Source organism: Cervus canadensis, chromosome 7 (assembly GCF_019320065.1).
Source record: "Cervus canadensis isolate Bull #8, Minnesota chromosome 7, ASM1932006v1, whole genome shotgun sequence".
NCBI lineage: Eukaryota > Metazoa > Chordata > Mammalia > Artiodactyla > Cervidae > Cervus > Cervus canadensis.
In genome coordinates, this window is record NC_057392.1 from 20261296 (window position 1) to 20394141 (window position 132846).

Here is a 132846-nt window from a genome sequence, read left to right on the forward strand (position 1 = left end):
GTTGGCAGTAGGCTTGTATTGTATTGGAGAAAATTTGACAGACAGAAAAACTGACTGCCAGAAGTGTGGGCATGATGGTCAAAGACTGAAAGATGCCAGCAGTGCCCAGGGCTTGATGTTGAGTGAGGAAGCCTTCTTTCGGTGGCCAGTGCATTGGCTAACACTGCCAAGGAAGCCAGACTGCTCTTGCTTCACTGCGTAACAGGGGATCCTAGGAACAAGCGCCCCACTCCAAGCCCCACCTCCAGCACACTGCCTGGCAGGCAACTGGCTTTCAGGAAATACTTGCGGGATGAATGAATTGAAAATTATGGGAAAGTCATAAAGAAAAACAAAAGAGGGCTAGGAGACAGGACATCAAGGAGGGGTCTAGAAGAAAGTAGGTCAAAGGAGGCCTTTGTGAAGAGGTGGAAGGTAAAGTTGAAATAGTAGAAAATATATAAATTGGTCTCTGTTCCACGCACAGGGTTCCTGAAACCCTAGTCATTTTCTAGGTGATAATACAACTAAGAACATCATTGTTCTAATGTTTGGTCCTTGACTCCAGTTCTTGACACAGAGCTCTTAAATCCCTTGGAATTTCCTGGGTGATGGGAGGGTCTTTTGTTCCAATGAGATGACTCTCGGTGGCTCCTGAGTGAGAGCTCATCTTACCAGAAAGACCAGCCAGGATGAGAAGCTTGGAGTTTTCAGCCCCTGCTCCTTGCTGTTCTCCAGAGATGGGGCAGGGGCTGGAAATGGAGCTAATGATTGATGGAGCTTATGTGAGGAAGCCTCCATAAAATCCCAACAGGATGAAGTTTGAGGCTGTTCCAGCTGGTTCTTCTGGAGGATGATGCACCCCAATTCCATGGGTTCAGAAGCCTCTGTACCTGTTCCTCTGGGTGTTTATCTGCTTCTCTTATCTTGTCCTTTAATAAATTGGTAAATGTGCTTCCCTGAGTCCTGTGAGTGGTTCTTGGAAGTTATTGCATCCAGAAGGGAGGTGGTTATGAATACCTCTGATTTGTAGCAACGTCAGACAGAAGTTGTGGGTCACCTGGGGACCCACTCCTGGCCTTTGGCATCTGTTGGAGGGTTGGGCATCTCATGGAACTGAGTCCTTAACCTGTGGGATCGGATGCTGTCTCCTGGTAGGAGATGATGACTTTAGCCCAGGGCAGTAGTAGCCACACAGAGTGACTCAATGCCAAACAGCACTCCTCTGATCTGAAGAGCCAGAGGACCAAGTTCAGGGCCACCACAGCTGCTGGAAGTTGAGCAGAGAATCCAGGAGCAGAAAAAGCCAGAAAGGAGGAGCCTCAAATTCTGTGGATACATCTGCCCAAATTGGATCCATCAGAATTTTGAACTTCTCATCAAGGACAGTCAGGAAAACAAAGAAGCAAGCCACAGACTGAAAGAAAACATGTCTGATGAAGGGGTATATCCAAAGAGATAAGAACTTTTAAAAATAAAAAAAATGAGATAAGCCAATTTAAAAAACTGGGGAAATATTGAACAAACATTTAACAAAGAGTGATATGTAAATATCCAATAAACTCATGAATAAATGCCCAGTATCTCAGATGGTAAAGAATCTGCCTACAGTGTGGGAGACCTGGGTTCGATCCCTGGGTCAGGAAGATTCCCCTAGAGAAGGGAATGGCTGTCCACTCCAGTATTCTTGCCTGGAGCATTCCATGGACAGAAAAGCCTGGCAGGCCACAGTTCATGGGATCACAAAGAGTCAGACACGATTGAGCAACTAACACACACAGACATTGTTAATATTAACTAAAAGGGGGGAAATTGATGAAATTTACATAAGGAGTGTGGATTGGGGGAATCATGTCAAATTATATCCAGGTGAAATTTCCTGATTATGATCTTTATACTGTGGTTATGTAAGAGAATGTCCTTGCTTTTCCAGAATACACTGAAATACTTAGGTATATCTTACATTCAAATGGTTCTGAAAAAATAAACACTTATACATATATTCACACATGTGTATGTACATTTATATACATACTATTCTCTCTCTTTTTCTATCTCTAAAACAAGTGGAGCAAGGTGTAAGTAATTGCTGAACTTGGGTAAGGAGTATCCAGGAGTTCCTTTTACTATTCTCGCAGTGTTTTTGCAAATTCAAAATTATACCAAAATAAATTATAAAAACGTAGAGGAAAGTATACTGAAATTTTTGAGGACTAATGGAGTTGTGTCCAAAGGACCAGAAGTTAGTTAGCATGCAGAACTATTCCTGGCCAAAGTTGCATCGGTTTCATCATGATAAAGAATAAGAACTGTAGCAGATAAATACATCATATCCATGAAAATCCATGAGTCTTTGATGATTGCTCAAAAAGAGAGGTCGAGAACAAACCAGTCTGTTACCATTTAAAGCATTTATTAAACTACCATCTTTTAAACTAATGTCTTTTTATTTTAATTGGTAATTCAAAGGGAAAAATTGAATATTTACCCTGTCTTCCCAGGATGACTGTATTGGAAACCAAATAAATGCATATTTCACAGCCTGATAAATGCAGAAGGATCAGTTGAGTTATAAAAACCATTTTTTAAACTAACTGGAGTGGGCTGAATGGTGGCCCCAAAGACAGCAGGTCCTAATCCCTGCAAGGACTGTTCATTGGAAGGACCGATGCTGAAGCTGAAGCTCCAGTACTTTGGCCACCTGATATGAGGAGCCAGTTCATTGAAAAAGACCTTGATGCTGGAAAAGACTGAGGGCAGGAGCAGAAGCGGCCAACAGAGAATGAGGTGGTTAGATAGTACCACAGACACAACGGACATGAATTTGAGCAAACTCCAGGAGATAATGAAGGACAGGGGAGCCTGGCATGCCGCAGTCCATGGGGTCACAAAGAGTCAGACATGACTGAACAGCAGCAAGATAATCCCTGGAATCTGGGAATGGTATCTTATTCGGAACAAGGATCTATGCAGATGTCATTTAAGATTTTGAGCTGGGGAGATGATCCTGGATCCTGATCCTGGGTCTAATTTGAGAGCCCCAAATCTAATCACACATGTCCTTATAAGACAGACAAAGGAAGGTTTGATGCAGCATTAGCACAGTGATGTGGCCACAAATCAAAGGACACGGGAGGCACCAGGAGCTGAAGCAGCAGGAAAGATGCCCACCCCCCCCCCACCACCACCACCTCCCAGAGCCTCTGAGGGGGCACAGCCCTGCTGAGACCTCAGTTTGGGATGTCTCGCCTCCAGGGCTGTGGGATAATACATTTTAGTTGTTTGTGAGTGAGGATGTGCTCAGTTGTGTCTGACTTTTTGGGACCTCATGGACTGTAGCTGATAGCTTATGTTAATGATGTCGGATTCGTGACCTCTGAAGATTAGCTTCGGGATCAGGCTTGATCACTCAAGAGCTTTTGTGTAGCAGAGTTTTATTAAAGTGAGAAAGCTTCTGACATAGACATCAGAAGGGGGACGGAGAGTGTCCCCCTTGCTGCTAGTCTTAGCAAGGGAGCTATATACTTTTCAATTGGTTATTAACAATAAGTCAAAAGGATGTCTCAAGGTTGTAAAGATCTTACCAGACCTACTCCCACAATTTACATTTTAAGATGACGGAATTAAAACTAAAAATAGAAATATCTTACCAGACCCACTCCCACAATATACATTTTAAGATGACAGGATTATTCAGAAGGGTCTTAAGAAGGAAAAATATGTCCTCAAGCAAGATACTATATTGACTAAGACAAACCAATAAAGGAAAAAACCTTTGTCCTTTTCTCCTTCTTGAGAACTTCAGGCCTCTATCTCCTCCTCGAGAGCCCCAGACCCCTCTCTCCTCTTGAGGACCCTGGACCCCTTCCTCCTTGAGGGCCCCAGACTTCTTATCAACCTACCTAAGAATTATCTCTCTTGTAACCCTCCAGGCACCTCTGTCTGTGGGATTCTCCAGGCAAGGATACTGGAGTGGGTTGCCATGTCCTCCTCCAGGGGATCTTCCTGACCCAGGGATCGAACCCGAGTCTCTTGCATTTCCTGCATTGGCAGGCAGATTCTTTTCCACTGCGCCACCTGGGAAGCCCTTTTGGTTGTTTAAAGCCACCCAGTTTGTGTAATTTGTACAGCATAATTCTTAAGGGTCCTAGGATTTTCAGAATGGTAAATGAGCAAGGGCTTCAACTTCAAGCAATCAGCTGTGTTAGTCTAATGAGAGAATCAGCCTGTCCTCTGACTGCAATGCATTGACTTCTTCTCTCTAGTATGAAAGTCCTAGATGGCGTCTTCTTGCAATGTAGGCTGTGCTGTCTACACTGAACAACAGAAGCCACCTTTGTTAATTACTTAGCTAGACCTTCTGATAAGTTACTTCTGTTTCCACATCAGCATTTACTGCTTCACCTTGTATTTTTATGTTATGGAGGTGGCATCTTCCTTAAACCTCACGAACCAACCTCTGCTAGCTTCAAACTGTTCTTCTGCAGCTTCCTTATCTCCTTTGGCCTTCACAGAATTGGAGAGGGTTAGCGCCTGGCTCTAGAGTAGGCTTTGGCTTATTGCTGACATGGAGACAGTTCTAGTGGTCCTAAATATTCATTGGAAGGACTGATGCTGAAGCTGAAGCTCCAATACTTTGGCCACCTGATGTGAAGAACCAACTCATTAGAAAAGACCCTGATGCTGGGAAAGATTGAAGGAAGGAGAAGGGGATGACAGAGGATGAGATGGTTGGATGGCATCACCGACTCAATGGACATGAGTTTGAGCAAGCTCTGGGAGTTGGCGATGGACAGGGAAGCCTGACGTGCTGCAGTCCATGTGGTCACAAAGAGTCAGACATGACTGAGCGACTGAACTGAATAATAATACAATGCCTGCAAAATGCAATAAAGCAAAACACAATAAAACAAGGTGTGCCTGTTACTCAAGGAATTCGAATGTGACCTAGGTGTCAGCCCCTGCCCACCAGCAGCCCAGAAGAGTGTACATACAAGCAAAGCCACACCTGTGGGCACCCCTGCCCCTCAGCCTTCTGCGGGGACTCCTGGCCAGGAAACCCAAAGCCCACACTTGAGATGCTGAACGGATGCACAGAACAGATGGGAGCTGATGGTTTCCTTCTGACCTGAGCCTGACGTGTTTTTATTACATTGTGTCTTATGAGCATTGCACACAAGAATTCTTTATTTTCTAGGTGTTTTCCTGGCTAGCTTGAGGGAAGTTTGAGAGAGAAATCTCCATATATAGTCACTCTACTAACTCAGCCAAAATCCATTTCCATTAGCCATCTTCAGCACAGTCCCAGTAGTAGGATATTTTTCTTTAACCTAGGAAAAATCAGCACTAAAAATAAAATCCTGGCAGGACTTCCCTGGCAGTTCATTGGTGAAGACCACCTTCCAATGCAGGAGGTATGGGTTTGATCCCTGGTCAGAGAGCTATCACATGCCTCACAGTCAAAAAACCAAAAACAGAAAACAGAAATAATATGGTAACAAATTCAATCAAAACTTTAAAAATGGTCCACATTAAAAGAAAATAATCTTTTAAAAAATCATGGCAAAATAACTTGGTAACTTTTAAAGAACTTGAGAACTTGAAGCAGAGGCCATTTCATAAACAAAGGAAAATAAAGAAGTTTATTTGCAATCATAAAACATTTTAACAAACAACTAAGTAAGAAAGATTAGTGATACATCAGTAATTACTACCCTGGTATCAGAGCATCTTTCTGATCCATCTCCTACCATCCTGGCTTTGCTTCATCTTATTCTAGCAGTTCCGACTGTCTGCCTTCCTCTTCTTCAAAACTAACGTTTCCTGAGAAGAAAAAGGAAACGTGAGTGTATTAACCTTATTTCTATTTAGAAACTGTTGATTTGCTTGCAGATCTTTTGTAATAAACATTAAACACATTATCAGGCAAAGTCATGGAATGTTAACTTTTATCTTAGACAGACTTATATAGTTTTTGTTTTTGGTTTATACAGTTTTGTATTGGTACCAGTAATAAAGTAGGCAAAAAATATTTTCAGAGTAAATCCTAAGACAAGAACATGCATGTCAGTGAGAGTAAGGTTCATCATTATCTTTTGCCTATGTGCACTGATCAGTAATGAAACTGATGGACTATAATTTATAAACAACACTGTTGAAACTCTGATCTCTATAGAGGCTGTAATCCACAATTCCCACCCTCCTTCCCCACCCCCATAATAGTGTTTATATGAATTAATGATGAAAAATTAAATGTTGAAGGGGTTTACATTTTGAAGGTATACGCTATATATTTCTAGACAGAGCATTATTATAAAGTGTGATAAAGGTAAAAACCATGTCATAAAATAAAGCCACATCATTATCTACCGGGACACCCAAGTTATGAATGTTTGGTGAAATGGAGACTAGCAAGGACAGAATCAGAGAGAACACATGTCACACAGCTGTCCTTGTGCAGGACAGCTAAGAAGGAGAGACATTCCCAGGGTGGGTCCCCTGAGGCATCCCGTTCCCCGGGCCTGACCCGAGGACAGCCTCCAGCAAAGGCAGAGAAAATGGGTGCTAGTGCCTCCTCCCCCCCTGCCCCTCCTCGGTCACCGAAGCACAGGCTCACCCTGGTCCAAGCCATCATATTCCTCTCGGTCCTCTCTGCTGGCGTCTCCCTCCTCATCTCCAGGCCGCATCGACTCTAACTCCCCCTCTGACACATCGGTCAGAGGCTGGACCTCCTCCACCATCTCGCCCCCACCTAAGGTGGACAAAAGGAATCGGTGTCAGCAGGCGCCTTTCAGCACCCACTCCTGCCTCCTGCTGACAGCAGCACCTGCCTCTCCATCAGGGAGCTGCCTCTCCTGCCAGCTCCACCCAGGCCTGATGTCTGGCCCCCTGTCCCCATCACACTGATGGGTTTAGGGATGGGCATCCTTTGTCTGATAGTCTAATTAACAAGGGGGATTTTTGTTTGTTTGTTTTAAGTGTACAGTATATATCCCATGGGTTTTGATGAGCATATGGAGAAAGAAGCTCTCTGTTTTCCAGGGTTCTTGAGCAGATTGGGTGACAATCTAATAAAGTCACTGAGCTTTGGTCTCCAAAGGGAGTGGGTACCACCAAGTAGAGCCCGTACACGGGAAAGTGGAGACCAGAGAGAAGACGCCTGATCCAGCCAGACCTGAGGTCATCCTACCCGACTGCTCCAGTGGTATGAACCAATGAATTAGTATCAGTATTATTCCACTTAGGCCAATTGGAGTTGATCTTCAATCCCTTAGGGCTTCCTTGGTGGCTCAGACGGTAAAGAATTTGCCAGCGATGCAGGAGACCCTGGATCAGGAAGATCCCCTGGAGAAGGGCCTGGCAATGCACTTCAGTGTTCTTGCCTGGAGAATCCCATGGACAGAGGAGCCTGGTGGGCTACAGTCCATGGGGGTCACAAAGAGCTGGACACGACGGGGCGACTAACAGTTTCAATCATGCAACAGAAAGGCTCCTGCCCATTGTAACCTTCGATCCCCCACAGCCCCCTGAAGACTTGCCAGGAAGTTCCCTGTGATGATCACAGAGAGGTGCTGAATTCCAGTTGCAGTCGGAGCCTTGCCCAGGTCATGCCCACAGCCAGTCACAGGCCAAGGAGAAGGACTCAGAGCCTGCTCCCCGGAGAGCCCCATTCCACTCACCCCCCTAGACCTCAATACCCTCAGCTCCTGAGGCCTCCTCCTGGCCTGGTCTGTTTGCAGCGGGCTGCTCCTGGGGGAGGGTCGGGGTCCACAAAGCCAACTCTGTGATTTTGGTGGCTTTCCATTTCGGAACGACAGTTATCAGTGTCTCCTCCTCTTCCTCCTCTTCTCCTCTTTCCTAAATTAACAAATGTAAATTGAACAACATGCATGGGATGTTTACTGTGCGGGTAGATGGGACAGGTTTTGAAAGGTGCTTTAACATTTCTATAACAGGATTCAGTGATCAGAGTAATTGCCAGTGTCAATGGTGTAATCCAAGAGCTGAAAACGGAGCTTAAAACAACAAGAATGAGAAACGAAAGTGGGATCAATACAGCTCCTGCACTCATTTCGGTGACAGTGCAAGAGGTTTTCAGACTAACGTTTCCAGTTAAGAAATGGCCAGAGCTAACGACTCCTTGCAACCATTCAGCTACATTTCAGCTCTAAGATTCTTCAAACGTAACGAAACAGACACTGAAACCAAGCAGGGCCCTGTGGGGCTCCTGGGCATGGAAGCCTTTCTGTGTCCCCCATTTCTTGTTTGTAGGAAACAGGCGCCAGCCTTTAGGACCTTCCCTGAGTTCCCAGGGGCAGGTTCAGGCACTCGCTAACCAAGGAAGGGAAGGGATGCAGAAACGAGGGAGGGGCAGCCAAGAAACAACAGAGCAGCCTTGCGGCAGGGTCCTGATTCTGCTTCAAGAGGCACACAGAACTATATCTTTGAGCTCTTCTGCAGAATTGAAACCCCAACAAGTGGAAGATGTTAACTACGTGATGAAACGTTCTTCATTCTGGAGAAAAGGTCATAGTTTGGTAACCTGGAGAACCACAGAACTCATCAGGAGAACGCCTGAGGCCAGGTTAAAGGACTGCAGGACCTGCAGGTACTCCATCCCTGTCAAAACCCTGCCCTTGAACCATTGCTATAAAATTACTCACCAAATCTCCCCGCCCCTCCCGCCTTGGGACACACTATGGAAGCCATTAGCTCGCTATGTCCTCCTTTGCCTGGCAAACCAGTAAAGTTATTCTTTTCACCAAAAACTCTGTCTCTGAGATTCAATTCTGCATGAATGGACAGAGGTTAAGATTCGGCATGAACATCGCTGCAAGCAAAAACCTAAAAACACCCAAAGACATAACGTAAGGACGGGTGAGGGCATGAACTCTTAAGTTCTAGTCTTAAGGATAATGGAGAGAAAAATAAAATGCAGTGAAAGTAAACAAAGTCCACCAGCTCTAAACGTGGAATAGTTTATTTGTTGTAGTTCAGTTGCCAAGTCCGGAGAAGGCAATGGCAGCCCACTCCAGTACTCTTGCCTGGAAAATCCCATGGACGGAGGAGCCTGGTAGGCTACAGTCCATGGGGTCACTAAGAGTCGGACACGACCGAGAGACTTCACTTTCACTTTTCACTTTCATGCATTGAAGAAAGAAAGAAAAGAAAGAAAGTGAAGTCACTTAGTCGTGTCTGACTCTTTGCAACCTCATGGACTGTAGCCTACCAGGCTCCTCCATCCATGGGATTTTCCAGGGAAGAGTACTGGAGTGGGTTGCCATTTCCTTCTCCAGGAGATCTTCCCAACCCAGGGTTTGAACCTGGGTTTCCCACATTGTAGGCAGACGCTTTACCATCTGAGCCACCAGGGAAGTCATGCATTGGAGAAGGAAATGGCAACCCACTCCAGTGGTCTTGCCTGGAGAATCCCAGGGATGGAGGAGCCTGGTGGGCTGCCATCTATGGGGTCGCACAGAGTCAGACACGACTGAAGCGACTTAGCAGCAGCAGCAGCAGCAGTTGCCAAGTCATGTCCAACTCTTCGCAACCCTATGGACTGCACCATGCCAGGCCTCCCCGTCCCTCACCATCATAATGTATAACTCCAACAGTGGGTAACAGCCACATATGTCGATGTTGCCAAGCATATTGGTCTACTTCTCAGATTTGTACCCATCAGAAAATTCCAAAGATTTGAACATCAGTCCTATAAATATGGAAAACTTCACTGTCACAAACATGATAATATCTAACACACAGAGTGACAGATCCCTGCCTAATACTTCCCCTGAGTCACTCAGAAATAAACTGCTCTCCTTGGTTTAAAATTTTCTGAGATTTGTCCCCCAGGAAGGGTGACACCAGTGCTCCAGGTCAGTGGCGCCCAGACTTCAGTTGTACCACAATCCCCTGGAGAGGTTGTTAATGTACAGATCGCTGGCCCAGCTCCAGGGTTTCTGATTCAGGAGGTCTGGGGTGAGCTCCAGTAACCTGCACGTGGGACAGATTTCCAGGTGTTGCCAAAGCTGCAGGCCCGGGGACTGCACTGCAGAACTACTGTCTAGGAGGTGTCTGCTGTCTCATCACTCGGAGGTGCTCACGTGCTCTCCCCCCATGGTTCAGGCCCTCCTTCTTCCAGCTGCTGGAGGGTGGGTAGCCAGTCACTCATAGCAAAGTCCCTCCCATGAACTGCCCTTGGCCAAAGGAAGACACACAACCTAGGTTTCATGCTCCCCGCACCCCTCCCCCCCACATCCACGGGCAGCCCACAGCCAGTGACTGGTCCACATGGGAGTCTAAGGTACCTGGCCTTTGTTCAGAACATTTTTTTAAATTATTTTATTTATTTTTGGCTATGCTGGGTCTTCGTTGCTGCTCTGACTTTCTCTAGTTGCAGTGAGCGGGGGCTACTCTTCCTTGGGGTGCACGGGCTTCTCACTGTCGGCACTTCTCTTGTTGCAGAGCACCAGCTCTAGGGCATGCAGGTTTCCATAGTTGTGGCTCCTGGACTTGAGAGCAAAGGCTCAATAGTTGGGGCGCATGGGCTTAGTTGCTCTGGGGCTTATGGAATCTTCTCATATTAGGGATCGAACCCTTGTCTCCTATACTGGCAGGCAGATTCCTTACCACTGGGCCACCAGGGATGCCCTGATCAGGACATTTTAAAGGGTTATCCCATTTCAGAGCTCCCGTAGGGTCCCATCACAACCCAGCTTTCCCTTCTGCCCGACTCCATTTCCTATACTGCCTCAGGGCAATTGATCCCAACACAGATCTACAGGGTCAGCATCATCGAACAGTTTATTTGCCTATGAATGTTGGAAAAGATACAGACTCTGCAACTTACCACATCAGTCAAGCGATACTCCCCGTGCTGTTCACATCCAATATCAAACACGTATTTTCCAGGGCCAACAGGCTATGAGCAAAGAGAAACCAACTTCATTCTTGAGTGTCAACACCCGGTAGAAAGTACAAAATGTGTAAATGTGTACACAAAGTACATAAAGTATAAATGTGACCTTCATAAACTCTACCCAAAACCATGGAACTGGGGGAAATCCAATACAAATTAAAGATGCTTTTGTAAACTAACGGCTAATAGAATGCAAAGTGTAGGTCCCCTTACATTTGTTAAAAAAAAAAAAAAAAAACTACATTTTATTTCTTTACAAAAGTATTTATGACAGAAATTTTACTTAGTCAACACCCACAGTCAAACTAGCTAGAAGAGGACTACTAATAAATAATTTTAAAATATTTATGGAAATATAGTTGATTTAAAAAGCAGAGACATTACTTTGCCAACAAAGGTCCATCTAGTCAAAACTACGGTTTTCCCAGTAGTCACAGATGGATGTGAGAGTTGGACAATAAAGAAAGCTGAGCCCCAAAGAATTGATGCTTTTGAACTGTTGTGTTGGAGAAGACTCTTGAGAATCCCTTGGACAGCAAGGAGATTAGACCAGTCAATCTTAAAGGAAATCCGTCCTGAATATTCATTGGAAGGACTGATGCTGAAGCTAAAGCTCCAATACTTTGGCTACCTGGTGCGAAGAACTGATTCTATGGAAAAGACCCTGATGCTGGGAAAGATTGAAGGCAGGAGGAGGAGGGGACAACAGAGGATGAGATGATTGGATGGCATCACCGACTCAATGGACATGGATTTGAGCAAGCTCCAGGAGTTGGTGATGGATAGGGAAGCCTGGCATGCTGCAGTCCATGGGGTCACAGAATCAGACATGACTGAGCGACTGAACTGAACTGAGAGTATGAACATGTTTAGAGATATTCTTCCATAACATCAATAGTCAATGTGGTATGCTATTTTATCAAGGAATCATCATCTATTTACTCACTATTGTTAATATTTGTTATGCTGATACTTTGACAAAAAACACTATGTAAACATATTCTGAGCTAAATCTTTATGTACAGTCTTGATAATTTCCTCAAAGTAAGTTTATAGAAATTGAATTTCTGGACAAAAGTATGTATAGGTAGATAGATAGATAATCTGATAGATAGATTTTATCAGAATGAGCCTCTAGTAATTTTCACTCCCACAACAGCACTTAAGATCCCTTTGTCCTCAAACCCTTATTTTTTTCTGGGCATTAACATTTGTTCTATTTTTACATTCTTTTTTTTTTTAATTTTTACATTCTTATATGTAAAAAAATAGGACCTTGGCATTTTACGTCACAGCTTTTAAATTATTGGCAAGGTTTAATTTTTTTCAACATTTTTGAAATTTAAATCATGTTGATTTACATAAGTGCTTTACATATTACATGTTACAAATATCCCAACCCCATTTGTCATATAGGTTTTAAATTTTCTTTATGGTGTTTTCTAACCTATATGGGATTATGTTTGTCAAGTGGAATCTCTTGGTTTTTCCTTTATATTTCTGTTTAGAAAGTCCATCTTTCTCAAAAAAAAAAAAAAAAAAAAAAGCCTATTTTTCTGTCTGTGACTTTCTGTTTACATTTAAATCTTTATTTCTTCTAGCAAGTATGATTGGCCAAAACACGTGCTTGGATTTTTCATGACATCAGATGGAAAACCCCAAATGAACTTTTTGGCCAACCCAGTATCTTCACCTAAATGCTGAAAGACAAACTCTGGTTTTATTTTTTCTCCCAAATTGTCATCAAGCTGTCCCAGCACCATTTCTTGATTTCTCCCCACCATTTCTTTTAACTGGAAATGACATCCTTTCAAGTGCTAAATTATTATATATACTTGAATCTGTCTACTCTTTAACCTACATCACTAACTCTGTATATCGCTAACCTAGGAGCACACTGTTTTCGTTATTGAAGCTTTATAGTGTATTTCACAACTTGCCAGCAAGCATGTGAACAGGCAAATCTCTGAAGGAAGAAAGTCAAACTAACAGAAGTATTTGAAGATGCTGGGCCTCACCAGTAATCAGTGAACTGCACGTTAAAACTATGAGATAACATTTTTTACCGAATTAGATTTGAAAAAAAAAATTAAAGACTAATAAAATCCAATGTTGGTGAGAAAATGTGATGGAAGAGACTCCCATATTCTGTTGGTCAGAGTATAAACTGGCTCAGCTTTTCAGGACAATCGGCAGTATCTGGCCTCATTTAAAACATCAACAGTTTGAAAAAAATATCAAATCTAGGAACACAGTCTCCAACAGTAGGCTGCTGGCATTTGAATCCTAGCTCCATCACTTAACAGAACAACTTTGGGTGCCTCAGTTTAACTTGTCTTTGTTTTTGGTATCCTCATACACAAATGGGTACACTTTTATTTTAAATTATATGAGTTAATACATGTAAAATACTTAGAACAGTGCCTGGCACATAGTAATTACTCAAAAAATGATGCAATATTATTAAGGTAGAGTGAAACTAAATTATATGCAACATTTACTGCATCTAATCATCAATAAATCACCAGCATCTGTAAGAAAAAAAATGTCAATACTTATAGATTCCCCAATTACAGTAGCTAACCAATATAAGAACTTCCAAATGTGCACAAAGATAGAAGATGTTTCTCTGGGTACATTTTTGTGTCCTGATAACAGAGTGGTCCTATTTGTGTAGTTAAAATCCCCACTCTACTTCTGTATGAGCTGTATGTGTAAGTCTGTACCTCCAGGCCGCTTGAGGTGGGTGGGGAGGAGTCCAGAGGGGGAGTGTTTTACAAGTGGAACATCCTGGTGTGTTACCTGTGCAACTTTAAACCTTTTACTAACTGGCAGAACACAGTCTCACTTTCATTCTCATTCCTCAGGTTGGTTTAGGTTCACCATATTCATTGATTCCTCCCAACCAACCTGTGTTGAATTCTCTTTCCTCCACCCACCTCCCTGCAACAAAAAAAAAATATCCCAGGAGAATTTTGCAAGAATGACATATTCAGTGGAGAAGGAAATGGCAACCCACTCTAGTACTGCTGCTTGGGACATCCCACGGACAGCGGAGCCTGGCAGGCTATAATCCATGGGATCACAAAGAGTCAGACACAACTGAATAACTAAAACAACAAACACGTTTAATGTATAGATTTGAGGAAAAGCTGCCTGCACTAACAGAGACTACAAGTAGAATCTGTAATAACGGTGTGAATTATACGGGAATGAAAACTGGAATCTGGGGCGACTTTATTAAATCAGTTGGATGTTCCCTCTGTCAACATCTAACACCTTTCATTTGCTCCAAAAACTCTTTTTGTGGAAAGTGTCTATTCAACCCTTGATCAAAGCTATAGCAAATGCAGGGTGGTAGGTAGGTTCCAAATGATTCAGGGTTTCTCTGCATCCCACCAGGGCTCAGGAAATAGGACAAGCAAGGCCACAGAATCCTCCAAACAGAGATGATCCATCGTGGGTACTGTGAACTGGAAACCTCCAGGCCCAAGGCCAGGAGCAGCCCTCCAACCCCACCACAGCCTGGAGTGGGTGGGCTGGCGCAGAGCTCAAGGGAGGAACTCATGGGGTCTTCCTTCCCAGGCTCAGGCTGCGGGCCTCTCAGGAGAAAGAAAGTCAAAACATCACATGCCCAACTGCTCAGTCATTCAAACATTTAAGTATTTCATATCCAATTTACTTATGAGACCAAGGTCAAGATGCCCCAATGCTATAAGGATTCCCACTGCTGGGAGGCTGGTATGAATGTTACTGAGATGCAGAGACCGGCCAAGCCTCCCCTGCGCCCACCCTGTCCTCTGTGGGTAGCAGAGAGGCTCAGCTCTGTCTCCCTGTCTTGAGCGGGTGGAGGGTTTGCCTGGGTTTGTCCTCTTTTCTGCTCACACATAGTCACAAGCAGGGCGGGGGGTGGGGCACAGAGGGTGTTGCTTATTTCACTGGCAAATGTCACTGCCCATTGACTTACGTTTTTGTTCAAGAACTTGCCCTGGTACCTGTGGTTCAGGTGGATGAGCTCAGCTGCGCCCTCCTGTTGGCCATTCACCCAGGCACCCACGTACTTGCTGCCCGTCTCTGCATAGAAGTAGGTGCCCTGCCCATGCCTGGTGAAGACAAGGAGCACAACACCCTTGGTTCTGCTGCAGTGAAAACCCTTCCAGGTTTATGAGACAGAAATTTAAATTCAGGGGGGCCTAGGCTGATGTGGCTCACAAGCGAAATGGCTTCTATATCTGGGCTCATTCAAAACACATCCTGCTCACAGTCCAGGCATGGCTGGGCACCCCTGCTGGGCAGCGGTGACCTCCTGCCCATCAGCTGGTTGGCTCAGGCAAGGGGCAGGGCTCCCGGGAGCTGTGGTTCAGCCCCAGCAGGTTGTCCTGTGTCCTCCATGGCCTGGGGTCCTTGGGCCTGTTTCCCGGGGAACGCACCTGCCCGACAGAGCATTGCCCGCAGGCTCGCCCTAAAGATATGAACTGCAGCACCATGCTGCCCAGTGGGCTGCGGTCATGATTCTGTTGCTTAATCATGGTCGTGTGCTCACGACGTGAACCGCGCTGTGGGTCCGAGGAGGGAATCGAACCTTTGGTGGGCAAACCATTCTCCAGTGTAGGTGTCGTTGTTGACGTAGTAGTACACGCCGTGGCCATGCCGCAGGTCGTCTGCCCACTCCCCTGGAGGGACCACACACGTGTGTGTGTATGTACATATGTATCTCCACATATGCACACATTTTATCATACATAACATATATCTTGTCATACGTAATAACATATATAAATAGAAATGTTGTTCAAATTAGATTAACATCTACACTGAAATCAAAACGACCACAATGAGATTAGGCTCATGAGGATTTGAAAGAATTAAATTAAATTCCTAAATTAAATTGCTTCGAGTTGATTTAAAAAGCAGATGGAGCTATGTCTGGAGCCAGTTTTCTAAGATTCATGAAACAAAACAAGAGAGAAATCCCATCTCTAGTAGGAAGAGCAGCGACACTCTCCACTTTGGTCTTAGGTTCCAGCAGAAGTCCCGAGGCAGCCTCGGCTCTGGTTTTACGTGGCCACCAGACAGCCTGCTCCAGCCTGCCCCCTGAGAAGGTGGTATCCAAGCTAAGACACGCTGCTGTCACACAAGTGACATTGTCCCTCGCCTGCATTTACTGAACAAGTATCATCGATTAGCCCTGAGCATCTCACCTGTGTGAATCCATCTGGTCCTCACACTGAAGAGGAGGAGGCAGAAGCAAGAAGGAATGAGGTCCCCTGAATAAGGTCACACCTATTGTCACCCCAGCTCCAGGGTTGGGCTCACAGACCTTTTTGGAAATCTGATGAAAACTAGACAATTTCTGCCCAGAAAGGTAGCCCAGAGCCTAACCTTTGCACATGGTTTGAGAAGCTCACCACCCACCCCTGCCTGTCGGAACTGCCTTCATCTGTTGTTGGGATTAGACCAGCACTGTCATCACACAGGAGAAGGCAATGGCACCCCACTCCAGTACTCTTGCCTGGAAAACCCCATGGACGCAGGAGCCTGGTAGGCTGCAGTCCATGGGGTTGCTAAGAGTCGGGCACGACTGAGCGACTTCACTTTCACTTTTCACTTTCATGCATTGGAGAAGGAAATGGCAACCCACTCCAGTGTTCTTGCCTGGAGAATCCCAGGGACGGGGGCTGCCATCTATGGGGTCGCACAGAGTCAGACACCACTGAAGCGACTTAACAGCAGCAGCAAAAGCAGTCATCACACAGGTGACAGTGGTCGGGGAGCAACGGTGAGGTTCATGTTAGGGGGCAAGAGTCTTCCTGAGACGTGACTCTGTCATGTAACACACTATGGCAGAGGTAAGAACGCCTCCCAGAGCAGAAGCCCTCAGTGAAAGAATCATCATCTAACCAGACACTGTGTTCATCAGAAGAGGGGCTGGTCAGAAATGGAAAACAGCAAGAACAACTCCAAGGAGAAGAATACCACCAAGCACCACGTGGCCTGGGTCCACCCTGCTACCCCGGGTCTACCCTCACCCCGCAGCTTCCCCACACCCTACCCCACAGCAAGAAGGTTTGCTTCGTGGTAACACTTCACCTTCATATCTCGATCCATCTGGGTAGATGAACGTGCCTTGGCCGTGCTTTTTGTTTCTAACATATTCTCCGATGTACCGAGCACCATTTTTAAATTTGTAGATCCCCTGCAACACAGTGATGATATAATTTATATCACTCCTGAATTTAATGATTGCTAAGAGAGCATTAAATCAGGAAAACCACCCACTCAAGTCACCAATTCTGACCTGGCCATGTCTTTTACCATGCTCATAGTCCCCTTCATATATGTCCCCATTGGGCAGTCTCGCTTTCCCGTGTCCGTGCCGTTCACCTGCCTCATTCCGTTCCCCTTCATACTCCTGGACAGAAGATAATCACAGCTACTCTTTATTAAGCATTAACCATGTGCTAAGCATTTCATAACTTCAACAGTATTCCACTGAATTCTCCCAACCCTTAACCTTGTCTTACAGGTGAGGTAGGCTCCAGGCCTGGGTGACACGGAGCATCAGTCCAAGTTCACACAGATGGTACCTGTCCATGGTGGACTTTGACTTTCTCCTTCCACTTTATTATGACAATCCTTTACACTGTAAACAAAACCAACCACTTGGGAGAAAATGCAAGATGGTCCAAGTTGTGTTCTTTACAACGACATGTCTGAAGTATTAATAGCATTTGCAGGTGGAGCAGGTCCTGAACCCACCTTCCTCCAATAATCCATAATTTAAAATACAAATCATCCCTGGGTGTCCATGGCCTGAAGACAGCTTTGAGCTTGAGGAAAGCTCTGATGTCAGGAGAGGAACAGGAGGAGCTGAGGAATAAACCAGGCTCAATGGTCAACTTGAGTTTCCAAACTCAATTCAGTTTAACTTATTTTTAAACTCAAGAGACTTAAGGTTCAAACACTCATAGCCCAGTATGGAAATAATGTCATATCTATCTTTTTAGTGGGCTTCCCTAGTGACTCAGATGGTAAAGAATCTGCCTGCAATGCAGGAGACCTGGGTTTGATCCCTGGGTTGGGAAGATGCTCTGGAGAAGAAAACGGCAACCCACTCCAGTATTCTTGCCAGGAGAATTCCATGGACAAAGGAACCTGGAGAGCTATAGTCCATGGGGTTGCAAAGAATTGGACATGACTGAGAGACTAATACACACATACACACACACATCTTTAAAGTAAATCAATAAAAAACAATATTAGCTTCTCATTTCCCTATTGTCTCTATCCTTCATAAAAGACATGTTTCTCAAGCACCTAATTACATGGGTGTAGCATGTAAATAATAAACAATGAAATGGCAAGGGCACAGAGCATGATCTGACCTGGAGTTGGATCTGGATAGACATTAGCACAAATTCAGACACATTAAATCAAGGGCTTTGGGGAAAAAACGTTTTTGCAGTTTTTGTGCTTTTCTAGCAGTGTTTGGTTCAGAAATTCACGCTCAGAATATAAGGCAAACTTTTATGATCTTACAAATGTTTCAGGGTTAGTCTAAATCAAAATGTACAAATGACTCCTCTTCCTGCCCCAGAGACTCCCAAATATATCCAAAACGAGCAGCAAGGTTGGCACCTTTCTCAGTCCCCTGGACAACAAGGAGATCAAACCGGTCAATCTTAAGGGAAATCAATCCTGAATATTCATTGGAAGGACTGATGCTGAAATTGAAATTCTAGGATTTTGGTCATTTGATGTGAACAGCATTGGAAAAGTCCCTGATGCTGGGACAGATTGAGGGCAGAGGAGAAGAGGGCATCATGGAAGGGTCGGAAGAGCCCAGCTTGGGATGACCAGCCATTCAAGGAAACTGCCTCCATGGAGGGTAACAGCAGGACGTTTCCAAAGCCTTCTATTTGGAAATCTTTGCCTTTAACGGGAGGAGGAATGGGGGAGGGGGGAGCGAGAAGGGATGTGGCAAGCGGACGTCATAACGTTTCACCTTTCAGAGCCAACTTGCAGGACGCAGCGCCCGCTGTGGCCAGCATGGTCCTTGTCCTTGGCTGGGCCTCCCGGAGGGACTGTGGCGGACCTCCAGGCCGCCCCACTCTCTGAACCCGGTTTCCAAGGGTTCACGCAACCCTGGGAGCTCCTCCCTTACCCGAAACTCTCACCCCAAGATCATTCTCTCCCTCCTCTTCCAACTCCTCCGAGCCCAGGTCCGACATGGCTTCGCCCCAGTCTGGATGCCCGCTGCCGCTTGCGTCTTTCTAGTCGGTAGGTACCAGCTGCCTGCACCAGGCGTCCGCCGTCGCCATGGAGACGTCGCCAGGCTCTCTCCCTCCCAGCCCATGCGGAGAACCTGGGAGGCAGGGGAGGAGTAACCGTTAACCTTCGGATGCTGTCATAGCAACGGGACGCAACCGCCTGTCGCCTTCCGGGAAGAGAGAGGGGCGGGGCCTGGGGCGGGACGGCTTGGGAAGGAGCCAATGGCTGCCTTCAGGTGCTGTCATAACAACGTAAGGAGAGCTTCGGCCAACCGTCACCCAGGGAGGAGGGAGGGGCGGGGCCTGAGGCGTATTGGGTACCCACCTGCTCTCTTACCTGGACACCACGTGGCTGCCCCCCTTTAACCGGCGGCTGGGTGATGAAACGAGAAGGGATGGAGGAAGCTCATAGGGCCAGCTCTGGAAAGGGTCTCGCCCCTCGTAGAGGTGGACACTGACCCTTCTCAGCCCTGGCCCTTGATTCCTTGGGTGTCTCCATAGGCCCTGCCTGCCCCTCATCACCTTTCTGGGCTCTTCTGAACCTTCCATGTTGGCGGTCCACAGAGATGCGTTCTTCGATATCTTTTCTTGTGTTTGTAAGCATATTCTGACTCAAGGAGTCAGCTCCGACTCATTAGCAGATGCAAGTCTACCCTCTACCCTGATGCTCGTCAGGGTTTGACACCCCTCCTCCATCCCAGATGTGAGACCAGTCTCCTGGGAGTCCCCAGTGGAGCTTGCTCCCTCACACACACACACACACACACACACACATTCACACTCATTCCCACTCTTAAATGGGCCTCTCCTCCTATCTTCCCTCCAGTTATCTGACACTCAGTCTGCCCAGGACCCCTCATGATCTCTTTTCCAGTTCCTCCGTCACCACCCCAATCCAGGGTTTCTTCCTCCCCTTATTAACTCTGGCAATAGGCTCTGATTCAGCCTGTTTGTCTCCAGACTTAGGCACTCTTAACTACCTCACCCTCCTCCTCTACTCAGGAACTCACGTGCAGACCAGACTGCATGCAGACCACTGTATTCACTATCTCCATATTCAAACCCCAAGTCATCCTCTCAGCCTCCTGGTCCATCAACACCTTCCTATATTTGTTACGTGATTCAGATAAAAGCAAACCATGAGCACTGTCCCCAGTACATCCTTCACTTCCCCACGTCTGTGTCTTTGCCTGTGCCAGATGCTTCCCTTGGAAGTCTTCCTTCTGATGGCCTTGCCTATAGTCAGAGCCATTCTTCAAAGACTGGCTAAGGAACCACTTCCAGAAAAAGCTCCAAATTCATGATAAGAATGCCCCCCGGGAGGAAGAGGGTAACAGGGCTGGAGAAAGGGGAAAGGACTTCCCCTCTCTGTATCATCTGTCTATTATCTATCTATCCATCTGTCTATCTAGTTTAAAGGTCTGAGTGTGACAACATGCAAAATTTAAAGTAGTGAGTTTTTATTAGTATATAGTAACCATATTTCTCTGTATTTTTAATTTTTTACTCTAAATATTGGACACCTTCCACCTGCAGCTTCTTCTGATCCTTCAAGTGAGTTGTTCTCACTGTCTTTCTCTTAATTCCCATTGTACCTTTAGCCATCTTTATCATACACACAGGGCAAGCTCTATCTCACGTCACAGTCATCCAGGTGGTTGTCTGATTATTGGACACTCAGAAGCCACACTGCCCTCATCTCTGTCTCCCCACAGCACCTAGCAAAGTGTTTTGCACACAATGGATGATCAACCAAGCCAGGAAAATCCAGTCCACATGAGCCTTTAGATCCCCTAGTGAGATACAAATATGTTCTTCCTTTATCATGTATACTTGAAAGCATCTCTATTTTGCATGTGGAAATAAACAAAGACCACCCAATGAGAGAAAACAAAGACTTTTATTTGGGGCTTGCTCTAGCAAGAGGGTCAGTCATGATCACTCATATTTTGAAAGAGACTAAAAAGCAGGCAGAGGAGTGGGAAAACTTTATAGTGGAAAAAAGGTAAGAATTTAGTATCCTGACTGGAGGCTGAGAGTATGGGGAAGCTGCTGGAGGGCTCAGGAGAATGCAGGCATCCTAGGTGATTGGTGAGGGTAGAAATTCAGCTTTCTCTGATTGGTCCTAAGGTGGAAATGGGGGCAAAAATTAGGTAAACTCTCAGCTGTTAATCAAGTCCTGGCCATTTGGTGGTGCATGTGTGCTCAGTCGTGTCTGACTCTTTGTGACCCCATGGACTGTAGCCTGCCAGGATCCTCTGTCTGTGGGGTTCTCCAGGCAAGAATACTGGAGTGGTTTTCCATTTCTTCCTCCAGGGGATCTTCTCTACCCAGGGATCATCTCCTGTGTCTCCTGCATTGGCAGGCATATTCTTTACCACTGAGTCACCTGGGAAGCCCCATTTGGAGCCTATTGTTAAAGGGGTTCTTGTTTGCCCCTGGATCTGTTAGAAAAGAACTGACTTCCTGCGAGTCTGGCCTACAGTAGGGTGGTTTCCTGGGAAGTTTACTGTAGATAGTGGGTTGGTTTCCTGGGCTTGCTGCTGCAAGTTGTGGATCAAAATTCAGTTTTTAATTATGGTTTGGCCACTGTACATCTGTATATCTAATTCTTAATGTGTTTTTGCAAATTATACAAATAACTGTGTTTTACCTTAAATCTAAATATTGCATGGTACTCTTAGTGGCTTTTAAGGTTTAATACCTTCTATAATAATAATATTCCCAATTTTTACTTATTTAAATCTAATACTTTAAAAAATTGATCTAAATGGAGGGAAAACAGATCTTAAAGTCATCTTCATTTAGTGGAAACATTACTCACCTAATGCCAAAATGCCCAGCTTTCAAGTCTGGGATCCCACAGCCTATTAGCTTTGGTGACCTCAGGGAACTCACCAGTCCTCTGAGCCTCAGTTTCCTATCCTGCTATTGTTGTTCAGTTGCTAAGTTATGTCCAACTCTTTGTGACCCCATGAACTGCAGCACGCCAGGCTTCCCTGTCCTTCACTATCTCCCAGAATTTGCTCAAACTAATGTCCATTGAATTATTGATGCCATCCAACCATCTCATCTTCTGTTGCTCCCTTCTCCTCTTGCCCCCAATCTTTCCCAGCATCAGGGTCTTTTCCAATGAGTTGGCTCTTCACATCAGGTGGCCAAAGTGTTGGAGCTTCAGCTTCAGCATCAGTCCTTCCATTGAACATTAAGGGTTGATTTCCTTTAAGATTGACTGATTTGATCTCATTGCTGTCCAAGGGACTCTCAAGAGTCTTCTCCAGCACCACAGTTCAAAAGTATCAATTCTTTAACCCTTCTTTATGGGTCATAAAGCCTTCTTTATGGTCCAACTCTCACATCCCTATCCTGTTAACTGAGGGGAATAAACCCTTCCCAACTCAAACAGCTGCCCTGGGGAACAAAGATGACATTTTATTAGTACATTATTTATTTTGATAGCTATATAATGCTATCAACAAAGATATTACAAAAGAATCACACATTATTAATAGAAAGTTCTCATACCCACCTCCCCCTAAAGGCATGTTGTGGGATGTTGCTGGGGAAGGAAGCAGTGACTGAGGAAACACAGAGTTTGCTCTTACTGGAAGCATTACAGAGCCCAAATCCATGAGGCAGATATCCAGATAATCCCCAGGTCTTCCAGAACACACAGACCTTTCCACATCTCAGACCCAAATCCATCACTCTTCGAAAAAAGAAACAATGTACAAGCAGATTAACACATAAGACCATACAATTATATTGTTTGTTAGCTGCAACGTTAAAAACATTGTAAACACCCCAAATGAACAGTACTTCTTGTGGGAAAAAGTGGGGACTTTAGAAGGACAGATGATTGTGATTTTCTTCTTTATATCTGACAGATGCCACATTTAATACAGTGGATCATGTCTTTTTATAATAAAACCTCAAAACATTTTAAATATTAGAAATCTGGAATGAAATGGAAATACAATCAAGAATGTGCAACTAGATGTTAACTTTTCTGCACATAAAAAAAAAAAAAAAAATGTCAGAAATTCAAATTTCCTCTCACAATGCCAGGAAGTAATAATGTTCTGACTGTGCTGGCAGTGTTTGAAGAGTTTTATAGGAATTGTCTTCTTAAATAATCACTGTCATTTCCCCATTGTACAGCTAAGGAAAAGAAGCCACAGAGAGGTAAAGACATTGCTCAAAATCACACAGCCAATGGGATTCAAACCATGCCACCTGACTTAAGCTATTACTGTTAATTACTGTATTCTACTGCCCTCCCCCCAGATCTCTGATTTAAAGGAATAACTATGGTTTCTGGAAGTGACCTTAACCATCTACCAAGTGGAGAACCACTGGCTCAAAGATCCTTTGATTAAAAAAACCAGAAAGTTGTTTAAACACACCCTACTCTGGATCACACCATAAGCAGCTGGATGTCTAGCCATTGAGTTATTAGATCCTAAAACTTACAATTTAATTTATGTCTTAGGCAAATAAATCAGAGTCCCCCTGCTCCCTAAAGTCCCTTGTGGCTCTATTGGTAAAGAATTCGCCTGCAATGCAGGAGACCCAGCTTTGATCCCTGGGTTGGGCAGACCCCCTGGAGAAGGAAAAGGCAACCCACTCCAGTATTCTTGCCTGGAGAATCCCATGGACAGAAGAGCTTGAGGGGCTACAGTCCATGGGTTAACAAGAGTCAGACATGACTTACTGACTAAATCACCAGCATCCCTCAAAAATATCTTTCAGTCAATCTATAGTAATTTCATTATCCTGCAGGTTTAGCAGCTGTCCAAATAAGGCAAAGTGAGGTAAACTTCAGGACTGGACCCCCAGCCTCCTGCAGCAGCAACTAGCCCAGAGATTGCTTCCAGAAAAAGGATGCTGTCGCTCAGGTCAGGTTGAGAGCCCCATCCACCCTCTCCCTAGGCGAGACCAGAAAAGGCCTCATTAGGTCAATGGGACACCGGGCAGCCCCGGCCTATGTGACCCTTAACCCCCAGGTGACAGGCAAGCATTTGGTGATCAGAGAAGCAGAGCTTTCCAACTCTGGAGGCCTGCAGAGGGCTCACAGGAAGACTGGCGAAAAGGTGAGGCCATCACTAGGAGGAGTTTCTTCCCTGGAAAAAGGAGGAAGTCCTCTTCCACTTCCTCCCCTGGCCCTGGAGGCACTCCCATAACCCCCCAGCCAGCCGGCCCTTCCCATCAGCCCCCGGGAGGGGGTCCACCCTTGCGCAGATAAGGCCTCCGCGGGAGAAGGGAGGGGCGCGGCGGTGGCGGGGCCTCAGGTGAGTGGAGAAGGCCGCACCGCGGTTTCTCTGAGCTCCGTTCCCCCAGGCAGAAGTTATCTTTTTGCTTTTCTTAAATATGAATGAGAGACCCTCTTCTCTCTACCTCCCCCACCCCCAGCGAAAAGGAGTGAAGGAAACCCCGTCGAAGGTTCAGCGCTGAGGAGCTGAGGAGGGTGCCTTGTGCTTATAGGGTGGGGCTGCCCTGGGGGAGGGAAGTGTCCTGGAGGCCTCCCGGGGGTCCGCTTCCTGTCTTCCACACCTTTCTGACTCGCCTCCTAGCGGGGGTCGGGCTGCCTGGCAGTTGCCATGGCGACTGGCCGAGTTGAGGCTCATCCCTACTTAAGAGAGCTGTGCTCGCTAAGTCACTCAGTGGTGTCCGACTTTGCGACCCCATGGGCAGCAGTCCGCCAGGCTCCTCTGTTCATGGGATTCTCCCGGCAAGAATACTGGACTGGGTTGCTATTTCCTTCTCCAGGGGATCTTCCCAACCCAGGGATCAAACCCAAGTCTCCCACATTATGGGCGGATTCCTTACTGAGTGAGCCACCAGGGACCGTGGAGGCAGAGAAAAGTCCCTGAGGACTGATGCAAATAGGGTTGGTTCCCTGTTTGTTTACAAACTGCTCAGATAAAAACCAGAGACTTTTCAACATAATGAATTCAGGCCCATCTTCACTGTGGAAATGGGAGGTTGTTTATTAAAATACTTGTATTCTTGGGAATTGAACTCCTCAGTTCAGTTCAGTTCAGTTCAGTCACTCAGTCTTGTCTGACTCTTTGCAACCCCATGGACTGCAGCATGCCAGGCTTCCCTGTCCATCACCAACTCCCAGAGCATGCTCAAACTCATGTCCATCAAGTGGGTGATGGCATCCAACTATCTCATCTTCTGTCATCCCCTTCTCCTACCTTCAGTCTTTCCCAGGATCAGGGTCTTTTCCAATGAGTCAGTTCTTCTCATCAGGTAGCCATAATATTGGAGTTTCACCTTTAACAAAAGTCCTTCCAATGAACATTCAGGATGGATTTCCTTTAGGATTGACTGGTTTGACTTCCTTGCTGTCCAAGGGACTCTCAAGAGTCTTCTTCAACACCCCAGTTCAAAAGCATCAATTCTTCAGCGCTAGGCTTTCTTTATGGTCTCACACCCATACCTCACATCCATACATGACTACTGGAAAAACCATAGCTTTAACTAGATGAACCTTTGTCAGCAAAGTAATGTCTCTGCTTTTTTAGTATGCTATCTAGGTTGTTCATAGCTTTTCTTCCAAGGAGCAAGCATCTTTTAATTTCATGGCTGCAGTCACCATCTGCAGTGATTTTGGAGCCCAGGAAAATTGAACTCCTATATATGCACAAACACACACTTAGAGGTGTACCTACAGATAAGTATAAAAACACAGGCACTGCAGTTGCTTTTTTTAAAAAAAAAGTTTTTATGGCATTTAGTGGGTAGGAGTCAGACCCAAATTTGAAATCTTAACTTTGTTTGCTTCCTTCTGAGTAAAATGGAGGTAATAGTTCACTGTCCTTTTAGGGTTGTTGTGAGGTCTAAATAAGATGTTTATAATGAGCTTAGTGTGTGCCCAGCACACAGTAAAGCACCTGGTAAATACTAGCTATTATCATTAATAATTACATTGTTGTTGCTCAACAGTAATAGTAAATGTCCACTATTATTGTTAATAACTACACTTTGGTTACTCATGTGGAGACAAACACATTCTATTCATCAACAGGTCTTTGGGTAAATTTTGACTCCAGATTATCTTGGTCATTTTCAATTGTGTCTTCCTGGAAAGGATCAAGCTGCCAAAGATGGTTCAGCCAGGTAATTGTGACAGTCAGAACTTACTCTGTGAACAGCAGACGATGTTTAATGCTTATATTCAGTACCACTAATACCTGTAAGGGTGGAAAGAGACAGAAGTTTCTGGAAATATACAGAGAAGTAGGTTTCTATGTGTAAGGAGCTCTTTTAACTGTTTGAGGTTATGTCTCTTAAATGAGTACAGCTCGCTGGTGGCTCAGATGGTAGAGAATATGACTGCCATACTGGAAACCTGGGTTCAATCCATGGCTTGGGAAGATCCCCTGGAGAAGGGAATGGCTACCCACTACAGGATTCTTGCCTGTAGAATCCCATGGACAGAGGAGCCTGGCGGGCTATAATCTATGATTATCACTCTTATAAGAGTGGCAGTTGACAAGAAGGAAATACACATCCCTACACACCTACCCAAGTTATGCAGTTTAATGGAAGGATATTGAGAAAACTGTAGTTCAGAGAGGAAATAAATTCTTTTCCACTTAGGTCGTGGGATTATGCAGTAATTCATCACAACCAGTGGGCTGACAGGTTAGTGGAGTCAGCCAGGGTGGAGACGGGAAACATCAGGAAGCTGGACAGATATTTCATGTTGGGCTGCAGCTTGAGGATACAGACTGTGCTCCCCTCCCCCACCTGATAGCAGTGCCAGGCACACAGTAAGCCCTCAATCGAAGAAGTTTATCACAGCTGTGTTAGCTAGCATTTTGCAACAGAATTGTACTTTATGCAACACTTGGAAAGGAAAGAAAAGGTAAAATATATCAACTTTACATTCTTTTTTTCTTCTAGTTCATATCTTGTTGTTGTTGTTGTTGTTGTTAATTCTCCTTAAATCAGATTTCATTTTCAAGGGGCTCTCTCAGTATATCAGTTAAATAACTATTACTGAGTGTGTGCTGGGTCCCTAGTCAAATACTAGGGGTTATGAGGAAATGAGAAAAAAAAAATTACAGGCTCATTTGGGACAAATTTGGCTTCAATCCATGCTATTAAAAAATTTACTGAAGCTATAATATCTGATGGCTACATGTTAATGCCTTATTCTAAAATGAATGTCCTTCCCAACTAGCAGATAAAAAGGTTGGTTCTGCGTCTGATGTTACCTGTGACCTTGCTATGACTAGCAGTGATGGTGGTGGGAGACCCCATGGGACAAGGGGCTGCACCTTTCAGGGCGAGACGAGTCTCTCTGAGTAAGGAGCAGAGGAGGAGGCTGCAAGCTGAGTGAGACGTCCACACTTCTCAGAATCAGGCTGCCCTACCTGCCAGAGGTCGTAAGGTCAAATAAGATGTTGAGGATGAGAATGCTCTAGAAACGCCAGATGCTGGGGAAATGTAATGTGTATGTTTAACTGACCTTTTGAATTCATTGATTGTATAATATTTGATGCGTACAGAAGAATAAATATTCAGAAATGTCAATGACGTCACAAAGTCACTCAGTGAACACCTGGGAACCTCTCCCCCAACTAAAGAAATGAATGAAGAAATGAGGAAAATCATAACCCTCTGAGCGATAGGTCTCTGTCCACATCTCAAATCTGACTCTACTGTAGAATTCATTTATATAGGATGGAGGGTTACTGGGTGATGGCAAGGAGCCTTAAGACTATAAACACCTACTCCCACATTGCCTTCTAGAACAGCCGGTCCAGTCCTGCCCACTCCAGCAGAGTGACTGATCGATGCTGCTCCCTCGCCTGCTGTAAGTCATTTCTCTTCTCTGCTCATTTTCTGGGCCGAGCAGTGTCTCAGAAGTGCCTCTCCTTTGTATTTTCTTGATTATTTGTGGAGATAAGGACCCTCCCTGCCCCACCCCAGGGCCCCTTCTCCCTCAACATTAGCTATTGCTAACTATTCAGGTCACATTTCTCCATGACACCCTCATGGATCCCTGTATCTTGTTCCCTTGTTCTCTGAAACACAAGACCCATGTTCTCTACCTGGGGAATAGTTCTTCAGCTTTAATACAGGAAGTCCCCTGCATACGAATCTTCAAGTTGTGAACTGTCAAAGATGCAAACGTGCATTCCGTCAATGTCAGGCGTGATTGAAACTGCAGCTTGCCCTCTGTCTCCCACTGCTGATGACCCTTCAGCTCTACCATCTCCCACCTCCTCTCCCTCCTCCAGTCAGTAACTCTTCTTGCCTGTTCACTCAGTGCTAGCCCCCGTATGTCAGCTGTTGTACTGGACTACCTGTACTTTTCAAGGTACTATTCTATAATATTAACATTTCTTTTCTTTATTTTTTATGTTTGGTTTTTTTTAATGGATTATTTGTGTGAAAAGTATTATAAATCTATCGCAGTACAGTACTATATAGCTGATTGTGTTCCTTGGGTATCTAGGCTGAATTTGTTGTACTTAGGAACAAACTGGACTTGGAATGGAACTCATTCATACATAGGGGACTTACTGTACCTTTCCTAGATGTCACCTCTGAGGGCCGCCTCTCCTGATGGTGAGACGCCTCTCTGGCTCCTTCTGACACCCCTTTGGCTGTGGTTGTTGCCCGCAGCCCCTCCCCCCGCCTAGTTGTGACTTGTGTTTCTGGGTCAACCTCCCTAGGGGGATAGGGCCTTGACCCCTGCGTCTAGCACAGAGCCTAGACTTGGATTATTAAAGTTACTAAATGCTCTCAGCAAATTGGGAAAATACAGTAAAGTATAAAGAGGTAAGGAAAAGATGACCACTAACCCTGCCTCCCAAAGACGTCTCGTATCCTCCGCTTATCCTCCCAGCCTTCTTGAATGGGGATGTATTTGTATTTAATTGGAGTCGTTTTATTTTTCACTTAGGATTATGGGGTGACACACCCAAATGTCTTCAAAGGTGTTTTCAAAAACAATAGTATTTCATCTTAAAAGTTCCTGTCCGTGTCCATGCTCAATCCCGTCTGATTCTTTGTGACCCCATGGACTGTAGCCCACCAGGCTCCGCTTTCAGTGGAATTTTCCAGGCAGGAATACTGGAGTGGGTTGTCATTTCCTCCTCCAGGGGATTTTCCCTACCCAAGGACTGAACCTGCACCTCCTGTGCTTCCCACATTGACAGGCAGATTCTCTACCACTGAATCATGGGGGAGGCATTTCACCTTAGTTCAGTTCACTTCAGTTCAGTCGCTCAGTTTTGTCTGACTCTTTGTGACCGCACGGACTGCAGCATGCCAGCCTTCCCTGTCCATCACCAACTCCCAGAGTTTGCTCAGACTCGTCGAGTCGGTGATGCCATCCAACCATCTCATCTTCTGCCGTCTCCTTTTCCTCCTGCCTTCAATTTCTCCCAGCATCAGGGTCTTTTCCAATCAGTCAGCTCCTTCGAATCAGGTGGCCAAAGTATTGGAGTTTCGGCTTCAGCATCAGTCCTTCCAATGAATATTCAGGACTGATTTCCTTTAGAATTGACTGGTTTGATCTCCTTGCAGTCTCAGGGACTCTCAAGTCTTCTCCAACACCCCAGTTCAAAAGCATCAATTCTTCAGAGCTCAGCTTTCTTTATTGTCCAACTCTCACATTCACACATGATACTGGAAAAACCATAGCTTTGACTAGACCGACCCTGTTGGCAAAATAATGTCTTTGCTTTTTAATATGCTGTCTAGGTCAGTCATAGCTTTTCTTCCAGGGAACAAGCATCTTTTGATTTCATGGCTGCAGTCACCATTTGCAATGATTTTGGAGCCCAAGAAAATAAAGTCTGTCACTCTTTCCCCATCTATTTGCCATGAAGTGATGGGACTGGATGCCATGATCTTAGTTTTTTGAATGTTGAATTTTAAGCCGGCTTTTTTCCACGCTCTTCTTAAAATTATTTTGACTCAATCAAGATTTGATAAAAGAATGAGTGGAAATGTTCAATACACTTTGAAGGATGTAGAGTTGGTACTTGTGGAAACTGTACTCCAGTGTGTTCCTAAGAAAACGCTGTTTCACGTGTCTTCTCTGGGTACCTGCTTCCCCCAACTCTGGAATTACCCTCAAAAGCCCTTTCTCAGCTCTAGGTTCTGGCCTGTTCTCTATGGTTCTGGCATCCCTGCTTGTCTGTATGTCTCTCGGTCTTCCTCAGGTCTGGTTTTTGATGCTCTAGCTGCTAGGACAAGCCTCTAGGCAGTAAAGCAAATGCAGTCATCAGAAGACATAAACAAGTCATTCCCCTCTCCCTCCACAAAGAGGAGAGTCAGGAAGTGACTGGAGTGAACTATGTCCTAGTTCAGTGAGTGATCTAGAAAAGGTAGCACGTGGCGGAGCCCAGGGCCAAGCCTTCCAGTGACCACAGTGAGTGCTGAGGTCATCATTGGAAGCTGTGGTGGGAGCTGGCACTGTCATGCCTGGGGTGAGCAAGGTGGATTCAGCTGCCTGGGCAGAGAGCCTCCCGTGCACAGCCAGACTTTCCCAGGCTCCATGTTGGCTGGGAAAAGATGGGTTTGGTAGAGAGAACATGAGTACAATTGCCCCTCGGTTTCTGTGGGAAGTCGGGTCTGGAACCCCACCTCCAGCAGACACCAAAGTTAAGTATGTGCAAGTCCTTTATATGGTATCCTATCTGCATACAGGGCTTCCCTTGTGGCTCAGCTGGTAAAGAACCCACACTCATCCTCCCATATACTTTATCTCTGTTGTTGTTTAGATTATGGTTAGATTATCTAACCATCCCATCCTCAGCCACTGGCTTCTCCTCCTGCTCTCAATCTTTCCCAGCATCAGGGTCTTTTCCAATGAGTTGGCTCTTCACATCATGTGGCCAAAGTATTGGAACCTCAGCTTCAGCATCAGTCCTTCCAATGAATATTCAGGGTTGGTTTCCTTTAGGTTTGACTGGTTGGATCTCCTTGCAGCCCAAGGGACTATCAAGAATCTTCTCCAATACCACAGTTCAAAAACATCAGTTCTTTAGCATCCAGCCTTCTTTATGGTCCAACTCCTGCATCCATACATGACTACTGGGAAGACCATGTCTTTGATTCTACTGACCTTTGTTGGCAAAGTGATGTGTCTGCTTTTTAAAACACTGTCTAGGTTTGTCATACCTTTCCTTCCAAGGAACAAGCATCTTCTAATTTCATAGCTACAGTCACCATCTGCAGTGATTTTGGAGCCCAAGAAAATAAAATCTGTCACTGCTGCCACTTTTCCCCCTCTATTTGCTATGAAGTAATGGGACCAGATGCCATTATTTTAGTTTTTTGAATGTTGATTTTCAGGCCAGCTTTTTCACTCTCCTCTTCCACCTTCTTCAAGAGGCTCTTTAGTTCCCCTTCACTTTCTGCCATTAAAGTGGTATCATATATATATATGAGGTTGTTGGTATTTCTCCCGGCAGTCTTGATTCCAGCTTGTGATTCATCCAGTCCAGCATTTCGCATGATGTACTCTATATATAAGTTAAATAAGCAGGGTGACAATATACATCCTTGACGTATTCCTTCCCCAGTTTTGAACTAGTCCGTTGTTCCATATCCAGTTCTAACTGTTGCTTCTTTACCCAAATACAGGTTTCTCAAGAACCAGGTAAGGTGGTCTGGTATTCTCACCTTTTTAAGAATTTTCAAAAAAAAGAAAAAAAGAAATTTTCAGTTTGTTGTGATCCACACTGTCAAAGCCTTTTGCATAGTCAATAAAAGAGAAGTAGATGTTTTTCTGAAATTATGTTGCTTTCTCTATGATCCAGCGGATGTTGGCAATTTCACTTCTGGTTCCTCTGCCTTTTCTGAACCCAGCTTGTACGTTTGGAAGTTCTTGGTTCACATACTGTTGAAGCCTAGCTTGAAGTCAGGTTATCTCTAGATGACTTCTAATACCTAATACAATGTCAATGCTATGTCAATAGTTGTTGATGTGTAGCAAATTCAAGTTTTGTTTTTTGGGGCTTTCTTGAATTTTTTTTTTTTTTTTTTAATATTTTCCATCCACGGGTTGGTTGAATCTACAGATGCAGAATCCAAAGGTGAACAGGGCCCACTATAGCCGCATTCTCTCACCAGGCTGTTAACATACTGTTTCAAATAAAAGTACCCCCTCTTCATAAATCACCAAATACAGGCCCAGAGGGAAATTTAAAGCACAACCCCGTGATTTATAACACATATTTTACCAAACCACACCTAGACTGAAAAGTGTCGAGCTTTGTGGAAGACCTTATAAAAAAAATTCCAACTTACAGACTCCCCTGGTGGTCCAGTGCATTAAGGCTTCACCTTCCAATGCAAGGGGCACAGGTTCAATCCCTGGCAGGGAGGTTAAGGTCCCCCATGTCTTGGGATCAAAAAACCAAAACATAAAAAAACAGAAGCAATACTGTAACAGATTCAATAAAGACTTTAAAATGATCCACATCAAAATACCTTTAAAAAAAAAAAAGAAAGAAAGATTCCAGCTTTCTTATCCTGTTTATCTGCACTAGCTCAGCTGGGAGGGGGAGGGGGGTGAGGTATGACTCCACTCCTTTGTTGATGACCCAGATTCCTATTTTCCTCTCCCTGACCTACTACCTATAGGCTTAAAACTAGGAGGAATTAGAACAGATGGGCTCCAGCAACAAGTTAGCCCTGGTGTGGGGGTGGGGGGTTCCTGGCTGAAAGCGTAGATCTGTGCAAGTATCTAGCGGCCCCTGTGGAGCCAGGGTCTGGCTACTCCCAGGGCTCTCAGGCATTTTCCAGGGACCACTCCCCTCATTACAGCACAGAAGAAAGGTAAGAAACATCACCGGGGGCTGGGAGCAGGGACATTTGACCCTGTCTTACACAGGCGGTTTGCCGAGGGCCACCCTTGCAAATAAGCAGGTGCCTCAGTGTTAGATGTTATCACAGGACAGCTAGGACAGTAAAGAATCTGCCTGCCAGAGCAGGAGATGCATATTAGATCCCTGGGTTGGGAAGATCCCCTGGAGAAGGGATTGACTACCTACTCCAGTATTCTTGCCTGGAGAATCCCATGGACAGAGGAGCCTGGCGGGCTGCAGTCCATGGGGTCGCAGAGAGTCATTCACGACTGAGTGACTAAAACACACACCCTTGCATATGGGCAGGCGCCTCCATGTTAGGTGTTATCCCAGGATTTGCAAAGCTCCTCTCCACAAAATGCGTCCTAACGCAGGATGTGAAAGTTGTTTAGTCATGTCTGACCCTTTGCAACCCCATGAGGATACAGTCCATGGAATTCTCCAGGCCAGACTACTGGAGTGGGTAGCCTTTCCCTTCTCCAGGGGATCTTCCCAACCCGGGGATCGAACCCAGGTCTCTCACATTGCAGGCAGATTCTTTACCAGCTGAGCCATAGTATCAGGAGGTCTAAAATCCTATCACTAATGAGTCATGGCCTAGGCTAAGCATGTGTGTGTGTGCCTTCTATCTTTTATTTTTTTACATTAATCTTATTATTTTTATTCTATTTGAAAAAACATGGCTTGGTCATTTTTGTGCCTCTTCTCACAGCCCAGAGGCAGCAACTCTCCACTCTGACCCGTTTCTCTGTTTCTAAAGAAACTATGAGTTCCCTGAGATTGTTCTGTCCAGAAGAGGTCTACTTTTCTCCGCACTCTTGTTTTGGAGCTGACCTCAGTCTCTGACATTCCCTGAGAATGTTTCTAATACTGTTAAACCCTGCTGCCTGGGCCCTTCCCATGCAGACGAGAGCCTCGGGTGGGGACAGAGTGAGTCAGCTAGGGTTGAGTCAAGAGGCTGGCAGCTTGCAGCACCCCAAGGCCTGGCCTTCTTTTTATTTATTTATCTTTGTCTGTGCTGGGTCTTCGTTACCGCTCAGACTTTCTCTAGCTGCAGAGAGCGAGGGCTACTCTCTAGTTGCAGTGTGCAGGCTTCTCACTGCAGTAGCTTCTTTTATTGCCTAGCACAGGATCCTGGGTGAAGGACTTCGGTAGTTGCAGCTGCTCGGCTGTAGCACACAGGCTCAGTCATTGTGATGCCATGGCTTAGTTGCTGTGAGTCTTGTGGAATCAAGGGTCGAACCTGCGTCTTCTGCGTTAGTGGGTGAATTCTTCGCCACTGAGCCACCAGGCAAGCCTGAAGACCTGGCCATCTTCTCTCTGGGCCCCCGGGGACCTCGCAGGCCTGCTTCTCCAGCCTTGGTGGGGCCACCACTCCTTGGCATGTGGACTCTTATCTGCCTGCAACACAGGACGTGCTTCTAGTGGGAAGCTTTTCATTCTATTCTTTACCAACAACATTAGTAACTGAACCAAAAACCCCCCTGGTGCACTGGTTGACCACCCCATGCTGCTAGAATTCTTGCTTTTTGATCAGTAGAGATAAAATGAGATGCCTTCACAGTAAGTAAACATGTTCTGATGTCACCTTTCCTTATCTCTCCAACAATATTTCATGCTTTCCATGCCTCGAAGCTGGAGGCATTTTCTTGTGCTCTGAAGCCCAGCTTCCTCAAGGCTCCCTGCTGGGGCCCTTGCCCTTCTCTGTCCTCCCCAGGCAATATCTGCCCTCTCTGGATTTGCACCTGCCATGTCTCATGGTTTCCCTGCAGAGACAGAGCTTCTGGGTGGAAGGTCCTTTTTTTTTTTTTTTTTCAATCTTATTTCTCATGGCAACCCCTGCTTCTACACAGAGCTCATTGTGTATGTAGTTAAGTTCAGTCGCTCAGCCGTGTCCAACTTTTTGCAACGCCATGGACTGCAGCATGCCAGGCTTCACTGTTCATCACCAACTCTCAGAATTTGCTCAGACTCATGTTCATTGAGTCATTGGTGCCATCCAATCATCTCATCCTCTGTCAGCCCCTTCTGTTCCTACCTTCAATCTTTCCCAGCGTCAGGCTCTCTTCCAATGAGTCAGTTCTTTGCATCAGGTGGCCAAAGTATTGGAGTTTCAGCTTCAACATCAGTCCTTCCAATGAATATTCAGGACTGATTTCCTTTAGAATTGAATGGTTTGATCTCCTTGCAGTCCAGGGGACTCTCAAGAGTCTTCTCTGACACCCCAGTTCAAAACATCAGTTCTTTGGCGCTCAGCTTTCTTCATGGTCCAACTCTCACATCCATACATGACTACTGGAAAAATCATAGCTTTGACTAGACAGACTTTGTTGGCAAAGTATTGTCTCTGCTTTTTAATATGCTGTCTAGGTTGGTCCTAGCTTCGCTTCCAAGCAGCAAACATCTTTTAATTTCATGGCTGTCACTATCTGCAGTGATTTTGGAGCCCCCTAAAATAAAGTCTGTCACTGTTTCCATTGTTTCCCCATCTATTTGCCATGAAGTGATGGAACCAGATGCCATGACCTTCGTTTTCTGAATGTTGAGTTTTAAGCCAACTTTTCCACTCTCCTCTTTCACTTTCATCAAGAGGCTCTTTAGCTCCTCTTTGCTTTCTGCCATAAGGGTGGTGTTACTGCATATCTGAGATTATTGACATTTCTCCCAGCAATCTTGATTCCAGCTTGTGCTTCATCCACTCTGGCATTTCACATGATGTACTCTGCATATAATTTAGATAAGCAGGGTGACAACATACAGCCTTGACGTCCTCCTTTCCCTATTTGGATCCAGTCTGTTGTTCCATGTCCAGTTCTAACTGTTGCTTCTTGACCTGCATACAGATTTCTCAGGAGGCAGGTAAGGTGGTCTGATATTCCCATCTCTTTCAGAATTTTCCACAGTTTTTTGTGATCCACACAGTCAAGGGCTTTGCCATAGTCAATAAAGCAAAAGTAAATGTTTTTCTGGTACTCTCTTTTTCGATGATCCAACAGATGTTGGCAATTTGATTTCTGGTTCCTCTTCCTTTTCTAAATCCAGCTTGAACATCTGGAAGTTTACTGTTCATGTACTGTTGAAGCCTGGCTTGGAGAATTTTGAGCATTACTTTGCTAGTGTGTGAGATGAGTGCAGTTGTGCGGTGGTTTGAACATTCTTTGGCATTGCCTTCCTTTGGGATTGGCATGAAAACTGACCTTTTCCAGTCCTGTGGCCACTGCTGAGTTTTCCAAATTTGCTGGCATATTGAGTGCAGCACTTTCACAGTATCATCTTTTAAGATTTGAAATAGCTCAGCTGGAATCCCATCACCTCCACTAGCTTTGTTCATAGTGATACTTCCTAAGTCCCACCTGACTTCAGACTCCAGGATGTCTGGCTTGGTGAGTGGTTATCTGGGTCATTAAGATATTTTTGTTTAGTTCTTCTGTGTATTCTTGCCACCTGTTCTTAATATCTTCTGCTTCTGTTAGATCCATATCATTTCTGTCCTTTATTTTGCCCAGCTTTGCATGAAAAGTTTCCTTGCTTTCTCTAATTTTCTTGAAGAGATCTCTAGTCTTTCCCATTCTGTTGTTTTCCTTTATTTCTTTGCATCGATCACTGAGGAAAGTTTTCTTATCTCTCCTTGCTATTCTTTGGGACTCTGTATTCAGATGGGTATATCTTTCCTTTTCTCCTTTGCCTTTTGCTTCCCTTCTTTTCTCAGCTGTTTGTAAGTAAGTAAGTGTTAGTCGCTCAGTCGTACCCGACTGTGACCCCATGGACTGCAGCCCACCAGGCTCCTATGTCCCTGAGATTTCCCAGGCAAGGAGTGGGTTGCCATTTCCTTCTCCAGGGGATCTTTCTGAGCCAGGGATCAAACCCGGGTCTCCTGCACTGCAGGCGGATTCTTTACCGACTGAACTACAAGGGAAGCCCTACCAGGGAAGCTGTTTGTAAGGCCTCCTCAAACAACCATTTTGCCTTTTTGCATTTCTTTTTCTTGGGGATGGTCTTGATCACTGCCTCCTGTACAATGTCATGAACTATGACATGTCCATAGTTCTTTGGGTACACAGTTGGTGCTCATTTTTGGTTCCTCTCTCACATGGATGACCCCACCTTCCAGCAGGGTTGAAATTGCCTCTTTCTTAAGATCAGGGCAAAGGAGTGAATGTTCCCTGTGAATAGAGGGTGGTGAAAGCCGAGCCTTCCATGTGGAGCTGTCCACTGGTATGTCCTCTCTCAGTGCCACTGGACTCTCGGACACATTTGCACTGCCTCACAGATTGGCACCAAGAGACGTTCATCTCATGACCGTCCTTCTGGTTTCCCAGCTGCACCTGCTGTCCCCTCCCCAGGGTTCCCAGTGGTTCCCCTGAACTCTCTGGATATTCCCCCGGAGACCTCCCTCTTCACTTGCACACCTGACTCCTCTCTGCGACAGAGGTAAGACTCCGCCCCTCATGCCTTCTCGCCTGCAGAGGGACTGCGCCCCGCACCCGCCCTTTTCCTTCACCCCTTCTCCAGCCCGAGGTTCGCTCCTCCTCACATGCTCTGGGTCCCTGGTCTTTCTTCCTGGAGTGGCACTTGTGTCATTCAAGCTTGGAGCTCCCTTTCCTGCCCACCCCCACCTTCCCTTCTGGCTGCTCCAGGACCTGGCCTCCTGGTGGAGGGGCTGACTCCAGTCTGGGCAGGTTATGCATGAGCTGAGCTCCCTAGGACAGAGTGTCACCCTAGAAAACAGTGCCTGGCTCACAGCAGAAAGACCGAGGAGTCAGTTAGAAGAGGCTCCCGCTGGCCAAGGGGTGGCCAGTGTGGTCCAGTGAGATTCAGGGAGGAGAGTAACAAAGGGAGTGGATGCAAACACACTGACTGTGGCTCTGCCCGCTAATGCTGAGCATGAAAACGCAGAGCACAGAAAAACTCATGGCTCACTTTTGAAGAATACTAGAAAATCAGCTCATTATTTGGACAACTGATGAATATGGAATTTCACCTTTATCCTGCCTTTCCTATATGACTTGTGCCTCAGAGACTTGGGTTTGATCCCTGGGTCAGGAAGATCCCCTGGAGGAGGAAATGGCAGCCCATTCCAGTATTCTTGCCTGGGAAATCCCATGGACAGAGGAGCCTGGTGGGCTACAGTCTATGGAGTCACAAAGAGTCAGACAAGGCATAGCGACTAAACAGCAACAACAGTGTCTCCCATTATAACGTGAGTTGGTGTGATCGCTGGTGACCTGACGCCTCTGCTAGCTGGAAGCTCTTGGCAAGGAAGGAACCACATCTGTCCAGCGCTGCACTGTGTCCAGGAGGCTCCCCTGGCCTCCGCCCCTTCCGAGGCCAGGCAGTGGGAGGTCCAGAGCGGAGCTGGGGCTGTGGATTCTCTGAATCTTCCCCCTGCTGCTCCTCTGCCAAAGTCCTTCTTAATCCAACAGGTCCCTCCACAGCCTCAGCGGCCTGGATCCTAGTGACAGCCCACTCCCCTGACCTCCGTGGGCCTCAGGTGCCCACTTCCTGATGCTGCTCACCTGAGAATGCCCTCCCTAGCCCTGTTCAGGTTCATATAGAACCTTACAGCCTTGTTCTGGGCTAAAGGATGTTCCCCTCCTGCCCTGCCCCGCCCCACACATTCATGTTCTTCCCTGAAGCTCTGAATGTGGCTTAGTGGAAATAGGATCACGGCAGATATAATGAGTTTAGTTGAAGTCCTCCTGGAGTTGGGAGCATAAATCCAGCATACTTGGTGTCCTTATCAGAGGGAAGCACAGAGATACAGACAGAGGGAGAGAAGACAATGTGAATGCAGACAAGCCGGGAGAAGGTAAAAACAGAGGCTGATTAGAGCCATGTACCTACACGGAGAAGGAAGTGGCAACCCACTCCAGTAATCTTGCCTGGAGAATCCCATGGACAGAGGAACCTGGAGGGCTACAGTCCATGGGGTTGCAAAGAGTTGGACACAACTGAGCGGCTAACACACACACACACACACACACACACACACACACACACACACACACACACACACACACACACACACACACACACACACACACACACACACACACACACACACACACACACACCCCCCCAACAAGGTCAAAAACACCTGGGATGGCCAGTGACATCAGAAGCTAGGAAAAGGACGTGAAACAGAAACTTCCCTGGAGACTTTTGAGGGAGCACAGACCTACCAACATCTTTTTTCTTTTTATTAGATTTTTTTTCCCCTTAATGTGGGCCATTTTTAAAGTCTTTATTGAATTTGTTGCAATATTGGTTTTGTTTTTATGGTGGTGGTGTTTTTTTTTTTTTTTGCTGAGAGGCATGTGTGATCCTAGCTCCCTGGCCAGGAATCAAGCCTGCACCCCACGCACTGGGAGGTGAATCCTTAACCACCGGACCGCCAGAGAAGTCCCCTGCCCTTATCTTGAGCTCGGCCTCTTGGCCTCCAGAACCGAGAGACCGTAAAAGTCTGTTATCTTAAGTCACCCAGTTTGAGGTCCCTTGTTATGGTCACCCCAGGAAATAAACCTGAGTCCTCCCTCACGCTCACAACAGTTTCCCTCTGAGAGGACCAGCCTGTTCCTGCCACACGCCTTTGCTCTATGAATTCTGCGAAAGCAAGGCCCCTGTTGACTGATGCCTCTGTGCCTGGCTCGGGGCTGGCTCTGGTAGGCACCCAAGACAAGTCTGTTGGGCCAGAGTGTTTGTACCTCTCATTGGGTCCGTACCTCTTTTTCTGAAATAAAATCAAAATAAATTCAAACTCAACTTGGAAGTTTGAGGTGAAAGCCGAGGACCACCCAGGCAGGTGTGTTCAGAGGCTGCCCCAGGTCTGGGCACCCTGGGCTCATCTCTCTGGAAGCCCGGCCATCGGCTTTGGCACCAGCAGCCTGCAGGCACTGCAGTGCTGACCCACATGCTTTGTCATGAGTTTGAAATGCTGGATATGAAATGTCAACTGGACTGGAAATTTATCTGTTGATTCACATAAGAAATGTCAATATAACAAGTTGAAAGAAAAGGAAGAGTGTCAGATTCTTAAATATAATTTCAACTTTTGGGAAATGTGTGTGATTGTAAAAAAGACTTTCAGGTTATCATCTATTTTAACCAAGAAAGTGTCCCTGTGGTAACATCCCAGCTGTCTCCCGTCCTGAGCTTATGTGCAGCCACGTCAAGCATAAGACCTGGTATGTCCACTGGAGCAATTACATGTTTTCATTTCAAAATGTGAACTGTTTTATTTGGAAATTTCATACAAATTTACTGTCTCCCTAATACTTTTTAAATGTTTCTTACAATCATACAAAATAATAACACAAAAACCATATTTTGTAAATATTACTATTTTAATCTTTGTAAAATTAATAGGGGCTTCCCTGGTGGCTCAGTGGTAAGAACACGCCTGCCAATGCAGGAGATGCAGGAGCTGTAGGTTTGTTCCCTGGGTTTGGAAGATCCCCCAGAGAAGGAAATGGTAACCAGCTCCCGTATTCTTGCCTGGGAAATTCCACGGACCTGAGGAACCTGGTGGACCACAGTCAATGGAGTCACAAGAGTTAGACACTACTGAGTGACTAAAACAACAACAGCAAAATTGATAGATGAATATTTTTGGCGAATATTATACAGACCAGCTCAGGTTCTGCTGGTGTTCCCCAGTGTGCCAAACAAGTATCATCACTTTCTAGGTGAGAAATGGTGTAGAAATGGAGGGCCTCCCTGTGCTGAGTTCTCCCGCATCTTTTCATGCTGTTGGCAAGTATGGATGAGGCCTTCTGAGTTGGGCAGGACCTTGAGGCTAGGGGCCAGGAGACAGGTTTAGAAACAACCAGTACTAGTTCATTGTGATGGAGAAGGAAATGGCAACCCACTCCAGTGTCCTTGCCTGGAGGATCCCAGGGATGGGGTCGTACAGAGTCGGACACGACTGAAGTGACTTAGCAGCAGCAGTTCATTGTGATAGAGAAGTCAGGACCCAGAGATTTCCGTAGAGTCCTGGGAAAGCAGTAAACAGGCAAATACTTGACCTGGGTCTTGAAGTTTGAGCTCAGTGGAAAAGGCTGGTCTGGAGGGCCAAGGTGGAAATAGCAACTTGACGTGTGAGAAAGTCTTGGAAACTAAAGAACGGTCTGAGCTTTGGTCCTGAAGTCACGGGTGGCTTTGGGTCTTGCTTTCTTGCTGCTAAGGACTGGGGCTCATTCCTGATCCAAAGAGAGGGTCTTGAAAGGTTTTCATCAGGAACGCCAGGGTTCGATCTGCTTCGGGAGGGCAGTTTGAGGTGCTGGAGAAGTGGATTTGGGGAGGGAGGGCTTGGAGGCTGGGAGCCTGAGGAGCCCTGAGCAGAGCCCTGGGCAGGTGATAGTGCAGGGTGACTTGGAGGGACAGGGAAGCCAGTCTGGGCAGGCTTGGATCAGCAGGAGTGGAGAGTTAGGGAAGGGAGAACTGTCTGAGAGGGGAGGTCTGGGGAAGGAGACCTCACCAAGGGGAGGCAGAAATCAGGAGACAGGGGCCGCCTCCCTCGCAGAGTGAGCAGCAGTCATCCTGCAGCTGAACCTCGGGCTTCAGTGAAGTGGCAGTTCTCCTTCCCACTTGGAGGAGGCGTCTCAAAAGCCAACAGAGGTGGGGTATTTGACACCCAGTTCAGCCAGCGGGGAAGAATGGCACGGAGTTCCTCAGGCACAGCAGGGCCTCCGAGACCCTGGGAGGCCTGGCCTAGCAGGTGGGTGCCTGGCCGTGCACGTGGGTGCCTGCCCAGAGGCCGAAGTGCCCTCTGTCTCCTACAGACCTCTCGGGCATTTACCGCCAGGCCTTGAATTTGTTTCAGCTTCCAGCATTGGTTTAACCGTGCGGACACTTCTGCCTGGAGTTTCTTTTCTGTCTCATGGGGCCCTTCCCAGGAGCTGCTTTCCTGAGGGCAGGTACCTGGGCTGGTTTTGGATGTCATGTGTCCACCCTGGGTGCTCTGCAGGTCCCCCAGGAAAATAATCAGGCTTGGGTGGGGAGGGGGCGGTGCCAAGGGCCCATTTTTGGCACAAAATGAGCATGGGATTAGGAGAGGGGATGTCTGACTGCACAGGGGAGGTTGGTCTAGAGCAGGTGAGGTGAGCCGCGTGTCACACACAGGTGTGATCAAAGATGGGTCAACACAGCTATCATGGGCCCCATTTTCATTTAATACAACATCAGTCTAAGTCTGACCCCTGAGAGGAGGTAATAGGAATAATGTTGGGGGCAGGTGGCAGCGGCAAGGCTGCCCCTTTAGTGCCAACCTTTCTTGGAAGCTGCGCTCTGGGTAGGACCTGCCTTGAGGACAAAGCGTCCTTGGGGAGCGCCTCTTCGGTCAGTGGGAACTCAAGCCGGGCGCGCGCAGGCAGGTGCTGGCGGGACCCGGGGCCGCAAGGAGGACTCCTGGGCGGCAATGCCGCGGGCTCCGCGTGGGGGCGCCCCGCCCGCCGTCCCCGGCCTGTCAGGGCCCCCGGGCGGCTCCGGGGCCGCGGGAGGACGGGAGGGGGATGAGCCGGAGGGGAGGGGCCCGAGCCGGCGCCCCGCTGTCGCTGAAAGTGAAAGGGCCGCCGGGGCCTCCGCGCCGCCCCAGGAAGTCGCGACAGGAAGCGCCCGCGGCGGCCGGGCCGGGCGGCGCGGCGCGGGCCTGGGGGCGCAGGTGAGGCGTGGGGACCCGGACGGGGCGGGGAGACGGTTTGCAATGCGCGGACCCATGCCCACCGCCCGCGCCGGCCGGGCCTGAGGACTCGGGCGCCGGGGCCGAGCGACACCTGCCAGCGCTGGCGACGCGCGGGGAGCAGGGGTCCCTGCGCCGGGCGCGCGTCTTTGTGCTGGTCCGGGGGCAGGCGCCCCCCGGGCCCAGGGCGGCGGATGCAGCCGGAGGGGGGTGGGTCGGGGAATCACCCGGGCGCCCCGGGACCCGGGAGCGGAGGCGCGGAGCCGGTGCCGGGCCGGCAGCCGCCCATCGGAGCTCCGGGCGCGGGCGAGCCGAGCCGTCCTCCGGGGCCCCTCTCGGGCCGCCGGGCCGCGATGACAGCTATGCCGGAGGTCGGGCGGGGAGCAGGGCGCGGGGCCGTTGTGCGGCGGAGACGGGGGCGTGCCCGCCTGTCCTCCTCCGGGACCGACCGCGGGGAGGAGCCGGCGCCCGCACCCGGGGCCTTCGGGTTGTTTGTCTTGTGAGCGGCTGGTCCCCAGAGCCCGGAGCCTCCGGGAGTGATTTACAGGACTCAGAGCCCTGGAAAGTCACCCGGCCTCGGGGCACCCACAGTCTGGCTTATATTTCCTCCTGCCCCCACCCTCCTGCCGTCCCAGCCTCCGCAGCCGCCCTGCTGATCCCGGTGACCTGGCAACCCCGGACTGCGACCCCAGTGCTGGAGGCCCCTCGCCCCACCGTCAGGTTTGAATTTCTCTAGCCCGTCTTTCCTTTCCTCTCCCTGGGCTGCCCGCCTGGAGAGTGCCCACCTGCCCTTGAATTTCAGTCGTCTGAGGATGTCTTTGTTGGCAACTGGATTAAATTTCCCCGTTGCTCCTTCTTTAAGGCCTTTCAAAATCAACCCTGAGAACCCAGGACTGGAGCCCCCCGAGTCTCACCTCGTGGTTTTGGAGGCGCCTTTGCAGGCTCTGTGCTGTGCACACCACCTGGGGCGCTGCGTGTTGATGGGAGAAAGCGGCAGAGATGCAGGGTTCGCTTTGTATTGAACCCCAGGAAAGAGATCCTGGCTATTGTCATTAATCTTTAATATTGCTGACAGCCTTTAAAGCACAGACCATAGAAAGTGTTTTCTCTGGACAAGTTTCCCTCACTCATTCTTTCTCTCCCTCATAAAAGAAAAATGTATGAAAACTTGTTTGCCTTAAAATAAGACCCAGCTTAAAAGCTTTGCCTTTAGGTAGATTATTTAAGGCATGCATGGGATTGCTTTGATTACTGACGACAGAGCTTCAGTTGTGGGAAGACCCTTTCTGTGTTATTCTCTTCACTGCTTGCCTTTGAGTCTCTTTTTCACCTCCAGTGAGTACACAGGACTCTTCCCCAAGTGGTGAGGCCAAAGGTGGAGCTCCAGAATTCATATTGCCTTCAGGTCATTCCATTTCATCGTTTTACAGTTTGTAGACGAAGTTGGGCTCTTTCACATGATGGGTATAAAAACATGCTTTTTGGATTGTAACAGAGATGCTGTGGTGGGGTGCTTCTGAAGTTGTTATCTTTGAAACTGGATATTCTTACACTTTTCCCTACTGTGGTGGTAAGTTCCAGGTGTCTATTAAGAGCCATTTTTTTAAAAGTGCATGTTCTTTTTATGTACTTGGGTTATGTGTCAAAAACAAGGCTTAAACCAAGTGATTAGCTCCAGTTCTACTGTTCTCTCTTTGGAGAGGACCTGCCCAGAGGAAGCGAGGTGGGGGAGGGGACTGAGGGAAACTGAACCAACCTGAATTTGCCTCAGGTGTCCAGCGCCCCAGGCCAGCCTCTGGGCTTCTTTCTCAGAGTGGCCGTGGGGCTGGCAGGAAAGCACAGAGTTGTCAGCAGTGTCCTCGGAGATCTTGACCCGCCCTCGCTGGAATGATCAGTGGTCACCGGTCAGACTTTGGAGGAAAGGGCCTAATTAAATCGAGCTCTTAACGTCCAACATGTAAAATCACTATGTTTACACATCTTAATTGCACCAACGGTGAGAATTTACAGCACTGGAGTTCACCCATTTTATAGGAGGAGGAAGAACCATGGTTTTCAAAGGAAATCGAGATTTTTTTTTCCCTGCTGACTTCCAACGTCTTCTGGATTTTGTTTTAAAGTTCCAAGTTTTACCAGCCTTGAATTGAGGTTTATTGATTAGTTGATGTGTTCGTGTGTGCTTAGTCGCTCAGTCATATGTGACTCTTTGCTACCCTTTGGACTGTAGCCCGGCTTCTCTGTCCATGGGATTCTCCAGGCAAGAATATGGAGTGGGTTGCCATTTCCTCCTTCAGGTGATCTTCCCAACCCAAGGATTGAACCCACATGTCCTGCACTGCAGGCAGATTCTTTACCTCTGAGCCACCAGGGCAGCCCCTTAGTGGGTGTAGTAGATGCAGTAGGATACTTCCAGATAATCTGTACCTAGAGAAGCAGTGTCTGGACAGAGGAGGACATTTGCTTCTGACCATCCATTTCCGGGTGCTGTAAAATTCAGACCAAATCCTTTACTTTAAAGTCATCACCCAAAAATTGTTTCTCAGTGTATGGGTGCAGTCACTTCAGTCGTGTGCAACTCTTTGCGACCCTATGGACCATAGCCCACCTGGCTTCTGTGTCCATGGGATTCTCCAGGCAAGAATACTGGAGTGGGTCGCCCTGCCCTCCTCCAAGGGTTCTTCCCAACCCAGGGATGGAGCCCTGTTCTCTTATGTCTCCTGCATTGGCAGGCGGGTTCTTCATCTCTAGCACCAGCTGAGAAGCCCCTTTAGGTTGAAGTAGCAGAATTTTAGTAAAATCTTTTTAAAATCTAGAGATATGAGTAACAACAGTGTTGAAACACTTGCGGAGCTTGGTTCCACGCATCTCTTGGGCGCTGGTTCTGTGCTGGACCAGGGAATGGGGGCTGGGCAGCTGCCTGCAGTCCCTTGATGCCTCTCATGATGTCTGCTGAGAACAGAACCAGCTCCTCTTGACTGGGCATCTCCTCCACACCAGGCTCTGTGCTCAGGGCTGTCCACAGATCGCACATCTCATTTTTAATAGCAACCCAAAAATGTAGGTGCCACCATCCCTGTTTTTTAGCTGGGGCAAGTGAGGGAGCAGGAAGTTTGTGACATGCCTGGGATTACCCAGCCCAGGGCCAGCCATGAGGGCAGGTAGCACTCTAGATGGGATGATGAGCTTGTAGGAGCAAAGGTGTAGTTCTCCTGGCTGAAGCAGAAGGAGGGGCCTCATTGCCTCTCTGAGAGGAGATGGGGGTCGGGGAACAGGTATGACAGCCTGTTGCTCAGCATCGCAGCAGTCATGTCTGACTTTTTGCAACCCCATGGACTGCAGCACACCAGACTTCCTTGTCCTTCACTATCTCCCTGAGTTTGCTCAAACTCTTGTCCTTTGAGTTGGTGATGCCATGCAACCATCTCATCCTCTGTCAGCCCCTTTTCCTGCCCTCTATCTTTCCCAGCATCAGGGTCTTTTCCAGTGAGTTGTCTCTTCCCATCAGGTGGCCAAAGAATTGGAGCTTCAGCTTCAGCATCAGTCCTTCCAATGAATATTCAGTACTGATTTTCTCCAGGATTAACTGGTTTGATCTCCTTGCAGTCCAAGGGTCTCTCAAGAGTCTTCTTCAGCTCCATGGTTCAAAAGCATCAATTCCTCAGCACTCAGCCTTCTTTATGGTCCAACTCTCACATTCATACATGACTCCTGAAAAAACCATAGCTTTGACTACACGTACCTGTGTTGGCAAAGTGATGTCTCTGCTTTTTAATACACTGTCTAGGTTTGTCATAGCTTTTCTTCTAAGGGGCAAGCATCTTTTAATTTCATAGCTGTGTGATGACTTGCCAAGGTGCATTTTGAAAGCTCACTCTAGAGGGAAGGCAGGAGTGAACATGGGGATCCTGAGGCCCTTAGGAATATTTTAGATCCTCTAAGTTAGAACTATTGGCTGTTACTTGTCTGTTATCTCAAGAAAGTTGTTTAAAGACATTGAATACATCTCTAAGCTTTAAATCAAAATCAATGTTCCATCAAAAGTAGCCTTCTTTAAAAACACCATATAACCTATGACTTTTCTATAAGCACTAAGATGGAACTGTACGTGCTCCCGAGTGTGTGGTGTGCTCTGTGATGTAATGCATGGGTCCCCAAGATCCTTCCTCACCCAGTGAACATAGGAGAAAAACTGGAAGACAGCACACGTGGTGAGGTTGGCTTTGGGATGGGCAGCCAGGCCTCCCTGCCCCTTTCTTCCTGTCTTGCTCAGAAAGGGGCCATTTTCCAAGGCCCCTGCAGTGACCACAGGAGTGAGAAATGAAGAGGCTAATTTGAGGTGTTCATCCCCATGGCAATACATGTATTTAGACTCCATTGCAAAGCTACAGTCAAATGATGGGCTTGATGACCCGCCACCTGGTCTAGGCCTACGTTCCTCTCTGTCACTGCAGCTCAGACGTGGCCTGGCCCCCAGTGGGGGAATCAGGACCAGCTGGTTGGTGGCCCTCTGGGGACTGAGCACCTGGTGTGACCTCTGGGCTCCTTCTGGTCTCCTGTGAGCATGAACGTCAGCTCTGTCGAGTGTGGTGGTGAAGAGTGAGTGGTTGATCTCTGGACGCCTCCCGGATGGAGATAAATTCAGCTGTTCTCTCTTCATGCACCCTCAGAACATCATGTGAAGTTCCTTTCAGTGATGGTTGAATAAGCTGCCCCCCCCAGGGCAGACACTCCACCCCCACCAGGTGGCTCTTGTGGTGGGAGCACCCTGTCTCATCTGGCTCTGCTCTGGGCTGGGTGACCACACTGCATGCAGTTCCTTCCGCCAGGGCCTCGCACAATGCCTGACCTTTCCACCCCTCCTTCTCCTTGTAGACAGCCGAGCCTCTGCTGGAGGGAAGAGAGGAGGCGAGTCCCCACGAGCATCCTTACTCACTTCCTGGGATTAAGAACCTATTTATGAAGCATCTTATTTTATGACCGAAGCTCCACATCCAGGGAGACGTCAATGGCCCAGCTTCCCCCTGGCATTCGCTTCATCGTCTCGTTCTCCAGGGATCAGTGGTAAGTTGGGGACACTGTGCCACCCTGCAGCCAGCAGGTCCCCCACACCCCATTTCCTGATAAGATACATGTGGATGCCCGCCCTCCCCATAACTGTTGAATGGTTTATCCGTGGTGGAAGTGGTGACCAGGAATGCTGCTGAGTTGTCCACCTTTGGTTCTGCAGTGACAGACAGACTGAAAACCTCTGAGGTTCTCAGTGGTTTCTGGTCCACTGGATATCATCCTGGTAGGATGAGTAAATGGCTGTGGGTGAAATAAGTGTATTAACTCTGAACTTAATGAGTGGTCTTGCTGAGCCGGAACTTTGGAAGAGAAAATGAAATCTGAACAAGTTAAGCACAGACCAAAACACCCCTTTCTATTCCGAGAGCATCTGGTGTGCTCTCTGAGAGTCCTTCTCACAGGAGACGTGTGAATCCCACACACACTCCTTAGAGGAGGCTGAAGGTGAGGGTGGAGTCTAGAGCTGGGCTGTCTGGGCTCTAAGCCACACTCTCTCCTGCTAATCTCTGTCGGGAAGAGAAGTGTTTTCCCTCCACCCTGTTAGGTTGAATGATTGGGGGCATGTGAATTAAACTGACAAAAGACAGATGCACAAGAGAGAAGACAGATTTAGCTATATGTGTGTGGGAGTTCACAGAAAAAGGTGACTCCTGGGGGCCTTAGAATTTGGGCTGTATATACCACCTTAGTAGGGGAAGAGAAGGAGGAGGGCGTGTTTGGGAAAGCAAATGCCTTTTTGGAAAGGTAAACGGGCCCTTGGGAGACTAGCAGGGGGCCAGGATACAGTTGTGACAGTGTCTGTTTGGGTGTGAGGTGGGTGCTTCCCACCTCTGGTGCTAAGCCTTAGTCTCTCCTGGTTGCTCCCGGGGAGGAGTGATGACAATTGAGTTGTTTTGGAGGCTCTGTTTTTAGGCAGATGAGAGATTTCAGAAACTCAAATGCCTTCTGCTTACAGTAATGTTTATGCCGCAGCGTGTGTTCTGGGTCCCTTAGGTTCCATCTCCCGGCCATGTGCCGCCTACACATCCTTTGCAGCTTCTCTGGCCCAGGCTGGTGGCTGCTGTGCCCACAGGGTCTCAGATGTGACTTCAGACATCTGGCTCTTCCTGGAACAGTTTGCTTGTCGATTCATTTCTCATCTAGTGCCAGTCTAGACAGAAGTGGTTCAACACTTCCTTTTTTTAGTGGGTATTTATTTTTGTTGTCTTTTGTAACTTTATTTGGATACAATTTTTCAAACTCCCAGGAGAAAATGATAAGAATGTTACATAGAACTCCCCTAATCACAAATCCCCCCCCTCCCTTTTTTTTTTTAGGTTAAAACCTCAGAGATAGAGCATTGCTTCTCACACTGTAATGTGCTTGGGAATCATTCAAAACTTGTTAAAATGCAGATCCTGACTCATAGACCTGGGGTGGCACCTGAGAACCTACATTTCCCAGGTGATGTGATACTGTGGGTCCACAGACCATTCTTTGAGTAGCATAGAGATGGCACATTTGTCTTCATTTCTGTTTCATCTCTACCTCAAACTTGCTCTTTGACCTTGAAAGGTTATTTAACCTTTCTAGACCTCAGCTTCCTTGGCTGTAAAAAAAAGAGAATCAGTGTCAACATTCCTGCAAAGGACATTTTTTATATTTTTTAGCAGCACTCTGATCTCCGGGGAGCTGACTTCCGTCCCTTGTGTGCGGCTGTGACCAGCAGGGGAGTCTCAGGACCTTCTGTCCCATTACGGAAGCCAGTAGACACCCCTGAGGCTCCATCCCGCCGACCTTCTGCCATAGCCCAGGTCCAGCAGGAGGCAGGAGAGGACCTAAGGTGGGCGAAACCGCCTCTCTGTCCTGGGGCTTTGAATCTAGAGTAGAATGAACCTAGGGCAGAGGAAATGGTGAGGTGTGTCTGGTCCAGCTGTGCTGTGTGCTAAGTCATGTCCGATTCTTTTGTGACCCCAAGGACTGTAGCCCATTGGGCTCCTCTGTCCATGGGATTCTCCAGGCAAGAATACTGGAGCAGGTTGCCATTTCCTTCTCCAGGGGATCTTCCCGACCCAGGGATCGAACCCGGGTCTCCCGCATTGGAGGCAGACACTTTAACCTCTGAGCCACCAGGGAAGCCCTGGTCAGATTCTTAACATCCATCCTCGTTTGCTTCTCCCTTCACCTTCTCTCATCTATGTGTGTGTGCAGATGTATGTACATACACACACACACTCACACACACACTCACACACTTTCTCATGAACCATTTGAGAGCAAGTTGCAAACATTATACCCCTTATTTCTAAATACGTTCGTGTGTATTTCCTGTAAATAAGATATTCGCGTGTAACCGCTTCCCTGGTATCTCATGGTAAAGGATCTGCCCTCAATGAGGGAGACCTGGGTTCTATCCCTGGGTTATAAAGATCCCCTGGAGGAGGGCATGGCAACCCACTCCAGTATTCTTGCCTGGAGAATCCCCATGGACAGAGGAGCCTGGTGGTATCTATAGTCCATGGGGTCGCAAAGAGTCAGACACAACTTAGCAACTAAGCATAGCACATATAACTGCACACAAAGATCAAAATCAGGAAGTTTAACACGGGTGTAATGCTATTGTCTAATCCACAGTCCATGTTCAAAAGTCCAATAATGTCTTTTATAGATTTTTTCTATAGATTTTTCCATAGATTTTAAAAATCTTTCTATAGACTTTTCTTATTCTTTTATAGATTTTTCCCTGGGCCAGGATCTAGTGTGTGGTCACACTCTGCATTTAGTCGTCCTGTGTGTTTAGTTTCCTTTCATTTGGAACCGTATCTTGACCTTTTTTGTCTCCTATAAGCTTGTCATTTTTGGAGGGTACAAGCTATTTATTTTATAGACTTTCTTCTTTTGGATGTGTCTGTTGTTTCCTCATGGTTAGATTCAGATTATGCATTTTTGTCAGATATCGCACAGAAAGGAGACAGCTTCTCACTAACGATAATGGAGTTACAGATATTGGTAGGGCTGAGGGGACTGGATGAATCGTGTGGTGCTAGGTTGAAATTAAAGATACCAAGAAAAACTGGAGAGACGGTAAGCAGAGAAATGTGTGTGTGTAATGTGTGTGTATGTGTAGGGGTGTGTGTGTACGCTGTGTGTGTGTACGCTGTGTGTGTGTGCATGTGTGTAAAATGCCTTTTCTCTGCTGGAGACAGGCCCTGGAAACAGCAGCATCCCAGCAGCAGTGAGCACACCTGGGGCTAGATCTTGGTTTCTGTATACCATTTCCTATTGAAGGAGCCAGGCAGGCATCCCTGGAGACTGGGATGGTGTCACCACTGGGCCAGGGAAAGTGAGATGAGCCGGGAATATCTGATGTCAAAAAATAAGACAGTGCTTAAAAATGAAGTGACTCTCACTGGCCAAATATAAGATGAAATTATTTTTGGCTGTGCTGGTCCTTCTTTGCAACCCACAGGCTCTTCGTTCCTGCATGCAGCCTTTCTCTAGTTGCAGCGAGTCGGGGCTACTTTCTAGTTGTGGTTCACAGGCTTCTCACTGCTGCAGCTTCTCTTGTTTTGGGGCTCCAGAGCGCACAGGCTTCAGTAGTTAAAGTGAGTGGGTTTAGTTGCACTGTGACATGTGGGATCTTAGTTTCCAGACCAGGGATTGAACCCGTATTCCCTGCACTGACAGATAGATTCTTAACCACTGGACCACCAGGGAAGTCCCTGGGATAATATTTCAAATAAACAATACTAGTAATGGATTATAGCCCTTTGACTAAAACAAGAATCTAGCGAGTCCATGCTCCTATAACGGAATAAGCATCAGTGGGAGGAGGGAAAGCTCTTTCCCACAGTGGGATGCCAGCCACTGAGCAGAGCAGCAGGCGTGTCCAAGCTGGACTGTCACCCTCTGAAACCATCAGGAGTGCTTGGTTTAGGTAAGGAGCATCAATAGACACACAAAATTGGGAGAAAGTTGGGTGAACAACTGGGTTAGCTACCTAACCTCAGAGTGTTTTCCCACAAATTGGTTATTAATTACTAGAGAGAAAATAGTATCTTCTCTGAGGGGCAATGGTGCAGAGAGTGCCCAAACCAGGTGGTCAGTACTTAACATCACTGACATCACTGCCCCCTTTAGGGTGCTCTGGAGGGACTCCTATCACGGTATGCATGGTTTCCTTGTTCCTAAAGTGAGATGCGCCAAAGAATTGATGCTTTTGAACTGTGGTGTTGGAGAAGACTCTTGAGAGTCCCTTGGACTGCAAGGAGATCCAGCCAGTCAATCCTAAAGGAAATCAGTCCTGAATATTCATTGGAAGGACTGATGTTGAAGCTGAAACTCCAATACTTTGGCAACCTGATGTGAAGAACTGACTCATTGGAAAAGACCTTGATGCTGGGAAAGATTGAAGGTGGGAGGAGAAGGGGACAACAGAGAATGAGACGGTTGGATGGCATCACTGACTCAATGGACGTGGGTTTGGGTAAACTCCAGGAGTTGGTGATGGACAGGGAGGCCTGGCCTGCTGCGGTTCATGGGTTCGCAAAGAGTCAGACACGACTGAGCAACTGAACTGAACTGAACTGAAAGTAAAATGTCTTCTTACTCATTTCTGTGCCAGGTCATACTATTCAGTTATTCTCATCTAGAATATTTCTTTTTTTTAACTTCTTATTTGCCTATTACCTAGATAAATAACACTCAAGGAAGGAAGCTGTATTCTTCCTTGAGTCTCTGAACTGGGAGCAGGCTGCCATTTATCTGGGAATGCAGGCAGCATCTAGGACGCTTCTGAGGATGCTTAGAAGGAGCATTGCTGGAAGAGGTTTTATCACTAGAAACTTGTGGTTAACCCAAACGCTAGTCTTGTAGTATTGCTAGATACAAAGAATGCTGCCTATTGTCAGATATATCTACGGAATAGTAAGTGGAACACTGATGAAATTAAGGATAAAATTATTCATTTTTAATTGTACTTGCTTAATGTTCACAAGCCTAAATGTAACACAAAACAGGAATTCAAAGTATTGGATTATATTAGTTTCCTGGGGGTGCTGTAACAAGTCCACAAGCTGGGTGGCTTAAGAGAACAGAAATTAATTTCTCGTGGATCTGGAAGGAGGAGCCTGAGATCCATGTGTCACAGGACTGTGCTCTCACAGAAGGCATGAGGGAAGAACACTTTGTTGCTTCTTCCCATTTCTGGCGGCTGCTGGCCATTCATGGCAGTATTTGTCCTGCTCTGCCCTCATTGCCATGTGGCCTTTCCTGCCTGTCTGTCTCTGTCTCCCCATGGCCTTCTATGAAGACCCCATAGCTGGATTTAGAATCTCAGTGGATTTGACATCATATGTGAGTTATATGATGTCATATGCATGCTAAGTCGCTTCAGTCGTGTCTGACTCTTTATGACCCTATGGACCGTAGCTGGCTAGGCTCCTCTGTCAATGTGATTTTTCCAGGCAAGAATACTGGAGTGGGTTGCCATTTCCTCCTTCCAGGGATCTTCCCACCCAGGGACTGAACCTGCGTCTCTTAGGTCTCCTGCATTGGCCAGAAGGTTCTTTACCACTAGCGCCACCTGGAGTTGAGTATTCAGTTCAGTTCAGTTGCTCAGTCATGTCCGACTCTTTACGACCCCATGGACTGCAGCATGCCAGGCTTCCCTGTCCATCACCAACTCCCAGAGCCTACTCAAACTCATGTCCATCGTGTCGGTGATGCCATCCAACCATCTCATCCTCTGCTGTCCCCTTCTCCTCCCACCTTCAATCTTTCCTGGCATCAGCTTCTTTTCCAATGAGTCGGTTCTTCACATCAGGTGGCCGAAGTATTGGAGTTTCAGCTTCAGCATCAGTCCTTCCAATGAATATTCAGGACTGATTTCCTTTAGGACTGACTGGTTGGATCTTCTTGCAGTCCAAGAGACTCTCAAGTGTCTTCTCCAACACCACAGTTCAAAAGCATCAATTCTTCGACGCTCAACTTTCTTTATAGGAATTGAGTATGACCTCAGCTAATTACCTCTGCAAGACCTGATTTCCAAAATAAGGTCACATTCTAAGATTTGTAGTGGACATCAGTTTTGGGAGTCACAAAAAGTCAGACACGACTGAGCAGCTTTCACTTTCACTTTCCGTTTTGGGGAAACAGCATTAAATCCACTACAAGATGGATAAAACAAATATTATCCAAAGTCCTTACTTCATAAATGATGAAAGAAGAAAGTAGGTGAGGATAGAATTACAAAATGGGAAAGAACTTCAAGAGGGCTGTTTAGGCCTTTCATCCCCATAATCCAGGATAACCCCAGAAGTGAGAAGTCTGCTTGCCTTCCAGGACAAGGGTTTGCCATGGCCACTTAGGAAGGTACCAGCCCCACAGCATGGCTGCTGTGAATTAAAAGTGATCAGTGGGGCCATGTTCAGACCTTCTGGAAGGGAAAACTCAGCCTCTAGTGGCCGGCTTTTCTCATCTTCCCAGAGTTCTACATAAGAAGATGCAGAAAGAGGAAGGATAGACTTGGAAACAGAGGAAATAGAGTTGACCTGATGGTTTCTAAATAAACGATAGGGGTTCCTCTTCAGGAGACACATATTCTGTCTCTAGGAAACACCTGGTGTGCAGTGTAGGTTGACCTTTGCCCTGATTCTTCAGGGCAGGTTGCCTCTGAGTATCCTGCTAAGGTTACGGAGCAAGTGGCAGAGCCTGATGGGCCTCCTAAGAGCTAGTGCTATCGGCCTGGCTTACAAACATCCCCTGATCTTCCTAGACAATATTGGGCCACCTCAGGTGGTAAAGGAACCGCCTGCAATGCGGGAGACCTGGGTTGCATCCCTGGGTTGGGAAGATCCCCTGGAGGAGGGAATGGCTACCCACTCCAGTATTCTGGCCTGGAGAATTCCATGGACAGAGGAGCCTGACAGACTACAATCCATGGGATCACAAAGGGTCATACATGAGGGTCTCTCACTTTCACTTTCTGGTACTCTTGGGGCTTCCCAGGTGGCGCTAGTGGTAAAGAACCCACTTGCTAGTGCAGGAGACATAAGAGACTCGGATTCAATCTCTGGGTCGGGAAGACCCCCTGGAGGAGGGCATGGCAACCCACTCCTGTATTGTTGCCTGGAGAATCCCATGGACAGAGGAGCCTGGCAGGCTACAGTCAATGGAGTTGCAAAGTCAGACATGACTGAAGCGACTTAGCATGGCAGGCACGGCTTGTACTCTTCCCAGAGGGGCTGATGCGTTAGGCTGTTTCACTTCCACACAAAACTGAACTGAAAACATCCAGAGGCAAGTTCTCCACTCTGTAGTCCCCGATGACTGTGCTCCGGTCCACATCACCATGCATGGGGCAGTCCTGGGAACTCCATCTGCCCTGCAGGCTCTGTGCAAGTGAGCTTCACTTGCAGAACCACCCATGAGAGAAGGAGGCAGGGGCCCCAACAAAGAGGCAGGGACTCTAGAGAAGGAGGCAGGGGCCCTAGAGAAGGAGACAGGGGCCCTAGAGAAGGAGGCAGGGGCCCTAGAGAAGGAGGCAGGGATCCCAGAGAAGGAGGCAGGGGTCCCAGAGAAGGAGAAAGGGGTCCCAGGGAAGGAGGCAGGGGTCCAGGGAAGGAGCAGAGGCCCCAGAGAAGGAGGCAGGGGCCCTAGAGAAGGAGGCAAAGGTCCCAGAGAAGGAGGCAGGGACCCTAGAGAAGGAGGCAGGGGTCCCAGAGAAGGAGGCAGGGGCCCTAGAGAAGGAGGCAAAGGTCCCAGAGAAGGAGGCAGGGGCCCTAGAGAAGGAGGCAGGGGTCCCAGAGAAGGAGGCAGGGGCCCTAGAGAAGGAGGCAGGGGTCCCAGAGAAGGAGGCAGGGGCCCTAGAGAAGGAGGCAGGGATCCCAGAGAAGGAGACAGGGGCCCTAGAGAAGGAGGCAGGGATCCCAGAGAAGGAGACAGGGGCCCTAGAGAAGGAGGCAGGGGTCCCAGAGAAGGAGGCAGGGGCCCTAGAGAAGGAAGCAGGGGTCCCAGAGAAGGAGAAAACGGTCCCAGGGAAGGAGATAGGGGTCCCAGGGAAGGAGGCAGGGGTCCAGGGAAGGAGCAGAGGCCCCAGAGAAGGAGGCAGGGGCCCTAGAGAAGGAGGCAAAGGTCCCAGAGAAGGAGGCAGGGGCCCTAGAGAAGGAGGCAGGGGCCCTAGAGAAGGAGACAGGGGCCCTAGAGAAGGAGACAGGGGCCCTAGAGAAGGAAACAGGGACCCTGGAGAAAGAGGAAGGGGCCCCAGAGAAGAAGGCAGGGACCCTGGAGAAGGAAGCAGGGGCCCGGGATGACTGGCTAGTTTTCAATAACCTGTACAGCTGAGAGAGCCTAGATATGAATGCAGGTGTATTAGGGCCCCAGAGCTCTTCAGACCTGGACACAAGACAAACTCTCTATCTCTGATATATCAAATATATTTTAATAATAATATTTATATTTTAAACATTCTTAATAAGACTAGAATGTTTATAAGTGGGAAGTTCTGGGTAGAGCGTGGCAAACACGAGCCCAAGGCCCATTTAAGTAGAGCTGCTCTTTCCGCATCCTTCTGGGCTAGGTGATTGTGAGATTCGCCTGGTGGGTCGCACACCTGTAAGCTGGTGGTACATAGCATCCCAGACGGCTCCAGATCTTCCTCTCAGGCTCTGGTTTGGGAGGGGCTGGAGGTGACTCAGTCTGAGAACGTTTTCTTACTCCTTGTGGAGGTGAGAAAAGGGAACTCTGATCAGGGTCACCCCCAGCCTGCACCAGCCCTAGCAAGTGGTCATCTGTGTGACCAATGGATCTAGCTGTGGGTTGGAGAGTCAAGTGTTGACAGTTCCAGTGGTCCAGAACCTTCCTAAGTTAGCACAGAGGAGCAGTGGGTGGGATCATGGAGAGCTACCAGCAAAGAAGTGAGAGCCCCCCACTCCCTAGCAGGATGACAGCTTGCAGAAACACAAGGACAAAGGCTGGACTTTGGTCACAAATCCACTGAACCTGCAGTCTGTGTTCTCTGGGGTAGATGACAAGGTCATTTTGTTATAGTTGCACATTTTTCCTATCTGCTCATTGACAGGGACTTGAAGAGCAAAGAATCCTAAGAAACTCATCAGCAAGCATTTCCTTGCTGAAGAATAGAGCCTGGGGGCATTCATTTCACAAGTGTTTATTGAATAGCTGGCAAGTCGGTGTGGTGCGTGCGTGCGTGCGTACTCGATGAGCACAGATGTTCCAGAGGTTGAAGTTTTGAGTCCTATTGTACTACCAAGTCTTTTCTCCCCATCTGAAATATGACTTTTTTTTTTTTTAATCTGGAAATATTCAACTCCTAACTTTTCTGGAGTCAGGGCTTCCCTGGTGATTCAGACGGTAAAGAGTCTGCCTGCAAAGCAGGAGACCCGGGTTTGATCCCTGGATCGGGAAAATCCCGTGGAGAAGAAAATGGCAACCCACTCCAGTATTCTTGCCTGGAGAATCCCATGGACAGAGGAGCCTGGCAGGCTACAGTCCATGGGGTCGTGAAGTCTCAGACATGACTGAGCAACTTCACTTACTTACTTTTCTGGCGGCCAGAGAGGCAGATACCCCTAGGAGTCTTTATGTTAGTATAGGAAGCTGGCCTTGAGAACTAAATCACGACACTGGAAATGTGGGTAGAGATAGGAGGAAGTTGTTTTTCAGTAGCTAAGTCATGACTCTTTGAGACCGCATGGACTGCAGCATGCTAGTCTCCCAGAGTTTACTCAGATTCATGTCTATTGAGTCAGTGATGCTATCCAACCATCTCTTCCTCTGCCACCCACTTCTCCCAAGCGTCCTTCCATATCGAGGGCCTTAGAATGAGCCGCCCTCCTGGGGTTGTGGCTCCCCTGCAGAGAAAGAGAGAGGGGACCCCTCTGGGTTCTGTGGCCCCTGCCTTCACCTTGGGTAACAACCAAGTGAAGCCTGCACAGGCTTTGAAGTTCATTGGCATTTCCAGAACAGCACAGGATGGATTCTTCAGGGCTGGGGGCTGGGCCCCAAGATGCAGAGGGCCTGCCTTCCTGGCTGGAGCCCCTTGTCATCTCTTGCCAAGGACTTTTTCCTCCTGACCTGTTTTCTTCCCTGAAGGGTTGTTTTTCTATAGCACGGTTCAAACGTTCAGACTAGAATAAACTTTCATCTTCTTGCTAGAGCATCTTGTCTGTCGCTCCATACAGCTCAGCACTTCCTCTCAAACTGCTTTTCTCGTAAACCAGGGCTTTCGGCCAATAGTTTTTATGTCATTGACCTTATTCATAGCTTGTTGGCATCACTGAGTTGTTCTCACTGAGGTCAGTGAAATATTTATATTTCTTTATTTCTTGTGTCCTGCTAAAAAGTTGCAGAGAAGCTAAAAAGTAAAAAAAAAGTAAATATGATCTTAAATGCCCAGGATAGCAGGCTTGTAAGTCACTTGCAGTTAATTTTGTTGCAAACTAAATAATCTTTTTTTTTTTTTTTTGTCTGCTTTTTAAACACATGTGTACATCTGGGTCCTAGATTCCTCTTTGATTAGTTTTTCCCATGAATGTTTAATTTCAATTTACAAAGTAAAAGTGGCACATGTTTTAAATATACTATTGTAGTGATATGATATATAGGATTCATCTTTGATATAGGACTGAATAAATAGCATACAGCATAAGGAAATTTAAGAATACAGTTGCAATGTATTCTTAATGCATCTTTTTAAGTATAGTTGATTTACAATGTTGCATTTAATTTCTGTACAGCAAAGTGATATACGTTCATGATACATATTTATGTTCATTTTCATATGCTTATCCTTTATGGTTTATCATGGGATATTAAATATAGTTCCCTGTGCTATACAGTAGGACATTGTTGTTTATCCATTCTGTATGTAATAGTTTGTATCTGGTAATCCCAAGCCCTCACTCTATCTCTCCCCCTTGTGGTTACTGCCATGGCAACCACAGGTCTGTTCTCTGTGTCTGTGAATCTGTCTGCATTTTGTAGATAAGCTCATTTGTGTCATATTTTAGATTCCACGTATAAGTGATATCATGTGTATTTGTCTTTCTCTTTCTGACCTATTTTGCTTTGTAGGATATCTCTAGGTCCGTCTGTGTTGCTGCAAATGGCATCATTTCCTTCTTTTTAATGGTTGAGTAATATTCCACTGTGTGTGTGTGTGTGTGTGTGTGTGTGTGTGTGTGTGTGTGTGTGTGTACACACCACACCTTCTTTATCCATTCATCTGTCGATGGATGTTTAGGTTTCCATGTCTTGATTATTGTGACTAGTGCTGCTGCGAACATAGGGGTGCATGGACCTTTGTGAATTCTGTTTTTGTCTGGGCATATGCCCAGGAGTGGGACTGCTGTATCACATGGCATCTTATCTTATTTTATGTCATCCCTGCCACTGTTTTGTGTTTCAGGTACAGAGCCTTCATTTTTATTTTGACATTTTTGCTGTATGCAAGTTTTCACTTATCTCGAAAGCCTATCAGCATAGTTAAGGTAAGAAATCATTCAAAGCACTTGGTTCATTTCCTGCCTGTAATCTCTATAAGGAGCAAGTTACTTTAAGAGCCACTTGTGGGGGAGGGGAGTGTGGGAGAGAGTCATGAGATAAATGGAGAAAATGGATTGTTGGAGAAGCAAGCTCTTCTGCTGCTCTGCTTTTTGGTTTCTCTTTCTCCTGAATTTAAAATCTCTAAAATGGTTTTAGGATTTATAATTTCAGGGGTAGTATATTTTCAGTTATATTCATTGACCGTTCCAGAATTCTAGATCTTAGTTAAATATCTATTCTGTCTTATATGAATTTTCTCTCCAAATACATCTGATCTAAAATTGCTCCCCAAATTGCTTCTGCAGTCATTAGGTTTTCATTCTAAGTCTGACAGTGGTTCTGCTTCTCCATTATTCTTAGAACACTGGGTTTCTGGGTGAATGATGGGTGGGCAGGAGTTATTAAGCAGGCATTTAACTCGACTTGAAGAAAAGGAGATTAAAGTAGACATTCCTACATAATAGCCAGTTATAACTTGGGGGAAAAGCAGGAATTGGAATGACATCATTTTGCCTGCAGACTGTCAGCAGGCTTGAATGACTTTTTACTCTTTATTATAGAAGGACAAGGAACTCATCCAGGGCCAAAGATAGTTCATTTACAGCTCGACTGCCCACCTCCACCGCGCAACCCTCCCCGCCCCCCCACCCCCAGTTTCTCCTCGCTGGCAGGGGTGCTGGGCCAGGACTGTAATTCCTCTGACCTTTGTGGTCGTGCATCCTCTGCTTCCCCAGGGGCCCGAGTGCTGGGCAGCTGCCCTCGTGGTCTACAGGCCAGTGGCAGCGCCAAGGCTGGTGCTTCTCTGGACAGTTCTGTGCTCCCTGCTCTCTAGCAATTTCCCACAGGATGTGAAACACAGTCCATTCACCCCAAGGATTCTGCAGTCCCTCCTTGAGCTCTAGTAAGCAGGAATTTCCCCAGCCCTTCAAGTCACTTTTAATATTCTCCCTTTTTTTGATGTGCCAAGTTTTAATAACTATGGAAATGTTTGCAGACCTTAAAATGTGGCTTTCAAAAGAGAGAAAGGGACAGGGCAAGAGATGGGCCTTTATCCACTCTACCAGCATCTCTAAAACCAGTACCAAGGACCAACCACCCCTGAAAACTTAAATACAACTCCTTCCTGTCTTCCTGGTTAGAGAAATAAACATATGACTCAAGAAAAAGGCAAGTTATGAAAATGGGAGAGACGGTTGAAGGGGCCTTAGTGAGTGCTGAGCTAGAGGAGATCTAGAGCTAGAGAAGGAGCTAGAGAGGTCTGGAGCTTTCCTGAGGTCCAGGATCCATCCCAAAAAGTTGGGTTTGGATCCTGGGGCCAGCGCCTGACGTGCTAGCTGGAAGGCAGCTGTCATCCTGCAGCAGCAGTGATGGGCGAAGGGCCTGTGTTGGGACTGGGGTGGGCTGGATACCAGAGGGTCTCCTTCTGATGGTCACGCGCATCCCCATGTAGCCAGGGAGGGATTGTTCCAGGCCACTCTCCCGGCTTCCCTGATGGGGGCTTGGGGCTTAATGATGAGGTGGTCCTGTGAGCAGCTTAGTTGCGTTTTCATCAGTCACAGCAACGACCACTGCCTGAGCCCCCAGCCTGACCAGGTGCACATGCCCCTTGTTTAATATCATCATCACAGTTGTCCTGAGAGTGTCCCTTTGAGGAAATTGAGGCTCTGGAGCCTAATTCCTCCATGAAGGCTGGGGCCACGCCAGGTGAATTCCATGGGTGTTGGCTGACTTCAGGGTCCCTGCTCTTAACCTCGCTGGCTCAGGGTCTCTGTTGCCCAGTTGCTCAGTTTTGCCTGACTTTTTGTGACCCCATGGACTGCAGCATGCCAGGCTTCCCTGTCCTTCACCAACTCCCAGAGCTTGCTCAAACTCATGTCGATTGAGTGGATAATGCCATCCAACCATTTCATCCTCTGTCGCCCCCTTCTCCTCCTGCCCTCAATCTTTCCCAGCATCAGGGTCTTTTCCAGTGAGTCAGTTCTTCCCATCAGGTGACCAAAGGATTGGAGCTTCCCTTTCAGCATCAGTCCTTCCAGTGAATATTCAGGATTTCAGGGCCTCTTCCCTGGTGGCTCAGACGGTAAAGCGTCTGTCTGCAATGCGGGAGCCAATACCCGAGTACATTCACAGCGTCACCCCCAGGTTTTCCTCAACACACAGATGGTCTGACTTAGCACCTTCAGTGCGCCTGGCTGTGGATTAGCCTAGTCAGAACCCAGGGGCTTCTTGGTCTTCTGAGATGGATGACATGTCCCACTACATGTGATACCTTCCTTTGTAATGCCTTACAAGGCTTTCACATGCCTGATTTAGCTCATCTTATTTATAAATCTAGAAGTAGTAATGATCCTGTTGACCCACGGGACAGTTTGAATTATCTCTCACCCATATTTATTAACACATTATTAACGAATAAAAATATATTTGCTTCCCTAGAATTTTGATCACCAGGGGTGGTGAATTATATAGTGATTCACATATTTTCATGTCATTTATAGTAACCTGACATGTCATGTCAGCATGAGGCTACTCTGTTTAGACTTACTGCTGATATCTGTCATTTTCTCTGATTTTAGTAGACAGCAAAAAGGAAAAATAAGTGATAAAGATGAAAACAGGTCTGGGAGGAGGTGGGGTTACAACCTCATTCTTTTTCCAGCTGCTCTAGATCTAGCCCCGCCTCCTACCTAGAGGCTGGAGGGACACTCTGTAAGGGACTCTTCCCTGCCACCCCCTGCCCTGGGCTGGGCCAGAACAAAAGCCTGAAAGCAGGGGGTTCTCCGGAGAGCTGCTGGGATCCAGGTTCTCCAGGGGGGCGGTGACACTGACCGATCTGAGTGTGAACGTTCCGCTGTCTCTTGAGCAGGAAGAGAAAGCTCTGAAGTCCAGAGACAGACAGAAAACAAAGCCTGAGGGACTGGAGGTGCACGCCTTGGCTTTGGAGGGAAACTTGCTATCTGGAAAGTTCCATTCTTCCTAGTATTTGTATTTAAATAGGATGCAACTCCAGTGAGAGTCTCAGCAGTGTCTTTGTTAATGGAATTAAATAATCTCAGCGTTTATATGGGCTTCCCAGGTGGCCCTGGTGGTAAAGAACCTGCCTGCCAGCGCAGGGGAAGGAAGAGACGCAGGTTCGAGCCCTGGGGTGAGAGGATCGCCTGGAGGAGGCGCAGCAGCCCACTCCAGTATGAAAAGAATGTCCAAGAATTAATGACCGAAGTGTGAAAAAGAAACGTTTTTAAGCCACTGTGATCAAATTATTATGGAATTGCCTGAAAACAAACAAGGCGGTCAGTGGGATAGAAAACACCATAGAAACACAGTAGCATGGAAACAGAGGTGATGGGAAAGGAGAATTCAGCTAATAAGTGGGGATTCATCTGGAAGCTTCATAACATTGAACCTCTACCGTATAAAATAGATGGATGAATTAAAGGTTTAAATGTGAAAAATAAAAAGTACAAGTCCAAGAACAAGATCATGTCCATTTTAGGGGTGTAATGTGGGGACACCCAAAGCCATGATGAACAGAGGGGTCGAGGAGGCAGTTCACAGACAAGGGATCTGAGTTTCAGGAGCCGTACTAACTGTGTGCAAGCTTGCTGATATTTACAAGTGCAAGTTCAAGTAACAATGCATCACTTTACACCCACTAATGGGCAAAGCATACAAGACAGTGACAGCCCTTGCGAGATGTGAAGGGTTTGCAACCTTTTGGAAAGTGTCTGGGTAACACCTGTTGACATTAAAAATGCTTGTCCTTCAGTTCCTGCTTCTGGGAACTTTGTCGATAAAAATAAAAGCACTTAGGAATAAGCATCTTTATTGTAGCTTTACTGGCAATTAAAAAAAAAAAGGTAAAGGGGGGTAGGAGAAACCCTGGCTGTTATGTGAACTTAATCAGCAGATGAAAGTTTGAATAAATTATAGTAACTTCATATTCCGATATGTACAACTATTTTAAAAATTAATTAGAGCAAAATCAGTTGATGCAGAAAAATTCCTCAGAGGTATTTTTGAGTAAGAAGAGTGAAAGTGTACGTAAGTCCATGTAGAATGATCCCATTAAAAATAGGCAGTGACGCCGAGGCCTCACTGTGTATTTCTGAACACCTGTGTAAGTGGGCGTGTGTCTGCATATGCAGGTGTGTTTTCATGTGGCGCCTGTGACACAGGTGAGCTGACCGCCCCCAGGCGCTGTTGTAAAGGGGGCACTGCGTGTCTGTTCCCCCCGCTCTGAGCACAGCCCGTCCACTCTTGGCTGCTGTAACAAAACCCCACAGACTGGATGGCTGCAAACTGCAGGCGTTTCTTGCTCATGGTCCTGGAGTCTGGACTTCCCCAGTCATGGTGCCAGCATCCTCAGTTTCTTCCAGCCAGCAGACAGCCACCTCGTAGCTTCATATGCTGGAAGGCTGTGGAGCTCTCTGGGGTCCTTTTTTCTTTTTTTAATCTTATTTATTTTCATTTATTTTTATTAGTTGGAGGCTAATTACTTTACAATATTGTAGTGGTTTTTGTCATGCATTGACATGAATCAGCCATGGATTTACATGTATTCCCCATCCCGATCCCCCCTCCCACCTCCCTCTCTACCCAATCCCTCTGGGTCTTCCCATTGCACCAGGCCCGAGCACTTGTCTCATGCATCCAACCTGGGCTGGTGATATGTTTCACCATAGATAATATTTTAATCTTATTTATTTTTAATTGAAAGGTAACTGCTTTACAATATTTTGTTGGTTCTGCCTGTATCTACATGAATCAGACATATGTTCCCTCCCTCTTGAACCTCCCTCCCACCTCTGATATCCCACCCCTCTAGGTTGTCATGGAGCACTGGTTTGAGCTCCATGAGTCATACAACAAATTCCCACTGGTTATCTATTTTACATCGGGTAATGTGTATGTTTCCATGCTAGAGTAGCATGGGATTCCTTTAAAAGGGCACTAACCCCACTTATGAGGGCTCCACCCTCATGACCTAATCACCTCCTACAGGCCTCCCCTCCTAACACCATCACCTCAGGGGTTAGGTTTCAACATGTGGATTTTGTGGGACACCAATACTCAGAGCAGCGCGGGCACCAGAACTTTCACTTTTCTTCTAGGACTGCTTTTGGATAATGCTTCCAAGAGTTCTCTTAACCCAGAGCTTTATAAAAGGAGCATGGACCCACACAACCTAACGAACTCTAGAAAGTTTTCTAAACATATGCACTCGGTATAAATTATGTACACACTTGTATGTGCACATGCATGCATCTGTGTACTCACACATACTAAACTCCACGTGTGATCCAAAGGTGGAATGAAGCTGACACAACCCCATCTCCCTGATGAGGCCCTAGTACCCTGCTTGATTCCTGCCACCCCTCCACCCCATTGTCACCTGTCAGCATCTTCTGGACCCCTTCCTAATTCCCCCTGGGGTTATCTCCTCCGTTAGAATGAGCAGCTTCAAGGAGGCCTTGGTCAGAGAACCCAAGAGCAAACCCATGTTTCTGGAATGAATGAGCAAACAGTTTCTCAGGGTGTAGTTGCTCAGGTTCGGAGTTTAGAGCACAGAGTCTTCATTAATGTACATTTATATAAAAGACAATTATGCCTAAATGGCTGATGGGCTGGTGCATGTCACCCATGCTTGTCCCTGCCCCTCCCCCACAAGAAGTGCTTTGTGATGTCATGGCTGTTCTCTGCCTCCTTCCATCATGTTGATAACATGTCTTCTCTTGCTCCCCACCCCCCACCTGCCAATCACTGTGGCAGTTCATTTCGTTTTGTGGTTTATTTTGCTGTTCCAGTTCCATTGTGTATCACACAGACATTTACTAAACAGTCACGAGCCCCAAGTACCAAGAACATTCCATTCTGCTCCTCCTCCCGTGGCATCTCACAACTCTTATTTCTTGGTTGCCATGTTGTATTCTGATTGATTGACTTTTAATAACTGCCTTCTGTGTTTTGATTAATTTTATGTGTAAAAAATTTGCAAAGGAGACTGCCTTTATGAAAACAGAAGACTAGCTCCCCCCCTCCACCCAAATGATTTGATAATATGGTAAGAATCGGTTCACCTGGTGAGTTTGTTTTGTTTTTACAAACTAAGATAATCTTAGTTTTATTAATCCTTATCTTCCTGCAAACACCAAGTTTTGGGAATATCCTCAGAACTCATTATTCTCAAGTAATCTTCAATCTTTTCTTGCTTTTGCTGCAGCCTTTCCATGGGATGGGGTGGAGATTGCACTTCTCATGTGAAAGAGCCGGGGGAGAAGGGAGCTGAATGAGAGGGGGGCAGCTGGAGGTGTCAGGGTGCCTCAGTGCGGGTGGACCCCACACTCACAGCTCAGCCAGTTTCTGAGTGCTTCCGAGGACCGAGCTCTCCACACACACCTCCACCTGCTCAGCTTTCCAGCAGCGCTGGGGTGGGCTGCACTGTGCTGGCTCCATAACAGACAGTGGGATTTCACCTCCTGTGACTTGGCCGAGGCTGGAAGCCGGAACAGCGGCACCCAGATCCCGGCTCAGAGGCTGTGCCCCTGACCAGCAACACCAAATCAAAACAGGAACCCTCTCCTGCTTGTTGATGAAACAAAAATGGGTGTTTTCTAATCCTTTCCATCCCCTGTGGATGGTGAAAGAGGGTGTGGACCTGCAGTGGGAGCTGCGTCTACAGTGGTCCTCTTCACAGACTTCTATGAGAGGCGGGTGTTAGGAACCCCATGCCAGCCTTGCTCACAGGTTCTCCCCCCCTCAACACACACACACACAGCCTTTGGGGTCCTCGCGTCCTGCCTGGGGCTCCTTCAGTGAAAGGTGAATAGACCAGCAGTGGCATCTGTGGGCCTGGCCCTGATGGCTTCTGGCTTCCGAGAGAAGCATCAGGGGAAGGTGGGCAGACACACCCAGCTCCTGAGGGCAAAGACAGAAGATGCTTATATCAGGTGGGTGGGGAGGTGCTGAAATCCAACTTCACAGAGAAAGGCAGGGCTGCAGGCTCTCCAGGCCCCGTCCTGAGTTCACAGTCACACCACCAGTTTCTCAAGTGCCCCAAGGGTGCCCGAGGACCCTATGGTGATGGTGCCCCACCCCCACTACCGGGAGGATGACCTCAGCTAAGGAAAGCTCTTTGCTGTGTGTTACCTTGAGTTTGGAAAGCACAACCTTGGCTGGTTTTAGGGCCATGTTTATATTATAACAGGACAGCCCAGTGATGACGACAAAGCCATGTGACCAGAGTCGCTGGGTCCTGTGGGCCAGGCCAGGTCTCAGGGGTGTGTGTCCGTGTAAAATCAGGAGGTGTCCGCTCTGGCTAACCACAGCCCTGGCCAGGCGGCCTTTTAAAGGACATCAGCCTCTTTGGTGACTCCCTTCTGAAGAGGTAGGGTGTCCACGAAGCGGAGATGGTGGGCCGGCCTCCTGGCTGTGGGGTCCAGCCAGCTGCAGTCCTGCTGCTGTGCGTCTTGACCCCAGGGTAGATGCCCCTACCCTCTTTCTGACATCCCCCAGGCCTGGCCCCTTCAGGACCTCTACTCCCCCTGAGGGCCACCTCTCTGGCCTTGAGGACACCTCCCTTCTACCCTCACTCATACCTGACTGATTGGTTCATCTGAGCCACATGTAGCGAAAGCCCCAGAAAGCCCACAGCAAGAAAGAAGTGAGAGCTGGGGACCACCTGGGGAGGGACCTGCTGTGTGATTCCCCAGGCTGCCCGGCAGATGCGTGGAGTCCTATCTGCCACTCCTCATGTTTCAAGGAACAAGTCACCTGTTTCAGGTCCCCATACCACGATGGCCCGGGCTGCCATACGGCACTTTTCTGAACATGGGTGTTCCTCCCTAAGGAGCACCCTGAGCTGGTTTTAGGCATGTTTTTGAGATTCAATTTGCACAAAGTCCACAGACCTCAGTGTCTGGCCTGACATATATTATATGCTCACCCAGAAGTCATCCCCCAGGTCGAGGTCTGGCCCCTGTCCAGCTCTCGAGGGCTCCCTGTGCCTGGCCCCCACCGTCACTCCACCGTCTCTAAGTGACCACGATCCTCTCAGTGTCACCTGGATTCTCTTCCCTCCTCCTGAGCTCGTGAGCAGAGCCCTCCCAGCGTGCTCCTGTGTCAGGCTTATTTTGAGATTCAGCCTCATGTGGACCTGAAACTTGTTTCAGTGATATAAATACAGCAAGATGGATCCATGCATCTGTTTTGGGCACGTGGTCCTGGGTGCGGCCCGGCTGCTCTGAGCGGTGGTCTCTGGGTGGCCGTACGGGCTATGCTGGCCGTGTCTGTGCTCAGGAGGGGCTGGGCGCTGGGGAGCTCGGGAAAGGTCCTCATCAGCAGACGTGCAGTGGGTCCTGCAGAGACACTGCCCCAGGGGTGCCTTATCCCCTGAGAACGCAGTCACCCTAGGATGGCTGTCCCCACGCTACACCCCCGAACCCCACTGAGTTCTCTGTCTCTCTCTCTCTTTCTCTGGCTTCTGTCCACCCCACGGGTGTCCCAGGGTGAATTGCACAGCTACTGCACGGCTTCAAATGATGGGAAAGTCAGATTCAGCAGCCAGAGCCAAAAAGCCAGAGATGCCCCTGCTCACCAGCTCCCAGACAATGGGACTGACTGTGGCTGGGCCCCGTTTGGTAAGTTCTCCATCTGTTCCCCAGCCCCCACCCCTGCCCCCGTGCTCACCCGAAAGGCTTCCTCCACAGGTGGAGACCAGAGCTGGCTGGCTGGCCTGGCTCCCCTAGCCCAGCTGATCTTAGCAGTGGTAACGATGCCCTTGGATAGATGCAGCCATGCCTCCAGTTGCAAACTGGTCCCTCCTCCCAGCAAACCAGTCTCCCGCCTTCAGCTGCTGCTGTGTCTCCAGTGCCCATGTGCAGGGTTGTCCCTTAGTGCAGAGATTTCCACCCTCCAGGATCTACTGCCTGGTGATCAGAGGTGGGGCTGATATAATAATAATAGAGATAAAGGGCACAATAAATGTAATGCGCTTGAGTCATCCTGAAACCATCCCCCCATCCTGGTACGTGGGGAAATTATCTTCCATGAAACCAGTCCCAGGTACCCAAAAGGTTGGGGAATGCTGGGTTAGTGATTAAATCTACTGAAGGTCGGGCTTCCCAGGTGGCGCTAGTGGTAAAGAACCTTCCTGCAAAGCAGGAGACATAATGAGATATGGTTTCAATCCCTGGGTTGGGAAGATCCCCTGGAGGAGGGCTTGGCTACCCACTCCAGTATTCTTTCTTGCCTGGAGAATCCCATGGGCAGCGAAGCCTGGTGGTCCATAGGGTCCATAGGGTCACCAAGAGTCGGACACAACTGAAGCAACTTAGCATGCATGCACTACTGAAGGTCACTTGCAGGTTGCATTTGTCAAAGCTGGAAGTCAGGACTGACAGGGCATAAGCTGTGGGCGGAAACAAGAAAGCTGTGCTATGGGGCTGGCCGGGGCAGGACTGGGGGGTGGTGATGCTGAAGCAAAGCCAGGGTAACGTGAAACAGAACGAATAAACTGCAGGCTCACCCCAGCAATTGGGATTTGACCTGATGGGAGGATATTTATGTAGCGATAAGTTGCCACATGGCGACTTTATTTCCCATTGCTGCATTTTCTGTGTTACCATCTGAGGACACCACCCAGCCCTAACGAGCAGAAGTCAGTATTTCACTGCCCCTCTCCTGGACATCCAGGGACATTTAATGAAAGGCTAAGCAACACTCTCGCTCTCCCATTGCTTCTCGACCCGTGTAGATCAGGAAAACTACCAACAGCTGCTCGGAGCCCTGGACTACTCCTTCCTGTGCGCGTACGCCGTCGGCATGTACCTGAGGTAGGTCTGGCTGGGACCGCACGACCCAGCTGGTCTGCTGGGTGCAGAGCGAGGCTCAGGCACCCTGAAGATGCAGCCCGGTCCACAGGTAGTGGTCCTCTCGTCTCTTCTCAGAGGTGAGGCGAGGTGGGAGCCAGCGCACGCCCCAGGCGTCCTGCTGACCAGGCAGACTGTCCTCAGATGGCTTCTCCTGGCCCGGGGTTCGATGCACGGGTGAGTCCTGCAGGGACCTGGTCACTCTGGAGCAGGGTGCTGGCAGCTCCCCACTCCGCGAGCCCGGCAGAGCACCCTGTCCTCTGCTTTCAGGGGCTGTCGTCTGTTTACTAACCTGCCTGGCGTCAGAGCAGTTCACACGGGGTGTGCCTGGCGTGTCCACTGGATGCCCAGCTCAGCCGGACCAGCGCCTCCCCTGCCTGCCAGAGGCCGTCCTGCCTGGCAGTTGGGGGTGTGGACTCCAGGGACACATTGCTGGAGTTCGACCCCGGCTTGACTACTCGTTCAGGAGGCTTTGGACAAGTCACTGCACCTCCTCGGGCCTCAGTTTACCCTTTACAAAACTGGGAAACCAGTAGTTCTTAACTCACAGGCGTGTGATGAGAGTTAAATAAGTTAGTATATGTAGAATTCTCAGAAGAGGGCCCATCTGTGTTCCCGGCATCTGTTACATATGATCATCATTACCCCATTCTTGATCCAGTTCTGAAGTGGCCTAAGAAGGTGATAAATGTTAGCGGGTTTAGGATATGTGATTGGCCAATTAAAAATGGTTATTGTGTCAGTCCAACCAGGTTTAACCAAAAAAAAAAAAAGGCTTATAGGGACCAAGGCCTTTAGTCCAAAGAGACTTTTGTTCAGAGAGAAAGTTTTTAGAGCTTTGAGGATCTCTGGTTTCCTTATAAATGTTTACCTTCTTTGCTGAGACCCACCCGGACTGTGTTATTATCCAACCCTGGGCCCCACTCCCCCAGCTCAGGACCCTGTGGGTGGCTGGGTGGCTGGTGCCCAGACAGGCAGTTTCTGCTGAAACCCCATGTTGAACTTGCACATCTGTAGAGCAGCAGGGCGTGTCTGAGCGCGGCTCAAGCAATAGCAGACGCAGGACAGAACGTGAGCCCAGCCTCAGAGAAGGACGGGGTAAGCCTCAGGCTCCTGAGGGCCTTGACTGTAACCAGCCAACAAGCTATATCCTACCCTGGGGTCAAATGTTTATGATCTACAGACTACAGTTTTCCCGGACACCAATAATCAATCATATAAAAAGACCGAAAGGTTGAATGTGTTTTTCTGTTACTGGAAAACAGTGTTTAAATGTGGTTCTCAGCTGGGAGTGACTGTCTCCTAGGAGACAGTCAGCAGCATCTGGAGCCACTGCTGGTTTTCTCAGCTGGAGAAGGGGGGTGCTGCTGGCATCCAGTGGCAGAGACCCGGGTGCCGCTATGTGTGGGGCAGGACCCAGGACAGCCCCTCGCCACAAAGAATTATCCACCCAAGGTGCCAGGGGTGCTGAGGCTTAGAAGCCTGGTTTGAATAAAGTGGCTTTATCATTGCTTATTTATTGGCAAAGATGGTTCCTCATGCACTTCGCCAACAAAGGCTATTATGAAATAATGTTACTTTATTATGAAATACTGCTATTTATTTCATAATGATCTAATGTGAAATTCACAGTAGACTCGTGACTCAAGGGTGTACCTGCTTCCTTGTGTGGCCTTTCAGTGACCCCACGGCACATGGTTAGTGATGTGGGTGGTGCTGGTTTAATAGATAAATCAGACACAGTGGCACCTGCATTGACCCAGCTCGATGCTGGCAGCTTCAAGCAGGGGTGGTGTGGCTTTCATTACCTGTAGGAGCCTGATAAAATATGGAATGCTGCCCCTTCTGTTAGGTCTTTTCTTTTAAATACTTTTAAACAGAGACCAAATTGAGGCTCAGTATTGTCTAGCAAGACTGGAGAAAGTTTGAAAGCCCAGCAATAGCAGTAACTCTCTGGAGGCCCATCTGACTCTGCACTTGCTCTGTGACCTTGGACACCTCAGCCAGTCCCCCACCCCCACCCTCGGGACATGTCTCCTCTTCTCTGAAGTGAGCAAGATGAAGTAGATAATTCCATTAGCTCTAGGGTGCTCTCGAGTTTGTACGTGATCAGGTTTCTACTCAGCTTGAAATTTGACCTGAATGCTGTTTATAATTTTAAATCACTTCCTCTGTTTTCTTGTTTAAAAGGTCACTTACATGATACTGGATAGATCTTTTTTTTTTTTTTTTTTTTTTGGTAAGTTCAGAAGGAAAAGCTCTCTAGGGTATTGGTTCTTGAGATGAAAGACCAGAATTTTGGAGTTTGTTCCCAGGGCAGGCAGGTATCACTCTTCATTACGTTTCATATTTATCTGACTCATAGAATGATTGCGTGGAGGAAAATGAGACCCATAGGGTTGAGTGCAAAAGGCTCATAATCGTTAATGATTGTTCTCCAGCTTTTTTATTCACTTAATAAGTCACAACATCAGGTTGTCCCACGGTGACATTTCCTACAGGGCAGTAATAAAGAGTGTTTCCTATGGCATTGGGCAGCATGGTGTGATGGTGGTAAAAACCTGTTAAATGTATATACCCTGGTATGAAACTGGAAACTTTCACCCTCCCCAGGAGCACCAGAGCTATTTTATTGCACACCCACCACCTGCCAGGTGCTTAACCAAATTTACTTGTCTGCGCACCTAGGCAGCTCTAGGAAGCAGTTCTCCGGAAAGGTTAGCTCTTTATTGAGTAATCCTGTTTTTAGAGGGAGCATGGAGGCTCTGCCCCCGTGTTTCAGGCTTTGCCTTAAGGAAAAGGCTCTGTCAGTCTTTAAAGCAGATCGCAGTGGTTAAGGCAGGAGGGTCGTCAGCAGAGCCCCTTTCGCTGCTCACGCACGGGCTTGCTGCCAGCCAGAGGGTCGAGAAACTTACTCAAGGTCACAGGTGGTCCGTTTTCCTGCCACCTGTCTACAATCCAACAGTTGGAACTTTAAAACACTATATATTCCCTGGCTATTCTTTTTATATAAAACAGGATTAAGCCAGTAGGACAAGTTTTTTGGTTTTTTCCACTGGCAGTCATCCTTTCTGTCTGTTTCAATTTTATTATTTGACAGTGACTTCTACTCTAAATAGAAAGTCCTAAAGGATGTTACCAATTTCTGGTGAATAAATGCTCCATTGAGAAATAATTGTGATTAAAACTTCCTGGAAACTGGAGTGCTTTCAAGTTCTAAAAGCTCAGAGAACAGCATGAAAGCACCCGGAGAGCCATGACCAGGTCATTTACGTTATGGGTGTGTTTATTTTCTCATGTTTGTCTTCCTTTTTTCTCCATCCTCAGTGGCATAATAGGGGAACGCCTCCCCATCCGGTATTACCTAACCTTCGGGATGCTGGCCAGCGGTGCCTTTACTGCCCTGTTTGGGGTAGGGTACTTCTACAACATCCACAGTTTCGGGTTCTACGTGATAACTCAGGTGAGGTCTGGTCCATGGCTCACCACATGTTGAGTTTCTACCATGAGCTGGATGGGGTGTTCCTGTCACCTCTGCCGAGAGAGAAGACGGCAGAGGACGGGAGAGGGGGCAGAGCTGTGTCCTGTCTGAAGTCAGGGTCAGCACTGGACCGCACGGCCCCTTTTCTCGCCTCTGCTCTGAGATGCCAGCAGCCACGAAGTGTTGAAGCCTCATGAGTCCTTCTGCCTTAATTTGGATGTGTTTGAGATGCTCTGTCCTGTCACAGATTTGACTGCTCCAGAGTTGGGAAATGTGGGTGTGGCAAGAAGAGGAGAGGGTTGAGGGGCCTTGGGGGCAGTCAGTGGGGATGAAAAGTGAGGGCCTGACAGAGCTGCAGGGGATCGAGGGCCAGACGGGCCTACGGCCGGCCCCTTCTAACAGGCCCAGTGCTGCCTGGAACGCTCAGCTCTGCCCCTGCCAGCAGCCCTGTGGATAGTCAGTATTGACCAGACATGGAAAAGGACTCAAAGCAATGATGCTCAACTTCTGAGGCTCTCCAGAGAGCCCAAGAGGATGTTCTAAGATCATGGGGCAAATTATATGTAATTTGCTCTTACAACTTTCACCACAGGACTTCAACGAGTTCAGCTGTTTTTGTTACCAAAGTGATGCACACTTTATAGTAATACAGAAAATTAGAATTCCCCAGAGTCGCAGAATGTTCCTGGAGGGAAGGCTGAGCCTGGTGGCCCCCGAGGCCAGTCCAGTGGCTCCCAGGCCACCTCCCGGAGGCCGGTCCTCCCCTGCAGAGGTTGGAGGAGACTGGAGGTTGGACCTTGCTTCATGTTGCCTCCTAAAGCTGCCCCTGAGGCCGCTGAGATGAAAGCAAAGCCAGTTGCCAATACACTTCTTAAGTCCCTTCTTCCAACAAAAACTCAGGGCGCTCCTGGCAAGTGGAAAATGTTTCTCCAGTTGCCAGGTCAAGGTTATGCTCATTTCAGTGGAGCCTTAGCAACTGTACCTTCTTGATAGTGGAAGATGGGAAAATGTGCAATTTATAAGCCACATTTGTGGTTTCATCACAGTTCTATAAAACGGAGAAGGTTTTTCTCTTTTTATAAAGTTTTAGGTTGGAAAGACACTGGAAAGCTTGGCCCCAAGCTGTTCATCTCTCAGCAAGAGATTTTCTTTTCTTTCTTCTCTCTGCTTATTCTAAAATTTTCATAGTAGACACACATTACTCTCATAATAAGGTATATACATGTATGCTCAGTTGCTCAGTCATGTCTGACTCTTTGCAACCCTATGGACTGTAGCCAACCAGGCTCCTCTGTCCATGGGATTATCCAGGCAAGAATACTAGAGTGGGTTGTAGTTTCCTTCTCCAATATATATATATATATATATATATATATATAGGGCTTCCATGGTGGCTCAGTGGTAAAGAATGTGCCTATAATGCAGGAGAGCTGAGTTCATTTCCTAGGTTGGGAAGACCCCCTGGAGTAGGAAATGGCAATCCACTCCAGTTTTCTTGCCTGGGAAATCCCATGGACAGAAGAGCCTGGCAGACTACAGTCCATGAGGTCACAAACAGTCGGACATGATTGAGCGCCTGAGCACACATATACATATATATAGTTAAAACACACGTTTGGCTTTGAAGCTCCCATCGAATGGGCTTCTGCCCCTTCTTCCTGTGAGGGTCCCTGCTGTGCACCCAAAGCCCTGGGCATGGGCTCCCTCGGTGTGCGTGTCCCCCTCAGCGGCCTGCTCCTTTGCTCTCTGTTGCAGATCATCAATGGACTTGTGCAGACCACAGGCTGGCCCAGCGTTGTCACCTGCCTCGGGAACTGGTTTGGAAAAGGCAGGTGAGGAAGGCAGCCTGTTTCCAGCAGCTTTCATTCTTCTAATGGAAACTAGACCACTTTATTTTTAGTTTTTCTTCAGATTGATTACAGAAAAATCACCTTAGTCTACTCTATGAGATAAGATGCCTGAAACCTCTGGGACTTGAGGGTCTGAAATTCAGATAGGCCTTGGTCCCAGGAGATGCCCCTCATTGTGGGCGGGGTAGAGTCTGAGTCACCCTCACAGGCCCACCAGCAGCCTGGGCTTTACCGGCCTCCCGGGAACCTGGAAGAAATCAGTCAGGGCCTCGCCCCAGGCCTTGGGAAGCAGAAGCTGCATATTCACAGACTGGAAGGTACAGGGAAGTGTTAGCAGGTCCTGTCAAGGTCACCCCGCACCTGGTGGGAGAGCTGTACTCACTTCTGGACCTGACTGCAGTCAGAGGCCATCCTGATGTTCGTGTGACACACAGCACAGCCAGGACCACGATTAGAAAGTGATTGGACAACATAGGGAAGCTAAAACAGGAAACCCACTCATCCAGCTTTATTTAGCCATGTTCATCTGGCGGGTTCATCAGCATGAACTTTTGTTAACAAAATGTTTCATCAGATGATTGTATTCAGATTGCGTGCTCGCTAAGTTGCTCAGTCATGTCCAATGCTTTGTGACCTTATGGACTGTAGCCCTCCAGGCTCCTCTGTCCATGGGGATTCTCCATTCGAGAATACTGGAGTGGGTTGCCATGCCCAATTCCAGGGGACCTTCGCCATGCAGGAATCTAACCCACGTCTCTTATGTCTCCTGCATTGCAAGCGGGTTCTTTATCACTAGCACCACTGGGGAAGTAAAGTGAAGTGAAGTAAAAATCGCTCAGTCGTGTCCAACTCTTTGCAATCCCATGGACTTCTCCAGGCCAGAACACTGGAGAATCCCAGAACACTGGAGTGGGTAGCCTTTCCCTTCTCTAGGGGATCTTCCCAACCCAGGGAAGATCCCAACCCTGGGATCTTGTGAACCCAGGTCTCCCACATTGCAGGTGGATTCTTTACCAGCTGAGCCACAAGGGAAGCCCTGTATTTAGATTGCAAAAGCACAAATTTAAATTTCAGTCTTTCCAAGAATTTCAGGAAAAGGCCACTTTCCTCTTTTAATCATAAAATGAATAAGCTAAGAGAGATGTAATTATACAGCCAGAGTAAATGAAGATACAGCCGTCTCATAAACACCCCAGTCCTGAGCCTTGCAGAGATGGTGTGTGCACCGCCTTTTTATTTCTGGGTGAGTGCTCAGTCGCTAAGTCATGTCTGACTCTTTGTGACCTCATGGACAGTAGCCTTCCAGGCTCCTCTATCCATGGGATTTCCCAGGCAAGAATATTGGAGTGGGTTGCCATTCCCTTCTCCAGGGGATCTTTCTAACCCAGAAATCAAACTCACATCTCCTGCATTGGCAGGTGGATTCTTTACCACTGTGCCACCTGGGAAGCCCCGTTTATTTCTACATCAGCTCATGCACTGTGCAGGCACTGTTGTGAGCTCACGTGCTGACCCACTGAATCCCTGAGACCTCACGTGCCGTCTCTTGCTGTGTTGCAGGCGAGGTTTGATTATGGGAGTCTGGAACTCTCACACATCCGTGGGCAACATCCTGGGCTCCTTGATCGCTGGCTACTGGGTGTCCACATGCTGGGGCCTGTCCTTCATCGTGCCCGGGGCCATCGTGGCTGCCATGGGGATCCTGTGCTTTCTGTTTCTCATCGAACGTAAGTACCATGGATGATGACCCCTTCCCGGGGTGGGTGGTGGCTTCTGGGGGACGAGTTTAGGAGAGGAGGCTGTTGTGGCTTTGTCCCGGGCAGGCATGGGGTTGCCCAGCTCTCCCAGGCCAGGCAGACTTCCTTCTTAGGTACAGGCTTCCCTGATGAACTGTTGTTCTCCTGGTCTGGTTGGATTCTCTGTTGTTTTCTGATTTCTGGAGTAAACTGATGTTGAAACTCCTCTGTTCCCCTGTTCCCTGTTCCCCTGCTCTGCAGCATCAGGCATACGTGGTCGTCCTCCACCTGCCACGTTGCTCACGGCCCAGCCCATGTGGCTGTACCCACTCACCCCAGTCTTGCTGCCACAAACTGAAACGTGCCTTGCCAGTTGTTTGCTCTCTGATAAGATATATCCTTGACAATGTTTTAAAACCATGGCATGACTTAAGCTCATGTATCTTAATTAGACAAGAATGTTCTACCAGAAAAATCCAATCCTTTTTTCCATCCTGGACTCAATACCAGGCTTCTGTTTTAACTGCATTTGAAAGTAATTTTTAAAATTATGATTGGCAGGACAAGGATCTTAACAGTTACACTAACCATAGAGAAGCAAGGGCTGCTTTCACTGTTTTATGTCAGGGTGTCCTAATCCCACAAGCTATTCTGATGAGTTATATTTGGCGTTTACATCTTTAATTTGGTTTAAAGCTAAATAAAATCATATGGTACTAGACAGTGCCCCACTGTCAGCTCCCAGGTAGAGATGCTCTGGAGTCGAATGACTTCATCCCTGTGGAACATTAATTGCAGCCTCAGCTTTGCATTCAGAGCAGTTTCATCATCCAAAAGATTAACGCATGTGGAGTTTCTTCTTTTTTCTTGTTTCTAATGGTAAGCTTTGCATTTTTAAAATAACCACCCATTTAGTGAAGCACACAGGAGGCTCTCAGGCCAACATTGTCCTGTCAGTGAGGACAGAAAGTTAGATGGAATTACTGTCCTGCCCCACCCAGTCCTAGCCCCCCACCCCCACCCCATGCAAGCAGGGGGGGGCGGCGCTGTTTACCTCCCAGTTTCACCATTTTCTCAAGGGGCTGAGTAAGCTTTTAGCAGCATCTCGAAATGGCCCGAACGAACAAATGAATTGTTAAACAGCTTATGGGCGGGGGAGGGTGGGTATTGTGGCTTCCTTGCCAACCTGTGGAATTAGCTGTAGCTTGCGTGTCACCAAAGTTCCAGGAAAGGCCGCCACGTCACCTGTTTTCCTCCAGGCTGTGTCCCCAGCACCCGGTACCGGCTCAACTGGACTCTCCTGGGGCCCCTTCCACTCCGTCACCTGGACAGTGACTCACAGGGGCCCCCCGGTGCCTCCTGCCCAGCGTCCAGAGTCTACAGAGGCTTTGTTCTCCTCCCTAACTGACAAAGGGGCGGTTCTGGAGGAAAGAGGCAAGGTGATGAGGGACTGAATATGTGGCAGTGGACAGGAGCTTGTTTGCTGGCCTGGCCAGGGCTCAGTCATCCAGATGGGACAGGATTTCCAGGAACAAGGAAGTCCTGATTTCGTCTTTTGTAATAAAATGAGAGCATCCTCCCCAGAGCCGCAGCTTCTGTGATTTCTGAGGGGCTGGGCGATGCTGAGAGGGTCCGTGTGGTAGTGACTGGGGGAGGGGGTTCTCCCAGAGGCACTTTCCTACCTACGCACCATCCTCTCACCCGCTCTCCTATTTCCATGGTGACCCAGGGGCTTTGCATCCCTTCCCGCCTCCCGCCCCCAGCCCACTCTGGGATGAAAGGCACCTGCCCAGGTCCCCCAAGGCCCTAAGGTGTTGCTGGGAGATGTAATGACGCTGACTTGGGGCACAATGGGCACTCGTGTCCCCCCCTCCTTGGCCTGGGGAGGGGAGGTGGCCCTCAGTGGGCCCTGAAGACTAAGAGGGGTCTCGGGGTGCTGCAGGCTGGGGGCAGGGTGCTGTGGGGCTGAAGTCCCCTCCTTTCATCACATTCATCTGGTCGATGCAGGGTCTCCTTACATGCAGTCTTAGCTTTTCACCGTTACCGGTAAATAAGTTCAAGGTTGTGCAAGACCATCCATTGAGTTCCTGGTCCCCATTCCTCACAAGGCCCCCAGAAATGTCCTCTCACTGCTCCTCCTCCTCTGCCCAAACCTGCCCCCTCCCCTGCACTCCTCCCGGCTGGGGCAGGGGCTCTGCCCACTCTGGTCCCCCCTCCCCTCGAGCATCACTCAGTCACCCGGTCCCGCGCTCTCTGCATTGGGCAGCTCTTCTCTGCACAGGAGTGGCCGTGCTTGTCTAAAGACCACTGAAGACCACCCTCGGCTGCTCGCTCAGGCCTCGCCTGGCCTCCGCCAAGGGCCCCAGGGCCTATCTCATGGACTTGGTGCTTCTCCACCTTCCCACTGACCGTCTTCCTTTTGAGATCGAGCTCTCAAGCCGCTGCTCTCTGCACACGGCTTTGACAGGAGGCCAGTTGGTTGTGCCCCTGACACCTCCCCCTGGGACAGCCCCTGTAGCCAGCCTCGTGGGAGGAGGCGTTTCTGTGGCCCCCTGACCATGCCCCGCCCCAACACTGGGACCCGGGCACCAGGGTCCCATGTCCACGAGTCACAACAAAGAGAAAAGCAGGTGGGCAGGTTCGACCCGAGCCAGGGCCTCATGAATGAGTCTTTTCCTCCTGGTCCCAATGTCACCTGTGAGCCAAGTCCACTGCCGACACTGTCACGCTAACAGGCTGCTAGCTGTCCCCTGCAGCGGAACAGAAGACCACGGGGTCCTTTCTGTCAAAGGGATCGGTACTGTATTCTTCCCCGTAACAAGGAAGTGGCGTTTGTATGAATGACAGGAGGCAGCTGTAAGCACATCCTGTGTCCAAGGGCAGAGCACCTGCAGAGAGGAAAGATCAGGTCCACGTGCATCTTGGTGATTTATTTCTGCCCCCTTAGCGTCCCGGATCCCTGACTCTGGGGTGGGTGGCAAAGCTGGAGGCGTGCCCCTTCTTGTGGCCAGCAGTGAGGGACAGGCCGTCCCTGCTCGTCCTTCCTGCCCAGAGCTGGGCCCAAGGACCCCGTGGGCACCCTGTCCTCTGGCCCCACTAGGGCTGCCTGGGAAGGTGCCCTCAGACATACCCCACCAAGGGTCACATGTGCCAATGTCATGCAGGTGAAAGCCCAGGAAAAAACACATCCTGGGGACTGGCCATGCCCACAAGGATGAGCCGTTGGGACTGCCCCAGGGGGTGCCTATGGGCGGGGGAAAGCTGAGGGTTGAGGGGAGCTGATGTCAGTGCATATCGCCAGATCCATCAGGCCCACCAGGGCTCCCTGGGCCTCCCCTCAGCAGAGGGCGAGCCAAGAGGAGCCTGCAGCCCAGGATCGCATGTGGTCTGGGGACCCCTAGACCATGTGCCCCTCTGTGTCTTGCAGGAGGGAACTCCGCTGTGGGAAGTTTAAAGTCCTGTGGCTCAGTTTGTGCCTCAAGGCAGTGAAACTGTCTCACCATCTTTCTATAAAAAGACCCAGGTTCACCATAGATAATATACGTGCTGTTCTTTCGAAACATCCCACCCTCACCTTCTCCCACAGAGTTCAAAAGTCTGTTCTGTACTTCTGTGTCTCTTTTTCTGTTTTGCATATTATCTATGGTGAAACAGATCACCAGCCCAGGTGGGATGCATGAGACAAGTGCTCGGGCCTGGTGTACTGGGAAGACCCAGAGGAATCTGGTGGAGAGGGAGGTGGGAGGGGGGATCAGGATGGGGAATACGTGTAAATCTATGGCTGATTCATATCAATGTATGACAAAACCCATTGAAAAAATAAATAAATAAAGGGGAAAAAAAAAAAAAAGACCCAGGTTCTGGGTGCTGGGGAGGGAGCAGAGCTGTTGAAAGGTGGCTTTATGGATTCTCAAGAAGTGGGGTTTGCTTCCCAAAGCTACTCAGGGCAATAAGGTCAGCTCTCGTTCCCAGATCACATGGACATGATCTTAAATTAGGAATATGAAAAAAGCCTAGCTTCTGGTTTTGTTCCTTTTCATGTCCTTCCCTCCTACGATGAAAAATTAATCAGTAGATCTAAGAAAGAATTGGAAAGTTTTATTTGAGCCAACTTTGAGGATTATTATTACCTGGGAAGAGCGTCATAGAACACTCTGAGAACTGTTCCACCAGTTAGAAATCAGGACACAGATCAGGTTTTTGAGACAGAAGACTGTACATCAAATGTCGTGTTATTGACAGATTACAAATCCAGGTCTGAGTGGCATCGCAGTGGGACCTGCGACCCCTGACCAGACCCAGAAGGGATGTGATCTTTAAGGACTGTTCTGTGGATGCTTGGAGAATGTTGTTCTTCCTGGCTGAGCAGGTGTTCCTGCCAATGGGGAGGTTTGAAAAGTGAAAGTGTCAGTCGCTCAGACATGTCCGGCTCTTTGTGACCCCATGGACTATAGCCCACCAGGGTCCTCTGTCCATGGGATTCTCCAGGCAAGAATACTGGAGTGGGTTGCTATTCCCTCCTCCAGGGGATCCTCCCGACCCAGGATCAAAGCTCAGTCTCCTGCATTGTAGGTAGATTCTTTACCTCGGAGCCACCAGGGAAGCCCCGATGGGAAAGTCTGGTCCATACCTAATCCAGACACAGAATGCACAGTGAGGAGGAGAGGTCTTCAAAGGGCAGAGGAGAGTCTTCATGTTTAAATTTTCTTTGCTTGCTATGAAATATGACTTATTTCACACCTCCTTGCATTTCAGTAAAAGGCATTTTGTTCTATTTCAAGATAGGTGTTTTGTGCCCACTAATCTTTCCTTCTTATTCATCCCATAACATTAAATGACTCATCCCAAATGTTATCAGAGTCCCACTGCTCAGATCTACTGGTCATATTTTCTGTTTCCTTCTGGCACTTATCCTTTAAATGTATCTGACAAGGCTGGTCTCCATAGTACACATATGCTCTGCTTGTTTTTGTTTGTAAACTATTTTCCATTTTGCAAAGCAGGCTTCAGATTCATGATGACCTGCGTTTGCTGGCACTGGTTGCCTGTTCTCCCCGCTTCAGTTCACAGGGATCAGGCAGGCTCGGAGCCTGAGTGAGGGAAGGGGTGTGTGCATGTGGGTTTGTGCAGGGGTGGTGAACCTCTGCCCTCACCCACCAGACATGCTGCCTTGCGCATTGCCTTTTTTTTTTTTAATGGTTGTTAAGTTAGTAAAAGTGTCAGATGGTGCCTTGTTCTGGTTTAATTTCTTGTGTCGGAGGAAGCACCCAGCCCTGATTCATGCTGTTCCTGTTTGGTGTTTCAGATCCGAAGGACATTGCCTGCTCTTCCTCCCCGGCCACGGTAAGGACATGCTCTCTGCTTCTCGTGTCTTCCGAGCCCGTGTCTGGTCACTGTCACCAGCCTGACCCTGTCTGTCCTGTCAGTGGGTAACCAAATGTGCACACTAGTCCCACCCTCAAAATATTGGCAGTTTTAGAAAAAGATTACTTGTAATGAGACCGATCGTCGTTGTCCTCGTGTGTAATCGTCCTTGTGCTCAGCTCAGACTTACGGAAGAGCATCCCTGTGCCGGAGGCGTTCCTGCACTTGTGTGTGTGACCTGGGCCGACGCTGAGTCATTGCCCCTGCTCAGTCCCCCTGACGGCTCAAGGAGCCCCTGGGGTGCCAGCTTCCCCAGGTCTCATGGGGAATCGGGGCTCCCCTTCCTCTTTCCAACTCTCAGAGGGATTCGGTCAGAGGGAGAGACTGGACTGATTTCTGGGGACATTTCATCAGATCCACCACCCTGGAGAGACCCATGGGTGGGGGGAAGGGAGGGCTTCCTGAGGGGCCCCCGAGGCCAGGGGCTGGGGCTGAGCTTGACCGCTTCCCCATCTGCTCTGTCCCTTCACACCTGCCCCACATCATGAGCAGAGCTCCGTGCAAAGCTGCATTTGCAAGGCCTTTCACAGGTGCTGGCTTCTGCGCACAGCCCCGTCCTGGGAATTTCCCATCTGAAGGTCTTCTTTTCAGCTTGCAGTTTTTGTTTTTCCAGTTCTTTAAAGTTTTTGTTAAAGAAACTTTAAAACACTAAGAAAGTAAAAAGAATAGTATCATGGATGTGCATGTGCCCATTACCTGCCCATCTCATGTTATCAGTACCCCTTGTAAGACACCCCTTCTCCTCAGGGTTTATTTTGTATTCAAATACTGGTCATCATATTATAACATTTTGTCTCTGACTATTTCAGTGTATGTTTATAAAATATAAGGATTCTTTTTTTTTTTTTAATTTATTTATTTGGCTGCTCTGAGTTTTAGTTGCAGCATGCAGAATCTTCTTGAGTCATGCAGTCTCAGAAGGTGTGACTTGCAGGCTAAGTTGCTTCTTGTCATGTGGGATCTTAGTTCCCCAACCAGGGATTGAACTCATGTCCTCTGCATTGCAAGGCAGATTCTTAACCAGTGGACACCAGGGCAGTCCCATAAGGACTCTTTTATTAGAAACAAACAAACAACAACAGAAAAGAACAGAAAAACAGTAGAGAAAATCAATTAAATTTGTCAACAGAAAAAACACAACCTGTAAGTTGTGAGTAATGTTTTATTCAGAGAACTCATTGAGGACTGAAGCCTCTCAGTGGCTCTGAGCAAGCGTTCCAAAGAGGTAAGGGAGGGGCCAGGATGGATAGGCGTTTTTGCTGAAAAAAAAGCCACATACTTCAAAAGATTATTGCTAATCACAAAAAACCAGACATCTCAAGTAAATGACTTTATCACATCTATCTGTATAGTAAGATGCAGGAGGCTGGGCTCACTGAAATTATTCCTTAAAGCATCCTAGATATCCTAGCTATCTATGGCTAGGATCCTTTTTCATCTTCCTGAAACCCCTCAGGGCACACCTTAGAAGGGGTCTGTAGTGGCTGATGGCTTGGTGGCAACAGCATTCTTTGTTTACTGAAACTGGGGGTCAACATTTTTTGACCATAAGTCAAAAGTTGGTCCTTTGAAAAGATCTATAAATGGAGAATCCTTTAGACTGATCAGGAAAAAGACAGAAGATTCACATTACCAAAATCTGAAATGAGAGAGGGGATGTTACTACCAACTTTATAGAAAGAAGAAGTATAAAGGAATTCTATGGACAACTGTATACTAACAAGTTAGATAGCTTAGAATAAATGGGGAAATTCCTAGAAAAATATAAATTGCCAGAACTGACTTGAGAGAGAATCTGAATAGACCTATAACAAGGAAAGAAACTGAATTATTAATGAAAAGTTTTAATATTAATACAAAGAAAACCCCAGGACTAGATGACTTCACTGGTGAATTCTACCAAACATTCAAAGAATTAATACCAGCTATTCACAAACTCTTCCAAAGAAATAAAAGAAAACACTCCCCATGTATTCTATATTATCCTATAATATAAGAAGACAAGACATCACAAGAACAGAAAACTGCAGACCAAGTTCTCTCATGAGTATAGATGCAAAACTTAACAAAATACTAATCCAGCAGCATATAAAAAGGGTTAAGCATCATGATTCACTGGGATTTATTCCAGTATACACCTGGTTTAACACCTGAATATCAATTAATGTAATACTTACCTCAATAGAATAAAGGACAGAAACTGGGGTCATTTCAATAGAGGCAGAGAAAGCCTTCAACAAAATCCAGCATCCCTTAATGATGAAACACTCAGCAGACTAGACATAAGAGAGACTTGCCTCAACCAGATGAAGGGCGTCTATGAAAATCCACAGCTAATATCACACTTGATGCTGAAAGATGGGATGCTTTCCCTGTAACATCAGGAACAGAACAAGGATGACTGCTCTCGCCATTTCTAGTTGATGTACAGGAAGTTCTAGCCAGAGCATTTGAACAAGAAAATGAAATTCGAGGCATGCAGATTGGACAGTTCAGTTCAGTTTGGTCGCTCAGTCCTGTCCAACTCTTTGTGACCCCATGAACCGCAGCACGCCAGGCCTCCCTGTCCATCACCAACTCCCGAAGTCCACCCAAACCCATGTCCATCGAGTCGGTGATGCCATCCAGCTATCTCATCCTCTGTCGTCCCCTTCTCATCCTGCCCCCAATCCTTCCCAGCATCAGGGTCTTTTCCAATGAGTCAACTCTTCGCATGAGGTGGCCAAAGTATTGGAGTTTCAGCTTCAACATCAGTCCTTCCAATGAACACCCAGGACTGATCTCCTTTAGGATGGACTGGTTGGATCTCCTTGCAGTCCAAGGGACTCTCAAGAGTCTTCTCCAACACCACAGTTCAAAAGCATCAGTTATTTGGTGCTCAGTTTTCTTCATCGTCCAACTCTCACATCCATACATGACTACTAGAAAAACCATAGCCTTGACTAGACGGACCTTTGTTGGCAAAGTAATGTCTCTGCTTTTAAATATGCTATCTAGGTTGGACAGGAATAAGTCAAAAGTGCCTCTTTGTAGACGGTGTGATATTGTCTATGGGAAATCCCAAGGAATCCACCAAAAACCTATTCAAGCTAATTAAAAAATTAGCAAGGTTGCAAGATACAAAATCAGTGTATAAAAGTCAGTTGTATTTCTATACATTAGCAATGAACAATCCAAAAATGAAATTGAGAAGGCAATTTTATTGACAGCAACAGCAAAAGGAATGAAATACTCAGGGATAAATTTAACCAAGGACAAGACTGATACATTGAAAACTACAAAACATTGTTGAAAGAAATTGAAGCCCTAAGAAATGAAAATACATCCTGTATTCACTGCCAGAAACACTCAGTGAATATTGTCAAGACGGCAGTATTTCCCTAAATGGACCTACTGATTGTGTGTAATCTATATCAAAGCCCCAGCTGGCTTCTTGGCAAAAATTGATAAATTTATCCTTGATTTCTTGTGAAAATTCAAGGAATCTAGAGTAGCCAAAAGAATCCTGAAAAAGAGCAAAGTTGGACTCACATGTCCCAGTTTCAAAACTTACTACAAAGCTGCTCTAATAAGGCTCTGTCTATGTTACTACCATAAGGTTAGACATATAGATCGATAGACTAGAACTGAGTCCAGAAACAAACCCTCACATGTATGGTCAATTGTTTTTCGACAAAGGTGCCAAGACCATTCAATGGGAAAAAGATAGTCTTTTTAACACATGGTGCTGAGACAGCTGGAGAGCCACATTCAAAGAATGAATTTGGAACACTTCCTCATACCATACACAAAATTAAAATGGATTAAAGACCTGAAATGAAAGTGAAAGTCACTCAGTCGTAGCCAACTCTTTGTGACCCCATAGACTATACAGTCCATGGAATTCTCCAGGCCAGAATACTGGAGTGGGTAGCCTTTCCCTGCTCCAGGGGATCTTCCTGACCCAGGGATCAAACCCAGGTCTCTCGCATTGCAGGCAGATACTTTACCAGCTGAGCCACAAGGGAAGCCCAAGAACACTGGAGAGGGTAGCCTTTCCCTTCTCCAGGGGATCTTCCTGACCCAGGAATCGAACCAGGGTCTCCTGCATTGCAGGCGGATTCTTTACCAACTGAGCTATCAAGGAAGCCCCAAAGACCTAAAGGTGAGAGCTAAAACTATAAAACTCTTAGAAGAAAATACAGGAGGAAATCCTCATGATCTTGGATTAAGCCAGCCTCCTAGGATATCACACCAAAACCACAAAGCATGGAGGTAAAAACAGATAAATTGTACTTCACTGAATTTAAAGCTTCTAGGCAAAGGATACCATCAAAAAAGTGAAAATACAACCCAAAGAATGGTAGAAAACATGCACAAATCATATATCTGATCATAGACTTGTATCTAGATTATGTAAAGAACTCTGCATTCAGAAGAGTATATCTTTCTGTTTCTCCTTTGCCTTTAGCTTTTCTTTTCTCAGCTATTTGTAAGGCCTCCTCAGACAACCATTTTGCATTTTGCATTTCCTTTTCTTTGGGATAGTCTCGATCACTGCCTCCTCTACAATGTCACGAACCTCTGTCCATATTTCTTCCGGAACTATCCTAAAGGAAATCACTCCTGAATGTTCATTGGAAGGACTGATGCTGAAGCTGAAGCTCCAATACTTTGGCCACCTGATGCAAAGAACTGACTCTTTGGAAAAGACCCTGATACTGGGAAAGATTGAAGGCAGAAGGAGAAGGGGACGACAGAGGATGAGATGGTTGGATGGCATCACTGACTCAATGGACATGAGTTTGAGCAAGCTCTGGGAGTTGGTGATGGACAGGGAAGCCCGGAATGCTACAGTCCATGGGATCGCAAAGAGTTGGACATGACTGAGTGACTGAACTGAACTGAACTATATAAAGAACACTTGGAACTCAGTAATAGAAGACAACCTAGTTTAAGAAGGTTAAAAGAATCTGAAGAGATGTTTCTCCAAATAAGATAAATAAATGGCCAATAAACACGTGAAAAGCTGTTTAATGTCATTAGTCATCAGGGAAGTATAATCCAAGCCATAATGAGATACTACTTCATACTCATTGCAGTGGCTGGAATCAAGAAGATAATAGCAGATTGGAACACTCGTATACTGCTGGTGAGGATATTAAAATGGTGCAACCACTTTGGAAAACAGTCTGGCAGTTCCTCAAAACGTTAAGCATAGAGTTACCAGATGACCCAGCAATTTCACTCCTAGGTGCATCTAAGAGAAATTAAGTGCAGTGCGGTGCATGTGCGCCCAGTTGTGTCTGACTCTTTGCGACTCCATGAACTGTAGCCCACCATGCTCTTCTGTCAATGGAATTTTCCAGGCAAGAATACTGGAGTGGGTTGCCACGCCCTCCTCCAGAGGATCTTCCTAATCCAGGGATAGAACTCAGGTCTTCTGCATTGCGGGTGGATTCTTTACCACTGATGCTACCTGAGAACCAAGAGAAATTAAAACATATTTACTGTACACACACACACACACACACGTGCATGCATGCACACAAACACACACACACCATAACCCCAGTGGTTGAGCTGTATCTTCTCCGACAAGTCTATGCGGAGGGTGTTTTCTTCCTTCTGTCTGCAGGTGTAAGGAGGTCTCTTTTTTTTCACTTGTTAGAGAAAAACATTGGCCTATATTATTTCTGAAGGCCTTTCAGTCTTAAAAATGTCAAAGTCATTCAGTAAACTTAAATTGCCTTAACCAGCATTTTTACATTTGTTTATCCTTCGGTCTTGTCACTTTGCCAACAAAAGTCTGAATAATCAAAGCTATGGTTTTCCAGTAGTCATGTATGGATGTGAGAATTGGACCATAAAGAAAGCTGATGGCCAAAGAACTGATGTTTTCAAATTATGATGCTTCAGAAGACTCTTGAGAATCACTTGGACTGCAAGGAGATCAAACCAGTCAGTCCTAAAGGAAATCAACCCTGAATATTCATTGGAAAGACTGATGCTGAAGCTCCAATACTTTGGCCACCTGATGTGAAGAGCCAGCTCATTGGAAAAGCTCCTGATGCTGGGAAAGACTGAGGGCAAAAGGAGAAGGGAGCCGCAGAGGGTGAGATGGTTGGATGGCATCACCAACTCGATGGACATGAATTTGAACAGACTCTGGGAGATAGTGGAGGACAGAGGAGCCTGGTGTGCTGCAGTCTGTGGGGCTGCAAAGAGTTGGACGTGAGTTTGCGATTGAACAACAACGGCAATGTTCTTCAGTCTTGGATGATTCTTCAGGAAAGGTTTTCACTTTTACCCTCTGTTATTCTGAGGGTCTGGAGTCTTGAGAATAAGCTGAGTAGCCTTTGTTTTGTTTTAAACATTTGCCTTATTTTTCCCTTGGTAGCATTTTCATGAAGACAGTATTCTTGCTGCAGTGAGCATAGCTGTCATGTCTGGTTGTTGATTCAGCATTTGCTCTAATTAACTTTATTCCCTCAGCATCCAAGAGGCTACGAGAATGGTGCGCATAGGTTCCGGCCACAGAAGCCAGTCCCAGCCGAGAAGTCTCTGGTGAGTTCCGCAGGCAGGCAGTTGGGGTCCTGCCTCAGTGACACCTGTTGCAGACACCCAGGGTGTTGTATTTCTTCAGTTCACATTTGTTCATTTTGTTTGGATGGTGGGCTGTGCTTACTTAAAGTTTGTGACTCAAATTTGTGAGCGATTCATTCATTGGACAGCCATCTGCAGCATTTGGGGTTGCAGCCCCTCTCCAGGTGAGACTGGGGCAGGGGCATCATCCCCTCACCCCTCACCCAATATCCCATCACCCCCGTGGACCTCACATCCTGGGGGGAAGAGGACAGGCATGGGGTACAGAGAGAAAACCAACCAGACAGAGCTGCCCAGAGAGGACTGAGCAGCCGCTAGTTCAGGCCTGGTCTTGGGAGCCTCCCTAAGCCAGTGGACAGAGGTGTCTAGGAGGTGAGGGCTGAGTCTGCACATACTGACCCAAGGGGGTTTCAGGTGGGGAGAGCATAAGGTGGGCTGGGAGTAAGAGGGGGACCCAGAGTCAACATAGAAAGTCAGCTTCCAGCCCCTTCACTGACTGTCCATTATACAGAAGAGGAAGTTGAGGCACAGATGGGCTGAGCTCCCTGCCAGGTTCCCCTCAGAAGTGAAGAGGTTAGATGCAGTCCAGGGCTATTCCCTGGCCTGGGCCTCACCTGCCCGTCTCCTCTTAGGATGCGGTCAGCCCTCCGTGTCCAGAGGGCTGTGAACCTGCCCATATGGGGGCTGACTGTTCTTAGCCATCGTATGCAAGGGATTTGGGTATCTGATGATTTGAGTCTCTTAAGGGAATCCTGATACCAATCCCCTACAGATCCCGGGTACCAAGGGAGGGCTGTGCTCCCAAGAAATGCCTCGCATCACTTCTGCCTGGCTGACCACACCCAGCTGCAGGGCCGCTTTATATTTGGTTATAATCCTTGAAAGTGTATGGTATTCTCCTTTCAAGTCAGTTAGCTTAAAGGATAAGTGTTTTAAACAGACTTCCTACATTTTTTTTCTTTATTGCCCAAGGGAATGATTTCAGGTGGTTGAAATAATGGAAAAAGGAAAAATAGTGTCTCATACAGTTTGGTGCTTGGATTTTAGTGAAATTCAACTGAAATGCTTTCAAATCTCTACTCATTTCTGAGTTTCCATCAAAATCAGGTATCTCAGATTGGGCTGATGTAACAAAAATATCATAGACTGGGTGGCTAAAACGATAAACATTTACTTCTCGCATTTCAGACGTGTATTTCTGGAGGCTGGGAAGTCCCAGATCAAGGCTCCAGCAGATCCAACATCTGGAGAGAGCCTGCTTCCTGGCTGGTGGGCGGCTCGCTTCGCCAGGAACCCTCACTTGGTGGAGCAGGGAGAGAAGCCAGCTCTCTGCTGTCTTTTCTAATGTGGGCACTAACCTCCTCACCCAGCTCCACCCTTGTGGCCTAATCACCTCCGGGAGGCCCCACCTCCTAATTCCATCATGTTAGAGACAGAGGTTCAACATCCACATTTGGTGGGGAACAGAAATGCCGATACAAAGCATCGGGCCTTAATCAATGTCCAGATGGCTCTAATTCCTCTCCATCTGCTGCTGAAGACTTACCTTTCTCTAGAGGTGAGAGCCAGGCCCTGAGTTCTAATGTAGTTTTGTGTGTGTGCTCAGTTGTGGCCGACTCTTCACGACCTCATGGACTGTAGCCCACCAGGCTCCTCTATCTATGGGATTCTCCAGGCAAGAATACTGGAGTGGGTTGCCATGCCCTCCTCCAGGGGATCTTCCCAGCCCAGGGATCAAACCTGCATCTTTTGCACTGGCAGGCAGATTCTTTACCACTAGAGCCCCCTGGGAAGCCCCTCTAATGTGGTTACTGGCCAGGAAAGCTAACCCTGTCTTCTAAATGTGACTTCCTGTTCCTTTTTCTTTTTCTTCTACGAAAGTCTATTTACCAACGTGTCACCAAAGAGACAGTGACATATTCCGAGGCCGCAGTAGGTCCTGTTTCAGGCTGACCTTGACGTGGCCGTGACCAGGCAGGTGTCGGCCAGGGTGGAAGGTCGTCTCCTTTCAGCTGGCCCCGGCGCACTCATCAGGCTTGGTCCCCTCCCTTCTGTCGTAGGAAGAGCTCACGCACTGGGGTCGCCCTCGGGTCAGCAGGCAGGATGTGTCACAGGTTTGACAGCACGCCCTGGTGTCCCCTTTCACAGAGTGACCAGTTCAGAGTTGAGCCTTACCCAGGCCCCTGACCACGATGGCTTTTCAGCCGGGACTGCTTAATCCTTTTCTGCCCCAGGCGTGGTTCTTAACGACTTCATGGAAAAATCATAAAGAAAGGGGTAGGGCAGGGACGAGAACGTGGACAGAGAAAGAGGCTCTGGGATCACTTGCCATGTGGTGACCTGCGTCCAACCTTGCAGGTTTTCATGATGTCATGTTGGGGATGGTTGGCATTCGTCATCCTTATAGCTATGTGTCTTTTTGTCATCCTTGGCGTCTCTGAGGGTCTTTTGTTTAACAATTCTTTCCACTTTTTGTTGTTTTTATCTTTGTAAATTTTATTTTTATTGAAGTATAGTTGAGTTTCAATGCTGTGTTAATTGCGTTATGCACACATATATTAACACAGCCTTTTTCATATTCTTCTCCATTGTGATTTATCACAGGATATTGGATATAATTCCCTGTGCTCTCCAGTAGGACCTTGTTTATCCATTCTATATATTCCAGTTTCCATCTGCTCATCCCACTCTCCCATCCAACTCTCTCCTGCACCTCTGAGGGTCTTTCTGATGGGCTGTGGCTCAGCAACCACTTAAAGAGTGCTGAGTGGGTGTTTAGATGCTAAAGGTTAATGACCTAGGTCGATGGGATTGGGGTGGGGGGGGGAAGGAGGTCCAAGTGGGAAGGGATATATATACATATACACACAACTGATTCACCTGGTTATACAGAAGGAACTAGCACAACATTGTAAAGCATTTATACTCCAATAAGAAATTCTTTAATAAAAGCAGAAATAAAGGTTACTCCATCCGACAACTGCACGTGGGGCCAGCACAGGTTGAGGCTGGGCTGAGCCATCGTTCATGTAAACTCCCGTGTGTGTTTTGCTTTCACCACATGGAGCCCTTTTGCTCTGTGAATGTGTAAACCTCCGAGTGCGGGTCCTTGGCTGAATGAGCCCCCGGCCCACTGAGGGCTCTCTGTCCCAGCAGATGCCCTGGGGGCCCCAGACACACCGCTTCCGGTACCCAGTTCCCCCAGCGGGTCTCTGTTGGTTCCCAGGTTGCTTTCCTGGTTCGCTTTGGAAGCCTCCCCCATGACCTCACTGATCCCTCCTCCAGATGCTGCAAAATACTGGACTTGGGAGGATGGAACCACATAGAGGATGAGCAGGTGTGGGCAGGAGGCCTATCTTAAATGAAGACATGGCTTCCCGACTGGCCTGAGGGGCTCTTCACAGCTTAGGGCAGAGGGGCTGGGCTGGGGCTTTGAACCCAGTATACAGAATACCCTACCCAGTGTTCTGAACAAGGAAGGGTCAGTGCCAACCCTGGGCTGTGACCAGGTGGGTTTCAGTGCTGGACCTGTGATTACTACCCTCCTGGCTGAGCAGTCTTTTCTCTTCCTTTTTTCTCGTTATCTGGCTGCATTTCATGGTCCACCTGTCAGAACATTCAGTGTTAAAAAAAAAAAAAAAAAGTCTATCCTGCAGTTCTCAGCCTAATGACACAAATGACTCTCTGGGGTCCTGCCCCAAGACTGCTATATTGGGTCTAGGGTACAGCCTGGGCACTGGGGTCTCTCAGAGTCCCCAGGAGATGCCAGGGTTGAGAACAATTGATTTCGTTTCCTACACAGGACAGCTGGTGCTGGTGGTAAAGAACCCACCTGCTAATGCAGGAGATGTAAGAGATGCGGGTTCAATCCCTGGGTTGGGAAGATCCCTGGAGGAGGGAATGGCAACCTACCCCAGTACTCTTGCCTGGAGAATCCCAAGGACAGAGGAGCCTGGTGGGCTACGGACCATAGGGTCTCAAAGAGTCGGACACGACTGAAGTGACTTAACACACACACAGGACAGCTATAATTCCCAAGAGAGAAGTTTATTTCCAAACTCAAATAGAGGGTCTCTGTGTTCATATACCTCTGTGGCATTGTCTTCAGGAGGATGCTCTGGTTCCAAACCGGGGCTTGTCATCTGCATCCTGGAACATCAGAGCACATAGTTAACTGTGACCACGCTCACCAGAGGACAGCTCTCCATGTCCAAGCCATTCATGGCGGGAGGCAGTCTTCTCAGTGAAGCAGCCAAGAGGGGAGGTGCTGGGTGCTCAGTGCCCGAGGGGCTGCCAGTGCTGCAACCTGCCACCCTGTTTTCCAAATTTCTGTTCTCCACCAGAAGAGAATTCTGATATCAAGAAAGAGATGTGGCAATGCTTTGTGATTTTCTTGTTTTTTTCAATTTAACTGCATTTTGAATATAGCTTGCACAGTTTATAGTGTGAGTGAGTGATAATCACTCAGTCATGGCTGACTCTTTGTAACCCAATGGACTGTAGCCTGGCAGGCTCCATTGTCCATGGAATTCTCCAGGCAAGAATACTGGAGTGGGTGAGATAAATCAATAAAACCTGTTTGATTATGTGGAAAGTCTGGAGTACATAGAAACATCTCTTTTTAAATCTTCGACCTTCATAGTGCCTTTATGAAGGACATTTGTCAGTCATCCTTGCTCTGACTTGATGTCCCACCCTGAGTTCTTTGCTTTAATGGTGATAAACTTTAAGGATGTCCAGAATCAAAATTTATGAAATATTGGAAGTTTATGAAGTTTAAAATAATATTGTTTGTGATCATGTCCTTTGTGAACTTCTTAAAAAATACAGGATCATGTAAAAAATTAACTGACATTTCATACAAATTACACATAATTCTGGGGCTTCCCTGATAGCTCAGTTGGTAAAGAATCCACCTGCAATGCAGGACACCCCAGTTTGATTCCTGGGTCAGGAAGATCCACTGGAGAAGGGATAGGCTACCCACCCCAGTGCTCGTGCTTCCCTTGTGGCTCAGTAAACAATCTGCCTAACAATGTGGAAGGCCTGGGTTGGGAAGATCCCCTGGAGAAGGGAAAGGCTACCCACTCCAGGATTCTGGCCTGGAGAATTCCATGGACTCTCGTCCATGGGCTTGCAGAGAGTCGGACATGACTGAGTAACTTTCACTTTCACACATAATTCTACCACTGAGTGATAATCATTGTCAATTTAGAATTTAGCTTCTTTTTCCCTAAAAATAAATCCAATAGTTAACCTACTAAAATAGGTTTATATTTAAACATTCGATGAGAGCATAATGAAAATGCTTTTGAATGATGTTTTATTGCTTAATGTATCATAAACACTTTCTCATGTCTTCAAATCTCACAACCTTTTTTGTTTTTTGCAACTGCAGAGTATGTCTTTTATGTGGATGTACTTTAGCAATTTTTCTCAATAATGGTGTGACATTAATTTTATCATATAAGTATTTTTCCACCTCGAAAAGTATTTTTCGCAAATAGAGTCCTAGAGTTGAGTCAAAAGATTTTGCATGTCTTTGATTACTATTTCCCAAAACCACATGGATGCTAATGGCCGTAAAGCAATGGCTATGTGAGGACATCATCCAAGGCATACTCACCTCCCATATTGACTGCCTGATAACATGTTTTTTCTCTTCCCTTCCCTTTTTCTGCGGTGTTCGTCTCCAGGACCCAGAGATGCAGCGTCTACTACTGTCGGATGGGAAACACTCTGGCCACCAGAACCACGTGGTCATCCTCCCGGCAGATGGTGGGGGCGGCATGGCAGCCATCAGCTTCACAGGGGCCCTGAAGATTCCCGTGAGTACATGAGCCTCTCAAAAGGGGGCATTTGTGAACAGTGAACAGTGTCTGTTTACTACAAATTACACATAATGCTGTGAACAGACACTGGGCTGTTGATAAGTTTAAAAAGAGAAATCCATGATCATATTATCTATACATTAGAAATCCAAATGCTGTCCTTAAGTGGCTCAGTTTTGTTCAATTCTTTGTGACCCCATGGAATGTAGCCCGCCAGGCTCCTCTGTCCATGAGATTCTCCAGGCAAGTATCCTGGAGTGGGCTGCTATTTCCTCCTCCAAGGGATCTTCCTGACTCAGGGATCGAAACTGTGTCTCCTGCATTGGCAGGAAGGTTCTTTACCACTGAGCCACTTCGGAAGCCCATAGAAATCCATAGCATGAACCAGAATTGCAAGCAGATCAGCTCAAGGCTGAATAAGGCCGCAGTGTTTTGTTCACCTGTTAATAGTTATAAAATATATTACATATGTATGTGATGGATGTGAAATCCATGAGCTCCCAGAGCAGAGCATCCTGGGAGCTGTGCAAAGGGCTGGGAGCAACTGTGTTCCTCTGACGTGGAGCTGTGGAGGGGGACAAAGGCAGGGAGCCGAGAGCAGAGAGGGGAGGAGGGGGAGAGCACACTGGCCCCTGGGGGCCATGCTCTAGAATACCTGGCTCCTGCCGTTGGGTGCCTGTTTAGGGGAACAGATGCAGGCAAGGGCACTTCCCTCATGCTGGCCTCGGGGAGAATTGGAAGAGGAAATCCAGAGGCTCCATAGCAACTGTGCTGAGCTCAAAACCCAACAGTGCACCCAGATCCTCAGCATCATGGCACACAGTGAAGGAACTGAGAACTGCTGCTTTAAACAGAAAGTTCTGCCAGCTCCCAGATGAAACTGAGCTGCTGAGGACCCGGGAGCTGGTCTCCTGCCAGAAGAGACATTGAAGGTCTGGCCTGGACTCTCCAGAGTCCCTAACAAAGATCTCTGGGGGGTTGGCCTGAAAGAGATGCTAGTTCTAAATAAAAGTTATTTTTTAAATGTTGTTAATAACAAGTAGTGACTTTTCTGTTCTTACTTTATTGTGTAGCTGGGTCAAATACTGTTGCTAAAATTAAGGTGCCCACCATTAGTAGAAGTTGGGTGGAGGCGAGAACAGGCTTCAGAACCCTGGCCTGGCCCTGCCACAGGCGGGCTGGGCATGCCCGGCGCAGGTGGTCACCACTCTAGGCCTCTGCTTCCTCACCTGTAGTGCGGGCTCGGCCACTGCACAGCTAGCTAGTGCTGTTCTCGGGGTCAAATGAGATCATTAACTACCCAACAGGCACAAGGTCACACACCTGGTGAGCGTGAAGTACATTATACACACCTCCCACGCTGGGTGTGGCTGTGAAAACGTTGTGTAATTTCCAGAGCACTGGCATGAGTTGCATATTGTGTCTTCTGCTTGGATTTGAAGCGTGTTCATAGCTATGCACTGTGATAGCCTGGGAGAAGCAGCCAAGGGGTCGGTTCCTCAGTGTTACCCAATTTCTCACGCTCATTTCCCAAGTGACCCCTGGACTTGCTATCCCACAAGGGCCACTTCTTTCTAAACGTAGACACAAAATGGAATATGTAAGCATTTCTCAATAGCCATGAGACCCCAAACCTCAGTTTCCTCATCAGAATCTACATTTCTCTTCTGGGTATCACTGTCCAACTGCTCGCTGCTTGAATTAAACACTTGAGAAGCAAATGCTGATAGAAAGGAAAGTTGCTTTAACCAGAGTACCAGCAATCAGGGAGGAGGACTTGTGTCCCCAAAACCAACTTCGAAGAGGCCACAAAAGTTTTTAAAGAGAAAAAGAGTAATCTCGGTTAATCACCAAGATGAAGGATCAGGGCTATCATCACTCCCACTGCCTGCAGGCTTATCAACTCTCCATGATCTTCCTCCAGATGCTGTATTGTTCACACAGTTTACTTGTGAGATTACTGAAGGGGAAGCCAAGGAGGAAATCTGGTCATCTGTTAATTATTTATTCTTCATTTTTACTTCTTTGATCTAGGAAAGAACTGACCAATTAGGCAAAGTATTGTGTGAGCCAAAGATTTGAAAGATCTGGCTCCAGCCAGAAATGAGTAGAGTATGCGAGTAACTGGTTTAAGTTTAGTTAAAATGTAGTGGGCAGTGATGCAGCCATGAAATTAAAAAATGCTTGCTCATTGGAAGAAAAGCTATGACAAACCTAGACAGCGTATTAAAAAAGCTGATGCATTGCTTTGCTGACAAAGGTCCATATAGTCAAAGCTATGGTTTTCCCAGTAGTCATGTGTGGATGTGAGAGTTGGACCATAAAGAAGTCTGAGCGCTGAAGAATTGATGCTTTTGAATTGTGGTGTTGGAGAAGACTCTTGAGAATTCCTTGGACTGCAAGGACCAGTCCATCCTAAAGGAAATTAGTCTTGAATACTCATTGTAAGGACTGATGTTGAAGCTGAAACTCCAATCCTTTGGCCACCTGATGTGAAGAGCAGACTCATTGGAAAAGATTCTGATGCTAGGAAAGGTTGAGAGCAGGAGGAAAAGTGGGCAGCAGAGGATAAGATGGTTGGATGGCATCACTGACTCAATGGACATGAGTTTGAGCAAACTCTGGGATATAGTGAAGGACAGGGAAGCCTGGCAGATTACTGTCCAAGGAGTCGGACAGGACTTAGGACTGAACAACACCAATAACAACACGTTATAGCTTTGCTAAAGGGACAAGACAAAAGGGGCCTCCTGCAGAGAGCTCCTCCCTGCCAAAAGCTGCTTACAAATCCTCACTTGTCAGAACATCACTCCAGTTCTATGGGATCATGGGCCAAGGTCCATCTTCTGTCCCTCCCTCTCTTTCAGGGCGTGATAGAGTTCTCTCTGTGTCTGCTGTTTGCGAAACTGGTCAGCTACACGTTCCTTTTCTGGCTTCCACTCTACATCACAAATGTAGGTGAGTACCGTTGCTAGCAGCACAGCTGGGAAGTTTTGTGCAAGGGCTGTGACCAGGACTCCCTTTTATCCACCGGTGTCTATAAACTTGGGAAGGAGAGAGATGCGTGATGCTCTTGAATCACATAGCATGATTAGTAGAAACGTGTAGACAAAGAGAGGTAGATGTGGAGACAATGAGATGGCTAGATGGCATCACCAACTCAGTGGACAAGAATCTGAGCAAACTCTGGGAGAAAGCAGAGGACAGAGGAGCCTGGCATGCTGCAGTCCATGGGGCCGCGAAGAGTCAGACCCAACTTAGCAACTGAACAGCACAGACAAAGAGAATTCAGATAGGAATGTTTTATTGCCATGATGAGAACCTAGATGGAGTTTAAAGGGTTGACATGGTGTACCCCAGCTGTGGCTACTGGTTACCCAGGGGGCTTCCTATCTGGGGCAGCCTGCTTTTAAATTTAGGCTGCATCTGACTTGGTCACAGCAGCTGGTGAGCAGGGAGAGAGGCCCTGGGGATCTCAGATAATACAGCCTTCATGACTGACCTGGAAATCGCTTCCTGGAGCTGAGCTCTAACTCTGGGGGAGCAGACAGCTTGTCCTGCATTTCAGAAGTCCAGCAGGGCCTAAAGCTGTAGGTTGCTACACAGCAGACCCATTTGTAGTAACAGCCCCTGTGTCCTGGGCTGACTGCAGGAGAAGATGGGAAGGACCAGCAGTTCTCAGAGGAGAGGTCCCTGTGTGTGGGCTGCAGCCACAACTGAACAGGGATCCAGACAGTCAGGAGGGCCTCTGGGCCCCAGAGTCAGGGATTTCGAGGACAAAGCAAAGAAGCCAGGGTCCCTGGGAGGTGCGTGCTCTAGTGAATGTGAAAAGAGGAGAAATTTGGGACATGGGGGCTCCAGAGCACAGACCACGTGTCCCCAGTGTAACTGAAAGCGGGTGGGGATGCTCACTGCGCAAAAGCTAATAAAGAGGCAAGGTTGATGGAAAGGAAAGTTTGTTCTATTTTGGATGCTGGCAACAGGGGTGTGGTGGGGGAGTTGCCTGTCCAAAGGCCAACTTCCCTCCATTGATGACCAGCCAGTGGGCAAGAGCTTTTATAGATGGAGGCGGGGCTACATGCAGAAACAGCACAGTCAGCTCTGACAGTCATCTGGATACTGGTCATCGGTGGTCTGACCAGGGTCATCTTGATTGTTTTCAGTGCAGTTAATCTTCAGTTAAAGGTCCGTTTAGTCAAGGCTATGGTTTTTCCAGTGGTCATGTATAGATGTGAGAGTGGGACTATAAAGAAAGCTGAGCACCGAAGAATTGATGCTTTTGAACTGTGGTGTTGGAGAGGACTCTTGAGAGTCCCTTGGACTGCAAGGAGCTCCAACCAGTCCATCCTAAAGGAGATCAGTCCTGGGTGTTGATTCAAAAGACTGATGTTGAAGCTGAAATTCCAATACTTCGGCCACCTCATGTGAAGAGCTGACTCATTTGAAAAGACCCTGATGCTGGGAAAGATTGAGGGCAGGAGGAGAAGGGGACAACAGAGGATGAGATGGTTGGATGGCATCACCGACTCAATGGGCATGGGTTTGGGTGGACTCTGGGAGTTGGTGATGGACAGGGAGGCCTGGCGTGCTGCGGTTCATGGGGTCGCAAAGAGTCAGACACGACTGAGTGACTGAACTGAACTGAATCTTCAGTTCCAGGATCGGTTTGTTCCCGTGTCCTTGAAGCCGGTTCTTGTAACTGTGGCAGCTTGTGTCACAACTACAGCCTGGTCATCATGCAGTTAACTTCTTCCACCTGGTGGGGGTTTCAGTGTCTGTAAGACAGCTCACAGGAGATGGCCCCGATATTATCTATAGCCCTTGAGGAGGTCCTTGACTTTGCTTAATAGCTACATTATTATTGTTTGGTCTCATTTGACTGTGTTCTTTTGTTTCTGAATTTTCTCACTGCTCTTTAAGTAAGATTAAACTTACTCTTTGGCTAAAGCTTTTCAACAGACAGAAGACAGGTGGAGGACACGGGGTGGGGGAAGGACCATAAGGTCCTGCTCCGTTTCACTAGCAGTGTTGTAAGGACCAGCAGAGAGGGACGTGAGCCCGAGGCTGGAGGGCAGAGTTTCTTAGGATGGGAGTTGGAGGCAGCGAGGGGACCATCCAGCGTCAGCCAAGACCCAGTCTAGGTGGGGTTTGGGGACACAGACTCCTGCGCTGAGCATCCTGAGACCTCGGCCTCCTTCTCTGGGGGAGAAGGTTCCAGCCCCTCCCAGGTCTGAAAGCCGGGGAGTCAGATGGTCTGTGTCGAGGGGCTCCCATGGGCCAGCCCTTCCCCTAGGCATGGCCCGCCTCCCTGAGTCTGACCTCGCAGCTGCCCTGAGGGGACCCCGAGCAAAGGCAGGGTGACACCTGGGCAGAGCCAGGTGAACCCTTACCTTTTGGTTAGGAGTGTCATTTTTCACACTTTCTATGTGTCTGCCCACAAAGCGCACTCCTCTTTTTCCATCTACTCTGATAATTACTATTTTAATGCTAATCTGATCTGCTGCCGCTGCTAAGTCGCTTCATTTATGTCCAGCTCTTAGCGACCCCATGGACTGTAGCCTACCAGGCTCCTCTGTCCATGGGATTCTCCAGGCAAGAATACTGGAGTGGGTTGCCATTTCCTTCTCCAATGCATGAAAGTGAAAAGTGAAAGCGAAGTTGCTCTGTCGTGTCCGACTCTTAGCGACCCCATGGACTGTAGCCTGCCAGGCTCCTCCGTCCATGGGATTTCCCAGGCAAGAGTACTGGAGTGGGTTGCCATCACCTTCTCCGCTAATCTGATCATGTATCTCATAATTGCTGCTTGGTTTAAATCATGCTTGTGAAACAAAAGAATGTTGTGTGTGGCTTGTACACTGCTGCGGCCTTCTCACGGTGACATTCTGCCATCATTTTTTTTTTAAACTTTTAATTTTGTATTGGAGTATAGCCGATTAACAATACTGTGACAGTTTCAGATGAACAGCAAAGGGACTCAGCCATGTATGTACTTGTATCCATTCTCCCCCAAACTCCCCTCCTATCCAGGCTGTCACAGGACATTGAGCCGCGTTCCCTGTGCTATACAATAGGTCCTTCTTGGTTATCACTTTAAACACCCTGCTGTCATTCTAATAGATCACCTTGATGTCAAGAAGGCCGGGGAGCTCTCCACCTTGTTCGACGTGGGTGGGATCTTCGGTGAGTTTGTTTCCTCTTGTCCTACTTTGACAAAAGCCTTCACCACCGAGGTGATGCATGGACACCCTCAGCCTGGACGCTGTTTGACTTGACTTCCTACTGGGAGGCCCCCGGTGTCTGGCCTCTGATAGCAGGTCCCTCCCCATCCTGGGCTCCCTGGGGACCAGGCTACCTGGTGGGCGACAGACTGGTGATGCTAGGATGCTCCCAGGCAAAGGGGCTTTGGGGCCAACCTGTTCAAGGGGTGGAAAGGGCCCAGGGAAGAGGTCCTCCGCTCCTTGCTGCTGTGGCAGGGCGGGCCCTGCTTCCTCCCCACAGGGCCCCGCTGGGCACGTACACCCCTCAGGACCCTCCCTCTGCCTTGCAGGTGGGATCCTGGCAGGTGTGATCTCCGATCGCCTGGAGAAAAGGGCCTCCACCTGCGGCCTGATGCTGCTGCTCGCGGCCCCGACGGTAAGCCCGGCAGCCCCTCCGCCTCGTCACAGCCCCCGCACCTCCGGAACAGCCCCCCTGTCCTCCCACCCGCACACCTGCAGCTGCCGGCGCAGCTCCTCTCAGGGCTCTGGTTTCTGGGACCTGGTGTCACCTCCAGCCCGCTCAGTGCCCCCCACTCAGCCTCCCCTCCCCCAGCCCCCTGCACGCTGCGCACCAGCGCGGCTTCTCCCTCCTCCCTGCCTTCACATGTGCGTGTGTGGGCTGGTCTCTTTGGGGTGCACTTCCCCTCCGCTCCCCTCCCCCCAGCAGGCTCCTGCTCATTTGTAGCACCCCCACTGTGGCTGCCCTACCCGCTTCCAGGGAGCACCACCCCTCCCCCCATAACCCAGGTTCCATTGCTTTTCAAGTGTTTAGTTGTGTGTGACCTTGGGCAGATGACTCTCCCTCTGAGCCCCAGTTTCCTCATCTGAAAAATGAGGATGCCGGCAGCAGCACCTCACAGGGTGAAGGCGAGGGTCAAGGGGAACATGGCTGTACCATCACTGTTTCTGCAACAACATCACATAGTGTTATTGCTCATCAACTTGCACTGACTCCTTTGCCCATCTGCCGCCCCACTGGGCTGAACAGAACCCAGTCTTCAGTCACCCTGGGGCCCTGGACACTGCCCAGCACAGACACTCCAAGAACCTTGACGCAGAAGCACTAACTGGGGTCCCCTCACCAGGGCCCCTCACCGGGCCCTGACGTTCAGGGATTATGGCCCAGGAGGGGACACGGGGCTCGGGGAGAGTTGCCCCAAACCCAGGGTCCTCCCCCAGGAGCTCATGGCAGGGCGCTCCCCGGTTTCCAGCTCACTGGGTGATCAGACCCTACATGTCTGTGTCCAGCCTGGGGACAGTTTGCAAGCATCTGGACACCTGTCTTTGGACAGCCTGCCAGGGCAGCATGGCCTTCCTTCCACTGTCTGGTTGCTGCCCAAGAGTCACTTTTCAGAAATACATTTTCCTGGGAAATCTCTCAGCTACTCATAGTAAACCTTTGTTCCTCTCCTGTTTTGACACCATTCACAGCTCTACGCGTTCTCCTCCATCAGCAAAATGGGGCTGGAAGCCACCATAGGTGAGTCTATGAGGTCTTTCTTTCCTTCAGACATTTTTTTGGTCCACACAGCTTTGTAAGATGAACTGAAAAATCAGCAAAGAAGCAACGATGCAGCTTGTGCACTGTGGCTAAAATCATCCCTGTGTTCCTCCTTAGAGGGGGTACTTTCAGAGGAGCCCATGGGGATCCTGCCTGCAGAATTGAGGCCACAGGCTTAAGGGCCAGTGAGGGAGAGTGCAGGTCCCAGGGCTGGCCTGTGAGAAGTCCTGGGTGCCCAGTGCAGGAGCCACTCAGAGAAGCCCACATCCCCGGGAAGGCAGCAGGCGGAGCTGTGGTCCCCAAGTCCTGCACCCCCAGCATCACAAGCCCGGGGGCGGCCTCCCCTCTGAGCTGCTGTCAGCTGCCACTCGGCACAGTCTCTGTTTTTAACTTTCCACAAGCAGCTCTATCACATTAAGGCTCTGACACTGAGTAAATGCTTCATTTGGTCTCACAGCCCAGCAGAGGGGATTGATGGGGATGCCATTAAAAGTTACCCAGAGGGCAAATTCTAGACACAAGGGGCCCATGAAGTGACCCATTAGTCCAGGAGCTTCCACACAGAGCAATGTGACCCAGAGGGTGGTTCGGGAAAGTGAACCTGGGGTCAGGTTAGGAGACCATTTCGGGAGTGGGCACGGTGGTCCCACCCATCGGGGACTGAGCTGTGCTGGGGCCCCAGGTTTCCTGGGAGTGGCTGTCAGCGGCTGCGGGCAAAGAGAGGAAGCCCTGTCTGCTGCAGGCGAGGCTGTGGTGGTGGCAGCATCAGGTGGTCACACACATCACGCCTGTGGTCACGTCTGTGCTCGTATGTTGGGGTTCTCACTTCCTCTCAGCACGGCTTCTGCTCTCCAGGTTCAAGGAAACAGGGGCCAGGTTCTCTGAACATGGTTTGAGTCTTTGGGAAAGTGTGATTAGACCTACAGCCATCTCGGGGCAAGTTTAACGGAAGATGTTTATGACGCTTGCTCCAGCCGTGGCCACTCCCTGGTGGTGTGGGCATCTTCCCAGGACTGGCCCGTGTCCAGCTCAGGGCAGGGCCAGCGTGCAACGCCAGGATGCCCAAAAGGGAGAAGCTTAGACGGTGGACACTCCCCCAGGGGTCTGTTCTGCTCGCTGATTCCCCCTCTTGGTCTCTGCTTCCTGCAGCCATGCTGCTCCTCAGCGGGGCCCTGGTCAGCGGGCCGTACGCGCTCATCACGACTGCCGTGTCCGCCGACCTGGTGAGTACACGAAGCTTGTCACAGAGCCGGGGCCAGACGCTGGCGGGGCGGCCACCTCTTCCATCACAACTGTTGTGATGGGTGGTCTCTGATAGTGAGATGGTCTGTTTCTATGAGCACTCTTGTCCAGACGGCCAGTAAGGATGCTAAGAGTCTTCTGAAACAGATAGGGGACATGGCCGCCTCATCCTATAAACCAGTGGCCCAAGGCCTGATGCCAGCGTCTGGCTTGCTCCTCTGAGCCACTCTGGCAGCCCTGGAAGCCAGTAGCTGTAACCCCTGGAGCCCACCCTTAGGGCCTCAGCAGAGTCCAACCCGCCGTGGGTGTCCCACTCTGCCCAGCCCTCTGCTGGTCCTGGGGACTGCAGGGACAAGCCAGGCGGGGTCCTGGCTCTGGGAGGACATGCTCCAGAGAGGAGGCCAGCGTAGTAAAGAAATGTTTACTGCACAGGGTGCTGAATTCCATGCGGGGCCGCCCCGGGCCTGGGGATCCACGGGGGCTCCAGGAGGAAGCACTGCTGACAGATGGGCTTTGACTCCAGGCCAGAGGGACCCGGAGGCGGCAGGGCCGTCTCATCTACCTGACAGGAAAGACAAGACATGTCACACGGGAGCCACGTGTGGACATCGCAGGATACACGCACTACACTGAAGTACAAAGTCCCCTGATAGGAAGTAGTGTCCATAAATAACTGGGAGAGGAGAGGCAGTGTCCTGTACAGAAGGGCGTAGGCAGGTCCTCTGCCCAGGGGCAGGGAGCCCACCTCCCCTGTCCTCAGGGGCGGGCTGAGCACAGAGATGTCCTCCTGCAGAGGACAGTGTGGGGAGAGGGGATCAAGTAACTTCTCAGGGGAGAAAGCCAACAGCCCCCCCCCTTCCACCAGGGTCACAGTCAACACCAGCAGGGAGGCATCAAGCTAATGCATGGATGTAGGGTGAGAGGTGATGCCCACAGTCCATCATCTCCGTGGTCTCCCTCCCAGAACCCACACCCATCCAATCACGGGAAACAAGGAAAGTCCCGGAAACAACATCTGCAAAGCTGTCACAGCCAAGAGGAGCCCTGGGAGACACATGGACTAAATGTCCTGGGTGGACTCCTGGGACACAGATTCAGTTAGACACTAGATAAAAAGCCAGGGGTCTGAAAAAAGCATGGATTTTCATGAGTGAGGCATCAATATCGGGTCATTCATCATGATAAATGTAGCCCAACAGTGCAAGGTGTTAACACAGGGCAAAGTGGGTGCAGAGCTTGTAACAGCTCTGTCATCTCTGTGCACATTTTCTGTGAATCTAAGATTGTTCTAAATTAAAAGCTTATTTAAAACCACAAGCAGTTCCCGCACGTGGTGTACAGACTTGTGGGAGGGAGGCCAGGCTTCTTAGCCGTCTGTCCAGCATCCCTTCCCCACACCGGCTCCCGAGCACCCTCGATCTTTTCTGCCAGCTCCAATGGTCAGCTTGGGGATAGGACGAGCACCATTCGTCTTTTCATTTTCCATGCTGGATCAGTGATGATGCCAAGGAAAGACTTGTTTATTGAAGAGAATTCTAAGAGTTCTTTTAACTAGAATACACTTGAAAGTGTTAGTCTGTCAGTCATGTCCAACTCTTTGTGACCCCCATTGACTGTAGCCCACCAGGCTCCTCTGTCCATGGGATTGTCCAGGCAAGAATACTGGAGTGGGGACTGGGGATCTTCACGAACCAGGGGTCAAACCTGGGTCTCCTGTATTACAGACAGATTCTTTACTGTCTGAGCTACCAGGGAAACCAGAATGCACTTCGACAAGTATTAATATCTCTGATGGTTTTTTACTATTAAAAACATTTGAAGCTTTGCATGCTTTTCCAAGATGAGTATGGGATGGAGTAGAACTTCAATCTCCTGATGGAAAGACCCCACGTTTTGCTTTGCACAGTGATTTGGGTGGATTGTCATGCAGGAGGCGAAAGTTTATTTTGCACTCTGCCATTGCTGGGGCGTGTTTCACACTGATGTTCCTTCTTCTCCAGGGGACACATAAAAGCCTGAAGGGAAACTCCCATGCCCTGGCCACCGTGACCGCCATCATTGACGGAACCGGGTCTGTAGGTACGTGGATGTTTTAGCCCAAGGAGAGTCGTCATGGTCCAAGGGGAAATCATGTCATCACATCTAGCTAGGAGACACCCAGGATTCCAATTGCTTTTGTGTTATCAGGATCAGCTGGCCTTCTTCTTTTCTTTTCTCTTATTTTTTAATATTTATTTGTTTGACTGTGCCAGGTGTTAGCTGTGGCATGCAGGGTCTTTAGTCGCAGCATCTAATTGTGGCATTTAGCTGTGGGATCTGGTTCCCTGACCAGGAATTGAACTTGGGCCTTCTGCATTGGGAGTGTGGAGTTTTGACCACTGGACCACCAGGAAAGTCCCAGTCCTTCTTAAAACATGAGCAGATGCAAAGCACATGCCAGCCCTGGAAAGTGAGCCGCTGGCCCTGCCGATCATCTTTGGTGGGAGGCTGCCAGAGGAGACGTGGTGTGTGGCTGGCAGGTCAAGGTTTCTTCATCATGAGAGGACATGGCCCCAGGTTTTCCTCCAAGCCAGCAGTGGGAAAACTGGCTCACAGGCCACTGGTCTGCTGACTGTTTATCACTGCCATTTCAAGGAGGATAGAATTCTTGCGTGAGTGCATGTGGGCTAAGTCGCTTCAGTTGTGTCCAACTCTTTGTGACCCTATAGACTATAGCCCGCCGGGCTCCTCTGTCCATGGGGATTCTCCAGGCAAGAATACTGGAGTGGGTAGCCTGCCCTCCTCTAGGGGATCTTCCCAACCCAGGAATCGAACCTGCATCTCTCTTTTACATGTCCTGCATTGACAAGCAGGTTCTTTACCACTAGCGCCACCTGGAAAGCTCAGATAGAATCTTACTGAAAGGTAAATGACAGGTGAGCTGTGGGTCCCAAAGCTCATGAGACGAGTGTCACCAGCCCCATCAGGGGTCTTGGAGAGAACACAGCAGCGTGTTCTGAGGAAAGAAAGTGGGTGAAGCAAGCCCCTGGCCCCTGTGAGCTGGGCCCATGGGACCTGGTAACAGCAAGCCTGTCCTGATCCGAGAGTCAGGAAGCTGACAGCGATGTCCTTGAACCTTCCCGAGGCTCAGTTGGGGAGCACGTGCTCTGGGACCACTCCTGCCAAGACCCCGAAGCTGCCTGTGCTCTGCGGAGCCTGGAACTGGAGGCGGGAGGTGGGCTGGTGTGGCCCGCATGGCTTCTCCGGGAGGTCTCGGGTTGCATCCTGGCGTGTCCCTTCCCACCACTAGTGCCTGATGCCAGGGGGCAGTGAGAGAGAGGGCAGGCCAGGTGGGGCAGGCCCTGGGGGCCTGAAACACCCTCTAGCAGTAAAACAAGCCTTTGCTGGATAAAGGTGGCTCTGTGAGCATAGCTCTGCCAAACACTGGCCTCTCCTCGGCCCTCCTTGTCTGGGGCCTGCAGACCCCTTCCCACGCAGACTCAGGGCCTCTCTCCTGGCCTACCCTCCTCTGGGGCCCATCCACTGTCTGCTCTGGACTGTCCTCTCCCCGCTCCTGGTGGAAAGCCCCAGGACAGGGGTTGGTTTCGTTTTCTGCTGTGTTCTCAACCCCCAGGTGGTGCCCAGGACAGAGCGGGCGCTCAGAGTGGTCAAGGAGGGCATTGCTGGGTGGCTCTAAGGCAGGAGATCGCAGGCAGGTCTGGGGGGTGGGGAGAAGGTCTCCCATCCAGGCTGCTGGGTTTGCAAGTGAGGGCTCAGGGGACAGAGGCCTGGGCCCTCCTCAGCCCTCACGGCTCATGGGGACAGGGCCCCCCAGCTCCTACTCCTGCCATACTGTGACAATGGTCACCACTCCGGTGTTTGCCAGGAGACCATTCCCTTTGGGGGCTCCTCTTGCAGCCTTTGGGAGGAGTCTGGGGAAAGCGCTGTGGGGGCGGGGCCGTGTCATGTGACAGATGTCCGTGGCCCACGAGCCTGCTATCCCGGCTCACGCAGCACACGAAAAGCTTCTGCATGCTGGAAGACATGAGGTCATCAGGAGACTCGTGGGCCGAGCGCGGTTCTCGGGGGCTGAGCAACCCCGCAGCATCCTCCCCACTTTGTCTGCAGAGCCCTCTGTCTGAGTCCAGCCCCTGCTGCCACTGTGACACCCTTTTCTGAAAGCAGACAGAGCTCAGCTAGCGGTGCTGACTGATTTTAAAGCAGGAGATGAAGGGTTGAAAAAGAGGAAATGATGAAGCAGCTGGAAGGCCACGTATTTCTTGATTTCCTTCCCAAAACAAGAGGGAAGCAGAAGTCCTTTGCCCAAGGTGGAGGCTCAGCATCTATGCACTGGGGCAGCTCTGAGCCACAGGAGAAACCAAAGCCCAGCTGTGAACTCCTCCCACCCCCACGGAAGGACGGCAGGGGGCGACTCAGACCACCTCAACCTCTACACTCCTCTGTGTTCAGTGCTGACCATCCAGAGCCATCATTCCCACCCATGCGTCAGGGTCTGGCTGGACTCGAACTCCCCCAGGCTGTGCCAGCCCCAGTGCACAAGGACCCTGGAGGTGGTCGCCATGGAAATGGCACGCAGGCTCGTCCACCACTGCGTCTGCCTCGTCGTTTCTCTGCTTAAGTGCTGCCCAAGGACACCCAAGCCGAGCAAGGCTCAAGTGGGAACACACAGTTTCAGCAAAATTCCGGTTCTCAAGGGCATATGCCCCGATATGTTTGTTAAATGTCGTAAATGTTGGTTCCTTTGGAGGCAGAGTTTGATTGATTATAAATGAGCCGAAAGTGCTAGCCTGCCCAGTCATGTCCGACCCTTTGCGGCCGCATGGACTGTAGCCACTAGGCTCCTCTGTCCATGTAATTTTCCAGGCAAGAATACTGGAGTGGGTTTCCAGTTCCTCCTCCAGGAGATATTCCCGACCCAGGGATCGAACCCGGGTCCACTGTGTCGCCTGCATCACTGGCAGTCTCTTTACCCACTGAGCCGTCGGAGAAGCCTCATGAGCGGAACGCCTTCTTGCAGTTCACCGGAGCTGACGGTTCCAGGGATGTGTATGATGTGTTCACAGTGCTGAGCACTGCACCCCAGGAGCTGCAAGCTGGTTCTTTCTATATGTTTATGCAATTCATTAGAGCCCTGACGTTCTTCAAGTTCATTTTCATTTTCTCGAAGTAACACATGATGTCACTTGAGAAACCAGATAGCCTTAGAAACTATCCTCAGTCTAAACTTAGAAACTATCTAAGAAAATATCTGAACTTAGAAACTGCACTAAATTTAAAATGATAGTTGCCTGCCCACGCCACCCTCCAGAATTGTCTCCAGAGTCAGGGTCTTCTAGCTCTGTCATCACCACAGGAAAGCCTCTTGTTACCCTTAGCAAGAACTCCATCTCTGACCTCTGGTCTTCCCCCTCAGAGGTCCCCAGCTCCCTGTATCTCTGTAGCCTCTCTGCATCCCTGCTCCCACCCAGCCTGGAAACAGATGCCCTTGATCGCTGGGAAACTGTGGTGTGTTTTTGACAAGTTTCCTCCACTGTCTTCCTGGAAAACTTAGCGGACAATGTTTAGCTTTCTGGAGTCATCCTTCAGTTCTCTTTTCTTTGTCTGCCTGTGTCTTTGTTCTTTTCCTCCATCTTCTCAGAGAGCCTCTTGGCTTTCCTTTCCTGCTTCCTCACTTGACTTTTTATCTTCACCGTCACAGTGTTCTATTCATTGGTGTCATTCTGACCTTTTAATCCCTCCTGTTCTTTCTTCTTGGATGCGGTGCTATGGGATTGAATCCTGGGCAGTCGCTGGTGTTAGATGGTTTTCAGACATAGACGTGGGGGTTTCACACATTTCAACTTCATTCTCTGGTTCTTGTGAGTGTGACACGCTTTCCTAGGAATGTTTTTCTCCCCGGTTTGTTTATTTCCTCCAGGTTCCCCTCAAACCAGATTGTTTTCTTTCTTGTCGAGGCTTTCCTCTGATAAGAGTGAACCTTGGCTGTCTCCTCGTGTATTCATGTTTAAGACAGAGCTTAATCACTCATTAAAAGGCTTTTCTGCGCAGCAGGCATGGGGGAGTGTGTAAACTGTTGGTCTTTGGGGTCTGAGTGGGGTCTGGAGGAGGAGACCCCCAGTACCCCTGGGGGTGTGCCCCAGCATTCCTGCTGTTGTGAGGGAGGGGGCGGTGTGAAGGATTTTAGTTCTCCAACCAGGGATCGAATCTATGCCCCTGCAATGGAAACACAGAGTCTTAACCACGGGACCACAGGGAAGTCCCCTTAATGTGTGTGTGTGTGTGTGTGTGTGTGTTAATTACGAGTAAGGTGCTAGGGACTCCCTCATGTTTACTGGGCCTGGGTATTTGGGTGGTCGCGGTCCAGCGTCCTCTGCACACAGCACCACACGTGTCCGTTTCCTCATTCCAGGAGCAGCGCTGGGCCCGCTGCTGGCAGGGCTCATCTCCCCATCAGGATGGAACAACGTGTTCTACATGCTCATGTTCGCAGACGCCTGTGCCTTACTGGTGAGTCGCCTAGCTTTTCCTCCAAGGCTTTCACAAGTGTCTCTGTGGTTGTCACAGTCAAACGCTAGGGACACTTTTTCCTGCGGATTCCTGCCACTCCCGGGGGACTTTGGGCCGGTGACGTGTCCCTCAGTGTTCCTGGCCCAGGGCTTTTTCTCCCTCCGGTTTTGATGCATCCAGAGTAGCAGCAGGTAGTTTCCAGCAGGATGGGCGAGAGGTCAAGAGCAGGGGCTCCCTGGCCTCGGACCCTGAGCCCGTCAGCTGTGAAGGGTTGGGTTCGTGTGTGACTTGGTGGTCCCTGAGCCCCTCTGCTCCCAAGCGTCCGCCTGTGAAGTGGGCGGCAGGGGGACACCAGGGACAGGATCACTGTGTTACTGTGAGGATTAAAGTCCCACCCCGTGCCCTGGCCATTCCCACATCCCTCCTGCCCGCGATCAGCTGTGCTGGGGAAGCACCTGATTCCCGCACCCAGAGGATCTCCGGTCAGAAGAGGAGCCGGGGCTGCTCAGGCAGCACTGAGCATTCCGCTCTCTGGGCCCCGTGACCTGTCCCCTCCTGCATGAGAAGATCGGAGGGTTTCCTGGGGATGGCGAAGACCTGTCCCCACAGCACAGTCCTGCGGGGGCCACCTATTAGAGCGGCCACCACGCTCACCCTTACCACTCACCCCACACCAGGTCCAGACCTGAAGCCACCGTCTCCTCTCAAGTCACCTGGATAAGTGAACGATTACCCCAGCACAAATGAGTTGAACACCTTGGAAGTTTATATTTTCATTCCCAGAAGCCCTAAGTCACAGCTCCCCAACTTTATACACAATCAGATACCAGCTCTCAGCTTATGAACCTGTGAGGTGTGCAAAGCAGTTCCTCAATTAAGCCCCTAGATCATTTCTGCCAGGTAGCAGTGAAACTTCCATAATTATGGCTATTTAAAGACAGAATATTCTTCTATTTCAGAAATAATGTGTGTGTATATATATATACATACATATATGTGTATATATATATATATATATTACATCAAACTTCCTTTTACTGCACAACTAAACTCATTAGAAAGGAAGGGACATCCCCGGGACCCAGAAATGTAGAGACTACATGAAATATGTACCCAAACTGACGCTGGGCGGTTATACCTCCCCCACCACGGTCCCTACCCCCAGGTGCTGGGCTGGCCCAGGATGGGGAGCTGGAAGTGGAGACCCCCTCCTCAAGCGCGAACCCTCAGGGAGCTCTGGGTGCAGTGAAAGCATAAACACACACGCACACTGGCCCAGAAGAGAACCGGGATCTGCAACTTCTTAGCCTGCTCCCCAGACTGGGGGGAAATCCTGGAGAACTTTTAGCCACAGGCCTGCCTACAGTAACCTTCAACTTTTTAACTTATATTGTGTAAATATTACACAATAAGTATGTAATACTACCAAAAAATGAGTAAAAAATGAGTGTTAAAATACGCAAAAAATGAGTATTACAAAGAATGAGTAAAATTGGTCCCGGAATACTGATATACCCGGTTCTTTGGCAGAAGCAAATCCCAAATCAACTGAGAAAGACAAACCTCGCCCCAGTGGCCCGGGGTCCCACAGCTGTCACCCTGCTGCAGACTGGCTCACACCCCAAATTAGGAAACAGTAGGATGGGGTGCTGTGATGGGGTGACAGGCATAACAGACAGACCCCCCCGCAAAAAAAACACGGGTAAAAGGGTCACCAGATAATCTAAAAATAAACATACTTAGCATGTCCCTGGTGGCTCATTTGGTAAAGAATCTGCCTGCAATGCAGGAGACCTAGGTTCAATCCCTGGGTCAGAAAGATCCCCTGAAAAAGGGAATGGCAGCCCACTCTGGTATTCTTGCCTGGGAAATCCCATGGACAGAGGAACCTAGCGGGTTACAGTCGGTGGGGTCGCAAAGAGTCGGATACGACTTAGCAACTAAACCACTAGGATTATCATACCGAGTTTGAAGTAAGTCAGAAAGAGAAGGATAGATACCATATGATATCATTTATATGTGGAATCTAAAATACAACACAAATGACTTATCTATGAAACAGAAATGGACTCACAGACACAGAGAACAGACATGTGGTTGCCAAGGAGCAGTGGTGGGAGGCAAGGATTGGGAGTCTGGGATTAGCAGAGGCAAACTCTTATGTAGAAGACAGATAAACAACAAGGTCCTACCGTATAGCACAGGGAACTGTATTCGGTCTTCTGGGATACACCATAATGGAGAAGAATATTAAAAAAGAATATATGTGTATAAACTGAGTCACTTTACTGCCCATCAGAGACCGGCACAACATTGTAAACCAGCTACATGTGCGCATGCTCAGTCGCTTCAGTAGTGTCCGACTTTAGCCCTCCAGGCTCCTCTGTCCATGGGATTGTCCAGGCAAGAATACTGGAGTGAGTTGCCATGCCCTCCTCCAGGGGATCTTCCCGACCCAGGGATCATACTTCAATTTTTAAAAGATGAGAAAAACAAGAAAACATTACTAAAGATGGCAAAGAAGAAACCAAATTCATTCAAAAGAACAAGAGCTAAAAAAGGCAGAGCTGGTGAGATGCAGGTGTAAGGAGATCATCCAGAATGCAGCCCAGAAAGAGATGGAAAACACTGGAGAGCAGACAGAGCCTGGAGGCCCTGTGCCACCTGGGAGGAACTCTAAAGGAGGAGACTGCAGAGGCCAGGACTCTGAAAAGAGCTGAGAACAAAAGCAGCCCCTGCGACGATGTGCAGACATGGACTGGGTGCCAGGGGCGCTGGGGGAGGATCCAAGCAGACGTGCAGGCTGGCTGATGGACCCCTACCAGCTGACAGAAGACGGGCTTGGAAACCCGGACCCTGACTACAAGAGACACACCTGAAATGTCAAAACAGAGAGGACGAAAGGGAAGACTCACACACATGACAGGCAAATAATAACTTTGAGACCGAGGGACCAGCCAGGTTAGATGAGAAAGCCACAGTCACTGCAGGAGAGAGAGAGGGCTTCAGCAGGCAGCTCAGCGGGTCACCGAGGACACGTCTTCAGCCTGAAAGATCAGACGTGCCTCCTTTCTTTGCGGGGCCACAGGCCAGTTTCCCCTCCTTGCAGGTCTGAGGCTGAACCGCAGTGGATCCAGCAGGTCACCCTGGGGACCTGAGGACTGTCCAGCCGCACTCACACCTGGGGGCCGTGCTCCCCAAGCCTCGGGCCTGCTCCTCAGTCTCCAACTTTGGTCCCATGGGGCTGTGGCCACCCAGGTGGTCTCTGGGCCTGGCAGGTCCACTCACTGCAGGCATTGCACACAGAGGCCACTTTCGTCCTGTCTGAGAAGCTGGTGTTTGCCCTTCATAATTGTCACTGTGGCTCACAGGCACCCCGGCCCAGAGCAAACGCTCGCTTGTCCTTCCTCATCTCCGTCCTCTTAAGCATCTGCTTTCTGTGGTCACGGGCCCTCCCTGCTACAGTTTTGCACATATTGGACATATTGCACATATTTGAATTCGTATTGAGGAGACTCCAGCTCAAACTCAGCAAGGCAGTGCTAAACCATGGGGTCTAGAGGTTCAAGTTCACAGGATCGATGTCTTTAGCCAGAGTGTGACGTAGCCACCCAGACTGCTTGGAGCATCTGTCAAGTCCCCACCCTCTGGCTCAGCCACCGAGATCCCAGGAGCCCCGCGTGTAGGTCGGTCCTCAAGGAGAAACACCCGTTGTCTTCAAACTGCACGGCCACCATACGAGGCACGACTAAGCTCCTTCCTGAATCCTCCGAGTCTAAGAAAACAAACGTTTCTGCTCCCAGAGTCTGCCAGTAGACTTGGCACTTAGCAGCTCATGTTTTATTGAAGGAGCCCCTCAAACGCTCCTCGAGCCTCCCCACTGCCAGGGCCTCCTGAGCTCGGGGCGCCTGCAGCTTCCCTAGACAAGGGGCCAGGAGAGCCAGGACTTCCTCGGGAGCCCCTCTCACAGCCCTGAGCAACTCACATCGTGGGGGTTCCTCCAGGGGGCTGGGGGGTGCACAGCACTTAGAGAAAGACTAGGTCTGCAGCTGCAGACGGTCCCACTGAGGGCAAGACCTCACCGCAGGTTGGGATGTGTACACAGACTCCGCCGTCTTGGCAGGCGAGGGCCGTGAGGGAGACGAGGGCAGAGCTGTTCTGGGTCTACCCTGAGACCGCGGGGCAAGCACAGGCCTGGGGCTGGGGCCCAGCTGTCCCGGGAGCTTCCCCAGGGGCAGCAGGGGCCTCTGGGGACAGTGGCCAGTGAGCACTCGCCTGGCCTCAGACTACCCCCGGTCCCCCCAGTGTCACTGTGACAATGGGTCGCCTTGTCCTTTTTTTCCCTTGGATATTTTATGACTGGTCTGGTTTCATTTAAACAGGCATCCTTCTGGCTGAAATCTGGCCTGGGGGCCTTATTCCCAGGAGCACGGCCTCCACCGTGACGCACAGGTCTATGTGACCGTCTGCCCTGCCCTGAGACCAGGCCTGCAGGCAGCTGTGCCTGAGGTGGGGGTCGGGGGTGCCCGCTGCTCTACTTTAGAATTTTACATTCAGAGGCACGGGGCAGCCCCCCTTCCCCATCATGTGACACAGGGAACCACAGACATGACGAACTGGAACTTGAATGCCGAGCTTGTTGGGCAGAGTGACAGCAGGGCGCCCACCCAGGGTCTCCCAGCAATAATGTGGTCTTCTCTTTGCTTTGGGCACGTGCAGTTTCTGATTCGCCTCATACACAAGGAGCTGAGCTGCCCAGGGTCGGCGACAGGAGACCAGGTTCCGTAAGTGTCCCCCCGCTGGCACCCCACGCATGCCCATCGCTTACTGCCCACTGCCACACCTCACCCAGGGTCCCTGGCACTCTACACCTCACTCACTCTCATTTCTCCTTTCCTAATAAATACCTGGTGGGGGTGCGATCCAGGTAAATCTTTTCTCAAAATAGAGTGAAAAGTATGGGGAGTTGATTCAGTTGTTCTTGTCTCTGGGCTGCAGCTTTGGGACAAACGGCAGCTCCCGGGCTCTGCCTGGCTCTGCCCCCCTTCCTGTGTCCTGTCCCCTCCCCTCTCCCCAAGGCCAGGGGAACGGGAGGCCTCAGGAGTCCCCGGCAGAGGGGGAGAAGCGGGCACCTGGGCTCTGCGCTTTGGCGGTGAATTGAGTGCCGCGGGCCAGGTAATCAGCTGCTTTTTCTTCCTCCTCTTCCAGGTTTAAGGAGCACTGAGCCCTCGAGTCCCATGAAGGAAGGCTGGGCCCATCCTTCACAAACTGTTTTTCAAGAAAAAGTTCAAATAAAGGATCCTGTGTTGAAAAGAATGATTTACCCTTGCCTTTTGCACATTAACCTGGAAAAGACACACAAGCTACCTTGAGAATTCCTGGTACCGTGTCAGCTGGGCCGTGGGGTTCGGGCCACGGGAGGGGAGCCCATGGGAAGTGCTGGCTGCCACCCACTGAGTCTCTCAAGCAGACACCTCCCGGGCGCTGGGCGGCCGCTCCACGTCCAGAGTGAAGGCGGCCAGGACTGGTGTGGCAGCCAGGCCAGCCCTGGTCTCTCTCAGGTATTACAGCACTGATGTCGAAGCAGGTGGAGCTCTGACGACAGGAACGCGCCAGGGGACAGTAGGGACGCTGCACGTGGTGGGAGAGCAGGCAGCAGAGACGCCTCTGCAAGGACAGAGCTGACACCTGCGTTCACACCAACGCGGAGCTCAGACCAAGGATGTCCCCAGCACTTCTTCCTGCTCTTCGCCCACCCGGAAACGGTCCAGGGTGGACAGTGGTGAAATCATCAAAGACTTCGGACAGGCTGGAGGGCAGATGGGCCACCACGGAACCCCAGAGGTTCCTGTCGCTGGAGCCCCAAAGGCCATGACTCCACTGGCCCCATGAGGGATTGCCAGGAGGACACATGAGGTCAGGCCTGGGGCTGGAACTGGCCGGTCCCTCTGCCCAGCCCTCTGTGCCCCCCACACTGCAGACCTGGGCCTGTCCTCGGAGACTCAGCACTGGAGCGGATTTATTTATTGAAATGTGTGAGGTATTATAAAAGCTTAGGAGATGCAAGTGGCGCCTTGTTATTTATTAAGACAAACTCCGGTTGTTCTCTGGCCATTTGTTTCCTCAGTTGTTGCCCTTTGAAATAAAATGTTTAAAAAAAAAAAAAAAACTCAGGCAGAATGTTGGTTATTTCTGCTCACATCGCCGTTATATTCAAAAAAGAAAACTTCCAGGGAGAGCGCGTTTCCTTGGTTTTCTCAGGGTTGGATTCAGTCTGTGGTTTTGCAGCTGGAAGCGGAGGCCATTTCCAGCAGAGAAGGGGTCACCCAGAGACGGGCTGGGACCTGGGACCCTTTGCTGCAGAGCTTGCACCTGGGCGAACCTCTCCTCCAGAAACAACACAGAGAAACTATAAGGAACTAAAAGTAACTGTGTGCGTGTGCAGCTGGGGCAAATTCTGGACAAAAGATAAAAAAAGACCAAAAAACCCAATCGCCACTTCTGAAGAGCAGGGAGCCAAAGGAGGATTGAGCATGCCCCTGCACTCAACACCACCTAAGGGCTGAGCAAGCCACCTAAGCCGCCCCTCTAGCCTAAGCCCCGGACACATCTGTCCCCCTCCCCTCACCCCAAATAAGAAAGCAGCAAGCAATCAGGGAACATGTTAACTGTTCTCACTTCCCACTGCTGTAGCAGGAGCTCCAATAAAGCCTTGCCTGAGTTTCTTGTCTGGCCTCTAGTCAATTTGTATTGATCATGGGAGGCCAAGAACCCTGGTCAGTATCAACCCTGCTCGGGGACAGCCCCCAGTCTGCACATGGTCCCTACTCTCCAGGGAAGGGAGGCAAGGTGAGGGTTCTTCTGAATGCAGAAGTCCTCACAAGGAGGTTTGCTATTTTATTAACAAAACTTACACACTTGGTAGGTTTCCTTCTACTAAAGATAACATTCCCATTTGTTAAAATGTTGGAGAAGACTCTTGAGAGTCCCTTGGGCTGCAAGGAGATCAAACCAGTCCATCCTAAAGGAAATCAGTCCTGAATATTCTTTGGAAGGACTGATGCTGAAGCTGAAGCTCCATTACTTTGGCCACCTGATGCGAAGAGCTGATTCATTGGGAAAGACGCTGCTGCTGAGAAAGATTGAAGGCAGGAGGAGAAGGGGATGACAGAGGATGAGACGGTTGGATAGCCTCACAGACCCAGTGGACGTGAATTTGAGGCAACTCCAGGAGATAATGAAGGACAGGTAGCCTGGTGTACTGCAGTCCGTGGCATGGTAAAGAGTCAGAAACAACTGAGCAACTGAACAACAACAAAAAGTGGATTCCATACAGTTCTGCACGGTTCACTCAGCACATCCTTCTCTGCTCCCGCTCTTCCCATCCTGTCTCCTCCTCTGCCTCTGGCCCGCAAGCCCAGGACATATCCTTCCTGTCCTCCCTCCCTATCCTGGGCTATAATCACCCTCCCCTCCTGCCTGGTCTCTAGGAATCGCAGCTGCCTGAGTTTGTCTGTGTCCTGCGGACTGCAGGCCTCCTTGCTGCCACACAGCCCCTGTCCTTCTTTAGACACTAAATTGCATAAACAAGGGCGGGATGAGACTGATGTAATTGTGCTGCTAAGTGATGCCCAGGGAATTCTTTTCTAATAAAATCTGGAACCCACTGCCCTCGCCTCAGAGCACAGTTCTCTCTGGGGCCTGAGCTGGTCAGACAGCCAGATGAGGTCTCGAGTTGACCCAATTCATTTCTGCACCTTCCCCGAAGAAGAGCCATCCTCTGCTATGGTTCAGCAACAGGAAGTTTTTAGGACGCGGTCACTGTTTTTCCCAACTCGGGAGACTAAGGTGTTAGAAGAAAATCTTCCACCACTCACGAAGGAAGGAGGGCGGCCTCCTGAGCCTGCCGAGGGACAGGAGACAGCTCCCTTGACTTCCCCTTTAGAGAACGATTCGCACACACACTATTGCTTAAAGCAGTTTAGCTGAAACAGCCTCTACCCGTGAATGGAAGAGTTCGTCCTGACTTTTAAGGAAAAAAGTATATGATTTCAATATAAAAATACATCATCATTTCACCCGGAGCAGTAGCTGAGATAATATCCTTCTGCAAACAGCCTGCCCGAGGTGCCTGCCTGCTTGCATTCATATGGAAATAAGAATTCTGCCTTTCATGAATATCTATGTCAGTGAGATTTTCCTATTCAAATTCACAAAAAATGCCCCATATTGAAATGCAAGCTTGTGAGAGGGGCAAGGAAGGAGCCAGAGAAGGCAAGGCTACAGTCCTTCAATCACAAAGGAGAGAAAAACTTCTCCCAGAAATTTGCCATAATAAAGAGCCCCCCAGGTATAAAACCAGAACCCCCCTCCAATTGCCAGCTTATAAAATCTAGTAAAAATAAATTACCAGGAAAAAATGAGCTAGAAAAAAAATACAAGTCATAACTTTTTATCATTATGTTAGGTAGTTAGAATAGGGAAAATGAGTCCAGAATGGCAGTGGCTAAAAGACCTAGAAGGGAAAAGCCCGCGAAAATAGAACAAAGGAAGGTCCGAGGACCGGAGTGAGAACCTCAGATAAAACAAACAACGCTCCTGCTTAAGTCCAATTTGCATAGGACAGGCCCAGGGACAGAGAAACATATAAAAAGAGGAGCCAAAGCGCTCTCTCTCTCTCCCGCGCGATGGGGCGATCTCTTCGCGTCTTTGGATCGACGTGCCCTCATGCCTCGAAGATGGATTTTCCTGCTATTATCTGAATAAATAGAGCTGTAACACTGATTTATTTAAGAGCTATAACACGGTCTGTCCTCCGAGAGCTGTGACCCACCGAGGGGGCTTCAATGTCCAAATTTTTGTTGTGACGAGACAAAGAACCAAGGAGCATACACTCGCCTGACATCTAGATTCAGTATACATAAAACCACTCTGCCAAATTGCTGTGGAAGTTTGTGAATGCTTTACTTCTGTCTCTGTTTAGCTTTTTTTTTTTTTGAAAATTTCATTGGCGTATAGTTGATTTGTAATGTGTTAGTTTCAGGTGTCCGGTAAAGTGATCCAGTTATACATATATTCTTTCTTTTTCAGATTCTTTTCCCATATAGGTTATCACAGAATACTGAGTAGAGCTCCCTGTGCTACAATAGGTTCTTTGATTATTTTTTTAAAAGATTTTTTCAATGTAGATCATTTTTAAAGTCTTTATTGAATTTTTTACAATATTGTTTCTGTTTTATGTTTTGGTTTTTTGGTTGTCAGGCATATGAGATCTTAGCTGCAGGGACTGAACCCACACCCCCTGCATAACCACCGGACCACCAGGGAAGCTTCCAATTATTTTAAATTTGGTAGAGTTGGACACGACTGAAGTGACTTAGCAGCAGCAGCAGCAGTGTGTATAGGCTTCCCCGATGGCTCAGCAGTAAAGGATCCACCTGCCAATGCAGGAGATTCAAGTTTGATCCCTGGGTCAGAAAGATCCCCTGGAGGAGGGCATGGCAACCCACTCCAGTATTCTTGCCTGGAGAATCCCATGGACAGAGGAGCCTGGCAGGCTACAGTCCATGGGGTTGCAAAGAGTTGGACACGACTGAGCACGCATGCAACAACTCAATGTGTGCATGTTAATCCTAAACCCCTGATTTATCCTTCTCCTATCACAAGTTTCCCCTTTGGTAACCATAAGTTTTTTTTTGAAGTCTGCTTCTCTTATCATGAACTATAACCGGTGGCCCCCCAGCCACATCTCGGAGAGGAGATAAACTTGCAGGTGAGGGTTCTGCGGCGTGGTGTGGCTTCGCCCCGGGGACGGGGTGGCAGGGTGGAGGGCTTGCAGGCTGGCTGTGGGCGTGCCGGGGCTGATCTGAGTGGCTCACACAGAGCGTCACGTGAAATGTCCCCACGGAGCCTCAGCAGCCTGGCTTCCGGGGCTCCCCAGGTTCACCCCACTGGGAAGTGCCGACAGTTCCTCAGTGGACTGGCCCAGCGGCAGGCTTCCGTTTCTCCAAACCAGAGCCCTTGTTCAAAGTCAGAAACAGGTGCTGTTCAAGGCACTAGACTATAAGACGTTTTCCCTCTTCCCGGGGAAGGGGCAGTGGGAGGCAGGGTCATGGGGCAGCCGAGGGTCCGGCCCGCAGCCCCACATCACTGTCACAACCAGCTTTGCTATAAACCACGGACCCCAAGAGAATACCCCCCAGGACTCCACACAGCACGCACGGAGCAGTCAGCCCGAGGGCAGGGCCCTGTGACTACAGTGATCACAGCCCAGGAAGCCAGCACAGCCATGCCGCTGCTTATCCCAGGCTAAGACAGGGCCTGCAAGCCTGAGGGAGAGCTGGCTGTTCCTAAGGACCCGGGATCGGAGTCGGCCGAGGGGGCTGGCATGTCCCCCCCAACCCCGAGCAGCCCTGAATGTCGGTCATGCAGCCCCTTCAGGCGTTCTCCTCCAGGGTGTCAGAAACGTCCCTACCGCCAGGATGCAGGTTTGGGCTCATCCTCCACGAGCTGGGAAGGTCTGGCTCGCCGACTCCATCAGTCAGTCCCTTTTAAGCTACGCTTTCACGGGTCAGCCTGGTGTCACTGGCCTCCGAAGGCCCAGACCTTCTGGTGTACTTCTAAGGAAGTGTGGTTAAGTGTTGTATCCCCAGCCTGTTTCCCCCCCGCCACGGCCGGGGGTGCTGACTGACTGGGGTGCTTTACCGAGACCCCGGCGGCGGGGCTCCAAGGGCAGTGACGCCTTCACGGGGAGCGAGTTCTGCACCAGGAGCCGGACTCCCCACCCCAAATACAGCACAGGAGCTGACGACCTGCACCCACACAAAGCCCGACCCTGAAACTGGTGAGTCGCCGGCCCAACTAAGATGCTTCCGTGACAGGACAGGAGCATCACCTCCAAACTCACTGGGAGGACCTCAGCTGAGGACCTGGTGATGTCTTGACAGAGTGTTGGGTCCCTGCTAAGCCATCGCAGGTGGGACCCCGCAGGGAGAGCAGGGTAGGTCCTGCAGCTTGGAAGGTGGAAGACGGGCAAGCTGCGAGAGACTTGCCAGTGTTTACAGGTTCAGACCCCTCTCCTTTCCGGAGGTCTCAGAACCTGTGTCCTAAACATTGTTTCCTTGCCTCTTCCCATCAGCTTTACTTACTGCTGTTTATTTCCCAATAGCACCAAATGGCTCACGTCTGGCCAGGACATATTACACACGTGTGAACGTGTTCACAAATCAGCAGCATTTAAAATAGATCAATTTAGATTATTTTTACTGCTTTGAGTCAATCCAGACCTAAAGCAGATAATTCTGGCCAAAAGATGTTTCTTGCCTCAAAGTCGATGTAACTGGGGTCCCCGTGTGGGTTGCGTTTGGCCAGGAAACCTGGGTGCTTTGTGGTCTGTAGGAGAAGCAGGCAGCTTGCTCCAGAGGGCAAGCACTACAGTGGTCACTCCACACATGCACCAGAACCCAAAGGCCGAGACCAGCACTGCCGTGCCTCCATCCTGGTGCCCAGAAGCAGCCCAGCCTGGGGGGAGCCCCTCACCCCTTCAAGTACAACCAGTCAATGATCGTCACTTCAAAGTCATGTAGCCGGTATCCAGGGCAGAAGGGAGAATGTCACCCCCACCCCAGAAAGAGCCTGGGGCCTCCCTGCCCTTAAACATCAGCACGGTTCTGACCTCACTGGTTTCCCCGTACGCAGTGGGCCAGGGTGTGTGTCCCATCCTGTGTCAGTGCCTCTGGGCTCTTGTGCAAGCCTCTTAGGAACTGTTGTCTGTTGTCCTGTTGGGCTGCTGGCCTTTTCTTTCTGATTTGCAGCAGACTTCTGCAGTTGGTTCATGTCTCTGATGGTTGGTTTTCCACTTGGCTGGTTGCCAGCGCCCACTTATTTATCGGTCACTGATTCAGGTGCTGCCAGGGGCCTTGATGGACGTGGTTTGCCGTTGTTATTGTTGTTCAGTAGTTAAGTCATGTCCGACTCTTTGCACCCTTATGAGCAGCAGCATGCCAGGCTTCCCTGTCCTTCACCATCTCCCAGAGTTTGCTCCAACACATGTCCATTGAGTCCGTGATGCCATCCTTATATATATATACATGTGTGCATGCTAAGTCACTTCAGTTGTGTCCAACTCTCTGCAACTCTATGGACTGTAGCCTGCCAGGCTCCCCTGTCCATGGGATTCTCCAGACAAGAATACTGGAGTGGGGCGCCATGCTCTCCTCCAAGGGATCTTCCTGATACAGGGATCAAACCCACATCTCCTAAGTCTCTTGCATTGGCAAGCAGGTTCTTTACCGCTAGTGCCACCTGGGAAGCCCTATATATATATACATACATACATGTGTATATATGTTTTTTCTTAATTGGGGCATAATTGCTTTACAATGTTGTATTACTTTCTGCTGTACAATGAAGTGAATCAACTTGTGAATCCCCTCCCTCGTGGCCCTCCCTCCCAGCCACCACCATCCCACCCCTCTAGGCCATCACAGAGCACTGAGCTGAGTTTCCCACTGGCTGTATTTGTGTGTCTGTCTGCAAGTATGTATCTGCGTGCCTGTGTGTATCTGTGTATGGTGTGTGTCTATGTTACGTGTGTGTATGGTATATATGTGTATCTGGCGGGGGGAGGTGGGGAATGCACGTGTAATCCCCGACTGGTTCTGTTTCTGTTAGAACCCTCACCTGCACAACACCTTCCTCTGTTGTCTACATGTTTGTTTGAAGGGGATGTTTCTTATTTTTATAGTCAGCACAGTGATAACTTTGAAAGCCGGGGTAACACTAGAGAGAGAATCCACTCTCGCAGGGTCATGTTTCAGCGCGTTCTCCCGGGGGCTGCAGCCGAAGCAGGGCTGTGGAGCCCGGGGCCCTGCCACACCCTCGGGGACCTCAGCATCCCCAGCTGCACAGCTCAGCCTTCAGAGCCCCCAGCCCGGGAGCCACACCCGTGAAGACACATCTCAGCTGCCTGGAGTCGTGACTTCAAACCTATCGGTAGACTGGTGTCCTTCTTCCATCCAACACACACACACGGCCGAGAGTGGAGAAAGGCAGTAACACTCGGGGTGAGTGCACCCTCTGCTTCGTGGGGCCGATTCTGTGGGGCCACAAACCGTGACAGCAGACAGACCAGCAGTGTCCTGTCGGGGGTGGGGCAGTTCTAGGAAGAAACTAAACCTGCAGGAGGGGACAGGACAGGCAGGCGTTATTTTGCATCAGGTGACTGTCTCTGGGGAAGGGATCATTGAACAGAGGACTCAATGACAGGATGGAGCGAACCATCCAAGGACCTGGGGAGAGGGTGGGACGGTCAATGGGCACCGGCCACAGAGGGCTGCCACTTTAACCAGGATTGGCCGGGCCAGGGAGGCAGGATGGAGGTGCAGGGGGAGGCAGGGAGAGGGGACAGGACCCTCGGTGGGTGAAAGGGTGGGTGGCAGGGATGACGTAAGGACCTGCTGGAGGAATGGTGGTAGGTGGTCTGGGGGTCAGTGGGCCTTGGCGCAAAGACTCAAGAGATGGTGCTGATACGAGGCTGAAGCTGACCAGGGAAACAGGGACAGATGTGGTGGGGGAGGGTGAAGTTAGGAAGTTACTGGTTAGCCATCAAGGAAGAATTAGAGATGGAAGGGTCAGAGGAAAGCTGACCTGGGTGAAGGCTCGATTTTGGCCCCAAAATCACAAGCTCAGAGCTGCCAGAGGTCACTTGACAGTAGAGGACAGCCTAGGAGAGGCTCAGAGGAGACCAGTCCAGGTGCGCTGGCCACTGTCCCTGCCCACCGTTCCCTGGAAATGCCCAATCCAGGCGACCTCCAGTCACTGAGTGCCCTGGACATGCCCCGGTCTTTATGGCAATCCTTCCGGCCACCGTGCCTCATGCCTCCACACCCTGGGGACCAGCCGTGTTCCAGGGGCTCTGGCCACTGATGGACAACCGGGGGCTCCCCTACAACTAAGAGGTTGGGGGGCTAATAGGACCTGAAAGCCTGCAGGTCTGAAAGGCAAGACCTCTGTTTTGTTTTCTTCAGTTCTCTGTTAATAGAAGCCAGAAACCTTTGCTGCCACTAGAGGGCCTCCCCACGCTGAGTCACAGAGGGATCTGGGGAAGGATGGCCATGTCCCTGGGGTGGGGGCGGGGGGGCGCTCATCTGCAGGGGCTCCCTGGGTCCCCAGCCAACCCCCGAGCTGCCCTCACTGGCTGGGTTTTCAGAAGGTCCCTTTGCTTCCATGTCACATTTAATATGGTACAAGGAACCGAAGAGCCAGAGCCATGTAACAGGTGGCCAGACTAGCAAGGGGATGGGCGGGCCTGGGGGCAGAGGGGAGGAGGGTGGACGCTGGGCAGCCAGGCGGGCTGATGGGGGGCCTAGGAGACCCCGATCTTTATGAAGCTCAGCCAGGTGGGGGTCGGGGAGGCCCCGATTTCTGTGAAGCTCAGCTCCATCTTGCAGTGGGGTGACGTGCCATCACATTCAGTCACCACCCCTCCTCCCAACACTTGTGAGCCCTCGTCTCCCCCTCCTTTTAAAGAAGTAGCGAAAGGGCTGAGGTCCAGACGGTCACCTGCACAAGCTCCCTGAGCCCCTGAGCCATGGTTAGCATCCACGTGTCTGACCAAAGCTCACTGTCCATATTTCTTTCTCCAGGGAGGCCAGAGAAACCCAGGCTTCCTTGTGATTTTGTTTTATGAATTTTTTTTTTTACTTTTTACTTTTTTATTTTTTAACACCAAAAACATTTTGTACTGGGGTATAGCCAATTAACAGTGTTGTGGTAGTTTCAGGTGAACAACAAAGAGAATCAGCCATACGCATGCACACATGTATCCATTCTCCCCCACATTCCCCTCCCAACCAAGCGGCACATGGCATTCAGCAGAGTACCATATGCTAGGGATTTGGGGAAGGTCATGCACACACTGCTGTATTTAAAATGGATAACCAACAAAGACCTATTTTATTTTAATATTTCTTATTAAGGAATTTTCATGCTTGCATGAAATTGACATAGTAAGCTCCACACACCCATCCCCTGGCCTCAGCAAATATCACTGTGCGTTTACTCTCTGCCGCTGCATTTCTACTTTCCTCTAATAATGTTACGTATCTTTAGGCAAATTTTAGAATCATGTCCTTGAACACAAACACCTTCACTGCCTCCACCACTGGCCTGCTCAGCTCTCTTCTGTAGGAGCAAAGATCAGACACTGGTCTACGCCATCCAGACAAGTCACTGCCGCCCCGAGAGCCAGAGTGACAAGGATATGTTGCTAGTGGTGAACCCGCCTGCCAATGCAGGAGATGCAGGATACCTGGGTTCAATCCCTGAGTCAGAAAGATCCCCTGGGGGAGGGCAGGGCAACCCACTCCAGTATTCTTGCCTGGAGAATCCCATGGACGGTGGAGAAGACTGGTGGGCTACAGTCCACGAGGTTGCAAAGAGTCAGGCATGATTTAGAGACTGAGCACACACACACGCACCCCAAGGATCAGAGCTGGGAGCCTTGGGGATGCAGGTCCTGCTTGAGACCTGACCCCGAGGGCAAGGAGCGAGCCACCCCTCTGTACTGAAGTGGTCTCACTTCTGCAGGTGATCACAACTGAAGCAAAGCAGGAGGCTGACAATACGAGTTCTGAGTAACTTGGTCTTCCACTCACCTCCTCAGCTGCAGGATTTCACAAATCCAATCGCCTGGTGTTGAAAAGGAAGAGAAATGAGTAAGAAGCTTGTTACCACTAAGTTCATTTTTAGAAACTGCAGCATGAAATGAAAAATGAGTGTCTCCAGAATACCAAGTAAGGGGAAATGATAAACGATGCCTCCAAATCACAGGAAGTGCAAGGAAACCGTCCAAGTGCCCATGACTCAGAGATGCCCGGGGGCGGGATTTGATAGAACGGGGACCCACTGGAGGGCTTTTGACTCAGTGACAAATTGATGGTGTTAATGACACTCTCGAAGATAGGTCAACTCTCTAGCCAACACAGCGTGGAGCTCAGTACTTCTGGGACCCCTGAATCAAGTGGGAACAAAAGTCCAGGCCTGTTCCCTGAGCCGGCACTCAAGCAGGGACCCCAAAGGGCTTTCAGGTGTGTGACCAGGGCTGTGCCAGGGGTTACTCAACCCCAAGAGCAGAGTCACCACCTCTCAGACGCTGTCCTGTGTGTGGACAGCACAAGCCAGAGCTGGACCATAACCCTGAGTGCTCAGCTCAACCACCTCAACAAGCCCACTCTTCCAGGCTCAGCTTCCCAGCCCCGAGGCTACATCACTTGGCCTTGTGACCCATCTACTCCCCTGGAGTCCCAAAAAGTCCTCCTGTCTCTTTAGTCCTCTGCAGCAGTAATTTGAGTTTTCTACCAGATATTCTTGCCCCTTTTAAGCACCAGGAAAGTCCTGGTGGCTCAGATGGCAGAGAATCCGCTGGCAATGCAGGAGACCTGGGTTCAATTTCTGGGTCAGGAAGATCCCCTGGACGAGGAAATGACAAAAACCCACTCCAGTACTCTGACCTGGAGAATCCCATGGACAGAGTAGCCTGGTGGGCTACCGTCCACAGGGTCACAAAGTGTCAGACTCAACTTAGCAACAGCACACACTGCTCACACTTCCAGGCACACACAGCTGTTATACCACCAGCTCCCTGCCTGTTCAGCCAACGTGTTCTGAGGGGGGTGACCTGTGTCCCTTTCGGGCTAAAGAATTTAACTGCCCGGGTGTGACCCTCCAGAACACGTTTCCCTCTGCCATGGTGGCTGATGATATTGAGGTGTGGCTGCTTCGTGAACCTGGCTTAGATGTGAGCAGAGACCCTGATGGCTCCAGGGGTCCCTGCAATGAAACCTACATAACCTGGCAGGAGGAGGGGCTGGCAGGAGGGTCAAGAAAAGAAGGTCATCAGAGGAAGGAAGAGGGTCCTCCTTGGTGGGCTTGGGTGCTCATTTAGTAAAACTGCCACCTGTGACCCAGAGAGGCAGGTCTTCCACCTAAGGACACCATTGCTCTTGGGGACACGGCTGGAAACTGTATTTTAGTGTGTGGGGATTGGTCACTGTTGGATTCGTTGCTAAGACGTTATACGGAAAGACAAGCTCAGAAAATAATTCTCTGGTTTATAAGCGGGGATGAAAGAGACAGAGACTCAAACTCAGGAGCTCACAGGATTAGAAAGAAGCTTCTGGCCTCCCAGGTGGCACAGTGGTAAAGAATCCACCTGCCAATGCAGGAGACATGGGTTCAGTCCCTGGGTGGGGAAGGTCCCCTGGAGGAGGAAATGAAAATCCACTCCAGTATTCTTGCCTGGGAAACAGCATGGACAGAGGAGCCTAGCAGGCTACAGTCCAGGGGGTCACAAAGAGTCAGACATGACTTAGTGACTGAACCACTGATTCTCAAACTCCACCAGCAAAGTGGTGAAATCGAGAAATGCCTGGACCAGCAGCCGCAGGAACCTCAGCCATGACTGAGGATGAGATCAGGGTGAGGTCAGTGGATCAAGGTGACTCCCGGGGAGTCACTCCAGGTGGACACATGGAAAGAGAAGAGATCATGTCTCCCAGATCAGTTCACAGGCTTGGGGACCACAGCCATATCTCCTCATTGTGGAGGTAAGAGGACCATCCACCAAAGAAACTACAAACCGGGAAGAAAACCACCAGTGCCCCTTATCTGCAGTGGCTACTACAGATTATCCAGCCTCTGAGCCCAGAATTAGTGAAGTCTTAGCCACGGCTCCCAGGAAACACAGGATCCTGCAAGCCTCTGGTCACAATTATTTCATCCATCAAAGAGCTTGTATGAGCTTGTTTGGTGTGTGTTTCTGTGCAAAGACAGCTAATTCCATACATGTTGTTGATTCAATAACCCTGAACTCCCGCCAGCAGCTCCATAGCTCACTCCTGTAACCAAGCTCCTCTGACGCCTGTACTTTCGCCAGAGGGCACAGCCCAGCCCCCTGCATCTGGGACATGAGACAGCACTCCCACTGTGTGAAAGTGTGGAACTGTTAGGTGCTCAGTCGTGTCTGACTCTCTGCGACCCCATGGAATGTAGCCCACCAGGCTCCTCAATCCATGGGACTCTCCAGGCAAGAATACTGGAGTGGGTTGCCATTCCCTTCTCCAGGGGATCTTCCCAACCCAGGGATCAAACCTGGGTCTCCTGCATTGTGGGCAGATTCTATACCGTCTGAGCCACCAGGGAAGCCCATTGTGCTCGGGGCCATTTAAAAAGCAAAATCACCAGCAAAAAGCACAAAAACGTAGAAAGGCTGGCACTGAATAGGCCAGGAAAGGAGGCTGGTTTGCCGCAAGAGCTGGAACAAGAAGGCAGAGTCATCCTGTAACCCTCGGCTGGGGGCATGTCCGGACACTCAGATTCCCTGCCCTTCCCTGCCCCCTCCCCGGTGCATGTCTGAGAAAGTTCCTTGGATGATGGTTTGAGGTTACAAATAAATTTTCTTGGGTAGATGAATATAAAAATACAGAATTCACAAATAACAAGGAACAGCGCTAGTTGGAACTGTTGGAGAGCTTGAACATACCCTCTGGCCATGTTCTCGTGGAGCAGACAGGCCGGGAGAAGAGCTGGAGGGTCGCTCCCCTGGGTCCCGTTCAGACAGGACTGAGGAGGGGGACAGCAAAGGGAAGACCCCCGAAAGGCAGGGCCACGGCCAGAGCTCGATGGACAGGGCCCTTCCTACCCCGCTGGGGCTCCAGGATGGCACAGATCCATGGTTCCCACCTGCCCACGCTCCTGCCCTTTTCTAGTAGGCACATGGATCACTGTCATCCTACCCGGTTCCAACATTTTATAGTAAATGTGGGGGATAATGTGTCTTTTCATCAATCTCCAGTTCCTGACATGATGGGGACCCCTGGGCATCACCCCTGAAGCAGAGACCCCCCACACACAATACCACCCAGAGAGCCGGAGAGTTTGGTCTAGGAATGACCGGGAAAGTGGGGTGGGGAGGGGAGGGAAGGGTATAACAAATGTGAGGAGAGTGAACCCAAGGGAGCAGGCGGACACGTTGGCATCAGGGCTGCTCAAAAGGGCCTTGCTCCTCTCCAGTCTGGACGTGGTCAGTGTCCAGGTGGATCCCAGGGAGCAGACCCTAAGACGGAGCTGAGCAGGCAGGACATCTGTTAGGAGTCCCCCTGGAATGGACGGCCATGGAAGGGAGGGCTGGAGAAGGACATGGCAGAGAGAAGGAGGCGAGGAGCCGCCATGCAGACCAGACCACAGCCTTGGGCCCCGGGCAGAGGTCTGAGCAAGAACCGCCCAAGGTCCCAGTGGGCCAGGCCTGTCCTCCTGGCTGGGCTGCCAGCTGCCCTCTCCTGGGGATGTTCCTTGCTGCCCAGAGAGTCTCCTTCTCATGCCCGCCTACCCACCGATGCCTCCGCTCACTTTTCCTTGCTCCCGCATCTCAGGTCCCCTGCACCCCGCCTTAGCTCTGCTCAGCTGGCCCATTCCTTCCCCATCACCCGTGAACTCCAGCCCCTGCTCACCTTGAGGCTGCTTCTCCATCCACACATAGCAGAGGACCAGGTGGGTTCAAAGCTCTACCACGGGGAGAGTTTTCCCTCTTCACTCTCTTTTTATTTTATTTTAACTTTTTTCTGTTTTTTGGCCACATACAGCACGGGAGATCTGAGTTCCCCGACCAAGGATCAAACCCGTGACCCCTGCAATGGGAGTGCGGTGTCTTAAAGACTGGACCACCTGGGAAGTCCCCTTCCTCACTCTCTTAAAGCAACCTGAGTGAGGCTGTAGGGTGGCGGCCATGCCATCTGGGCTGGAGTGAACCCGTCCCTGAACCAGGCAGGCCTTCCCCTCCCGCGTAGGCCCACTGAGAGGGAACCTCCCTCCAGCCGAGGGTGTGAGCTGGGCCTAGGGGTGCTGGGTGACGTGCCGCCTGCAGGCCCTCTGCCCAGTCCCGCTGGTCTCAAGATGCTTGTTTCCAATCTGTGATGGGTGATTTCTGAGTCCCACAACCTTACGATTTGTGGGGGTGACAAAGCCTAGCTCACCCCAGATGAGTGACCAGATAACCCGTCTCTGCCGGCCCTCTTAGCACATCAGCATTTGTGTCTCAAAGGCACAGGATCCTTTGCCGCAGATGGTTTGTCTTTCCTCCAGAGTCTCCAGGACCCGCTCTGTGGCTCTGCCATGAGGGCTGGCCACAAAGGCCATGCAGCATTGTCCCACTGGTGACACCTCTGCTGGCACATGGTGGGCCTGGTTGTGTGGCTGGAGTCTTGGGGCTACTCAATCTCAGCCCAGCCGGGCTGCAGAGCCCTTTCCTGCTCTGGGTTGACTCACGGCAGTCTTCCCAGGGGTGGAACATGCGGCCTCCAGAGTCCACAGGGGCCTGGCCAGGCATTGTCTGGGGGCTGATGCAAGATGCAGGAACTGGTGGGAGGTCCAGGTCAGTTCCTGGTTAGGGGCCCCTAACCAGGATTAGAATTGTACTGGGGCTTCCCTGGTGGCTCAGCTGTTAAGAATCCATCTGCCAATGCAGGAGACTCAGGTTCGATCCTTGGGTCGGGAAGACCCCCAGGAAGAGTAAGTGGCAACCCACTCCAGTATTCTTGCCTGGAAAACCCCATGGACACAGGAGCCTGGTGGGCGCCAGTCCATGGGGTTGCAAAGAGTCAAACAAGACTTAGCAACTAACCAACAATAACAAGAATTGCATTGCTGCGGTGGTTCTCAGTCTTCTTAGAGTTTCTCTTCCACTTGGTGGAGCTCAGGTTCCTCCCCGAGAGTCCCAGGATGTGAACCTCTTCTTGTTGCTTATCACCCAGGTAGCATGACATCATCAATATAGTAGAGCAAGGTGACGTCCTTTGGGATGTCCAGTCAACTGGATCTCTGGGGATATAGAGTGCATGAGGTGACATGGACATAGACCTGTACACTGCTTCCTCACTAGCAAAGAAAAGCCAACTTTGGGGGTAACCACATACCTGGGGCTGTGTTTGGCAAAGAGCCACACCTGGAGGGAAGCTGCCATTGAGGCTGCTTCCTGGTCACTCCAGGATTCTGCTTTTGCAGGGGCCAGATTGGCCAATCAAATGTAAGTTACATGGAGCTGTGATGGAGCCCTCCACCCCTGTGTCCCTCAGATCCTTGGGTGTAGAACTAATCCCAGCCCCACCCCCACCTGGGGTGGAAGAGTGTTTTTTTTTTTTTTTTTAATGTACTGTCTTGACCAGGGTTAGGGACATTTCCAACAACTTCCACCTGTCATGTCCCACTTGTTCCTACCCCACAGACTGAAGACCCAAAGCCAGATTGCATCAATTTTGTCTCTCCTAGTTATAATCTGGGGTCTGGGGACATGCCCATAGGGGCTCAGGGTCCCATTGTACCTACTCTAAGCCAGTCCTTGGCTACAACTACCTGGAAGACTGCCTGGCTGTATATATACCCACCTGCCATGAAGCTTTGGATCCTCGGGTGCCAACATAAACTCTAACTTATGTCTGAAAGTAAAGATGAAAGTGTTAGTTGCTCAGTCACGGCTGACTCTTTGTGACATCACGGACTTGGGCCCACCAGGCTCCTCTGTGCTTGGGATTCTCCAGGCAAGAATACTAGATTGGGCAGCCATTCCCTTCTCCAGAGGCTCTTCCAAACCCAGGGATGGGACCTGACTCTCCCACAATCATTAAAATGTTTGGATCCTCCCACAGTGTACGACCACCCAAGGGAGTGGCTCAAGTCATTGTAACAAGCTCATGTGTGGCAGATTCAGTTCTCCGGGGGACCCAGGCTTCTCAGGTCCAGAAAGAGGACAAAGTGTTGTGACTCTTGAATGAGGCAGCTGTCTACACCCTTCAGATGTCCATCCTTGCTTTCATCTCATGATCTACATCCTTGTTGGCTGCAGGTACATTTTGGTCCTGAGGACGCTACGCTGTATTAACCATGGAGCCCTGCAAGTTGCCACACTGACCTTTCTGTTAACCGCGATAAAAAAGGAAACGCAAAGAAATGCTGCAAAGGACAGCTGCAATGAAACACTGTCTGCATGCATTCTGACTGGTCTGCACCCACACTGGCCCCTGTGGTTTTTATGTCTTTGTCTCTGTTGCTCTCAATGATTCTGGTTTCTGTGACCCCTCTTACAGTGAGTCTTGTCCACAGATGAGGCCACCACTGACTTCTTCCTGAAGTGCTTATCTCATCAATGCATTTCATGTGCCTTTGGTCAATGGCATGGCCTGCAGGACTTCCCATGCAATAGAACCATCTCGTGGGTTTGGAGCTTACATGGTTTACCCATTCCAGCAAGCTATGTTACATCTCCCACCAAGGTTTCCCATTGTATTTGTAGACCTTTCTACTTATTTTCATTCCAACAGTTTTTAAAATATGCTTTGGTATTATGTTACCTGATGCTGGGAAAGACTGAGGGCAGGAGAAGAAGATGGAGACAGAGGATGAGATGGTTGGATGACATCATCGACTCAATGAACACAAGTTTGAGCAAACTCGAAGAGATGGTGAAGGACAGGGAAGCCTGACATGCTACAATCCGTGGGGTCACAAAGATTCAGGCACGGCTGAGTGAGCAACAACAATTATGTTATTAAGTGCATATGAATTTAGAATTGTTATACCTTCCTGGCGAATCATGGCACCAAATGGCAATCCGCTCCAGTATTCTTGCCTGGAGAATCCCATGGACAGAGGAGTCTAGCCAGCTACAGTCAATGGGGACACAAAGAGTCAGACATGACTGAGCAACTAACACACCTAGTGAATCAAAGTATCCCTCTTTGTCATTAATAAATGTGCTCCTAGTGATTTTAAGCTTGAAGTCAATTTTGTCTGTTAGTATATGTACACTAGGTTTGTTTTTTGTGAGTATTTGCCTGGCATGTTTTCTTTTTCCATTATTTTATTTTAAGCCATTTTTATCCTTTGTTATTTAGTCGCTAGTCATGTCTAACTCTTTTGTGACAATATGGACTGTAGCCCCCAGGCTCCTCGTCCATGGGCTTCCCCAGGCAAGGATACTGGAGTGGGTTGCCATTTCCTTCTCCAGAGGATCTTCCCAACTCAGGGACTGATCCTGGGTCTCCAGGATTGGTAGCTGGATTCTTTACCATTGATCCAGCTGGGAAATACCTTTCCGATACTGTGGGATGCAACAAAGCTGTGTCTAGAGAAACATCTTGGGTCTTAAATGCTTTTCTTCAATGAAAAGAATTCTTAACCAATTTTTTTCAAATATTGCTCCTGCCAAGTTCTTTT

At 49.0% G+C, this 132846-nt stretch overlaps 2 protein-coding genes and 1 long non-coding RNA gene across 7 annotated transcripts; 2 read left to right on the forward strand and 1 right to left on the reverse strand.

The window, feature by feature from the left end:
* Positions 1-5592: 5592 nt before the first annotated feature.
* RSPH1 (radial spoke head component 1) lies at positions 5593-19327 on the reverse strand. 2 transcript variants are annotated; one of them, XM_043474485.1, is made up of 9 exons: positions 19075-19327; positions 17196-17309; positions 16988-17093; positions 15480-15570; positions 14865-15000; positions 10829-10900; positions 7677-7836; positions 6596-6730; positions 5593-5802 (listed from the first exon to the last, which is right to left on the reverse strand). In XM_043474485.1, the coding sequence occupies exons 1-9, from the start codon at positions 19126-19128 to the stop codon at positions 5750-5752; spliced, it is 921 nt and encodes a 306-aa protein (XP_043330420.1). In that variant the 5' UTR covers positions 19129-19327; the 3' UTR covers positions 5593-5749. The 2 variants fall into 2 exon arrangements, with proteins under 2 accessions (XP_043330420.1, XP_043330421.1); XM_043474486.1 differs by lacking the exon at positions 17196-17309.
* Positions 19328-42517: 23190 nt separating this feature from the next.
* Positions 42518-114897, forward strand: SLC37A1 (solute carrier family 37 member 1). 4 transcript variants are annotated; one of them, XM_043474489.1, is made up of 21 exons: positions 42540-42672; positions 43326-43410; positions 47563-47751; positions 59165-59246; positions 67805-67937; positions 69053-69131; positions 72495-72630; positions 74404-74480; positions 76059-76225; positions 81540-81577; positions 88133-88204; positions 93940-94071; positions 96942-97032; positions 100192-100254; positions 100622-100707; positions 101763-101811; positions 102982-103055; positions 105075-105153; positions 109484-109581; positions 114301-114365; positions 114790-114897. In XM_043474489.1, exons 3-21 carry the CDS (start codon positions 47696-47698, stop codon positions 114803-114805), a joined length of 1593 nt encoding a protein of 530 aa, XP_043330424.1. In that variant the 5' UTR covers positions 42540-42672; positions 43326-43410; positions 47563-47695; the 3' UTR covers positions 114806-114897. The 4 variants fall into 4 exon arrangements, with proteins under 4 accessions (XP_043330423.1, XP_043330424.1, XP_043330425.1 ...); XM_043474488.1 differs by lacking the exon at positions 43326-43410 and having other exon boundaries at positions 42518-42672; XM_043474487.1 differs by lacking the exon at positions 42540-42672 and having other exon boundaries at positions 42968-43410.
* Positions 69244-69923, forward strand: LOC122445380. The gene is made up of 2 exons (XR_006270521.1): positions 69244-69344; positions 69438-69923. It is a non-coding gene; the product is annotated as an uncharacterized LOC122445380 (long non-coding RNA).
* Positions 114898-132846: the final 17949 nt, after the last annotated feature.

Excerpts from the sequence above, each read along its gene's own strand:
- RSPH1 (XM_043474485.1), bottom strand. The coding sequence starts at position 19,128 with ATGTCGGACCTGGGCTCGGAGGAGTTGGAAGAGGAGGGAGAGAATGAT. Across the intron at positions 17,094-17,195 it reads ATGGTAAAAGACATGGCCAG|GGGATCTACAAATTTAAAAA; the intron begins GTCAGAATTGGT and ends ACTGTGTTGCAG. Across the intron at positions 10,901-14,864 it reads GCAAGTTCTTGAACAAAAAC|CCTGTTGGCCCTGGAAAATA; the intron begins GTAAGTCAATGG and ends CTTTGCTCATAG.
- SLC37A1 (XM_043474488.1), top strand. The coding sequence starts at position 47,696 with ATGGCCCAGCTTCCCCCTGGCATTCGCTTCATCGTCTCGTTCTCCAGG. Across the intron at positions 69,132-72,494 it reads GCCGTCGGCATGTACCTGAG|TGGCATAATAGGGGAACGCC; the intron begins GTAGGTCTGGCT and ends CTCCATCCTCAG. Across the intron at positions 103,056-105,074 it reads CTGCCGTGTCCGCCGACCTG|GGGACACATAAAAGCCTGAA; the intron begins GTGAGTACACGA and ends CTTCTTCTCCAG.